General features: G+C 45.4%; 10 protein-coding genes across 25 annotated transcripts; 5 read left to right on the forward strand and 5 right to left on the reverse strand.

Moving 5' to 3' along the window:
- Positions 1–17,954: 17,954 nt before the first annotated feature.
- On the forward strand, positions 17,955–21,179 carry s1pr3a (sphingosine-1-phosphate receptor 3a). Of its 2 annotated transcripts, none has more exons than XM_077024521.1 (2): positions 17,955–18,221; positions 19,194–21,179. In XM_077024521.1, the coding sequence occupies exon 2, from the start codon at positions 19,216–19,218 to the stop codon at positions 20,461–20,463; it is 1,248 nt and encodes a 415-aa protein (XP_076880636.1). In that variant the 5' UTR covers positions 17,955–18,221; positions 19,194–19,215; the 3' UTR covers positions 20,464–21,179. The 2 variants fall into 2 exon arrangements, with proteins under 2 accessions (XP_076880636.1, XP_076880635.1); XM_077024520.1 differs by having other exon boundaries at positions 17,977–18,453.
- A 3,603-nt stretch (positions 21,180–24,782) lies between these two features.
- Positions 24,783–41,860, reverse strand: shdb (Src homology 2 domain containing transforming protein D, b). Of its 2 annotated transcripts, none has more exons than XM_077024523.1 (7): positions 41,513–41,860; positions 38,792–39,283; positions 37,400–37,550; positions 34,449–34,649; positions 27,670–27,832; positions 27,033–27,152; positions 24,783–25,690 (listed from the first exon to the last, which is right to left on the reverse strand). In XM_077024523.1, the coding sequence occupies exons 2-7, from the start codon at positions 39,128–39,130 to the stop codon at positions 25,504–25,506; spliced, it is 1,161 nt and encodes a 386-aa protein (XP_076880638.1). In that variant the 5' UTR covers positions 39,131–39,283; positions 41,513–41,860; the 3' UTR covers positions 24,783–25,503. The 2 variants fall into 2 exon arrangements, with proteins under 2 accessions (XP_076880638.1, XP_076880637.1); XM_077024522.1 differs by lacking the exon at positions 41,513–41,860 and adding an exon at positions 39,759–39,961.
- A 377-nt stretch (positions 41,861–42,237) lies between these two features.
- Positions 42,238–54,849, forward strand: ankrd24 (ankyrin repeat domain 24). Of its 6 annotated transcripts, none has more exons than XM_077024526.1 (23): positions 42,238–42,309; positions 42,609–42,666; positions 44,813–44,943; positions 45,059–45,147; positions 45,273–45,337; positions 45,814–45,871; positions 45,991–46,061; positions 46,699–46,805; positions 47,048–47,223; positions 47,732–47,754; positions 48,010–48,093; positions 48,187–48,303; positions 48,572–48,691; positions 49,048–49,204; positions 49,393–49,547; positions 50,586–50,752; positions 50,850–51,598; positions 51,692–52,026; positions 52,587–52,820; positions 53,420–53,596; positions 54,001–54,165; positions 54,254–54,319; positions 54,405–54,754. In XM_077024526.1, exons 2-23 carry the CDS (start codon positions 42,631–42,633, stop codon positions 54,477–54,479), a joined length of 3,357 nt encoding a protein of 1,118 aa, XP_076880641.1. In that variant the 5' UTR covers positions 42,238–42,309; positions 42,609–42,630; the 3' UTR covers positions 54,480–54,754. The 6 variants fall into 6 exon arrangements, 5 of the variants coding, with proteins under 5 accessions (XP_076880641.1, XP_076880639.1, XP_076880640.1 ...); XR_013134516.1 differs by lacking the exons at positions 42,238–42,309; positions 42,609–42,666 and adding exons at positions 43,689–44,608; positions 54,813–54,849 and having other exon boundaries at positions 54,405–54,655; XM_077024524.1 differs by lacking the exons at positions 42,238–42,309; positions 42,609–42,666 and adding an exon at positions 43,689–44,608.
- A 1,080-nt stretch (positions 54,850–55,929) lies between these two features.
- shc2 (SHC (Src homology 2 domain containing) transforming protein 2) lies at positions 55,930–74,496 on the reverse strand. Of its 2 annotated transcripts, none has more exons than XM_077024530.1 (13): positions 71,265–74,496; positions 68,820–68,890; positions 66,726–66,786; positions 66,520–66,639; positions 66,218–66,271; positions 65,986–66,037; positions 65,681–65,807; positions 64,828–65,005; positions 63,752–63,845; positions 60,558–60,695; positions 59,967–60,256; positions 59,365–59,521; positions 55,930–59,232 (listed from the first exon to the last, which is right to left on the reverse strand). In XM_077024530.1, the coding sequence occupies exons 1-12, from the start codon at positions 71,958–71,960 to the stop codon at positions 59,393–59,395; spliced, it is 2,010 nt and encodes a 669-aa protein (XP_076880645.1). In that variant the 5' UTR covers positions 71,961–74,496; the 3' UTR covers positions 55,930–59,232; positions 59,365–59,392. The 2 variants fall into 2 exon arrangements, with proteins under 2 accessions (XP_076880645.1, XP_076880644.1); XM_077024529.1 differs by having other exon boundaries at positions 60,558–60,725; positions 71,265–74,495.
- A 1,898-nt stretch (positions 74,497–76,394) lies between these two features.
- Positions 76,395–77,806, forward strand: cks2 (CDC28 protein kinase regulatory subunit 2). The gene is made up of 3 exons (XM_077024533.1): positions 76,395–76,580; positions 76,998–77,125; positions 77,244–77,806. The coding sequence occupies exons 1-3, from the start codon at positions 76,522–76,524 to the stop codon at positions 77,285–77,287; spliced, it is 231 nt and encodes a 76-aa protein (XP_076880648.1). The 5' UTR covers positions 76,395–76,521; the 3' UTR covers positions 77,288–77,806.
- cimap1d (CIMAP1 family member D) lies at positions 77,399–80,474 on the reverse strand. 2 transcript variants are annotated; one of them, XM_077024532.1, is made up of 5 exons: positions 80,216–80,474; positions 79,893–79,949; positions 79,216–79,326; positions 78,651–78,764; positions 77,399–78,439 (listed from the first exon to the last, which is right to left on the reverse strand). In XM_077024532.1, exons 2-5 carry the CDS (start codon positions 79,942–79,944, stop codon positions 77,949–77,951), a joined length of 768 nt encoding a protein of 255 aa, XP_076880647.1. In that variant the 5' UTR covers positions 79,945–79,949; positions 80,216–80,474; the 3' UTR covers positions 77,399–77,948. The 2 variants fall into 2 exon arrangements, with proteins under 2 accessions (XP_076880647.1, XP_076880646.1); XM_077024531.1 differs by having other exon boundaries at positions 79,893–80,474.
- Positions 80,475–81,145: 671 nt separating this feature from the next.
- cpamd8 (C3 and PZP like alpha-2-macroglobulin domain containing 8) lies at positions 81,146–111,837 on the reverse strand. 3 transcript variants are annotated; one of them, XM_077024536.1, is made up of 43 exons: positions 111,312–111,837; positions 109,433–109,584; positions 108,550–108,572; positions 108,190–108,355; positions 107,921–107,973; positions 107,395–107,412; positions 106,672–106,726; positions 106,379–106,492; positions 105,994–106,078; positions 105,810–105,918; positions 105,355–105,582; positions 104,976–105,146; positions 104,545–104,673; positions 104,059–104,254; positions 103,597–103,760; positions 103,188–103,337; positions 102,913–103,071; positions 102,662–102,801; positions 102,399–102,461; positions 102,035–102,266; positions 101,342–101,495; positions 100,029–100,168; positions 99,845–99,896; positions 99,302–99,600; positions 98,355–98,580; positions 97,992–98,168; positions 97,741–97,822; positions 95,114–95,270; positions 94,663–94,737; positions 93,460–93,625; positions 92,117–92,203; positions 91,531–91,667; positions 91,276–91,431; positions 90,875–90,937; positions 89,905–90,155; positions 89,711–89,798; positions 87,983–88,057; positions 87,589–87,694; positions 87,352–87,462; positions 86,727–86,939; positions 84,860–84,940; positions 82,358–82,550; positions 81,146–81,602 (listed from the first exon to the last, which is right to left on the reverse strand). In XM_077024536.1, coding segments are annotated over exons 1-43 (5,589 nt in total). In that variant the 5' UTR covers positions 111,404–111,837; the 3' UTR covers positions 81,146–81,601. The 3 variants fall into 3 exon arrangements, with proteins under 3 accessions (XP_076880651.1, XP_076880649.1, XP_076880650.1); XM_077024534.1 differs by having other exon boundaries at positions 81,146–82,101; XM_077024535.1 differs by having other exon boundaries at positions 81,146–82,072; positions 111,312–111,836.
- Positions 111,838–113,857: 2,020 nt separating this feature from the next.
- rex1bd (required for excision 1-B domain containing) lies at positions 113,858–115,915 on the forward strand. Its single transcript, XM_077024543.1, has 5 exons — positions 113,858–114,010; positions 114,142–114,224; positions 114,333–114,537; positions 115,260–115,348; positions 115,477–115,915. The coding sequence occupies exons 1-5, from the start codon at positions 114,008–114,010 to the stop codon at positions 115,547–115,549; spliced, it is 453 nt and encodes a 150-aa protein (XP_076880658.1). The 5' UTR covers positions 113,858–114,007; the 3' UTR covers positions 115,550–115,915.
- crlf1b (cytokine receptor-like factor 1b) lies at positions 115,870–125,591 on the reverse strand. Of its 5 annotated transcripts, none has more exons than XM_077024537.1 (8): positions 125,123–125,591; positions 124,063–124,341; positions 123,605–123,734; positions 120,859–121,028; positions 119,228–119,385; positions 118,693–118,861; positions 117,502–117,683; positions 115,870–116,403 (listed from the first exon to the last, which is right to left on the reverse strand). In XM_077024537.1, exons 1-8 carry the CDS (start codon positions 125,301–125,303, stop codon positions 116,344–116,346), a joined length of 1,329 nt encoding a protein of 442 aa, XP_076880652.1. In that variant the 5' UTR covers positions 125,304–125,591; the 3' UTR covers positions 115,870–116,343. The 5 variants fall into 5 exon arrangements, with proteins under 5 accessions (XP_076880652.1, XP_076880653.1, XP_076880654.1 ...); XM_077024538.1 differs by having other exon boundaries at positions 117,498–117,683; XM_077024539.1 differs by having other exon boundaries at positions 115,870–116,650; positions 125,123–125,590.
- Positions 125,592–126,536: 945 nt separating this feature from the next.
- On the forward strand, positions 126,537–136,456 carry tmem59l (transmembrane protein 59-like). The gene is made up of 8 exons (XM_077024542.1): positions 126,537–126,847; positions 128,784–128,889; positions 129,259–129,353; positions 129,473–129,625; positions 133,660–133,768; positions 134,005–134,119; positions 134,228–134,345; positions 134,715–136,456. Exons 1-8 carry the CDS (start codon positions 126,683–126,685, stop codon positions 134,871–134,873), a joined length of 1,020 nt encoding a protein of 339 aa, XP_076880657.1. The 5' UTR covers positions 126,537–126,682; the 3' UTR covers positions 134,874–136,456.
- Positions 136,457–141,025: the final 4,569 nt, after the last annotated feature.

Below are 141,025 nucleotides of genomic sequence, written 5' to 3' on the forward strand. Positions count from 1 at the left end.
AAATCTCTGATGTAAGTGGTGTTTAAACATCTTCAGTGAAGTCACACGTGTTGAATGTCAGTCAGTGTTTATTAAGGTAATCTGGATACTAATGAACACTGTAGATGTTCATTTAACACTGAACGTTTTACTTTGTAGAAAGAACATGAAAGGTCACACTCTGTATTTAGCTAAGGGTCAGACCGGCATATGAGCATCAATGTTCATATCAAGCTGTTACAGGCCATTTTTCATTTAGCCTGTAACAATTTCAACTTGACCTCATTTTTTTCATAGAAAACTGCATGTAATGTGCATTGTTCAAAAATGTTTATCTTGTAACAGTCACAATATGGAGCAAAACAAAGGAAGATGATCTTAATGAATAAGCTGCAAAACATCTTTATGCAACTTTATACTTTACCATTGAACCAGTGAAAGTGCCAATCTCAGTGTTTATGTGCTCGGTCTCTCACACACAATATGTTGAGGATGGGAGCCATGCTGGTATTTTCACATTTCATAAACAAGTTGTGAAACCCATTGTACTGATATGAACTAGGTTTAAACAGAGACCATTCTTTAAAGGCCCTGTACAACTGTTTTTTTTTTATCTGTCAAAAATAAATATTTCCACTAAGAATGGAGTATATTCCAGTTACTTTCCATTTTTATTTCTAAAATGACAGTATCCTTATTGTTGGTTTGTTTGGCCTTTTACCATTTTGTTGTGTGGGTGTGGACAGTCCCAGTGTCAAACACCCACTCAGTCACTATGGAGCAGGCTCGTATGAACCTGAAGAGATTTAAAGCCGATAAGATGTGTTTAAATAACCAAATTATCAGATTAAAGTTAGAGGCTGCCACATTTCACATTTTAATAACGTACTTAGAGCAGTGGCGGATGCAGCCGGCAGTTTTTGGACGGGCCAAAGTGTAATTGGGGTGGGCCGGCGCCAGGACATATACAGTTATGGGGGCGTCAGAAAATTTCGGGGGGGGGCGAACGTAAGTTATTGGCGGGGGGGTGGCGTAAGTTGTTAGTTAGTTGTTGAGCGGGGGGGGGGGGGGGGGGGGGGGGGGGGGGGGGGGGGGGGTTGGGGCGAACGTAAGTTATTGGCGGGGGGGTGGCGTAAGTTGTTAGTTAGTTGTTGAGCGGGGGGGGGGGGGGCGTTTAGCGATTGTTGTGAAACTGAACAAATGTTTAAATATATACATAAAAATCTATTATAGTTTATTTTCATATGGAAAACTGTATTCCGAGCTTGTGATTAGGCGGGCCCAGCTGCCAATCAGGGTGGGCCTGGCCCACCGAGGCCCGGCCGTAGATCCGCCCCTGATTTAGAGCGGTATCTCTGAATTTCTTACATATGGAACATACTTACATTACAGCTATTAGCGTTAGCTAGGGCTAGCTCATATTTGGTTATCAAGGTATAGGCCTCCCTGACAGGCTTTGACTAGAAGCAGGAGCTAAACGTGGCAAAGTCAATGATTTGGCAGTTTCTAAAATATCAATGTATTAGCTAGGCTACACAACAAAATCAGCAAATTGCATTATTGCTACATTATAATGTCAAATGAAAACAATGACTGCGGTTAAAAAGACGTATTTATCATCCACACTGTCTTCACTAAGTCTAGAGAACGATGCTGCCCTCAGCTTGAGTTCAGAGCCCAATTTTCCGCAGTAAAACGCTTGCTACAAATCCTTGAATTGGGTGTCACTTAAACTCCAGAAAGAAATTCGAACCATTTCGGGCTCATTTTCTGCAATAAAACGAAAGTTTAACCTTCTGCTCGTATCCAAAAATTGATCATTTGTATTTGTGTGTGATTTCAATTACTCGAATTGTGCTTAAACTACAGGAACTAGTGAAGTGTGGGAGGCTCAGTTGATTTTACAGTTCATGAATATACAATATAAGGCAGTTTATGGTTCGACATTAACTGAGTGAATTAGCGTTAGTTATGCCGTCTTAGATAGCGCCAAATAAAGTGTCATTAAATTCCCAAACGGTGATTAGGTGGCAGGATAAAAAAGTAGAGCCCAAAAATGCTTGACTAAACAGCAGAAGTATGAATATAATCACATACTTCCTGCTAATATAATATTTTGAGAAAGAATGGAAAATATTGTGCAAGTCAATGATCTCATGCAATATCTCAGAAATATCTCCTGCAGGCATACATTTTATTGGGAGGAGCCAGACGTAACTCTGTGTTTTGAGGAGAATGATGGAAGATTAAGTGGTAGTGCAGTGAAAAAATAATAAAATTATATTACATTTAATATTACACCTTTGTTTTTGAATTTTTGATTTTTGCTTTTTCCCCTGACACTGAAAAACTGACTGTGAATGGACATTAAATAAATCTAAACCAGAAACGGGATTATTAATTATGGACTATCATGAAGTATGGACTATTATGAAGAATGAACTATTATTAAGTATGGACTATCATGAAGTATGGACTCTGTTAGTGAGAGGGTGCTAAGCTTCACATTATTATTGTGCTTTATGGCCTACCAAGCTTTTCCTTTGCTGTGAACATGATGCATATGAGTCATTCTATTTCATTGGCATGTATTGGCTATTAAACCCTGTCTGACTGAGTGCATGCTTTTCTTCTAAACTTCATGAGCATAACTGGGAACACAATAACCTGTCCTCAGAGACACAAAGAATTGTTTTTACAGTGGAGTCAGTACATCAGCCATTTCGAGCCACAAAAAGCGATTGCTGGAATCTACAATCTACAATGGATTGCAATGTGTCATGCGCTCATGACCACCAGGGGGCAGCGTACACCTAAGGATATATAAATAGACTTCTTTGATCCCGGAGAAAAAGTTCAGATGCAATAGTAGCCTAAATTGAACATGAGGGGCACGCATAAAGAGCAGCCTACTGCACCTTTACATGGTGTAAAAAAAATTCACACTAGTGCATAACACATAATTGCAAAAACATTACATATACAGAGGGATAAAGGCAAGTGAGTTAAAAGACCCTCAGCAGAGCAGTAATATGAACTGTGTGGTGGGTGGTGGGTGTATAAACAGAAACCAAGGTCAAAAGACAGCAGAGGGGCCAGGCTATGATTAAACAGTTGACTGCTGTGAAGTAAATATTAATGTTATATAAAGCATCATCTAACCATACATAAGTGCAATAAACAACACTTGCTTTCAATGTTTAGTCTAAATGGTGGTGTGTGTTTTCCTGTTAGGTTGATAAATTATGAGTAAATCTATTTAGTTATCTACATGAAGCTGTGCGGAAACTATCGGAAGATCAAGATAAATGTAGCACTTCTCATGGATGTGGATGAAATAGATGTGGGATTTTAGGTATAACTGGATCATGACCTTTGACAGTGCGCTCATGATGTATTTCCGTTTGTCAGTAGTCTGTTAGATAAATTGTTACATATTTAGGCCATTTGTCCCTAGATGATACTGCAGGGTGTTGACGTGTTACTTCAAGACTCCCATCAATGGTCTCATTACATTTGGTCCCGTGCTGTCACGGATACAGACACACACACATCAGCTATCCATCATACAGATGGCTGTAAACTGTTTTTCACAACTTGACAAACTTGAAAAAAAAATCTCATACACACATTCCATGACTGTCTCTATTCCAAACATGACCTCGTAAGTTATTTAAATGAAAGTTGAGAGTTTGCATGACGCAAACTCTTAAAGCCAGAAACATGAATTCATCCTTCCCTCCTTCTGTTTGTGTAATGATTGAAGGAATAATTCACTCAAATAATAAACACACACTAGACACTAATGACCTTCTCTGTGATGTTTGCATGGGCACTGTTTAGGTCAACATCCATATTTGTACATAATGTTGAAATATATGCAATTCTTGCACACACACACACACACACACACACACACACACACACACATACAAATTTTATGAATGTTTCTCTGTATGTATCTTCTCTGAATGTATCTTACCTAACTACACTGCAGTTACTTACCATGAATATTCTTTGGGTTTATATATAAGCCAAAGAACAGGTGAGTTTTACATGTGAGCATCAATAACGTTTGATTTACTCCATATGAATTTGTAAATGGTTGTTCTTTCTCTGTGCTAAAAATATGTAAAGCATTGTACAATAATAATAAATAACAAACTTGAAGATAAGAAGATAATCTATTTTCCTGTTGTGCACCACAATGGGACAAATAATTTTAAACAAAGACGTGTTGAACAAAATTCACTACCAGCTCTTCAGAAAATGCACCACTCTGTTTTGAAAATCAAGACTGTGTCTTCGTATAAAGTCTCTGCCATTTCTCTTTGTTCTTCACATGTCTACTTTCCTACAACCCGCTATTCTGACTAAATAGGTAGCTTCAGTTTGACTTTGTTATTTCAACCTCCTCCCACAAGAGGGCAGGCTTGCACTAAAACACTGAAGGGTGAAGGGTGGGGGGTGGAACTACACACTGCAGGGTGGTCGATCATCTGGACCAGACCTTGGCACCCCTGCTCTGCAGGATCATTGGTAACCTGTAAATTAATTTATTTACTTATTAGGGTTCACACACACATAGTGTGGGAACCCTATTGTAATTGCTGGTATTTTTCTTATTTTTCTTATTCTTTTGCCCATTTTTTGACATAAAATGCATCGTGCAGCCTAGACCGTAATGCCTAGAAAACCCAATCTTGGCAAAAAGGTTCAGTTACCTCCAAGGACCAGATTCCCATACAGGGACCCCAAATTGGCCTGATGGTGGCGCTATAGCAGACCATATTGACTTTTTGTCCATATCTCCTACACCGTAGGTCCTAGAACCAAAATTCCAGTTCCTATGCATTCCTTGACTAAATTCAATAGGACAATTAATATACAACCATTAAGCTCCGCCCACTTAGATTTCGAGTTAATTTGCATAATGTGCAAAATCACACACATCTTTGAGCGCGAACTAGTCCCTGGATTTTTCACATACGTGCACATATGTGGTATCAAAACGTTCAGAAGAGTCTGAACTTTAAAATGTATCCAACAAAAATGCTAATTTCTTCACTACCTAGTCAGTATAAGCCAATCAAATGAGGGGGCGTAAATTCAATAGTAAATTTTGCACAAATGGAACTCTAACTTAAGAAAACTTGCATGTAATGAGATGGCACTTCACAGACAGCTTCCGTGTGAGGGTCTGGGGCAGCTCGCAGTGGTTGCCATACCTCACCTGCTAGGGGGCGCTATAACATGCAAAAATTTGCCCCATGCACTCAGATTGGCCGATCCACATGAAACTTGACAGACATCATCTATGGGCCTCTGGAAACCAGGTCCTAAAGCAGACATGCCATACTTCCAAAATGGCTGACATAATCGGCCAATCAGTGATCGGCACGCGTTTGACAGGCTTACCATTGGTCGATCTGCACGAAACCTCTTGGGTGTGGACAAGTGCACGCCCCCTATGACATAATCCAGCCGGGTGTCGATTGGCCACTGGGGGGCGCTATTGCAAAAAAAGCAAGTGTATCCCCTACATAATTCCACTTGGGAACATGCAATTGGACTCTTTTGATTCCTTGCAGTAGTGCGAACAACTTTCCCATTACATGTCCTATTAAAAAATGCACAGTTTATTTACAGTTAATAATAGTTTGAAATCATCACTTTTCATACTCCTCCTAGGATTTTCATACTATCATGTCAAGCAAAGTCTTATAATACTCTACAGAGTGTGAAATCAAAAAACAATCCAAAGATTTTGGATTTGAGGACACTTATACCTGCTAAATATTTTTTTAATGGACAGCATCGATACATATAATATTCATATTCTTAAAGCTCTTTCATATTTTACCCAATTCTGACCAAAATGCACAAGCCCATTCAGAATCCCATCCTGAACAAATTTGTCAAGTTTCATCTAAATCGGTTATCGTATGGCTCTACAGTGCAGTATTATATACAATGCATAAGAATGCATGTAAAGTCCCTCTGTCACCTTCTCCTTCTCACACGCACGCAAGCTGAAACTCACACTCTCAGTCTCTCTCACACTCTCACCCACATTCCCCCTCCCATCTCTGTGCCCTAAGTAAACATTGCTCTGGCTACCTAGATCTCTCTGTGTCTATTAACCAGGCACACACACATACAGGCACAAGCAGGCCTTCCTATAGCATTCACAATTGACACTTCCCTAGCCATACCCACCCATATCTCAGTGACTAACACATGCTTATACAAACTGATATTTGGCTTCTTTTTTGTCTCTCTCTCACACAAACACAGACACACACACCTTTATACCTATATGTATGTATAGTTTCTATGTATACTTATGTATGTATGTATTAGTATATGTTGTCATAGTTTGAATACATATACTACCACACACACACACACACACACACACACACACACACACACACACACACACACACACACACACACACACTTCTACCTAAATGTATGTATAGTTTGTATGCATATCTATAGTATATGTATAGTATATGTCAGTCATACCAGTGATGTCAGTCATATCAGACATGCCAGTCCAGTCATGTCAGTTATATCAGTCATGTCAGTGATGCCAGTCATGTTCTGCCAGTCATGTAAGTCATGTCAGTCATATCAGTCATGTCAGTCCAGTCATGTCAGTCAAATCTTCAAATCATTACAGTCATGCCAGTTATGTCAGTCATATCAGTCATGTTAATTTTGTTCGTCATGCCAGTGATGTCATTCCAGTCATGCCAGTCATATCAGTTATGTCAGTAATGCCAGTCATGTCAGTCATGCCAGGCTTTGCAGACTACATTCATACTTTGAATACACAGGCAGTCATGTTAGGCGTGCTACGTGTACAAGGAGTGAATTAACTAAGCATAATCTCTGGCTCCCTCAATCTCTCTCTGTCAGTAATATACAGGCCCAATCATGTATAGACAAGTGCAGGCCTTCCTATACTGTTCACATAGATGCAGCCATAGCCAGATGTGCTATTTTTGTGTCTCCCTTTCTGACACACACAGATGTCATCACACTCTACATCTGTAGAGCACACACTGGCCAAACCCAAACAGCTTTTTTTTCACTTTTAGGTCTAAAGGACCTTTTGGGCTTCCTTTTGCCTATTGAGGCCAAAATGCCTATTGGTGTGTGAACCCGCCAATCGCCGCTTGCGGCTATATTTCCTATTATTTTTTCTTCATGACACACAGACACAGTCCAGGGCAATGTTACATGTTGTCTTTAAAGCTGATGGTTAAGTAATTGAGTAATGAGTTGTAGACACTTGTTCTATTGTTCAGCATGCTGTATATTCTCAGTAGGAATGGAAATAGTCAACATAGCCTGGTACTTCATACCAGAGTGGTAATTACACTAAATGTGCACCCCTCCCCCAAAGCTATTGTATGCATCTTCTCTGGTGGTGTTTTCCTCTCAGGTCTCCCACACTGATAAATCCTGCCTTGTGAGTATCAGCCCACAGATAAGAACATAGCTGCATACAAATGCCATTGTAAATACCCTCACCTTCAGTCAGACGGATGCTCTGCGGTGTGGTCAGATCAGCTGTCATGGCTGTGGGTCAAGAGTTGAATTGTGTAAGAATTTCCTCATGAGTTTCATCATGAGCAGTGAATAAATCGTGGAATGACTGCTGTCAAACAGGAGAGCACGTCTGTCATACTTGCCAACGTGTGACATGTGACGCGTCATGTGACTGTGCCTGTATGTCAGATGGCACTGAGGTTTGAATGGTCAGGGTTTTAGTTCTGTCAGTGTGTGAACTGGCTAAAAAAGGCAGTTTTTTTGCAGAGCAATATTGAATTCTAAGTACTGTCAGCCAATATTTCAAATAGTTTCAGTTCTCCCACTCCTAAAACAAACAAACAAACAAACAACAACACAACAAATTAGACATGGCAGAGCATGTGAAAAGTGCTCCCTGATCCTTAATCAAGATGTGAAGAAAGTATTTACATATCACTTTGCACGTTCTACCCATGCTAACCATCTGCCAAGTCTCTGCCTGCATGTCTGCCGCTGTCTGTCTCTCCCCGTCTGTCTCCCTGTCTCCCTCGCCCTCCAGCGTAAACAGGATGTTTATACCAGCACGGGGGTCACTGAGCAGCATCGGCGCTGATGAGCAGATAGTCTGATGTGTGCTCCCAGTGAAATCTCTGGCCCGGAGGAGATTAACTGGGATTGGAGGTCCTGTCCGTTCCCGGGACAGTGGCGTCCCCTTCCTGTAGACGCGGGGCCCACTAGGAAAGCAGTCCAGGTTCATGAACACTGCACGCCTTTCACCAAGGCAACAGGCAGCCCGAGCACTCACAATAGATGGATTACCTTCTGAAAAGAGGTGTGAAAATGAGAAAGGCTGTTCTTGGAGGGTTTACACAACTGGTTGTAATCGGCTGGCGTAACTACAACTCTGTTTGGTTGGGGTCCTATGCTTTTTGTCAGATGAGCTTAAGTATGTATTCAGGCCTTATTTCCTCTGCTTGGTTTGAATGCATTACCCCCCCCCCCCCCCCCCCCCCCCACACACACACCCATGCACACACACACACACACACACACACACATTCTCACATAACCACCGTCATCACTGTGGCTTCACGAGTGCTTGATGTGTATTGCATAATGAAATATTTAGGTTATTACATGTTTTTTCAGTGCAATTATGATCACATGTGATGGGTGTGCCAGAACTAGTGATGTCAGGTGTGTGGGGGGGTTGCCAGTGCTGGCATGTACGTCTCTACCCTCTAGCCACCTGCTTGAGTTCACTCTGCCACCATCACTTCACTGGTTCAGCCAGTACATCCAGAGTTAGGAAACTGAACAGACACCCTCCTTCATGTTGAGCTTCTAGTTCATTAGACATCTACTCAACGGCAATAATTAAGCTACAGTTGATTCCATGTAGTTAGATGTTAATTCAGGGACTTTGTCCTGTTCTCACTTTGTCTGTGATTCTAGTGGCACTTTTCATGAATTACTTGGTTTAAAAAAGGGGCAGGTCATGTGTGTGTATTCTGTAAATGCTAATGATTACATATCAGTTATTCATAAGTATTTGCACAAACAATATTTACAAATGCATTTAGATTCTGAATGTATGTTACAGGTTTTCTTAAGACGTAGACAGAACGTAACTACACTGAACTGAACAACTAAAATGATTAAATCAGCTATCATTGTACATACTAATTGTAATAAATACTACAAAATAAATACTAATTTCTCAAAAATGTATTTTGCACATAGCACGTGTGTTGAACTTTCTGTGAAAAAAATCCCACACGAAACCTTTCATAAAGCATTGTTCACACACTGTTCTCCTTCAGAAGAGAACAACCTTCACGTCAGCTTATCGTGGTTAACCCAAGTCATTCTAACATGGTGTCACCATAATCTCCAGGTGTAAACACAAAGAAGCACATTTGTTCACACACCGGTGTGAGCTGAAGGATCAGTTAATTGGGTCAGGGGTGTATTGTCAGGCTTTGAAACAACAGAACCAAACAATGACAAAAGAGTCAGTAGAGGAAGAGTATAATATGACAAAGACGAAGAGCACTCAGCATCTTTGTAGTGGATGACGTGCAGCTGCTTTGATTGGAATGTGACAGCAGCATCAGGTATTCAGACATTCAGGCACGAAACACAGGTAAGTCATATCTACTGTACACGACAAAGCACTACACCTCTATACCAACTACTGCAGTAGAATTGTACTGTTATATTGCTCTAATTCACTCTCATCTCTTGCTTATGTGAAATACTCACAGAACTGTGGAATTCGGTGTTAGAATATGAATGACTGTCTTACCACGCTGCCGTGTTGCATGTGAGCTATATTTGTAGTGGCTACTGAAACTGAAAGACTGTTGCCAAATAATGCTTGTTCTATTTTTACAGATCTGAGAGAAGGCGAACTGAACAGGAAACTGTAAAAGCAAACGTGATGATGGCTGATTGAATATTCTTCTTACAGGAAATCCTTTTTGGAATACCAGGGGATCTTCCAAGGAATCAACCAAACCAGCACTGGACCCATTGATCATGTCACAGGAAAGAATGAACTACGTCTTACATGTTCCATCTCAATGGTCAGAGGTTGGAACAGGTGTCCATTATGCATGGTTACAGTGGTGCGATCCAGCACTATAAACTGCATTATAAACTACATGCTGACTACATTAACAGTGCTATTGTAACATTTTACTGCAACCCTTCACAGTGTAATAGAGCACACAGAATAGTGAACCCATATAAGCATAACTTCATCGACAAAGCAGGACTGACATCAAGTGAAGTGGACAGAACGTTTTTGGCCACTGGACAATTGTGGAAGTCCCCGGCCCGCACAGAGGGGGTCACATCGGGTGTCACCATCAGTAGTCAAGGACTCCTCCACCATAAGGGTTGACGTAGGAAGCGATGAAGTTCACACTGAGCAGGGGGAGTGTGAGATCAGTGTGTTTAAATCCTCTGTCCTTTTTGCACATGGTTTTCAGCTGTAATCATTTCTGAAGTTCTTCTTTCAATTTCATTTTTGTTCACTCACCAGTTTAAAGTTGATGTACTATTAAACTGAACAGTCAGAAAATACACTGAAATCGATGGCGTTGTCTTTCTGTTCTCACATTCAGTGATTTAGCCAAAACCAGATCACTGATGGTTGAAAAAGGTTGTCAGGAAACACAGGCATCAGGACTGAGCACAATAGTGATTCAAGCAACGGTATATTGCAAATCATTGTACAAGGACTGTACAAGTTAGCTGTGCATTTTACTTCCCTTGTTTCACTCACAAATATGGATTCAGTTCACATATGGCCTTGTGTGTGTTTAGGGCAGCTTTGAGAAGGCTTAAGGATTAGGTCTAGGACTACTGTTTAAGGATTAGGTCTGGGACTACTGTTTTCTTCTTTGTCAGGATCCCTGAACATCAAAAGTCTGAAACTGCTGCTTTGAAGCAACTTACTCAAGCCACCCCTTAGCAAAAAGGTAGTATACTTAAAGTTCATTTTATTAAGTATACTTCAGTATAGCAAGTATAGCTATATAGCAAGTATAGCAAGTATATATATACAGATCATATACTTTAAGTGGACTAGAAAGTATACCAATTTAATACTTTTTCGGACTAAATTGGAACATTTCTAGTAAAAAAAAAAATGTATACTCATAGTACACTTGAATGAACTTCTTTTTGGGACAGCATTGTTCCTGGAATGCACCAATGACCTTCTAGGTTTTCTCATGTATTACTGGAGCTATGAGGCCAAAACTAAAGTGAGTTTTCTCCTTCCTATTACTTTGATCACATGTAACCAGCATTTGCACCTGAATATATGTATATATTACAGTTACAGCATTCAGTAGATGCCCTTGTCCAGGGCAACTTGGAGAAGTGCTTTACAGTCAGTACCAACAATATGTCCTCGTATGAGCATAGATACGTGTTCAGAATACTACCAGGAATAAGCCTTAGGAAGAGTGGAAAAGAAGACCGTGAAAGGTCTTAAAGTCAACGAGCATACTTAAGTGCGCCGTGACTCAGTGAAAAAGTGAGTTTTCAGTCTTCGTGTGAAGACAGCCAGTGAGTCAGCTGTACGTACAGGCGATGGAGGTGGCCCGTGCGTGCCAAGACAGAGGAGAGTCGTGAACAAGTTCAACCACATTTGGCACAGTGTGGTGCAGAACAGGATTTGGTTGATGATATGAGGCGTATGGGAGCTTGCCCAAGTTTGGCTTGGAGGTGAACTTCAGCGTTTGAACCTGATTCGAGCTGCTACAGGGAACACCGGAGGAGTGAAGGCAGCATGTCGGTGATGAAGAACAACGGCCTCCAGTGGAGCCCGTTTCAAACCATCAACATACACAGCGAGGTTTCCTTGCAGCGTCTTGCCATATCCGTTTGGGTTTAGCTAGTCTTAACATACACAATGTAGGTGTTAGTGCTCTGCATTTTCTTTGTAGGAAGCCGTTATAATATTCCAGGAAAAAGAAACATAATCAAACAATGTCGATAGAGTTATATATACCAGTAGGCTATATATGTGTATGAAAGGTACTATATAAATAAAGATGCCTTGCCTTGCCTTTAGTGTTTTAGTGTTTAGTGTTTTGGGTTAGAGGGCCAAAAACACATCATTGGACACACCCACTTCAGGAGGCGGAGACTCGTGAGATTCTGTGTTGAAGAGCTTCCAGTGTTATTTTTCCAAATGCACACTGCTGGTTGAGAGTGATTTGGGCAGTAAGTAGTGTCTTTACGTCACCCGGGTACAGACACACAGGTCTTTCACACACGCTCAGAGGACCTCTGCACACACACACTCCAGGCACAGACCTGCCATACAATTCCTCGCTTGTAAAGAATTTTCACCCAGTCAGGTCAAGCTTTCCTTCCACACATTATTATTGGGCAGGTCATCCTGAGCTCCTGTGATCCTGGTAACGGTCGTTTCCACAGATGTTGGTGTTTTACTGAAAGGACCAACAGTTTAGGAAATAACGAACAGTTGCCTCTTTGCTGGGTGTTTAGCTTTAAAAAAAAAAGTCATTAAATATTTCTGGTGTTCCAATGTAACTCTAACCAAAATGGATCTCTATAGCCTGTGTTCATTATTTGTATGTAAAATGTGATTTATCATACAAATGTAATGCTAGGTGCTTAAACATATCCCCTAGCTAGAGGAAAGTCCTGTTTTATCTTGGCCGTGTCTAAGTAAATTTGATGTGTGACTTAAATCAGGTGTACAGGAGTGGAGGAGGTTCTGGACTGTGATGTTCTGTAGGGCTCCAAGACTAGAATCTGTAGAATCTGTGAGCATGAGACAAAATATCGACTGCTCGTGACATATAGCCAATATAGCAGAAAAAAAGCTAGTAAAAATGACAAATACACTGGCATCGGACTTCCTAAACAAAAGAAAGATAAGAGCAAAGTGTTCAATTAAACTGTCCTCAACTAAACTTGAAGAATGATCCAACCAGCAGTGGCTCTGGTGTGGGAAGCGGGATGTGCCATGACTCTCCGGCACACGCGATCCAGCCCAGGCCTTGGGTTCTGTATCTCTTGGATCGAATCCATGAAAACAATTCTTTGGCATGGATGTACTATGGAAACCATTAGAACCAACTACCCTTGGGCCCTGGTTTGATCCAAAGCAGTATAGCCATGATAATATTCATTCCCAGGAGATATTTTAAGGGCAAACTGTTTTGGGTGTGCTATTCTACGTATTCTAAAAATACCTCCCCCCTTGACTTTTAAACATCCCTGAGGTTTTGGAATGTTAATAAAAAGTCAAAGTATGTAACTCATAAATCTCCGGTCAAACTAACTATAAATGCTCATTTTTTATGTTTTGGATAGAAACTGCTGGTTTAGTTGTCGTAGAAAAACAAGCCTAGTGTTGCTTATTTGGTGCTGTTCTAGACATGCACAATGTGACTTGGTGAAGGAGCTGAACCCTCTGAACACGCTGAATTCTGATCCTGCACCCATTCTTGACTTTAATCTGGAACTTCATGCATACAGCTCATCTGCTCTTAGTCCAGCACTCGGTGAGGGGGCAAGAGGATATGCCCAGGGGTCTCGCTGCACATATCTACAGGGGAAATGGGAAGCTCGGGGGTCAGAGATAATGGCAGAAACAAATTGGTCTAATGTGATGAAGCTCTCTCTCTCTCTCTCTCTCTCTCTCTCTCTCTCTTCCCCACTCAGACTTTCTCTTTCTGTCTTTCTCTCCATTTAGCTCACCATCCAGACACCTCCTTGGTATATTTTCATACTCCATTCTCCTGAGGTGACCTCCCCACCACCTCATTTTTCTCCACCATCTTCATCCACGGACGTTCACATTAGACAGTGAGTCTTTCTCATCATGCACTGAAGCATACCCTACCCTTCGCCTTCATCACCACCCCTCGGGCCATCTCCAGTGTCTCGTTCATCAAGACTTCCTGCCAGTGAGAGCCCACACAGATCTAAACAATAAGGCTGGCTTTCCTGCTTCTAACCCGGGGAGCATAAACACAGGTGGCTGGGCGCTGATGCAGGGGCCCAAAGGGAGAAATGTGGCATACAGATGCCCCGTGGAACTCTGGGATCATGTTTTAAATGGATAAATCTGGCTACAGGCTGCAGGTCTGCAAAAAAAACATTTTTACCCAGCGAGCAATGATCAATAAGAACTGTTTGACCATGACGATCTGATTGGTCAAGAGGATCTGTTTGACCGTGACGATCTGATTGGTCACGAGGATCTATTTGTGGCCATGAGGAACTGTTTGAACATTCTTTTGTTTCAGATCACAATCACATGAACTAGAGTCCTGCTTGAATTTTGTTTCATGAGCACTGGAAAATATGGAGCATATAAGGCAGCAGGCTGACCAGAAGACATGGATGTCATCTTGGAGTTGATTAGAAGAGGAACATTTGTGAGATGATGGTTCCTTATCAGACTTACTCTACATAAGGATGCCAGTTTTGTGTTGCTTATTTATATAAGCCACACAAGCTATGAGCTACAATTATCTTAAGTATTTTCAGGAAAACGAACTGCCATTTGTTCCTGGAAGCCATGGAGGGCTGCAGTGGTGTAATGGAAAAGTTCACCCATATGATTATTATAGCTCCAAAACTGAAAATTACACTGCACCTAGTCCCACCTTAAAACCAGATGCTTTTACTTAGTCATTGCGACCACTGGTCATCTCAGTTTTCACTCATCTCATTCTCACATCATCTCACACTGTCTACCTCTCCAGTGTTTAGATTCTAGCAGTTTCTTAGCTGCCTCAATTTTGCCTGGTTTCAACCGGCCCTGGTACAGGTACAAGGCCTTAGAGCCCAGACTATGCAAACAGCTGACAGGGGAGAAGACAGAGGACATAGCCTCTCTTTGGAAACGCACTGATTCTACACCTAGGTGATCTCTGGTGAATGCGAAGTCATGGCTGATGAAGAAAAGCCTCTTGGTTAGATGGCCGGCACCACGGCACTGGAGGGGGTGTTGGGTCATCCTCCATGGCTGGACTAGTGTTGTCCATGAGTGATAAACAGTGGCTTGGGTCAACAGGGAACGTGTTATCTCTGCATATCTTATACGGGGTTTAGCCACCCAGCAGAGCCCACTGCCGGCAATGCCAAACACCTCCATTCTTCTCTTTGAGCCGGAGAAAATGGCAGACCATAACAGACTCCTCCACTGAAGGAGGAAGTACTACCATCTAACAGAAAAGAGGATATGTGAGATGCATATCACACTAATAGGCCAAGAGTGCAGGAGTGGACGAACTTGTCTTTCTCAGGCTCTGGTTCTGTTCGTCTTCAACACGGAAGGGGACACCCAGAACCTCACAAGGGCACTGAAAAGACAAGGAGAAGAAGGGATATAGGACACTCACACAATCACACATTTACAACCATACGAACCCACATGAACACAGACAGACTTTATAACCCCAAATATATTCACCAAAATCTGTAGTTTTTTGACACACACACGCTCACACACAGATATACGTTTGAGTTGTAAAAGCATTCCGAACCCTCAGCCTAAGACTGCAATGAATGGTTTCAAAGGGCTTTGTTGTTTACAAGAAAACCATCCAAGTTATTTTCAAAGGCAAAGGGCAGAACTTTATTTAGTGTCAGAAAATATGATTCGAAAAATAAGTAAAATGCTGTTTGAATAGGAGTACACACTGTGGCCGAGAAGATATTAAAAACAGTGTCAATGTCAAAGGAACAGTCCACTGGTGAATACTACCAACATTAAAGCACTTGTGAGAACTTCATGTTCCTTGAGAACTTTCAGAGGTCACAGCTGTCTACAGTTTCTTTACAGTTGCTGACAAAACTGTCTCGTGTTTAAAAAACCCACAGGGGCAAGTTGGCTTTCCTTTAATCTGTTCAGTTCCTCGTCGCAGACGTAAAGTACATTTGATTTCCCTGACTTCACACAGAGCTCTACAAATGAGAACATCTGACATTACAGCATAAAAGTTGGGATTGAAATGAAAGTATTGGAATAAATAGATATACTGGCTTCTGCTGTGTTGAGACTTGTGTTGACTATATTTGGCATGACACCAAATGTTTTCGAATGTCTGCTCTTCTTCACACACTTCCTGTCCTGGACACAGGGAGGTGGGTCTCCTTACCAGCAGATAAGAGATAAAACACTCAATGATAACCTATCACGTCTTTTGGCCCTGCAAACTTAAATCACAACCTACTTTTAGAAAACACCTGGTCAGACGGGAATGCAGCTGAAATACTACCTACCCAATATATTGTTATTAGTGGTCACTGCTTTATTTTAATGACCAAAATATGACCCTCCCACTAGAGGAATACAGGAAGCAGGAAGAAACCTGTCGTATTTTGCACTGTGGTGCTGTCATGATGACGGAAAAGGACCTGGTGATGGGGAAGGTTCAGGAGCTGCATCTGTCATGCTGGCGTGAGGGTGAGGGTCAGCAGACGGGAGGGAGGGCTTGTTGGGTGGGCGGGGTTAGGGGCGGGGTTAGAGGCGGGATGAGTGGGAAAACGGCTGGGTGGTGCAGAGAGGTGAAAGCCCAAGAGACCATTCCTCCATACACAGGACACACACACACACACACACCAAACACGCACGCATACCTTCCCAGTTCCCACAAAACTTTACATTCCACAGCAGCCTTCTCACCATTGAGTTCTAGTGGGCCCTGACTCACTAGCTAGTTCATAAACCGCCTGGTAAGTCATTAAGCCCGGCACACTCACCCAAATGAACTCGTGTCACTGAGAAGGAGACAGCAAACATGGTGTTTTAATTCTCGGTCAGGCATCGACCTCTCAGCCACATCCAGGAAAGGCAAAAGCCAAAGCATTTTTTTTAATGATTACGTCACTCTGCTGTCGGTATTGTTATTAATGACTCAGTCCAGTGTCAGCACATCAGGGTCATTATTAGCAAAGCAAACAGTGGGATGAGCTGGACTCGTTAATCAGCTGAAATCACATTTGACTTTGGCTGAGTGGACCAGGTGCCTGGAAATCCTCACTCTTGAGAACAAGTACAACATCCCCGTCCAGCCATCCGAACAGATCTCACCTAGCCGGCCCGAAAACCTCCCACAACATGTACGGCTCAACAGTTGCTGCTGGGGCAGACGCATAGCCCCGAGCACTTCAGCATACTGGTCCATGATAAAAGTCCTCTCTACACACCCCCACAACCCACACACACACACACACACACACATTCCTTTATCAGGCACAACCCTTGGAATGAACCCAGTCCTATGGGAAAGATAAGCCTTGCCAAAGTATGGAAGCACAGCAGCAGAAAAGGGTGGGAGAGAAATTACTCCAGAGCAATAAAGGAACGGAAGGAGCAGAGAGGCTGTTTATGCGCGCTGCCCTCATTTTGGTGAACCCCCGGCCCATTTTAACACTGCGGGGGGATGTTTTAGGCAGAGGGCCTGTATTATGGTGGACCCTCAGGGAAGACTTCTCTTCCTGCATGATGATGTATGCATGTGTGAGTATATGTGTGGGCGCACACACGAACACGGTCTAGACGAGCCTGCAGCTGTGGGAACCGGACGACCCGTGCCATCTCCCAGACGGGAAGATCACAGGATAGTCATCATTTTAAATTAAAACACAATAAACCATGTTGATCAAAGAGCGAAGTGTTGTGAGTTAAGGGTCTTGGCTTGCCATCATGGAAAATGTTTCGGGATGCCAAGATAAATAGAGGTACCAGCACTGGTAAAACACAGAACTGCTTTAGACCCTCGAGGATGGATTGTTAGACAACAGTAGTTTTGGTTATTTTTGTTTGTTACATTGCGTTTATTAAACAATTAATAAATAATAGTATAGTATAGTATATAATAATAAATAGTTAAAACTCATAAAATGTAATGAAAGTAGCAGCGTGTTCAGTGTTCGTGACGGCCATATGCTATATGTGTGTCGTGACAATTTACAGATTAAGTTGCTCTTATAAAATGACGTAAGCTGTTGTGACATGCAACTGTATGGCACGTGGGTAATAGCGTAACTAAAACACAAACTTCACGAGCTCAGACTCGCGCTCGCATTTGACTGGCCGCCGTCAGGCCAATATCGGCCACTTATTTCCAGATCCCGCCCCATCCGAGCAAAAGATCTTGATCGTTCATCATCGGAGCGACGACTCGCAGGTACTGGTAAAGTAGTAACGTACAGTAAGGCGGTTATAAATATCTTACACAGAACAGTAAACCTGATGTTTTGAAGGCATTGTGTGGAACAGATGGCGTAATGCAGTCAACTAAAGCAACCACTGAGATGACACAAATATATATTTTTTCATTTTAAAAACACTAAGAATCAGTTAACTACTAGAACAAGATGGAGTTTTCCATAAATTGCTGGAGATGGCATATCTAACAGGTAAGTCAAGAAACTTGTGATTAGTTCTGTTTAAAAATTACATTAAAATGTCAGTATAGTGGATACTGACAAAAGTAAGATATTAAAGGCGCTTGTTCGTATAGCAGTTACAGAGTTTGAAGTCAGAGTATAAAGGTACATTTTAATAAATCATGTAACTTTACAAATGTTATACAATGTAGGTTAGTGTTCTTTCGGGTAGTACAGTATATGCTCATGACTAAACGCGAATTTCAGGTTTTGGCTAATGGTACTTTTTGCGGTTTGGTGTCTAATTAGGTCTATAACAGATTTTTTTTCTGCTGTTTGTTATTCATGATGCGATCATCGCGTGCAAGTTTTCATTAAATCACTGCTCTTCACAAAATCTAGTTTTACGCATCGCATCTTTAAAAAGTAACTGGTTGCCTCTGTGGTAGGGGACTGGGCTTCAGTCTGTCTTTGCAAATTCTGCGTGAAATACCAATAAGCGGTATAACAATACTCGGGGAAGACTCCTAACACTACAACACTCGCCAGCTCTTTAACATAAATTAAAGGGTTCTGCCAAATGCGTACAATGTAAATGTAAAGTGTCATTTCAATGCGAACTCCAGTTTAAAGAAACGAGCGATTACTGAATGTGTATTTGTGATTGACAGAACTCTAGTTTGCCACTAAAGCATAACAATAGTATTTATTAATATAACAACACTACTTAATGATATATATGTTATGTTTTGTGTATTTATGCCTAACAGATCCGCACCAAAATTATGTTTGATGCATCTCGCTGGAATAACTTCCAAACACAGACGCCCTCTGCTGTTTGAAACGGGAATCGCCGGCAGAATGGACCTGCAGCCGGGGATGAACCTGGAAATAGTGGGTCACTACAACCACTCGGGGAAGTGGGCCCGGCCGCGGGGCAGCGGCGGCTGCAAGACGGTTCTGCTGCTCGTGGTGTGCGCGCTGATCATTCTGGAGAACGCGACGGTGCTGCTGGCGCTGCGCTGGAACAAGCGCCTGCACGGACGCATGTACCTCCTCATCGGGAACCTGGCGCTGTCCGACCTGCTGGCCGGCGTGGCCTACGCCGTCAACATCTCCACGTCGGGCCAGCGCACGTTCTTCCTGACCACGGCGCAGTGGCTGGCGCGGGAGGGCAGCATGTTCGTGGCCTTGAGCGCGTCCACGTTCGGCCTGCTGGCCGTGGGCGTGGAGCGCCACGCCACCATGGCGCGCGTGCGTCCGTGCGAGGCGGGCGGCCGCGGGCGTCTGCTGGTGCTGCTGGCCGCCTGCTGGGCCGTGTCGCTCCTGATCGGCGCGCTCCCCAGCCTGGGCTGGAACTGCCTGGCCCGGCTGCAGGCGTGCTCCACCGTGCTCCCGCTGTACGACAAGGGCTACGTGGCGTTCTGCGTGAGCGTGTTCAGCGCGCTGCTGGCCGCCGTGGTGGCGCTGTACGTGCGCATCTACCGGCTGGTGCGGTCGAGCGGGCGGCGCGTCAGTTCGCGGCCGTCCGAGCGCTCGCTGGCCCTGCTGCGTACCGTCGTGATCGTGCTGGGCGTGTTCGTGGCGTGCTGGGCGCCCCTCTTCCTCTTCCTGCTGCTGGATGTGGGCTGCGGTCCGGAGCGCTGCGCCGTGCTCTACCGGGTCGACTGGTTCATCGCGCTGGCCGTGCTCAACTCCGCCCTCAACCCGCTCATCTACACGCTGACCAGCCGCGAGATGCGCGCCGGGTTCCTCCGCCTGCTGTGCTGCTGCGTCGGCCGGGCGTCGGCAGACGGAGGCTCCACCCAACACGGAGCTTCACCCCTCCCCGGGAGCCCCTTCCCCACGGCCGAAAATTCAAGCGTTGCGGGGACAGGGGGCGGTCTGAGCAGGTCCATCCTGATGAAGGGCGGAGGATCCACCGCGGTTAACTCGCACCACCAGTCAGTGAACGCATCCACCCCCACGTTGACCCACCCAGACCTCCTCTCTGCGGTGCTGGTCAAGGCCAGTGAGCTACCTTCGCTAGGGAAGTTCTGATTCGTCCATCAGACTCCAAACACTTCAGAACAGACCAGACCGAAGGGTTCAAGATCTAAACAAGGGCGCTCTGGCCTGCTGGATATACATTGCATTGCAGTTCGGTCTGTTAGTTAGCAGCTGTTGCACCAGTGACATCCAGCCTGCGGGCGCCGTGATTAATGCGAAGCTACTCGGCGTAGACTGAAACATGGATTTGCTTCCAGCGAGCTCACCCATGTTTAATACGAACAGATTAACGGACAGAGAAACACACACACACACACGGAGGGCTACAAGTATAAAGCAATAGGTGGGAAATGCTGGGAGTAACATGCAATATATGCCCAAAAGCCTTCTCTAATGAATTCTGTGGTGAAATCATACCCGTTATAATTATTACTACACTTTTGAGATAGGTATCTGCTTTTGATACATGAAAAAGAGCCACTATATATACTTTTTACAAATTTAGTATAGTGTTGCCAATTCTAAGATCTCTGATTTTGTATAGCACTATTTATATTTTTAATGGAAAACCATCCCAGTATTATGTGCATCATAACTATGTGTTTGAAATGTATTGTCTTCATGCATTTAACGTTGCTGTTTTGTTCCTGTCTGGACAAAAACATAATTTATATTTCGCTCATAGCAGCTCATATTACACCTGGTGAAAGTGAACTGAGTGGGGAAAAAACGTGAAGCACCTATTAAAGTGGGCATGCTTAAAGTTATCACTCTTCTTGTTCAGTGCGTTCATGAACGTAATACGGAAAAGGCTAATTAGAGACGCTCTTACCCTTTAAGTTGTAGGTTAATTTTTGGTAGCTAGAGGGCGCTGCAGGGCCACGCTGAAATGACCCAAACTGGAGGCGAGGAGATACAGCCTCGCGCTTTATGCCTTGGACAGAACCGCAACGCAGTTGAACGGCAGAATTCACTTCATCCTTCATTAGCAAATGGATTCAGACGTTTTTAAATGTTAGCCACATGGAAAATGCTTAAGTAATGGTACATATGTGGACGCTTAGGAATTTGAAGATTTGACTTTGCGGTGAAATTTGGGACGGGTTATTAGGGAGGGAAAATAAAAGTTGTTAACCTTTGAGACACTGAGTATTGCGTTGTAGAGTAGCTGTGTGTGCTGTTCTACTAAACAGGTGGCAGGGCGGCGGACTCTTACAAAGCCACAGCACAGCATGGAGAGATAGATGTAAGACGTTATCTGAGAAGAGGCATTAAATAATCGTTTTTATCAGTGATGACAGGTTGACATTTTGGAATTGTGGGTATTTGACAGATATGGCATTTAATATGGAATATTTCTGCTGCAGGCTCTCTCTCTCTCTCTCTCTCTCTCTCTCTCTCTCTCACACACACACACACACACACAATCTCTCTCTCTCTCTCTCACACACACACACACACACACACACACACACACACACACACACACACACACACCACACACAATCTCTCTCTCTCTCACTCACTCAGTTTCCCTATTTTCCCTCTCTGGTTATTAAAGCACACGGATAATACGGAGATTAACATAAGACAGATGTAAGGGACATTCTCAAATTGATTTCTGCATATTCACAAGGTACCTTCAGTAGTCCAATTTCAGCGTAATTCCAGTAGCATGATTAATTCATAAAACACCTAGCCTACATCTCAGTACTAGCCATCATTACTAATGTCATTTACACTGGGACACGCTGCTCACAAACACACATGGGAACAAAGAGCAGAAATGTAGCGAAACATAACACGAATTCTCTGGCCCCCACCGGACTGGTAAAGAGCTGGGGTTTCACGGAGATGTTGGGCACTTACCTCATGCAACACCCCCCCCCCCTCCAACAGCCCCTCCACTGTGCTGAATGGTGAGCTTAGCTGGGGAGCTTTTGTGCACTGTACTTCAGAGGGGATCTTCTTCCGGGCACGGTGCTCATTGGGTCGTAGGGCGCGGAGGATGAATGCAACGGCCTTGGCACCTCGGCCCGGCCCGCCGCTCCGCTCTGACAATGGCTCCATCTGGAGCTACCACAGCTCAGCACGCATCAGAGAATGGAGGCCTGCCATTAGCGGAGCAGGAGGTCACTTCTAACAAGCTCTCGGGGGCTGGTAGGGAAAGTGTGAGCAGCAGTGGGGTGTTTGTAGTCTGTGTGTGTGTGTGTGTGTGTGTGTGTGGCTTGTGTGTGTGTGTGTGTGTGTGTGTGTGTGTGTGTGTGTGTCATGATGAAGGGAGGCAGCCCAGGTCTGGAATCCAGATGATCTCAATTATTCTTCACTACAGATAAAAGTGATGGTAGGATGTCTCTGGTCTTGTGCCAGTTCTAATTCTTTTCTCCTCAGTGGTGAGGGGCTGGTCTGTGGTAGTAACTGCTCTTAGATCAGTAGCTTCCCAATAAAGCAACTCTAGGCTGATGTTTACTCGTTTCTAAAATTCTTTCTGCCCCTTCAACACGGCAGCCCCTGTTTAAGTCTGTATAGATCCCTGAACTCAGACCAGTCTTTGCGTTTTTATATCTTTATGGGTTAAACAAAATGGACATAATGCAGAGAAATTAATTAATAATTAATATTTTTAGGCTTACATGGGCCAATGTAGCTGGTGTGACGCAGTGAGAGCTGGATCTGAGCACAGAAGCTCTGCAGGACCAGGACTTCATCTAAACCAGCCACTCACGCGTCAGGGGCTGGTGGGGCATCCAGAGGTCGAACACCAGGATGGTGGCCAGACAGCGCAAGCTTGTGCTCTCCAGAAACATGCAAAGCCTTTCAGCGCTGCAGCACGACCACGAGATACGCCGCCATCGGGGAAAAAAAATTCAGCCGCCATCTCGCGCGCCAGCTCTTGCTCGCCAGCTCTCGCTCACGCTCGAGGGCACGCGCGGAGCCGAGAAACGGCCCTCGTAGTGCCGTGTAATTACCCCACGATGAGTAAAGGCCTTCATTACAGCACAAATTACAGCCCAGCGCACGTCCTTCAAGAGACGTCGCGGGGGCTTTTATTCGCCCGAAGGACGGCCTTGGCAGGTCACGTGGCCCATTGAGCAACAGCATCACCCCCCCCCCCCCCCCCCCTGCACTCTCCATCTATGGCAGCTGTGAGATCTCTGGTTACGGGCCAGCCCACACACCTGTCCAGACAGCTTCATGTGTGTGTCTGCGGCATGCCTGAGGGATTAGGGTGTCAGTCTGTGGCGAAAAGATATGTGTGTATATGTATGTGGCTCATTTGTGGCAATCCTTGCAGTCACGTATGAGCGTTGCATATATACTCTGTGTGAGTGTGTGTGCACGTGTGTGTGTGTGTGTGTGTGTGTGTGTGTGTGTGTACACATGTGCATTATGGACAGCTGTGGGCAACACAGAAGCCAGTAGTGAGTGATTTCTCTGGGGGACATTCTGTATTTAATGGGTGGAGACTGCATCATTGTGTGTGAAAATGGGAGGTGCATGCATTCTACATCCATGAGTATGTGTGCACGAAAGGGTGTGTGTACGGGTGTGTGTAGGGTTGTGTGTACGGGTGTGTGTACGGGTGTGTGTATGGGTGTGTGTACGGGTGTGTGTACGGGTGTGTGTACGGGTGTGTGTACGGGTGTGTGTATGGGTGTGTGTACGGGTGTGTGTATGGGTGTGTGTACGGGTGTGTGTACGGGTGTGTGTATGGGTGTGTGTACGGGTGTGTGTACGGGTGTGTGTATGGGTGTGTGCCACGCAGACCGCAGGTGCCGTTTTCTTGCAGCGCATCCAAGAAATTAGTAACTGCTGATTTATGTATTTACACACCCACAGCACAAATGATGACAGACAGCTGGATACGCCATACTGCCATCTCATCAACTCACCACCCACACACTGCACCAGGACAAACACACACACACACACACACACACACACACACACACACACACACACACACACACACACACACACACACACACGTAGTTAATGAAGGAGGAAGAGCAAGTGTGGCCAGTAATGGGAAAAGCATGAGCACTTCCCCGATCACGCAGCGCTCCTCTCCTCCTCTCTGTTCTCCTCTCTGTTCTCCTCTCCTCCTCTCTCCTCCTCTCTGTTCTCCTCTCCTCCTGTCTGCTCCTGTCTGCTCGCTGTGTCCCTGATGCAGGAGCAGACTGACCCACAGGTGTGCCGTGTGTGTGTGTGTGTGTGTGTGTGTGTCTGTCTCAGACCGAAAGTCGACAAACCGTCCATGACGAGGAGTGTCAGCGTAGCCGCATCAATAAGCCCCACTTCAGCACGGTCTAAGTGATCGGGGGGATAAAACGCGGACACGCTGTGTATTTATGGAAGGGTGTTTATTATATATCGCATATCAAAATCATAGCAGCTGAACAAACATTTTCGTACCCACGATTTAGTCCTGAATGCACTCGTAGCAATAACTTCTCTGGAACCGATTACCGTAATTCTAACACCACGTCACTCTTGACTCTGCACAATGGTGGAGGCTGAAAAGACACTTGTGGTCTAAGCTGCGACCAGAGGCTGATCTGAGACCCATCTGATCGAAACAGAAACCAAAACACCCACATGACTTCAGGATCCTCATTAGAACCATAAGAACAGTTCGGAAGCCCTGGGCTTCATGTCTAGCAGATGCTTCGATGGTTCCATGTTGATCAAGTTTATTAGCCGAGTAATCGTACACAGACGTTTGGAGAGTGTCTCTGGGTCGTGGACGCCCAGAAGGATTGAAACACTAGCGTCGTTCACCAGCGCAGACAAATCAAGGGTCATTATCACAACTTAATGCACAAATGGCAGCAGGTAAATGTAACAGCTTGTGAAAAGGCGAATACTGCAGAGTGAATTTAAGCTTAGCAATACTTGTGGTGCAATGCCTTCTACAAAACATACTATAAACATTACGTGGATTCAGTTGCTTAATTTAGTTACTGATGTAGGAAAACTTCATAAAGAGTTCAAGTGTGTCCATTTTATGTGAGCATTGCAGATATTGTCTTTTAATGGGTCCAAATCCAGAAGAAAACCCAAAATGATATTGGCACAACCCTCTGCCAATCAGAGGGTCTGGACCAACACAGGAAATAACAAGGATAAATGTTCGGCTCCTCTGATTGGCAGCTTGTGCATGGTGTAGTAGTGGATGACTTCCGGGATGGTGCTGAATGGTGGGCTGTTCTGGCCCAGGATGTACTTGCCGTCCTTTGATTGGCTAAACTTCATGTGCATGAATCCTTGGCAGCTTCTGAGGAGGAGGAGAGCACATTGTTACTCGGCTACTGTGGTTACCATGGTTACAAAGTTAACAAACGGGATACAAGAAAAGACTCAGCATTGAATAAAAAAAAAAATATCTAAATTCTATCTGCAAAACTGCTGACTGGCTTTTACCAACATTTCCCAGGCACATGCAGGTATGCACGCAAAGACGTCATGGTCTAGAGAGCGGCGGGGGCGTGTCTCAGCGGGGGGCGTGTTCCAGCCCCTCGCATCTCATTAGCGCAGCTCGAACTGTGAGCAAAATGGAATTAGCCTAAAGAACAAAGAAGGTGCGGAGGGAACGAGGAAGCGGGGAAGTGATCAGGCACCCGCGGGCTCGCAGACGTAGGCTGCACCTCCCCTTTAAGACCCGTCTACACCTCTGGATCTCTTATTATAGAAACAACTCCAGACTTGGGAGCTCTAATTGGCTGGCTACGGTCTGTCATTGTAGTAGAGTATGTGAGAATCAAAACACAGTAACAGTGGGGGGGGGGTTAATTTAATGTCAGTGCAGCCTCTTCGAAAATGAGAGCTTGAGGTTTTTTTTTAAGCAGGCACTGGTAATGTTTTGTCCACCAATTTTTCGCTTTTCCCAAACGGCAAGAGATACAAATGGAATGACGGGGAGAAATGTAATGCTGTTTTTAAACCGGCCATTAACTTTGACAGTAGTCAGTTCTCATGTCAAAGTGGATCTGGACGGACACCAGCTGATAAGCTGTCACTCTGGGGCAGATGCCAACGCTGGACCTGATGAGAACCTATGAGCTCTTACCCTGCTCACAGCGTGCACAGGCGTATTCTCATTTCTCAGTGCATGGTTGTATGTGTGTGTGTGTGTGTGTGTGTGTGTGTGTGTGTGTGTGTGTGTGTGTGTGTGTGTGTGTAGCCTGCAATAGGCCATTCATATTCATTAGTACAAGGGCAAGAAGGATTGTGTGCACCGGAGAATGCTTCACCTGTCTGATTACAGCTCAGGCAGATAAATTGTGAGGAGTGAAAGAGGAGGGAGTGAAAGAGGAGGGAGTGAAAGAGGAGGGGCTGATGAGGAGATGGATGGATTAAGCCAGAAAATGAAGCAAACAACGGCGTGGAAATGAACGGTGATGAAGAAGAAACAAGAAGCAGACAGAAGGAAGACAACTGGAGTCACAGAAGCTCAAACAGCAGTTGTGATGGAGAACGTGAGGAACCTGGTGTGGGATGATGGAGCGCAATGGAGAGACAGGTGGGTGGTGGTGGGAAAAAAAAAGTGTGTGTGCATGCATGCGGGAGTGTAGGCTCGCGCGCGCATATGTGTGTGTGTGTGTGTAGTACAACTGCACCTTAGAGAGAGCGAGTATTCAGAGTAACTGCTCTCGCTGCTCCTCACGAGATAACTGCACTCTTTGCAAAGTGTCAGCAGAGACTCGGCATCTGAGCGGGAGAGCGCGCCATGGTACCACCTGAAACACACACACACACACACACACACACACACACACACACACACACACACACACACAAACAAACAAACGGTCACATGCACAAAGGTTATGAGCTCTGAATGACTAGTGTGCCGGTGTGGGTGGGGCTTCATAAGCCCCGCCCCATACGGAGGCACAGTCCTGCAGCTGTGTGTGACTCTGATGGAGAAGGACAATAACGGGACCAACCAACATACAGCTGACTCCAGATCAGACACACTCCACTGGCCTGTCTAATGGCATAACCGTACACACCCCGCCCACATAAATCATTTACACAACTCCTAAAATACATCATGCAGGGATTCGCTTCCCCAAGACCACTGGAGAGTGTAATCACTGGAGAGTGTAATCACAGGAGAGTGTAATCACTGGGGTGTTTCTCAGCACCCCCACCTGCCATTTGATCACTGCAGACCTCCTAGTATTCCACAATGAATCTACATGCATGGATAACTGTGCAGGTGGAACTAAGCTGGCTGTTGCGTGTACTCACACTTGCTTCTCCAGGGGCAGGGTGGGGTCCACACGCTCCCCCAGCACGGCTGCAGGCTCGCTGGGCCTCCGGAGCTTACCGCTGCCGAGGATGAGAGGAGGTCTGGAGGAGCGCGTGCGGTCCGGAGGGGAGGAGCGGTCCCACTCGGCCCCCTCAAACTGCACTAGAGAGAGACAGAGATAGTAAAAGAGAAGAAGATGGGGTGAGAGAAATGGGGAGAGAGAGAGAGATCGGGAGAGAACAAAGAGAAAACGGGTGAATGAGAAAAAAGCGTACATGTTAAAAAGCACCGTGACTGGATGGTATGATGCTTTGGTTAATTGTGTTGCTCTGAATTAGAGCTTGTCTGGGTTTAAGGAAGCAGCTTTAACAGCACAGGAAGTCTTTCGACGGGCCGAGCAAGATCACGGGATACATTCACATTACACCTCACTGCAGGGGAGCACGACGGGGCCAGGTTCCTAGTGGGAGGGTGTATGGGCAGAGGAGCATTCTGGGAAATAGAGTTCTGTTTTACTGTAGCCATGCTGGGAGGCTGTGTCAGGGAGCAGGAATATATGCATGACAGTGGGAGGGGAGCAGCAGGGGGCAGGGGTCAGGGGGCGGAGTCAGCAGAGGTCACCTGGCTGGCCCAGGGCAGGCTCCTCCTCCAGTTGGCCCACCGGAGGAGGCCATGGCAACTCAGGCAGCCCGTTCATATCTGACCCTGGATGGGGTCACGACCCAGAGACAGTACAGACAGCAGAATGGCAGAGAGAGACAGAGAGGGAGAATTATTACATTTCAGGAGACATACATGATAAGAGAATAAGAGAAAGAAAGATGAAAATCAAAGAATACAAACACAAGAAACACAGAAACACAGAAAGCCAGTGGTTCTTGGCCATGAATTACAGGCGTCAGCAGGCACACAGGACCAAGTGAGGAGATGAGCAATAACAATTTATGACCATCTCTATCCTGCAACACACACACACACACACACACACACACACACACACACACACACACACACACACACTCCCTCTCTTTCATACACACACAGCCACAGAGCTTTTGTAATGTGCAGTCACATCACACCCTCCAACACGATTACATGAAGAGAAGGACAAGGGGGAGGGGTGTGTGTGTGTGTGTGTGTGTGTGTGTGTGTGTGTGTGTGTGTGTGTGTGTGTGTGTGTGTGTGTGTGTGTGTGACAGCTTTATAACAGACCACCAGCCAAGACGACCCCATCCCCTCTTTCTAAACCACCGCTTGAATAGAAGAAAGAAACAGACAGCCCCATATATCTCCCACTTGTCTGCTTAATTATTGAGTGAACACACACACACACACACAGCACTTTCACTCTGCTCACTCTGTGTGCATTATTGATGTCTAGTGTCACACAATGCCCCCTGTGTGGAGTAGGCGAGCAGACTGGATCACAGGATGACCTCCCCCTACCTGACCTACACACACACCCCCACACACACACACACACACACACACACACACACACACACACACACACACACTCCACCTGCAGCTTCACACTGGGGGAGAGGGAGCATGCAGACAACACTCTGGCTGTGCACAGAAGGCTGCTTTGAACCGGCAGTACAGCTTAAAGTCATTTGCATTTATTTTCTCTAGAAATCAGCATTCTATTTTCATCTGCAAATCTCTTTCATTCGATCTGTAATTATCTATTTTTATGATCTAGTTTTAGAGACAGGTGTAAAAAAAATAGCAGAGCCAGCAGATAAACAGAGCCGGCAGACCGAGAGCCCATAAACGATGGTGTGTGTGTGTGTGTGTGTGTGTGTGTGTGTGTGTGTGTGTGTGTGTGTGTGTGTGTGTGTGTTTTAATGGGAGGCGTTCTAGAACACATGCTTGTATAGACCCACTCTGGAAACGGCACATGGTGACTAGTGACAGCATTGGATCCTGGATCCGCCATTTTGGCTCTGGAGCAACCCTGGTGCTGCAGGGTGTTGCACGGAGAGGTCCCTGGACACGCCCCTTGGACACGCCCCTTGGACACGCCCCTCTGAACACGCCCTGCTGGGCATGTCCCCGTGCTTGCATGGGCTCTGTCCCACAAAAAGTTGACAAAGGGCACATGGTCAGCCGGTGACACACACACACACACACACACACACACACACACACACGTGAACTTGCACGCAAGACTACACACCAGCTCAAGCAAACTTGCTATACTTGCTGTGTCTAAACACAAATATAAAACATGGTCAGACTGGTGCCTTTTCTTCCTCTTTCTTCCTCTCTCTCTCTCTCTCTCTCTCTCTCTCACACATACACACACACACACACACACACACACACACACACACACGCCCTAGCATGCATCCTTGCGCACAGCTCCATACTGACACACAAAGAGCTAGCTTCAACTATAGAGGCCGCGTCTGATCTATAGTGGAATACAGACCGTCACTATACATTACAGAACAAATGGAGAAATGCCTCCTTGCATGGGTATAAAATGGCTTGAGTGGTATTCTGGGGGAAAGCTTAGCTTAGATGATTAGGATGTAGTCCAAAACAGCACACAGTGAAAACATCTAAATGGAAAATATAAATGTAGCCTTCCACTTCTAATAGAAAACTACTATGACATGCAGGCAGGCGTCTCAGGCTCTTATGTCATTAGAGGTCATCTTTTCTAATCAGTGTTTCATCTCGAGCTGTAATCTCTTTACTCCACTTATTCCTCTTCTCTCTCTCTCTCTCTCTCTCTCTCTCTCTATCTATCTGTCCCTTCAGTGCAAGACATTATTCTTCTTCCCCTTCTGTCTTGCTCCTCTGTCTTCACCAATGTGCTTACGAAAGACAGAATCTCATAAGACATGTCTTTTCATTACCGTCAGAGAGAGAGGAAGTGAGAGAGAAAGAAAGAGAGAGAGAGAGTGAAATAAACTGATAGATGAGCTGGTATTGCTTCCCAGAGGCTTTGCTTCCAGCAGCCTGACATGTAAGGATGCACACCCCTCTATTTCTCTCACACCGTCACACACCCCTCTATTTCTCTCACACCGTCACACACCCGCGCTTACACACACCCACATACCGTCACTCACCCGCGCTTACACACACCCACACTTACACACACCCACACACCGTCACACACCCGCGCTTACACACACCCGCGCTTATACACACCCACACACCGTCACACACCCGCGCTTACACACACCCACACTTACACACAGCCACACACTGTCATACACCCGCGCTTACACACACCCATACTTACACACACCCACACTTACACGCCGTCACAAACCCACATACCCACACCGTCACACACCCGCGCTTACACACACCCACACACCGTCGCACACCCGCGCTTACACACCGTCGCACACCCGCGCTTACACACCGTCGCACACCCGCACTTACACACTGTCGTACACCCGCACTGACACACCGTCGCACACCCACGCTTACACACCGTCGCACACCCACGCTTACACACCGTCGCACACCCGCACTGACACACTGTCACACACCCGCACTGACACACCGTCACACACCCGCACTGACACACCGTCACACACCCGCACTGACACACCGTCACACACCCGCGCTTACACACCCGCGCTTACACACACTCACATACCGCCACACACCCGCGCTTACACACACCCACACTTACACACACCCACACACCGTCACACACCCGCGCTTACACACCGTCACACACCCGCGCTTACACACACCGTCACACACCCGCGCTTACACACACCTACACTTACACACAGCCACACACTGTCATACACCTGCGCTTACACACACCCACACTTACACACACCCACACTTACACGCCGTCACAAACCCACATACCCACGCCGTCACACACCTGCACTTACACACCGTCACACACCCCTACTTACACACCGTCACACACCCCTGCTTACACACCATCGCACACCCGCGCTTACACACACCCACACACTGTCGCACACCCGCGCTCACACACCGTCGCACACCCGCGCTCACACACCGTCACACACCCGCGCTCACACACCATCGTCGCACACCCGCGCTCACACATCGTCGTCGCACACCCGCGCTCACACACCGTCGTCGCACACCCGCGCTCACACACCGTCGCACACCCACGCTCACACACCGTCGCACACCCGCACTTACACACCGTCACACACCCGCACTTACACACCGTCACACACTTACACACCGTCACACACCCACACTCACACACCGTCACACACCCACACTCACACACCGTCACACACCCACACTTACACACCGTCACACACCCACCCTTACACACCATCACACACCGTCACACACCCACACTTACACACTGTCACACACCCACCCTTACACACCGTCTCACACCCACGCTCACACACTGTCGCACACCCGCACTTACACACCGTCACACACCCGCACTTACACACCGTCACACACTTACACACCGTCACACACTTACACACCGTCACACACCCACACTCACACACCGTCACACACCCACACTCACACACCGTCACACACCCACACTTACACACCGTCACACACCCACACTTACACACCCACCCTTACACACCGTCACACACCCACACTTACACACTGTCACACACCCACCCTTACACACCGTCACACACCGTCACACACCCACACTTACACACCGTCACACACCACACTCACACACCGTCACACACCCACACTCACACACCGTCACACACCCACACTCACACACCGTCACACACCCACACTCACACACCGTCACACACCATCACACACCCACACTTACACATCGTCACACACCCACACTCACACACCGTCACACACCCACACTCACACACCGTCACACACCCATACTTACACACCCACACACCGTCACACACCCACACTCACACACCGTCACACACCCACACTCACACACCGTCACACACCCACCCACACACCGTCACACACCTGCACTCACACACCGTCACACACCCGTACTCACACACGTCACACACTCGTACTCACACACCGTCACACACCCGTACTCACACACCGTCACACACCCGCACTCACACACCGTCACACACCTGCACTCACACACCGTCACACACCCACACTCACACACCGTCACACACCCACACTTACACACCGTCACACACTCACACTCACACACCGTCACACACCCACACTTACACACCGTCACACACCCATACTTACACACCCACACACCGTCACACACCCACACTCACACACCGTCACACACCCACACTCACACACTGTCACACACCCACACACACACCGTCACACACCCACACTCACACACCCACACTTACACACACTTACACACCGTCACACACCCACACACCGTCACACACCTGCACTCACACACCGTCACACACCTGCACTTACACACCGTCACACACCCGTACTCACACACCGTCACACACCCGTACTCACACACCGTCACACACCCGCACTCACACACCGTCACACACCGTCACACACCCGCACTCACACACCGTCACACACCCGCACTCACACACCGTCACACACCCACACTCACACACCGTCACACACCGTCACACACCCACACTTACACACAGTCACACAGCGTCACACACCCACACTCACACACCTCCTCAGACCCTAACACATCCTATGACATCTGAACTTGTGCCTCTCTCAGCATTCCCACCATCTTCACCATATGGCCAAGCTCTCACATTCCACCCTGCTCATCAACATCACCTCCACCCCTGAAATCTCCACCCAGTGTCCAGAGATGAGAGCATCACCTCCACCCCTGAAATCTCCACCCAGAATCCAGCTTCCTAGATGAGAGCTTCCTAAGACATATGTAAGACTATCACATTAAAACTATAAATTGGTCATCTCAACGTAATAAAAATGCAGTGCCAGGTGGTTACACATATGCATACACACACACACACACACACACACACACACACACACACACACACACCTGTCTATACTCTTCATCATTAATTCAATAATTGGCAATAAAAGCCTTGACTGGCCGTGAGACTTTAACGATGGCTGACACTGAGCCAACATCTGATCAGAAGTCATGGGAGAGAGCAGAGAGCCATCACATGCTTGAGTTGAGCGAGATTACGTCTGCTTTCATTCAAGCAAGCCCGCTGAAATATTTCCCTGGACACACATTCAGCATTCACGGGCCACAAACGCTGACTCTCCTCTAACCGGCCCAGCCTGACAACATACAGGAGCGACGGGAGAGCGCCGACTACATCTAGATCTCCATCTCCATTCACACGTCCACGCCCATTATTCATATGGAGAGGCCACGCCTCCTCTCCGCCCCTCCCTGTAATCAGCACAGGTGAACGTGTGGAACGACGCTGCGGAGGCCTGATGAAGAAGGAAGGCTCGTGGGTGGAGAAGGCAGGTGGAGCACACAGGTGGAGCACACAGGTGGAGCACACAGGTGGAGAGATGCTCAGATTTATGGTTGCAGAGATGCTCAGAAGTGGGTTATACAGCTCAGTGAAACAGTGATGACCCCACAGCACCGCATCTATCCACTCATCGAGTATGGATATACAAACCGCCTCCCTCCCCCGCTCCCGTCATATCTGCAGTGAGGAAAATACTACGCAAAGCTGCAGCATCTCCTCGAAAGGCCACGCCAGCCGCATGGTCCCCACGGCGCAACGCGTGAGCTGGCATCTCGATTCATCCAGGCGGAAAGTTCCCGCACCCCCCCCTTTCCCCATCAGCACCTCCGTCTCCGGGAGGGGAACCCTCTGCTCACCTGCGAAGGCCTTCGAGATATTCTCCTTCTTCCATTCCCAGGGCTGGTCGTACTCGTCTGCCGGCCGGTCGTCGTCCTGGGGGAGTCTGCTCTCCCGGACCTCCTCGGGCGCCGGCGCCGACCCTGGGCCGTGCTCCTCGTACGGGGTGTCGTACAGCTGCACCTCTCCTCGGACCCGGCTGCCGGCCCTCCTCTGGAGTGCTGAGAGCACACGGTTAGCATTTACAACATCGCTAGAGAATAATACAGTACATAGTGTTATCATGTCATGATCTGAGCCCACAGGGACAGTGGCATAGGTGATTTAGCTGGGCTTTGGCCAAGGTGACAGCTGCCAAGGTCTGAAGGGGCAGAAAGGCGGAAAGGCTGGAATTCAAGCAGCACGGGGACAGAACCGGGGACAGGGCGGCCACGTTTCGTCGTCCAAACGAATGAAGACAGGAGCAAAGCAGGGACGAACGCAAAATCGATGCTGCCCCTGCCTCGCCCAGCTGGGCTCCCACAGCGTGCGCCATTAATTATGAAAATGTGTGGTGTGGAGTGGAGGGGAATGAATCTGGGGGGGGGGGGGGGGGGGGGGGGGGGGGTTAAATTGTGTTTGCACAGCTTGGCACAGGCTCAAGGTTTAAGATGGAGGGGCTGAACAAAACGCTCGTGATGGCGTAGGAGAGAAGTAGTGGCGTGGCGATCGTAAGAGATGGATTTAACACGTCACCCCATCTCGCCGCACTCTGAACGCCCCCGAACCATCTCGCCCTCGTTACGGCCATTTTCGTTTCGCGGTTCTATTCCCGTTCCACTCAAAAGCTGGAAGGCAGCCATGGAATAAGCCCCAAGTGCCTTTCAGCACAGATCAGACTGATACAGATGCATTACGCCAATACACAAACTCACTGACATTAACTCATGAAGAAAATCGCGCCGAGAGATAAATGAGAACTTTATGTTCCAACCTGCACTTATCTTGCTTTCAATGCCATTTGAAATAATAACACACTTAGCATGGAGAAAGCAAGTCATAATACGCCAGCAAGATACTCTCTGGTATTCGTGGTTACAAGCACACAGGCAAAAACCACAATATAGGAAATGTTTGACAGTGGTGGGAGAAAAGAAAACTGCCACTGAGGCACGATCGTGCGGGGAGTGTGGTAACAGCAGATGAAGGAAACTGGCAGGGGGTTTGTGGAGGGGGGGGTGTGGGGCGAGGCAAACTTTAACCTTCAAACGGCTTCTGCTGGGCGCCCCAGTGGTCTCCATAGCGACAGGGTAGGCCTCGGGGGGATAGGCCCGGGGGTGAGGGGGGGAGGGGCTGGCGGCACGTTGACGTTAAGTGCTTCAGACACAAGAAATTCCACCCCACCTCAGCTCCGACACTTACTGATGGATCAGGAGAACGCACGGAGGTGACACCTCGGCGCAGATGTTAACTACTCAGGAGGGGCTCGTGGCGGTGGTGGTGGTGTCTGATCAACGGTGAGGAATGTGCTCAAAACATCCACAAACCAAATCCAAAGTAGAGCTACGCAGGGCTGCTTGAAACGCTGCAGCTTTACCTTCAACTGCAGAATGTTCTATCATACCAAACCTCTGGGGAGAAACACCACAGCACAACAGCTTTCAAACCACTGTATGCGAAGATAATGTACCGTTTAGAACAGTTAAAATTACAGAATATTTGCCGAGTTGTTTTGATCCTCTTAAGCTTGTTTGGAGCCCAGCTGAACTAGGATAAGCCACGAGCTAACTGAAAGTCTGCTACATTTTCACTTACTAAACATTATTCGCAGAAAGCGCTTCTTATGGGTTAATTCTTAACACAATATTGTTAAGCCTGTTTTGTAAACCTCCCTTTTGATATAAGTTACCCTGCTTTGCAATCGTGAAGCCAGTACCACACAGCACTGGTAGCAATCAATCAAGCAGGTCAGTCAGATCAGTCATGAGTCAGTAGTGTCGGCCCAGTATTTTGGCAGAGGCCCCAGCATTTCAGTGTTGGACTTTTTGTTTAAACGTGGCTCCTTAAGGCATTTAAATGAACCCAAAATGGACTGCACTCACAGACACATCTGATACAACTGTGTGGCACTCTGTGAAAATTGCAGTGGAGAAATTCTTGTCTCTGAAGAAAACTTGAGTAGGGACACACACACACACACACACACACACACACACACACACACACACACACACACACACACACACACACACACACATAGAGAGAGACAGACTCCCTACAGGCATGGCCAAACACCCTACAGTGAATGAGCAGAAGACTAAATGAGTGTGAAAGAGTGGGCCAAATGAAGAGATCTATGCCAAGCCATAGAACATGGAAATAACACAAAGAACGAAAGATGAGATGGAGCCATTTTCCTCAGAAAAAGTGAAAGAACTTGCACTCAGTGGGACAGTTGCAGCTAGTCAACACTCATACTGCATTAGGTCCTTAGTGACTGTATCCTTAGAGACTGTGTCCTTAGTGACTGTATCCTTAGTGACTGTATCCTTAGAGACTGTGTCATAGACTCATAAGCTGCCGTCTTAAAGGCTTTTAACACCAAGTCCACTACATGATTTGTCAAACAGTTGATGTTAAGACACAGGCTATGTAGTCTGTATGGCAGTCACGTAAACAGAAAAACTATGAAAGAAACAACAAACTGACTTTAATAGATTGAGCGAAACACCCATTAAATACCCAAAACACCCCACTTTGATTATATTACTGATGGACTGGAATACCATAAAATATTTCACAAGTTTGAAAACACAATCAAAGCCAATCTCTAATTTATTATTCGATGTGTGTGTTTTTGTTTTCACAGATTATTTGTATCGGCGGTGAGAAGGTTTTTGGCCTGCCCACAATACAGCTTTGTGGCAGACTGAAACAGAAAGAGGTCAGGGGTCAACAAAGTGCTGATTTGTCTGCTGAAGGCGGGACTAACCGGCGAGCACCCGCTGTGCCTCGTAGGGCTCCATGTAGCCGTTGCTCTCCGGCCTGGCCGTGGCCGGGTGGCCCTCGGGCTGCGAGTCCTGACGCGCATCAAAGGGGTCGGAATAGTCCATATCTCCCACCGCTGGGGCAGAGGGCACCACCTGAGATTGACGAGACAGTGGTGAGATCTCACGGCCAAGCAAAAGAGGCGCAAGGGCTCGAAATCGCAGAAGAAACCCCAGCTTGTGCAAGAATGTCGTGGAAATCATGCAGACCCACGGGTCACTGTGACGCTGCTTACGCCGCGGACCATCTGTGGCATACGTGACCGCTCTGTGCCAATACGCATCACAGTATTTAGTGTGACTCTTTTATGGACGACCCCAACCTGCAATCCATATTTTCATACCACTATGGCAATGAGCTGCTGCTTCGAAAGCGGCCGAGCCAAGATCACTCCCACTCTCGGGCAGGCGAAGGAGCTCAGGGGGAGAGTGTTGATGAGCGCACCGGAGGAGCATTTGTCTCTCAGCACAGGCGCTGGGAGGGTGTCCGCTGGTGGCTGGCATGCTGACAAATCACAAAGGCAGCCATATGGTCCCCGAACAACAGCCCCACGCCACAGGTTCAGGGAAGCCAGCATACTGAATGCCACATGCAACACCGACGCCACATGCAACAATCTCCAGATTATCATACATGGGCACAAATGGTAAATCTGATTATTCTGTTGAAACTCATCATTTGGATTAAGCTGTGTCTCTGTGAGTAGGTTAGGGCTATTAAGCAATTAGCTGATGTTTATTAGAGAAAGTGTTGCGAACACACTACATCACTACATTTATGCACTGGAAGAGTTGAGAGCATCAATCAAATAGATGACATCACATCTGGCAAGGAAACCTGATCACACTTTCCCCCAGGCCAAGATAATCAGTGCACTCATTATGGGCAGTGATTAACCTACACAGGGAATCAACGCGCCTATTCAAAGCTCCAGCAGTTAAACTACCTCTTACTGCACAGATGCACTAACGTGTGCGCATGCAGTCGTTGTGAGTGTCTATTGTGCCCGTGCAATGCGTCTGATCACAGGAAAACAATAGACCTTTTAGGCTCTGGTGAGTAGTCACAAAGGGACCCGCGTGCGAGCTTAAGCAGACTTAATCTATTATTCATGTAAACCAGCCCAGCGTACATCTCGATGCTTTGACACCTATGGAGTTCAAAAGGGTCAAAAATCAATGCGAGGTTTACAATGGGATTAACGTGAAGCGTCTCGGAGCATTGTAAATGGATCATTTCAACCATTTCGTTCTTCACGTTTGAAAGAAGTTCACTGTTCACTATGCGAGTGCCACTAATTCATATCCTACTCCTCCCGAACGCACGCGCATCTTACCGGGTCTGCGGGCTCCTCCACGGACGCAGAGCTCAGAAGAACTTTGGTCCGACCAAGGTCTTGCGAGTCCACCTTGATGAGACGATGTTTGGGCGATACTACTTTTATATCCAGACCGGAGGACTTCAGCGGAGAGCCGAGTCCTGCATTCTGGACTTCTGTGGATCCGCCGTCGTTCCTGGATCTGTTTTCGTGGTCCTCGTACGGGTCCTCAAAATCCAGGCTCTTCTGCACGCGATAAGCTTTGAGTATTTCACTCTCTGTATAGTCGGGTTTGGGTGGCTGAGGGGGCACTCGCTTACTTCCAAAACTCAAATAGTCCTTCAGCCACTTGGCCATGGTGGCCTATTTGCAGTACCAATTCCAAACAAAGAATAAATGCAGTTGTTTATCCTGTAAGTTCTGCAGTCAGACTTCAGAATGATTTAAAACCATCGGGACATGTGGGAGTCTTTTTCTCCCATTTCTCTCGCTGCATCCATTTGTCGCTTCCTGTAACAGCCAGCAACGTGAAAGAATAAATGCAAATTGCAACAATTATCAATCGCCTATCAATTTATAATTGTGTTAGACGCATCTCATAAAAGTATACTGAATAATCAAATCTCATCTCCAAACGTCTCATCTCACGCGCTTATCCCACATTAACTTTGCAAAAATAACTAGTTACTCCAGTACTAAAAATGTCAAAATAGTGCAAGTCAAAGTGTCAGATAATTGCTCCCATGCTACCCAAGTGTAAAAGCAATACAGTAAAAACCAAAACTTTGCACCAAAGTTGCGCTACTCATTAAAATACGCTAACGTGCAAAAAGACACAGTTAAGACTCTTAAGATGTGTGGAGATCACGGGGACACTTCATTGTAAAATCCATCGCTCGGTCATATCAAGCAGTGTGGTTCACACGCATCATTATACTGAGCTGATAGAGATCAACCACCAAGACAGCAGCAAATTCTCACTCACTGTTTCCAAAGAAGCTCGGTTCGGTCTATATCCTCGGTTTGGTCTATATCCACGGAGTCCTGCCGTTATTCATCATCGGCACCAAGTACATTTTTCAACACAGACACGAAAACCGCCTTCTGACAGACAACGAAAAATCTGCCTGCGCTTCGCACAGTAGAGAAGAGTGTGTGGAGACGCGAGTGTGTGGAGACACGAGTCGTTCGGAGTGATGAATGAGAAACTGGAAAGTGAAGAGAGCCGAAGCTTTTAAAGGGGAGGTCCATTCCTCGTATACAGAGGTGGGCTATTTTTGTTCAGCCGGTATTTATTTGACCGAAAAAGAAACATTTAGAAGAAATTCTGCAATATTTTACTCTGCATTAGAATGTTTCCACAAGATGGTTATCTTGGTAAGACGGTAAGAAAAACGGGGCGAGTCAACAGAGGATGTTTCAAAACTGAATTTGTTATACGGAGTATATACATGTATACGGAGGAAAATATGCAAGTTTGTTATGATCCTTGTTTTGTTACTTCCATTAACAAATATAACTTGATTATATATTACGTTTAAGACACATTTCTACTGTTTCCTTCAATTAGCGCCGTTAATCGTTGAAGCCACAGTTCATTAAAGCATTTTAAATAAAACTCCCAAACGCGTTGCAGATCAGATGTGATTCGTGTCTTCGCTGCCATACTGCACTTCATTCACCAAGATACTGGGACTTATTTAGCCCTTTGACTCGGACACCTGAGATAAAGTGCGTGGTTGGGTAGATCGCTGGAAAACAGCTGGAAGAGACGTTTACATGAAGGTAAAGGTGAACTGTTCAACAGTCATTATAGGATCTAACAGGTCTTGGAATATGATGGTGGTATGTGAACTCGTGTGCTTAGGGAAAACCGCGTAGGATGATGTTTCTAAGGGGTTACGCATTTAAAATGGACCATTACACCAGGGTATACACTGACTGATGAACATCTGGACTAGATTGTCAAAATGCAACACGGATCTTGATGAAGAGGATTCTCCTTCACTGATTTCCTGTTAGGCTGCTTCAAAGTCAATTCGGTTCTCTGAAGCGCCAGATGAAACGAGCAGAGACCGTAAAAAAGACTCGGCGATTTGACGAGAGGCACGAATGATCTCACTCTTCTCTGCAGGGAGATGGAAGGAGGTGGATGAGGTCATGGATGAACCCCACCACCACCACCCCACACCACACTCCCACACCACCCTCACACCACCACCCCACACTGCCACACCACCCCATGCCCTCACTTCAGTACGTCGCCCCTCACATACAGAGATGTTGTGCGTGAGAAAGAAGGAGCCTCGGGGGACAAGAGACAGCACGAGAGGCAAGAATGAAGAGGGAAATTGCCCATTTTTTCCAGAGGAGAAAAAAGAAAGTAATCTGCACGCGCATTGTTCACGAGAGGTTGTCTGGTTGTGTTTTTAAACGCACTAAAATCCAATCTACACTAAGACATAGTTCCTTTCTCTACATTTTAACGTCTTACAGACTTAAACAACTGTGTTGCATAAACTATTGCCCTCAGGTAAGAAATGATAACAAAACACATATCAGCTAAATAAACTAATAAAAAATATAAAAAACAATACATGGCAGTGTTAGATTGAGTTTAGGACTCATATTTATTAAAGCTAATTATCAAGAAGAAAATGTTATGCAGGGTAAGCTTAGAGACGCCTCCCCATCCGACTAGTAATCAGGACTTAAAGGGAAAAGCAAGCCAGCACTTACTCTGGAGGGTCTGGTACATAAGGACTCAGTCAATCTGTGGTTATTTCAAGCAGCACACACACAAATGGAGCTCTTTGATGTAGCCTACACTGGGGCTACTCTACGTGTTACACGTACTCCCCCTTGTGGCGACTTTTGTGAATTACCATTACACAGATACAACATTTCCCCTAAAGTTATCAATAGTCACACTCGTTTTCTTAAACAAAATGGTGTTTACACACATACTGCCTAAGCACGTTCACCTTCGCAGTGCTTTGACGGTAATAATATCAGAAAATAATGTAAAAGAAGAAAAAAGGTAAAACCGATTGCCTTTGTCTCCTGTTCACCGGACGATAAGTCATTTCCGCTAGAACTCTACCTTTACTTTTTATCCCGCCCTGTACGAGACTCTATTGGTCGCAGTTTTTTAGCTTTTTGCTGATTGGCTATGGGTATTAGGTTCTGAGGTTGGTATTAAATACTGCAGCAAAACTAAAATGACTTGATTGTCCCTAAATGTTCCATTACATATGAACATAATAATAGATAATCGTAGATATCTCTACCACTCGAAGAGAAGTCTCCGGACGGAATAAATATATACGATAAAACCAATTTAGGGATAATATTCGATACTTTTGAGTGCCAATCAGGCATGCCTACGACCATTTTCTCACAACTGATTGGTCGAATTTCAAGCAAAGGCAATCAAGTCCAACAGGCACGTGTGTTCTGCAACTAACGTCATTTGGACAGGGCATCCCCGTCTCGTCGGTCCGGAAGCTACAGAATCTCCTCTTGTTGTACATAACGTGAGTGGTTTTGCCTGCTGCGTGCCTCTCTTGCATGTATGAAAGTTTGGTCAGTGATTTTCTTTACCTAAACCATGCTGCATCATTTTATTATGCTATGAATTTATAGTTTTCTTAGAAGCATTAAAGAAAATTGATGGTTAAATTTGTTATATTCTCAGACAAAGAACAGAAATCATTAGGATATTTGTATAAATATTCTTTGTTGAACATAGAGTGCAAATATACTAATGTAGGTTTAAATCACTGAGCTGTATATTCATCATTGTGACTTACGTTTTTGGTGATGTTTGTTTTAGCTTATAAACACTCTTGCAGACAATGAAGACTTTAAAAGCAAAGTTCAAGAAGACTGAGGTAATATCATATGTAATGTGTTTTTCTCACTGCATAATGGTGTAACTACACAGTTAATATCATTCTGTAGAACTAAGTTCAAGGTGTTTCTTGGAACTCAATTGGACCTATACGTGTCCAGCTGAATCTTATAGCTGTAAAGTGATCTATTGTATTGGCACAAGGTTTAACCCGGCACAGACAGTGAGTGTGTAAGTGTGATCACCTGCATGGGCTTTATGGTTTATAGCTATGACTGATAGTGTCATTTGCCAATACGGGACTTGGCCAGCCTACAGATGGCCTCAAATGTAACTTGAGATCTCAACCAGTGTTCAATAATTCAAATACATGGACAGGCACCCATGGGCATGCACAGTCACACTAACAGCGGTGAGTAGATTATACTATGGATGGAAAAAAATATGAAATCACTTCATATGGTTAATATCATATCAGTGTGGTTAAATCACTTCTGCGAATTCAGTTCATTTGTTAATTTGTTAATTCGTGAATTCTGTTTATTTTCGCACCCACTTTTCAGAGTTTGCTGGACTTGAGATGAGGTCAGGGTGACAGTTGGGAAGCTGACCCACTACGGGGGGGAGAATATGAGACACCTGTCTCTGCTCTCTCTTTTTATCTGTTTATTCAGAAAGGCCACAGGGTCAGATAACATCTACAATGTTAAGGTTTCTTTTCAGTGGGCAAGTAATATTGTAGGAGATGTGACCTATGGCACAATAGTAGGTCTCCGGAAACGTGTCACAATTCATGCAGTAAACACCATGCATGCTGCTCGAGTTAAACACTATAACTTTATGGATCAATGGCTATTATGTTTTTGAGAGGGTTTTTAAAGATGCCCAAGCTTATGATCCATGCATTTATATTTGTGGGTAATCACTATTACATGCCACTTAAGAACCATGGCCACTTAATGTCTTTTGTTAATTCTCTTTGTACAAGCATGCCGGTTTCCTTTGTTGCAAAGAAGGATCTGGAAGAAGCTATGAGTCAACAGTCAGGGGCATCAGCTATCACAGCTGCAGTACCTGAGCTGCAGTGTGTAAGCAGAAGCAAGCTGTTCAGTCATGCTGTTTCATTATTATGGAAACGGTGGGCTAGCCTTATGTTTATTTGACACCTTTAAATGGTATTCTGGTGTTGTAACCCTGAGCATGTGAGAGTGGGTAGTGCACTTAGCTTTATTAGTGGACAGTGTGTGCCTGGGCAGTATCATGGCTGCATTTGCCAGGCAGGTTTTTGCTGAGCCCTGATCTCCTGATGCTAATGCAGCAGCTGGAGACCACGGAGCTCCGGCTGGACGGGGGAGGCACGAGAGCGAGGGAAACAAACGGAGCGGCCGCGGAGGAGGAGCGAGGAGACGACAGAATCGGGTTGAGCTGTGGGAAAGAAGGACATAGAGAGGGAGGTGTGTGTGTGTGTGTGTGTGTGTGTGTGTGTGTGTGTGTGTGTGTGTGTGTATGAGCGTGTGTGTGTGTGAGCGAGCCAGTCACTGCAGTGTGCAGAGCAGACAGCAGAAGAGGACAGGATAGGAGCAAAAGCAAACTGTGTTACAGCAAGCGGACCGCGTCCTGACTGTAGCCACTGTCCTGACTGTAGCCACTGTCCTGACTGTAGCCACCCTCTGAGGTGACAACGCCTTCAGTAAGTTCATCGTGACCTGTATCGAGCAGTTGCCCTACCCTGGGCTTTCAAGGGTGGGCACAATTCAGCTGACTCATTAGAGGACTGAAGGTAGCCTGCGGGATTTCTTTTTATAGGTGCGCCACACTTTGGCATTAGTTCAGTTGGTTTTGGGGTTTAGTTTGGGTGTGGTTGCTAGTGGTAATGTGTTGTGGAATTTGGTGGAGGTGACGCTGGTGCTCGGAGCTCTATGGATCCCGAGGATGTGCCGAACCTGATGAAACGCCTCTGCTTGTGTATCGGAGCACTGGCGGTACGTGCATCTGCTCTTACGCCCTCAGACGTCCTGCGGTAGAGGAATGGAACATGATTGAAGACTTTTGACGTGTTTGGTCATTATGTGCACTTCACAAGATAGCTAAGCACCCCATTTTTTGTTACAGTTGTCAAATGGTTTGGGTAAGGTGTGTTGTTGTCATTGTTGTTGTTGTTGTTGTTGGATGGTGTGCATTTCCAGAGCCAGGACTGGAGTAAGAGTGATGACAGGCTCCTTCAAGCTGTGGAGCAGGACGAGCCCGAGAAGGTCGCCGCCCTGCTGGTGAAGAAAGGTCTATCTCCCTCCAAGCTGGACGCGGAGGGAAAGTCTGCGTGAGTGACCGTGCTGCTCATATTCCTGCCATCGTAGGCGTAAGGCGTCAGGAGAAAGAAGAGCGAGGAACCAGAAGAACCGTGTTGGGTTGTAATCATGCCATTTCCCTTCCAGATTCCATCTCTGTGCGTCGCAGGGCCGCTTGGACTGTCTGGAGGTCATCCTTTCTCACGGCGTGGACATCAATATGACGGATGGCGCAGGTAAATATTCATACCTAGATTTTCTTAGCCCAGTCTGTGTAAAAATGCTTTTCAGTTACAATGAAGCCTTGCGAAACCATTGTCAAGGTAAGTAAGTTTCTGCTTGCTTCCCTCTCTCTCCACAGGTTACAATGCTCTCCATCTAGCTGCAAAGAATGGACACTCAGAATGTCTGAAGAGACTTCTCCAGGTCAGTGGGCTGTTGGCTGTGGTGGGTGGGGATTATTGAAATCCCTTACTGAAAGGACACAGTTTCACATTATCATGCCAGCATCTCCTTGCATCTTGTAAAATTGCAACAGTGCTATGATGTTCCTTATCCATTAACAGTGCCATTGGGGCTTGGTGCTGTCTAGTCTCCAGAGTGGCCACTGTTGTATCAGTAGCACAGTAAGCTTATTACAAAGTGGCCCTAGAATGGTGTAGATCTGGGGTCAGAGTTCACTGTTGAGTTTTGTGTAGGTGTTGAAGGCTTAATTCAATGAGGCACAAAGGTGCCTACTTGACAACTCCAGAGGTCCAATGAAAAGCCTGTGAAGTGATGGTTGTCAGGGGTGTGTTTAGAGTGTGGTTAATGGGAGGGGTTAGCTGGGCGTTTATGTTTACGTTTATTCAGCTTCCTGTGAGACGTGAACCGTTTCCACTTTTGTCTCCTTGTTGGTGCAGGAGCGAATGCCAGTGGACTCGGTAGACGGTTACGGGAGGACCCCATTACATCACGCTGGTAGCGCACGCACTGGCCTCTCTCATAGGCCGGCTAGTAGAGTACCGATGGAGTAATCCACACGGTGGCCGCGTGACAGAGACCCTCTCTGAGCCTCGTCTCCCCTCTGTCCTGTCCAGCTGTGAGCGGCTGCCTGTCCTGCACCGAGACCTTATGGGACTTCAAAGCTAACCTGGATGTCCAAGACGGAGTACGTTGGCAAAAAAATAAAATAAACTCAAAGCAATTAATAGCAGCCGCTGATTAAAACGATCAGGAGTCTCATAGTTGGCGGGGGTACATGCAGGATATGACCACTTGTCTGGAAAGGACCCTTTCAATCTTCTGGCAGTGTTTTCCATTAGCAGTCTCTGGGGAACTGTATGTACTGTACAATACTGCATCTTCTCTGCTCTTCAGACTTCCAGCATGCAGGGTTTAGCAGAGGTGTTCTGGCTGTACTGCACGGGGCAAGCAGAGATAACCGTCAGCCTGTGAGGCTTCAGGAGCAGGATGGAGAACCACTGCTCACGCTAAAAATTAAATGCAAGAAACTGCAGGGGTCGACTTTAGCGTACATCTGATTTCGGGTTCCTGCTTGTGAAAGGTTTCCCCTGGCAGAACCCGTCGGTGTGTCCTCTGACTGTAACACTGACACGACACAATGCTGTTCCCCCTGATCGTCCTACCCGACACACTGCTGCTGATTACGCCGATTTCCCAAACCGTTCCCTGATATCCTCAGAGGACCACGAGCTCATAATAAAGTCATGCAGCAAAGCCACTGAAAACTATTGACCTCTTCTGTTGTGGGCGTTCTTTTGTTGTTTCGGTACGTGTTCTCTCAGGACGGAGCGACCCCACTCATCCTCGCGGCCCAGATGAGTCGGGTGGAGCTGTGTGCCTTCCTGCTGGACAGGGGCGCTGACCCGAACAGGCAGGACAGCCAGTGCAGGTAGAACCCACTTTTCGTTCCGCCCAATGAGGGGACGCTGTGAGAAACGAGCGGGTTTCTGGGTGCTTTGATCCAATGAACTAGCTAATCCAAAGTGCCACTTTCACTTTTGCCAGCTACTGCCTACACCTAATAAGTGTTTGTTTGTGAGAAGACGGCTACCACGATGGTATTGCGATGAAGTTGGCATCCTTTCTCATGGGGGGCGGTGGGCAGTTCTGTAACTGTGTGCTGTTCGGCAGGTCAGCTCTGATGCTAGCCTGCGAGAGTGATAGCCTAGAGACCGTGGAAGTGTTGCTGAAGGGCGGAGCCAACCCACGCCTGACCGACGCCCTTGGTCATGACTCCGCCCACTATGGCGCCATGGCCGGCGCTCGACGCGTTACCCAGCTGTTGCAGCCCGGAGGAGGTCACGCAGGTAACACACGCGCAGACATGTGCGTCTACTTTATTTCCCCCGAGAGAGGGAGAAAGGGGGGCGTCTGCAGTCTGGTGCTGCTCTGCTCCGTCATCCGCATGAATAAGTCCAGCAGCAGACGCCGTGCGAGCCGGTAATCTGAGCCGGGGGATCAAAAGGGCAGATCGAGACACGGAGGAAAAGCCATTCGCTACCTCGAGTTACAAAGCTCAGGACTAATATGAGCCATATGTGGGTTCGTGCTGAACACGGATGCCTCTGTTAGGGGCCCCTCAAAGGAGTCTCAATGACAGGGTGATATGTGCACACACTTCTCAAGAGGCTGTCTTTTGTTAGAGAGGTGTGTTTATGGCTGGGAGATAATATATGAAGTTAGGACCTGGCATCAAGTGTGTGTGTGTGTGTGTGTGTGTGTGTGTGTGTGTGTGTGTGTGTGTGTGTGTGTGTGTGTGTGGCTGTAAGTTAAATCTCAGTGTACTGCTATCTGTTTTTCATTGCACACCCATAGTGGCTGAAAGAGGATGTGAGGAGGTAATTCTCTCTCTCACTAAACACTCCACCAAATACAGTACACAAATACAACACACATCATCTCAGCAACACCACAAACTGATTAAATCCATTAGCATGCATGCCCAAATACCACATAGCAATTTGCGAACATAATTCTAAATGTTATGGTGTTGACTTAATTAACTTTAGTAGCTAACATGGCTTCTGCCTGCATTGCTGTCTTCCCTTCAAACAAACTTGCTTGATGGACCTCCCACTTCCACCCATCCTTAGCTTTCTCCTGCCGCCACACCCCAGGCGGGGGCAACCACACCCCGCAAGAGGAAAGCCCCCCCTCCTCCGAAGTTCCCTCGGCAGGTATCGCATAAGCTTCATAATTCCATCAATAAAATATTCAAACCAGCACTGCTGGACTTTGAATATAATTGGCTGTGCTTTGCAACGCTCCAGGGCACGCCCCCTTCCCTAGGCCCGCCTCCTTCCGACACTGCCCAATCACACGTGTCTGAGACCTCGGCTCCTCCCTCCCCAGCCCCCCGGACTCAACAGCCCTGGCCAGATAGCCTTGTGAGTGGCTGCTAACCACATCAAGGTTTGATTTCTAGTGATTAAGTCACTTCTGGTCAGTCCAAAAAGCACCATAGCTCAGATATACATGTGCTGAATGGTGTCAAGCGTGCTGTAACGATATTGTTCTGTAATGCTATGTGAGTTCACTTCATGTAGCGATTAAGCTATCTGTTGCCTAGTTTTGTGTGATGATTCGGTCTGTGTTGTGTAGCCTGTTCTTTTTCTGGTTTTTATTTGTGTTGTGTTCTTTGCTGTGTGGTGTAAGGCAGAGGATGAGGAAGTGTTTGAAGAGATTCGAAGGCTCCGGTTAGAGAGAGGACGTCTACTACAGAAGATCAAAGCCCTGGAGCAGCAACAGAGTAGCACCGCTACTGAACTGGAGGAGGTACTGCAGTCGTGAAGAGCTTTACGTAAAGTTCGTAAAGTTGTAAAGTGCTGAAGTGACAAAATTCAACACTATGCATACAATTCCATCAAACTTTCCTAAAAACATTAAATTTAATTTTATGGCCAACAAATGTGCTCTGATGAATTACCATTTTTTCTTTTATACATTTGTTTTGAGGAAAATCCAGATGGATCAAACCAGTGACAAAACAAGAATTTCATTAAATCCTGTGTTTTGTCTCGTGGAGACCTGTCTCATGGTCTTACATACATTACAACATGAGCAGACAGGCCCAGTATGTCACGAGCCGGCTGCGTCTGACGTGCGTGTCTGTCGGCTTGGGTCTTCTCCAGCTGACCTCCCTAAGGGAGCGTCTGCGTGAGGCCGAGGCGGAGCGGGACCGCCTGCAAGTGGCGCTGGAGGAGCTGAGAGGGTCTCAGCTCAGTGGCCGCGCAAGCTGCGCTTTAGACGGCGGCAGCGATGATCCGGATGACGAACTGGACTTCCCGGGTGAGCACCACTCCGCCTGCCGGCTGATCCGGCAAGGGCAAATGTCAGGTGTAGGGTACTGTTCACTGCACTGTACTGTTCACTGTACTGTACTGTTCACTGTACTGTACTGTTCACCGCTCATCTGCACTAATGACCTCGAATTACCTGCCACTGTCGTGTGTGTGTGTGTGTGTGTTTGCTGTCAGGCGCTGAGAGGCTGCTGTCCAGACGCTCATGGGAGGCAGAGGCGGAGACGTCAGAAGCCCGGGCGGAGGGCTCGTCCGAGGGAGAGCTGGAGCAGCTCCGCGGGCGGGTGGAGGAGCTGAACGCACAGAACGCCGACCTAGTTCTCAAAATCCAGGTGTGGTTTACAAATCCTACACACACACACACACACACACACACACACACACACTCACAAACAAATGCAAGCAAACATTAACCACATGTCATGTTAAAGCGCGTGTCCGCTGTAGCATACAGTCCACAAAGTGGAATGCTGACCTTCATACTCGTAACGAATAGGGCTTTAAGGCTGTACGGAATATTAACATTTATATAGCACATTTCATACACAAGCCAATCCAGAGTGTTTTTTGCAATAGAAAAATATAAACATGACTGATTTAAATTTAAAGGTTAATGTAAAATACAGAAGTAGAATTTTAAACAAGTGCAATTGAATTATAAACAGGTTAAGTGTGTATCAGGGTCAGACGGTAAGGTTTGGGGTCAGAGGTCAGACGGTAAGGATTGGAGATGCCAAGGATTGGAGATGCCAACAGCAGTCTGCGAGCTAAAGCCAGCGTTAACTCTGACAGTGAGGATGAGTATGCAGGAAAGGAGATGCCACTCGTGTTAACCGCATAGCCCTGACCTGGTTTTAAAGGTTGTATTGGACCATGTTGGTGGCTTGAAGACACAATCTGCCCATGCTCTTCAGTTTCCACTTTCTCGCTATAGCGCATGGTCTGAGTTTATAACACCATCTCAGTCCAAGGGCTCCAGTTGCCACGGAGCAAGAAATAGGGCTATCATGGCTAACGGGCTGTAATTAGATTCTGACCACGACAATGACACTTTATCACAGCACGTTAATTAAATGTTATCTCAGAAAGCAGCATGAAGATTCCGTCACCAGATCAGGAGGCAGAAAATGATGCGGCTTCAGTTTTGTTGATCAGTCCCAGTATGTTATGGTGACCAAAAATGGTTGGGTGAGGTCGCACTTTTATTCCAAAACATTGGGACAACAGAGCTGACCACATTCCCTATGCTAGCATCTCTGTAATGAGTATAGCGGGAGACTAGCTATTTATATTTGAAATAAATATAAGTGTAAGCCTCCTCTCTCTTCCTGACACGTTCCTAATTTTCTTCTGCGTGCTGGGGTCTGGAGATGCTGGAGATGTTTGAGAAGGATGACACGGACTTGCAGAGCTCCAGTCCAGACTTTGTGCCCACAGCCCTGTATGACTCCCTGAGGAGGGAGTTCGAGGAGCTGCAGGAGAAATACTCTAGAGCACAGGCTGCTACTGAGGGCTCGAGCCTTGCAGAGGACACTGGGTAATGTAGTCATTCCCGCAACTCTTTCTAGGCTCTGTATATATAACAGTAATGTGATTTAGTCGGGGTTTATAACAGCCATACTTTTCTTTCTCAGGTCTGAGGAGAAGCCTGAAAAGACCAGTGAGGCGGAGTTGAAGGCGGAGCCTCCGGGCGTGGAGGAGGGCATAAAGGAGCAGCTGTCTCGTGCCCAGGCTGAGCTGATGGAGCTGAGGGAGCAGGTGCGGTTGGGGGTTTACTCCATGGAGGCGGCAGGGTTAGCCACACATGGCCATTCCGAGGCCCAGGAGGCGAACTCGGACACTCTGCGTCTGGTAGAGAGGGTGCAAGAGCTGGAGGCGGAGCTCGCCAGTAGGCAGGCACCCCAGGGGGCGGGGTCTAACCAGGGTGAGTCTGAAACGGTCCGACAGCTAAGGCAGAGAGTGGAGGAGCTCGAGGAAGCTCTGCAGGAGAGAGGGAACGAGGGAACGAAAGAGGGCGAGGAGGAGAGCGAGGCAGCGCGGCGCCTAAAAGAGCGCTTGGGCGAGCTGGAGGCGGCCCTGGAGCAGAGCCGGGGGGCGGGGCCAGAGGAGGGCGGGGCGGAGCCCGAGGGAGGGTTACAGGCGCGAGTGGCGGAGCTAGAAGCCGAGCTGGGGCAGAGCGTCCCCCGGCAGCAGCTGGACGAGGTGCGGGTCACGCTGGGCCTGCAGCTGGACCAGCTGGCCCGAGAGCGCGCCGAGGCAGCCACCAGACTTAACGAAGCGCTCCTGGAGCTGGAGAGGCTCCGCCCACCGCAGCACGCCGATGAGGACGAAGAGGAGGAGGAGGAGGAGCGGTCCGAGGGCTCTGAGCAGTCCGTCATATCGGGTGAGTGCACTTGTCGACCCGTGGGCCGTTCAGAAATAGCCCGTTAATCATAGCCCGTAAGAATAATCGCCTTTGTTTCTTTCATCCAATCAGAGCACTCCTTAAGGCTGTTACCAGGCAGACAATCCCTGGAGGCTGTGCAGGAGGAGCTGGAGGTGGCCAGGCAGGAGGCAGCCGAGGCACTGGACTGCCTCGTCGCCGAGAGGGAAGGCCGCGCCCTGGACGCCCTGCAGCTGAAGGACGCAGTACCACTGACCAGACACCAGGAGGCGCTGTCTGCTATAGCGCAGCAGCTGGCGCAGACGGAGAAGGAGCTGCAAGCCGAGAGGGCGTCGCGTGAGCACGTTCAGGCCGAGCTGGCCCAGCGCCAGGACCAACTTCAGGCTGCGCAGGGAATGATCAGCAAGGAAGAGCATGAGAAGTGCAGGGTGAGAAGACCAGGCAGCACACACTCCCGAAACGTGAGACGGCCTGATGTGTGCTGTGTGCGCCAGGCTGCATGTACCAGACGGTTGAGCCCGTCACTGATTGGATCTTTTCCATATCCCAAAAACAGCAACACTGAGTCATCCACAAACAAAATATCCAGTGAATCATCCAATTACATATTGTCCAATTATCCAGATTCTCAGCTTTGAAGCATTGGATTATAACAACAAAAAACACTATTAAAGGCTAAACAGTAAATACATGTATTGACAGGACTCAAGACCGATGTTTTTTTTTTCTGCCGATGGAAAAGGTGAAAGGTTTTGGTGTGTATCATCTAGAGTTCCACTTGTAAATGCCACTTAATCAGCTGTTCAAGTGGAACAAATGGTGTTTCCCAGTTTATGACACCCCTCGAATGCAACATGCGCATTAACCTACTAATGCTTGTTATTTAGAAGGCACCCACGCTTTTTAGTGTGTAACGTTCAGAATGCATCTGTCCCAACCGAAGGCCCCGAGCGGCCGCCCAACGAGAGCCTGTTGTTCTCTCCTGCAGGCTGAGCTGCAGCGTCTCCTGGAGGAGAGCCAGAACACTGCGGCAGCCGCGCAGGAGGCTCTGAGCGCCAAGGAGACCGAGCTGAAGGAGTTGCGCTCCCAGAAGGCTCTGGAGCAAGGTCTGGTGTCCAAGGAGGACCACGAGGCCCAGCGCCTGTGTCTGCAGGCCGAGGTCAACGCCCTGACCGCCCGCCTGGCTGACCTCACACGCAAGCATGAGAAGACCTGCAATGAGGTCCGTGTGTGTGTGTGTGTGTGTGTGTGTGTGTGTGTGTGTGTGTGTGTGTGTGTGTTTGTATAAGACCTCCTGACATTGCAGTGATGACCCTTTTCTTCTTTGCATGCATGCGCAATCTTTTCTGTAAGTACTTCAAGCCTTCCCTTTACTTCAAGCGCGTGTGTGTGTGTGTGTGTGTGTGTGTGTCTGCCTGTGTGGTGTGTGTGTGTCTGCCTGTGTGGTGTGTGTGTGTCTGCCTGTGTATTTGTGTGTGTGTGTGTGTGTGTGTGTGTGTGTGTGTGTGTGTGTGTGTGTGTGTGTGTGTGTGTGTGTGTGTCTGCGTGTCTGCCTGTGTGTGTGTGTGTGTGTGTGTGTGTGTGTGTGTGTGTGTGTGTGTGTGTGCGTGCGTGCGTGCGTGGTGTATTTACCATTGTAGAAATAGCTTGTTCTGTGCTATAAAGCCTCATACTACAAATTTAATACACTTGTATGTCATACATTACATAAACATTTCCACCCTCTTCCTTACCCATCGTATTTTCTCTCTCACTCTGGCTCTGTGACCCCCTCCACCCGCCACCACCCGCCCCCACCCGCCGTCCCTGCTACACCTGCAGGTCTTCCAGGTGCAGAGGGACGCTCTCTTCAACAAGAGCGAGCGGCAGGTGGCCGAGGCTCAGCTCCTGGCCGTCCAGCAGCAGCTGGCCGAGCTGCAGGCCAAATCCACCCACGTGCAGCAGCTACACGACGACATCCAGCACTCCCAGAGCCTGGTCAAGGAGAGGGACCGCAAGGTGCGTGGTCAGCCAGGGCAGACGCGTCCTAGCACCACGGGCTACGCGACACTCAACACCACACGGAGCAGTTTAAATGCTCTTTAAACTAGGGTGACCAAACGTCCGTATTTCCCGGGACATTTCCGTATTTCACGCCCGGTACAGAACGTGAAATACGGACATGTCCCAGGAAATACGGACGTTTGGTCACCCTACTTTAAACATTACTATGTGCTGTTTAAGTGAAGTTTAAGTGATGATAAGAAACATCAGAAAAAGCATTTCTCATTTATCTGTCTTATTATTAATGCGTTTAAATAAACGTATTTGTAAATTGTGCACTTTTTAAAATTATTTAATAATCACAATTTGTATCCGTTTTTTTTTTACTGATGTGTTTTTCTCTCTTCCTCTCTCTGTAGATCACAGAGCTGTCTAAGGAGGTGTTTCGTTTGAAGGAGGCTCTGGGCGCTCTGACTCCTCCCCTCGGCCTGGCCCCCCCACACCCCCCCCCTCCTCCTGCCGGGATACCGGGGCAGCAGCTGGCCTTCCAGAACAGAGTGTCTGCACTGACGCAGCAGCTCCAGGTGGGGGCAGCACTGAGCCCTGGAACTACAGCTCAGCGCACTAGAGTCTTGTGATATGCAGGATCTCTCCTGTGTCTCCTCCCCCCAGGACTGCGAGCGGAGGCACAGAGCGGTGGTGGCCATATACCGCTCACACCTCCTGGCCGCGGTGCAGGTGAGTGGGGGGCGTGACGCTATGTCTCCGCTCTACTGGCTGGCTGGTTAACTGCAGCCGTACGCTTGCGTGTTGTGGCCGACAGGGGCGGATGGATGAGGAGGTTCAGGCGCTCCTGCTGCAGATCCTCCGTATGACGCAGACCAACCAGAGCGAGTGAAGCACCCACAGCCCCAGGGTCCTAATGCCCACCGCCGGCAGAAGGGTGCGTTTGAGACGAGAACCTCGAAGAACACGAGAGCCGGCTGGACTGAACAGACGGAGATGCACAGGCCAGACCGACGTTACGTCAAAGCTCCAAGACAGACTGAGGATTGCTATGCCAGGCAATCGCAGGTATAGTTTTAGAATGTGACAGAGATGAATATATCTGAATATATCTGGCTCCTAGATACAGAGTAATGATCAATAATTTTATACATGTCAATAAATGCAAAAAAAAAAAAACCCTGCTGTTGTTTTTCATGTATAATTTTTCCAACGCTTCACCCAGGAGTTGCTGATGCAGGATCAAGGTCACCTTCAAAATGTAATCTGATACATATTGCTGATAATGTGATTAATAGTTTTCAGTAAAACGATATCAGACAGCATACATCCCCCTGTGGCATTCTGGAGTTTTGTTTCTTCAGTTTTCTGATAATTTTTTCATGACTTTCTCAATAATTTTGAGAAAATGCAAAAAATATATACATTTACATCCTTGCTGTCATCATGCTTGGAGATATTTTTCCATCTACTTCTGCAAGTAGAAGGAATTCTACTTGCAGGAATCTACCTGATTCCTGAATGCATGTAACCCAATTGCACCATGTAATGAAAAGAAATTGTCAATTGTGATTTTTTCACCGCAATCAAAATTTGTCCTACGCATTTACCCCCATCTGTGCACTTAGAACACACACACAAACACACACTTGTGATTACTAGGCAGCTGTGGTGCACACATGCCCATGTTGCAGTGATTGTAGGTTGGGTTGATTCTAGGTTGGGATGTCAGGGTTGTGGTGATGTGGGCGGGGTTTGTGTGCGGGAGGAAATCTCACATCAGAGAGCCCTCCCCACGTCAGCCTGGGAGCACTTATCAAAACCCTCATCAGGAGATTTTGCGTACAGTTGCAACACACACTTTCAAGTCAAACACGAAGTTAGTGATTCCAGGAACTATAGTGTTGCTCTTTGGGAGGAGCCGTAAAAGTGTGGAGCAGAGCAAAACAGTGAATCATATCTCAGTATGTTTCTTTTTTCAATTTAAAACGCCAGCTTTGCACGCTGACAAAAATGTGCACATCCGCAGTGGCTGATATTTATCAAAAACCTCAAGCCAAACCAGCGAAACGCCCCCGACACCCTCTGGATCAGACGACGCACTTTGCGGTGCTGCTCATGTTTTGCTGAAAAGGTATCAAAGGTGCCGTGGATATGCTACTAGAGCCGTCTGAATAGACTTCTTTAATACTGCCGACTGGTTATTGGATTTTCAAAGGGAAGTAAAATTCAATTCTGCTCCATTTACTTTAAGGTTTTCTGTGATCAATGTGTGATATTGGAGAAAACACTTGAATAAAAGGGCGTGAAGTATCAATCCTCCTAGTGGGTAACCCGAGGAATTACAATAGTATAATCCTTTTATTATATTTTGCTCTGATTTTAGGATTAAGTACAGCATGCCCTACAAAAAACAACAAGCAGAAAAATCTTTTTTAAAATGGTAGAATTTTAGTAACTCAGTAACTGAGAAGTTCAATAACATCCCATAAAGGGGATCATCGATTAATTTAAACTTTAAACTTCACCTTCGGGTAGTTAGGAATAAATTATAATTTGCCCAAATTGATCATTTGAAAATACAAAAGTAAAAATCAAATACAATAACAAAATGTTTTGTACAGTGTCACTGGCTGACCCACAATGTTGAGGTTACTACTATGAACTACTGTGGTTAATACTTTCTGATCGCTAATGGAATTCGAACAAATCTGCATTTATGCAGAACTGCATATAGAACACTAAAGTGAACCATTTCCCTAGGTCCTTAGATCTGTTTTCAATTTTATTCTTAAAAAAAAAAACCCAGTGCTATTTCTGGCCACAGATGATATTTCGAGCAGTCTGGTACATCTGGTAGACCCCCACAGTCGCAGCGGCCACCTTGAAATCAGCGTGATCTTCCCTGTGATTCCTGTGACTGATTCTTTTGCAGCATGAGGGGAGTTCACGTAAAAAGCCAAAGCCACCTGGCATTGGGACATCAGCGTCTCTGGACCAACTAGGAACTGAAACTCAGTGCAAACTACAAATGACAAAATTTGAAGAAAATAACTTTGAGAACATATTTTATAGTGATTTGCTGTCTTGGCCCACCCTAAATAATAGTATTTATGAAAATCCATATTGTTAGCTCCTTATAAGAATGTAGACTTTTGGGACTATATATATATATATATATATTAGTGGTGGGACTTTAACGCGTTAATTTCGATTAATTAATTACAGGAAAATTAACGCACTAAAAAAATTAACGCATTTTAACGCATTTAACGGACGAGACACTTTTGCACCGTGGAATGTTTCTCAGTGCACGAGTTCCAGACATACAGATTATATGGACGCACAATAAGATCATGATGGATATGACGGAAGAGGCTACGCTGGTGGATGGGAAATTTAAATATAAACTTCCAGATGGAAGTAGGCTACAAACAAAAATTGTGTTATTTACACTTTATGTAGGAAGGAGTTCGCTTATCACAGGAGCACTTCCACCCTTCGTTACCACCTCAACGCAAAACATGTTGCGGCTAAAGCTGGGCGTACACTGTGCGATATTTTAAATTGTGTACTCAGCTCCAGCTCAAACTGTACGACTAAATCGCAGGGAGAGTCGGCTCGTGGAGCTGCTTCAACAGTGCGATACTCTCACGAGGAGCGATTTGAATTTCAAACATGTTTGATGTTCTTGCGACGCTGCGATTTCTGATCGGGAGTTGTGAATCGCTCCTCGTATACCTGTGTAAACTATACGATGCACGACACGCGATTGAGCCGAAACGAGTGAAAAATCGGCTGAAAATGGGCCAAAAATCGCACAGTGTACGCCCAGCTTAACGCGCAGGTCAGTAATGATAACTTAGCTGCTAAATGTATTCCTAGTACGATAGGGTGACCAAACGTCCGTAATTCACATCCTGTGAGGAAATGTCCTGGTTTTTAAATTACCTTCATTGGACCATTAAGACTGGATTAAACTTTCGCGAGTGGCCGTAGCGCGCGACTCCGCACGCGTTTATACATGACGCGTCACATTATTTGTGTTGTCCGCTCTCAGTGGTCGAAGATAAATGCTTACAAGAAGCGCTGCACATTGCGTCAACTGATGCAAGTTACGAACTACCGTCCAGGGGTGAGTTTCCCAAAACGTTCTTAGCGCCAAGTACTTCTTAACCTCGTACGTAAGAACAAGGTGACGTAGTACTTGGCACTAAGAACGTTTTGGGAAACTCACCCCAGAAAGACAATGTCGAAGAAAATCCAGCAGCTGTATGATGAGGAAAGAATTAAAACAGGTTATTGTGAAGAGTGCCACAAATGTGGTTCTGACTGGGGATCACTGGACCTCTGTTAGCAACAAGAATGATCTTGGTGTGACAGCTCATATTATAGATGATGAATGGAAGATCCAGTCATTTGCTTTGAGCATGCAGAAGACCACTTCTAGGCACTATGGAGATGCCTGTGGCAGAAGCCTGGGAAATTAAAGAAATTGCTAAAATGCTATTAAAAAACATCTTCTGATTTACTTCAATTCTTCCAATATCCTGAGCAAAACTCCTAAAATTAAACATTTTTGATCAGAATTTCCAATGTTCTGAACTGTTTTCTGCACACTACACATATATTGGTCTGTGTAGTAGACTGGTGGAACAAGATGTTGAAGTTTATGATTATGTTCATTGATTCATTCATCATTCAAACTTAAATTAATATTTCTCATGTTAAATACTGAAATGCGATTAAAATGCGATTAATTTCGATTAATTAATTACAAAGCTTCCGATTAATTCGATTAATTTTTTTAATCGCGTCCCACCCCTAATATATATATACTTGGCTGCATAAAATGTAAGCATGACATAGATTTGGTCAGTTATTTTATACAGTAATAAAAAAAAACTCATATGAATAATATGCCCACAGTATGCATTATGCCGGTCTGCTATGTAAAATTTGATAACAAAATTGCTATAATGATTGTTATTTGTTTCATTTTGTTTTTGTTTACCTTTACATAAGCATGACCTAGCATTTGGTCCTGAGGTGTAATAATAAATTAAATATGTATTTGATATGATTGCATAAGACAGGCTTGAACATCATTAAGCTTATGAACCTTCATATGTCCACATAATGTCCATATGAAATACTGCATCCTGAGAACAAATCACATACAACATTTTTATGCACAACAAGAATCTTGTGCCCACATCCCATAATACCTTGACTCCAGAATCGACTGAATACATCTGACAGACATAATGCAAAGTCGACACGCTGATCATAAAGCCGGCAAGCATAATCACTGATTGTTCACATTTTTTAAACAGGCAACTGGAATTACACCTCTTTGGATCAGCGCAGAGTAAAATCAGAATTGGGAGTTCCAATTTTACACATCTCCGTCTTGGGTAAAGCACAGCTGACTTCCGTTCAGAGCGTCACGTTCAGGAAGCTGTCTGACCAGCTCAGGGTTTGTCAGCATGGCCTGAACAGGAGGGCATGCTGGAAGTTGTAGTTTAATTCCCACATCTGTAGTTCAACACATCCAGTGCATCCAATGGAAGCCAAGAATCCACGTTTAAGGCAAAAGTGTGTGGACCCTGGAGCCCGGCTGCACAGAATCAGGCCATTAAAACCTGCAAGGGAATAAAACCACATTATCTGCTTATATGCGCATTTTCATTATATCAAGGCAAGTGATGCAACCTCCATCACTCCTTTATTGAGCTGATCGTCTTTTTAAGTGCCGTGACCATATGCGTCCTTACCCTTCTCTGTGTGTTCTGCAGGTTGCGATCACTGTTTCCTGCACACCACCTGCTGAAGGTGGAGCTCACTCTCTGCTGCTACGATGGGCTGCTTGTTGCTCAGGTGGTAGTTGATCAGGTGACCGATGCTGTCAAAGAGCATGTCTTTGGTCCGCACCTGACAGACAGGAAGAAATCAGTACATGCACAATATGTATGGGGAGTCCACACTCCATGAATACAAGTCCATATTGTCGTATCTGGTCATTTACTTTCTTCGATCTCAAGTTCGTTAACAGTAAATGTTTTGTTTCGATGAGATGTACCCTTGCTGTAAGTTGAGCTTTACACAGTAGGACTCTCCATGCATAGGAACTGGTTTAAAATTGGGGCCTACATGATAAATGACCACTGACCCCTGGACAACATCTCCCCTTGATGAATAAATCACACCATGTTCCCTGGTTCCACTACCTATAGTGATTCCTCAAGCAGATGGACTCATTTATAAACCTTAGACCTAGATGGCCCTTGAGCTGGTCACCCCATGACCTCATTACCAAAACGGGTCCTCTACGTAACCCCCTCATCCATGCCCCCTGACTTATGACCTATGAACTCACCACCCCCTCTGGGTCGACCAGGAGCAGGTGCTTGGGCAGGCCGCAGTGCATCCCCGTCAGTACGTACTGGCCCGGGTTTGTGGCGCTATCGCGCACCAGGAAGTCCCCGTCGCGGGCCAGCAGCTTCTCGGCGTCCCGCCGGCTCATTCGGCCGTGATACCAGGCCTCGTGGCGGAGCTGGTCCTCGGTGGGGGCGACTGGAGCCCGGCGCCGGGGCGGGCTGGGCCACTGGTCCTCCAGCACGCACACGCCGCCGGCCTCGTGCAGACGCAAGGCGTCCTCAAACGGCCCTGCGTACAGTGCAGCACAGACAAACCCAACATGAGCTGCGTCGCGAGTCCGAACACGGAGCTCGGGGGACACGCTGTTTGATAGAATGTATTGAAGCTTAATAAAGAGAGACGTTCTTTTGATGGTAAGTACCTTACCGCATGCAACAAAAGCTACAAAATCAACAACTCTTTAAAATGGAAAAACAGGTTGGGTCACTCAACCAGTGAAGACGCAGCACAACCAACTCATAGGGGCTGCAGGCCCTAGATTAAAGGTCCAACATCACCCTGCTGTGAGACTTTGGTCTAGCCCACTTACTCATGTCAAAGATGTCTTTCTTGGGGCTCTCTGCCCTGCACCCTCCCTGGGCAGCCGCGGACGGCTCCATGCTGTCCAGGTTCTGAGTGTTGACGTACAGGTGCTCCTCATAGTCCCGGCTACCTGGGGGATGCCCATCTGTTTGCAAATACCCATCAGACGTCAAATCTGGCAGAAAAATACAGTCATTCATTCATAATCAACACGTGGGATTATAGCGCATATGATTATACTGCATGATATAGTAATAGTAACAGTATCTTTATATAAGCGGTATAACATGGTCAACTGAGGATAATTTGGAAAGAAGTAATAATTTTTTCAAGCTTTTAAGTACAGGTGACAGTTACCGATAGATCATATTGCAGTGGCACACACTAGATTGCTAGCAAACAGAACACTTTTTCATTTGTTAAATTACCAAAACATCCAAAAGGGTAACAACATGCAGTATGTTAGTGTCAGACACGAACGTCACCCTCAACATGCAGTATGTTAGTGTCAGACGTGTCACCCTCAACATGCAGTATGTTAGTGTCAGACGCGTCACCCTCAACATGCAGTATGTTAGTGTCAGACGCGTCACCCTCAACATGCAGTATGTTAGTGTCAGACACGAACATCACCCTCAACATGCAGTATGTTAGTGTCAGACGTGTCACCCTCAACATGCAGTATGTTAGTGTCAGACGCGTCATCCTCAACATGCAGTATGTTAGTATCAGACGCGTCACCCTCAACATGTAGTATGTTAGTGTCAGACACAAACGTCACCCTCAACATGCAGTATGTTAGTGTCAGACATGTCACCCTCGACATGCAGTATGTTAGTGTCAGACATGAACGTCACCCTTGACATGCAGTATGTTAGTGTCAGACATGAACGTCACCCTCGACATGCAGTATGTTAGTGTCAGACATGTCACCCTCGACATGAACGTCACCCTCGACATGCAGTATGTTAGTGTCAGACACGAACGTCACCCTCGACATGCAGTATGTTAGTGTCAGACACATCACCCTCGACATGCAGTATGTTAGTGTCAGACACATCACCCTCGACATGCAGTATGTTAGTGTCAGACATGAACATCACCCTCGACATGCAGTATGTTAGTGTCAGACACGAACGTCACCCTCGACATGCAGTATGTTAGTGTCAGACGTGTCACCCTCGACATGCAGTATGTTAGTGTCAGACACGTCACCCTTGACATGCAGTATGTTAGTGTCAGACGTGTCACCCTCGACATGCAGTATATTAATGTCAGACACGAACGTCACCCTCGACATGCAGTATGTTAGTGTCAGACACGAACGTCACCCTCGACATGCAGTATGTTAGTGTCAGACACGAACGTCACCCTCGACATGCAGTATGTTAGTGTCAGACGTGTCACCCTCGACATGCAGTATGTTAGTGTCAGACACGTCACCCTCGACATGCAGTATGTTAGTGTCAGACATGTCACCCTTGACATGCAGTATGTTAGTGTCAGACGTGTCACCATCGACATGCAGTATATTAGTGTCAGACACGAACGTCACCCTCGACATGCAGTATGTTAGTGTCAGACACAAACATCACCCTCGACATGCAGTATGTTAGTGTCAGACGCGTCAACCTCAACATGCAGTATGTTAGTGTCAGACACGAACATCACCCTCAACATGCAGTATGTTAGTGTCAGACATGTCATCCTCAACATGCAGTATGTTAGTGTCAGACACGTCACCCTCGACATGCAGTATGTTAGTGTTAGACGCGTCACCCTCAACATGCAGTATGTTAGTGTCAGACGCGTCACCCTCAACATGCAGTATGTTAGTGTCAGACATGTCACCCTCAACATGCAGTATGTTAGTGTCAGACATGACCGTCACCCTCGACATGCAGTATGTTAGTGTCAGACACGAACGTCACAGACATGTCACCCTCAACATGCAGTATGTTAGTGTCAGACGCGTCAACCTCAACATGCAGTATGTTAGTGTCAGACACGAACATCACCCTCGACATGCAGTATGTTAGTGTCAGACGCGAACGTCACCCTCAACATGCAGTATGTTTGTGTCAGACACGAACGTCACCCTCGACATGCAGTATGTTAGTGTCAGACGCGTCACCCTCAACATGCAGTATGTTAGTGTCAGACATGAACGTCACCCTCAACATGCAGTATGTTAGTTTCAGACACGAACATCACCCTCAACATGCAGTATGTTAGTGTCAGACATGTCACCCTCAACATGCAGTATGTTAGTGTCAGACATGTCACCCTCAACATGCAGTATGTTAGTGTTAGACACGTCACCCTCAACATGCAGTATGTTAGTGTCAGACACGAACATCACCCTCAACATGCAGTATGTTAGTGTCAGACATGTCACCCTCAACATGCAGTATGTTAGTGTCAGACATGTCACCCTCGACATGCAGTATGTTAGTGTCAGACGCGTCACCCTCAACATGCAGTATGTTAGTGTCAGACACGAAAGTTACCCTCAACATGCAGTATGTTAGTGTCAGACGTCACCCTCAACATGCAGTATGTTAGTGTCAGACACAAACGTCACCCTTGACATGCAGTATGTTAGTGTCAGACATGTCACCCTCAACATGCAGTATGTTAGTGTCAGACACGTCACCCTCAACATGCAGTATGTTAGTGTCAGACGCGTCACCCTCAACATGTAGTATGTTAGTGTCAGACGCGTCACCGTCAACATGCAGTATGTTAGTGTCAGACGCGTCACTCTCAACATGTAGTATGTTAGTGTCAGACGCGTCACCCTCAACATGCAGTATGTTAGTGTCAGACACAAACGTCACCTTCGACATGCAGTATGTTAGTGTCAGACACGTCACCCTCGACATGCAATATGTTAATATCAGACGCGTCACCCTCAACATGTAGTATGTTAGTGTCAGACGCGTCACCCTCAACATGCAGTATGTTAGTGTCAGACGCGTCACCCTCAACATGCAGTATGTTAGTATCAGACGCGTCACCCTCAACATGTAGTATGTTAGTGTCAGACGCGTCACCCTCAACATGCAGTATGTTAGTGTCAGACGCGTCACCCTCAACATGCAGTATGTTAGTATCAGACGCGTCACCCTCAACATGTAGTATGTTAGTGTCAGACGCGTCACCCTCAACATGCAGTATGTTAGTGTCAGACGTTCTCACTTGAGCTGCTGCTGTCCTCTGTGTCCCAGTGCACTTCGTAGCACAGCTGAGTAGCAGGAGCTGTGGAGGCGTCTCTCCGTGTAACAGAGCCAGCCTGAAAACACAGCTCCCCATTTAGTTCACTCCACTCCATGACCGGCACAGACTGGTTTAAAACTGGATCTGGCTGGTTCCAGACCTGCTAGTTAACTAGGACGGTGCAGAGGGCCTAACCTTGTATGACTATAATTTTTCATGCACCAGAACCTCTTTCTGCTCGATGATACACAACAACAAATATAGCTGCCTGCTCGCCCATTTCAATCGAATACATTCTAATTCCTGCATTAGTTTGAATGAACTCATATAAATGTCATGTAAATAGACTTCAGGTTATAAGTGAATCCAGCTACAGCAATAAAACAGCATTAGGAGTGTCTTGTCATTTTGCATCAGAGCTGAAATAAGCATTAGGCTTGTGAGAGCAGGGCAGACCCAGCAGGGCAGACCCAGCTCTGTCCGGGTTCACCTCTGAGCCTGTGGCTACAGGCTTACCGAAAGCTCTTAGAAAAATGAAGAGTTGATGGATGACTTCACTTGCCAAGATAGTAAAGAGGCACAGCTCATAATTCAGTTCATTTCACACATTAATTATGAAGGAATCACCAATATGGATTATGAGAATATTACCTCATAAAATTGAGCTTCGCTAATCTGCTCTGCTGATGATTGTTTTTAAAGGTTGATTGATGGCGGCATCAGGATTTTAGGGAGGTTTGGTAATGCGTGATCAGCTCCTAGCTGCTAAACTGAATTGGCCAGAGAACAAAGAGTCTATATGCCCGGCTCTCTACCAGAGCTCTCATTCACAGCTCTGGGAACCCACTGCCTGACACAACTTAGCATTTTTCCTGCTGACACACCCAGTTTAGCTCACTAGCCCACTTGTAAGTGCACAAGGGTCAAACATTATGAAGTGGTCCAGCCCAGTGGAGGGCAGGACAGTGGAGTCCAGGACTGTTTTGTTTTGATTATTACATTGATGATTATTTTCTTGATGGTGGTGGGCTTCTCACCAGATCACACGGGTCGCTTACCTGCGCCGTCCTGCCGTGTGGTAGGCTGTGGGCGTGGCCCAACAAGGCTTGTGGGGGCTTCAGCCTGGAGTCCACCACCCCCCCCAGTGGGGGCTCTTTCCCAGGGATGCTGTTATAGTAATCGTGCCCTGATGTCTCCTCCTCATCTCCCCATGCTGACTCCTCCACTCGGATATTCCTGATTAACACACTCAGGCGTATCAAATAACCAATAACATGCAAAACAGCAGCTGTTTGCTTAATCGTTATAAAGATCGTATCTATCCATACATAAAATATTACTAACAATGTGATTAATATATTATTAATAATGTTATAATAATAGATAGTACAGTTGTCACCAGACAAAACATGCTATGGGTTATATAGCACTCTAAATAGACAGAACATTATCACATCTAATAAAGCTATTGTGGTTGCTAGAAATATTGCTTATTGCCAGAGGAAGCAGCAGAACTCTGAAATGCAGAGGTCAGTAACTGAAGCCGTTTTGTCTGCTCTGAAACAGACATAACATTGGACAGGCTTTCAGCTCCTGAGAGCCAATGAAATGGATTTAAATAATGCCCTCACCCAATCAGGATGCCAATAGGAAACCTGATCACTGTGCTTCCATTTTCCACCATTCGGAAGTCCAAGCGATCAATATACTGTATATATATATATATACATTATATATATACGTGTGTGTGTGTGTGTGTGTGTGTGTGTGTGTGTGTACACATACACATTATATATATACACGTGTGTGTGTGTGTGTGTGTCTGTGTGTGTGTGTGTGTGTGTGTGTGTGTGTGTGTGTGTGTGTGTTGTATTGGTGTTGTATTGGTTATATCGAAGAGCAGTCACTCACCTGTCCAGGCTGGGAATGACCTTGGGTGGACTGTGCAGGTACTGTTTGAACTGCAGCTCAAAGGCCTGGCCGATGGTGCTGATGACACTCTGCGCCAGGCCATCACTGCACTCCAGGATGTGACACGCTACAGGGGAGAGAGTGAAGCCAGACCTTAAACACTGGCGCAATCACGCAGAGGAACGCCAAAGGCATGACTAATGGATGGCAGATTATGCAATATCTTGATCGATTACAGGTCACACTGGATAATCCTTCTCCTTAGTAACTGAAACTGTAGCTAATGCTAAAAAACTGATCAATACCTCTTTGATTGACAGGATCTTTGGCCACATATGCAACATAATCGGGCGTATCCTGAAGAACAGAATAAAAGAAATCCATTTTGCTGTGTTCACAGCCCAAATTGTACAAACATCTCAAATTTAAGCGAAGCTGGCAGCTGTTGGTGGCAGTAGGCAGTGGAAAATGCGGAGAAAATGGATCTGGAGCTGTTCGGAGACGCAGTAGGACGGGGAGAGATTTCTCAGGTCTCACCGTGTCTCCTCCTGAAGCAAACGAGATGGACTGCATAGGGTGATGCGCAATCACCTGGGAGGAGAGTGAGAGAGGAAGAGAGAAGAGGCGAGAGAGGGTGATAGTGAAATTAATATAATATAATATAATATTGCTTCTCCTGTTCTGCAGAATTTTTGACACAGGCTGCTTAGCTGACTACTTCAACATGCTATTTTTCACAGGGTTCTGTCCTCTGAATTGTTTACGTTATATTGCTCTATACAGTCCAGTTGACAGGGAAGAGCATGTGTCTCCCATGCGCACCAGCGTGTGGTTCTGACCTGCCGGGTCGTGGGCACAAGCAAATTCAGGCCCTCAATAGAGATGTTGACAGCAATGCTCATTCCAGCGAAACGCAAGTTACTCTTCCCCATGATGGCTTGGAGGGCCTTGTTGGCAGTCTAGAGCAGATGGGAAACAGATTTGCTTCATACCCGCGACTACATGAGGATATTACCATAAACACTGCTCCATTATCAGACCTCACCTTCTTTTTCCAAGCACCCTTTCCTCCTGGAACAGCTTCACACAGCCTATTGATAGCCTCCCTGAACACACACACACACACACACTGAGTCAGTTGCGTGTTGGTCAGTCTTGACTTGCTTCATCTTCATGAAGTAACTTCTTGCTGCAATATCTTGAGTTCTGTATTTCGTAAGACCAAATTGTCTAATCCAGTTTTGTTCTGCTTTACCCAGGTGCATTTATGCTGACTATACGTGTACATATTTACAAACCTGACTAGGGAACCTGACTCTAAGGCTAGAATATTGACTAGAAGGCAAGCATATTGATAGGTTCATCCAGTCCCTCCATCAGTCTGAACAAGGAAGACAGCCTCTCTCAGAACAATGCAGCACTATTTACACACACTCTATTTACATTCCTGTTGCAATTAAATACATTTCCACATTCGACATTTAGACTTAATAAAAGTGAAGTAACACTGAGTACCCAAAGACTGTGAAATAATATTTGTATGAATTTCGTCATTCATCCACATAGAGCTAGGTTTGTAGAGGGTTTTTTTCATGCCTCAAGTCACCAACACACACATAGAAAAGCGTCGACATCCAGTCTAACCAGCTCTAGACGGTGTGAGTTCTAGACGGTGTGAGTTCTAGGTCCCCGTGAGGTTCTACCACCTTCAGGCACTGGAGCTAAGCCCAGTAGGTGATACAGTTCATTTGTTGTGCTACAAGCACACCCCTTACCGATCTCACTTTCAGCTCGAGCGGAGCAAAGCCATAAACTAGCACGTGTTCTCAACTTCTTTGAAGGCCTGTTTGAGATTCTGTTTGATTTAAAGCTCCATGCCATCTTTCTTTAATAACGATGTTATATTGTAGAAGAGGGCTCTAGTCAGTCAGTAGCATGTTTTGCAACTGAGCGTCAGGACTACTGGGTCTTTGCCAGCTGGCTAAATGTCTGCTCAAAGAACCTGGTGCCTATCAGATAGCTCATTAAACTTTTAAAGGTGGCAACTGTCCCAACGAAAGGACTTTTGAAAGATTTGTTTCTATAAAGTAATTTGTGCTGGCTAATTGCCAAAGAGCTGGGAGATGTGTGGCTGCAAAGAGCCTGGAACCCAGAGAGGGTCTGTGTGGGTGAATTCAAAGCTGGGTATGTGTGTACACATGCACGTGAGGCGTGCGATTCCATTCGTGTTTTTGGTCACGTGTGTTATTGTGTGTGTCACGGCGCACGTTTCCTTGCTGCAGTGTCCCTGTTTGTCATACAGAAAATGTGCGCTGCCTCCATGGCGATAACCGGAGTGAGCCCCGCCCCCCGCCATATAAAAGCCATTTATATTCTGCAGCTTTGGCCAAAATGCAAACTGCGAATGACGTCAATGGTTCGGTCACTCCCATTCTTGCCAGCCTGCGTTTATTAGCCCCCCCCCCCCCACCACACATCTCGACCACGTCCCGGCACACTTCTTATCACTCTCTTCGTCTCCTGCACACACGGCACTCCACCCCACGCACTTCATTGTTTCTGACACTCCCCGAGGTGCTCGGGCCCCTGCAGTCTCCAGACATTAACCAGCATCATCAATAATAGAGCTCGGGCCTCATCTGCATGCTCCTGACTGCACTTAAGGATGGCGTGGGCAGGGGGGATCGGGTTACTGACGATCGATGACCAGCCTGGGGGCAAGAAGGCAGGCTGCGCTACTCCCACTGGGGAAAGGACACACACGTGTGCACTCACGCACGGGCTCGTGCTCCCATGGACAGGCAATGGTGTGCATGCGCAAACAGTCATGTGCACACAATGGCAGGCGCACGCATGCATGCGCAGTGCGATCATACCTTCATGCAGAAAGTCACGCACATCTATGTACATGTATACACACATGCATGTGGATACACACAGGTGCAACCTCAAGAACTGTAATTCCACTATTTACGCGTGTTATGCATGCATTTGGGAATAGCCAATATATGCAAAAATGGGTATTTGGCAAAAACCTTTCTTTGGACGATTCCTAAATAAACGTTCAAATAAAGCAGTACAAACCCACAAATCATTAATGGCAGAGAGAGCGAGAGAGAGAGACAACCAATGAACTTACCTCGTCACCTGGGTTCTAGTGGTGAAGTCCAGAGAGCGCATTGATTTGAGCACTTCAATACAGCCCATATACTGAAAAGACATTAAACAAGCAAAACTCTTACCAAATCTCTTATCTCACCCACCCCCGACACAAAAACATGGCGATAAGCTGTAGGCCGCTAACATTATGCATTCGAAATTCCACACCCGCCTGTTGCTTCATCACCACCGTGTAATTACATAAGGGTGTGAAATGCAACTTTGTTCAGTTGCACAGGGTCCGGCTGACAGAGTAATGTGTAAGCTGGGGATGGTAATTACAGTGGCTCTGAAGGATACGCGAGCTAAGCTGAGCTAAAAGCTCCGTGCCTGATGGGTGTGAGGGGGGGCTGCGGGTCTCCTGGGACAGGGAGAGGTGTACACACAGCTAGCCATCTCAATCTGCCCCCGGTGCCTGTACCCGTCTCCCGATCCCTCATTAATCAGTGCAATCATTTTAAGCGGTGGATCTTGGTGCTACGTTTGGGGACGAAGACACGCACAGCGTTCTAATCCATTGGCCGTGGCTAAGGCAGCCTTCACTAAAAAATGCACAAATAAGGCCAAGGTTCAGGACTTACACAGCTACCTAGAAAAATCAGACATACCAAGAGCTAAAATGTAATATATGACAAACCAAGACTCCATTATACTAATAGATATTTTTTGTAGTTTTAACATGGCTTATTATGAATTGTGGCTTATGATTATTGTTATAAAAGGCCTTTACAATGCCATTCTCACAAAGTATACAGTATGTTAATCAGCCTTCTAACAAATGTGGTAATCGATTAGATTCAACAGCATGGTTTCCTAAACACAAGCCCATAACAAATACTCTTTTCCAAATCGTTTGAGCATTTTAATGCAATTAGCATTTGGCAGGAAGGGTTCAGCCCCCAAAACTCTTTGCCTGAAAGCTTTCATTGTCACAGTATTTCCTGCACGAGCAATCACATATCTTCCCTGACTGAGAAAGCTGTAATTTGCTGTTCCAAAAACCGCATCTTTCCAAGAAATTGTCCAAGCACACACAGAAATCAAGCGAGTTTCACTTCAAAACATTGTGCAACCACTTCACTGTGGTCAACTAGTGATACATTGACATACACTAGGTCGTTAGCTTATAAGCTAGGTCATCAACATGTGCTTGGCTTTCTAAATGTTGCTGTAGTGACAAAAAAATAATCTTCCTCTCTAGGTAGATGAGATGGTTGACTTGCATGAGATATTAATTTTAGCATTGTGTGGTCCCATACTGGCTCCTCTATTAGAAGGATGTAGAATATTCTGCTTAACAGAGGTCAGTGTGAATGGCACTCACAACCCACCTACTCTCAAATAGATGAACTACAACAATACATTTTATTTAAAGTAGCATATAAGATTTCTCAGTAGAAAAAGATTTCAGTAATATGGTAATGAGACTACCACTCTCCATACTTGAACACCAGAACTGGAATTCTAACATGGTGCTTAGCTGAAGTAAAGTGACATCTTTGGGCAGATGGTTTTTCTAGCAATTAGGCACTTCTGGATCAGGGACATTGGACGGTGTTAAGCAAGGGAAATCCCATCATTTGGTGTTATGTGACTTAGGATAAGTTTACCAAGAGCCCCAGTAAGGCACCCTGGGTTCCCTGGAACACATGTGATACAAATGACTGTGATTAAATGTAATTCAATAGAGAAATGAATGTGCCTGTGAAATGCAATTAGGAAGCCTGCTCATTCCCAGACTCTCTCTCTCTCTCTCTCTCTCTCTCTCTGTCTCTCTCTCTCTCTCTCTCTCTAAGAAAGAGAGAAAGAGGGACTTAGCACTATGGGTGGGTTGGGCAGAGAGATCACCAACGTCTACGTCAAGCAGTCTGCCACCTAAATAAACCCTTTAGGACCATAAGAGCAGAGTCTATAACAAACATGGCAGAAGCTTTATGTTTCTTTCACTGGATGCTAAGATGCTAAGGGCTCAAAGCTTTTGATTGTTTACCCATGCCCGCATAGCCGTGCTGACGCAACGCCTTTAGCCACACAAAGCAATCCGCCTCAATTCAATTACACATTCTGCCACTTTTCTCAGGCAACGCTGCCTGCACAGACCCAGAATCTCAGCAGCAAACGGCGACTCATTGTTCTTACAATGAAGCCAAGTCTCAAACTGCCTGTTTTAGCTGCCTCGTTTTGATGGCTACGTTCACTGGCAGTTGAACATTTCAAACGCTTTTTACACATGTTTCTTCTGTTCATCAGAATTACGTCCATCACAATGCAATGGCATGGACATAAACACCAACGAGCCATCGCCTTGCTCATCATAGCCAAAGCTGGAAATCGTGCCTTATTAGCAACTCTGCTAAACATGCCCATTTAAAGCCTAAAATATGAGTGGCCTATGTGATTTGGGAATGAGAACTTGGTGACTTACCCTGACGATATAGGAGACCCCTGTGCTGCTGATCTTTTTGTCGGGGTGCAACCAGCCCTGGGAGGGTTTGTGGATGAAGCTGCCCTTTTGGTTGAGCTCCTCTCCGCCCATCCACATGCCCTCCACCCTGGTCCTGCGGTTCATCCCTGTCCGGAAGCTCCCAGAACCCCCCGGGCTCCCCTCCACTGTCCCCACACCCCCAGAGCCTCTGGGACTGGCCGAGCCCACGGCAGCGGCCCTCGGTCTGCTGCCGGCCTGCAAGGAACAGGGACCCACACACCCAGGGTCACAAGAGTTGAGCGCAGCAGCCAGGGTGGCCACAGGACCACCGGCGGCCCCGGCCCCTGACGCCTCGCCCGCGGGGGCCCTGCTGGAGTCCTTGCTGGAGCTGGAACTACTGCTGGAGGAGGTGCTGCGACTCAGCAACGCGTTGGAGAACTTCCACTGGGGCATCTTGGGGATGAGCATGCAGAAGGTGGTGACACCGTCCTGCTCGCCATCCACACCGGGCGAGTCGTCGAGGTCCTGTGCCGGGGGCGGGGGCAGGGTGGTAGGCTCCAGAGGAGGCAGCGGGGCTGGTGAAGCGGCCACCGGCGTGGCCACCACCTTCCCGCTCATGGCTAAGCTCTGGATCAGGTCGTCGGAGGAGGTCACAGAGTCGTTGCGGAAGCGGCCATACTTGGGCTTAAGTAGCATGCCCGGAGAGGCAGCCCGAAACACGGTGGGCAAAGGGGAGGGGAGGCGATCTCTGCCACGGGACGAGGGGGAAAGGGGGAAGGGGGAAAGGGGGAAGGAGAAACACGATGGGGAGGATGGGAAATCCACGCGGATCCTCCGGGAAGCCTCCTTTCTGGGGCTGGTGCAGTGCTGTGTTCTCCCCTCTTCTGTGCACACACGCGCTCTCCCTCACACTCTCCTTCCCCTGTCCTTCTGTTTGCTCAGTGACTGCTGGCCCTCTCCCTTCGTGTGGCTCAGCTACTCCCCCCTTCTCTCTCTCTCTCTCTCTCTCTCTCTCTCTCTCCCTCTCTCTCTCGGTGATGTCATGATGTTATTGCACTTCTATCAGCCCTGCCCAGTTGCTCTCAGACACCATTAGCTAACGCATCTGCCTGAGCACCTCCTCCCCGCATCACATCACACACACACACACACACACACAAACACACAAGAACACACGTGCACACACTCACACACTCTCGCGAATAACAGTACAGTGAAACAAAGAACAATCTAGCTAATCTACAAATTGCACATCAATGACCAGTACAGATTCAGATTTCTAAGAAACTGCAGGATTTCTCCTCAACATTTGAACCTTAAAACACAATCGGCAACAAAAATAACAGTCTGGACGAAAGCTCACTGCTAGGATGTTTTTTTTTATACATTCATGATCGGGAAGCCTGTCTGTGAACTACATGACAGCATGACAGTTTATTCCAAGATGTAAAATCCCACCTCCATAAAGCAGAACTAAACCCAGTCTCCTTAGAGGGGTGAAAGTACCTTAATTCGCTTCATGCTGTTTTCCCACTACTGATCTTCTCTCATTACTTTGCACGCATGCTCAAACAGGCATTATTATGTCATTTTCATCCTTTTCTGGAGACTGTTGCATGTACGGCCGGTTGCTTATTTTGCATGCGCCTCTTCCTCTGCACGTGACATCACTTGAGCACACGTTAGTGCTCCTCTCCACGATGTTAAGAATTGGACAGCAAACAGGAAACACATCTTTGCTACACACTACTAGTGATTTCTGTGTCAGAGAGAGAGAGACCGTGAACACTTTCTGCGTTCACCTCCATTATGCGGATCTTCAGAGATCTCTTCAATATACGTTGAAAACCATTATTATTCTTTGCATCAATTTACATTTCAATCATTAGTATCACAGTGAGTATGGGAAGCATACCCATGACTGCAGCCATGTTTAATTAGTAAGAGTACTATCTTTGTCTCTCTCTCGCTTCTAATTTTATCTTTGCAGTAAAGGAAACGGCAAAATAAAGTGAACGCGTCACCTAAGACGATTTACAACCAGGAAAAGAAGCACTTATTTCCATCTCTCGTTTCACCTCAGTTTCCCTGCGAATGGGTAACCCTGGAATGTGCTCAAGGATTATTTTAGGATTATAGAATTAGGACTGAGGAGAATACGGGTAGATCTGAATATTCAGCAGGCAACATGTGTACCGGGAGGCTAGTGAGTTTGTAGCATTGCAACCAGTAGCGTAGGTTTCATTTCAATTTCGGGACACCTTATATGAGTAGTGTGAACAGGAATTATTGGGGCAACACTTCCCGTAGTCTCCGTCCCATAAAAAATACAGATTGAACAGTAGATCTAAACACTTGTTATATAAGAGATACAAGATATGACAACAAGAACATTTGTGATATTAAACAGTGCTTTATACTGCAAGATGTCAACCCGTACATGCTTTCAATGTCATAATAATGAATTAAGCAACAGTCGAAAGTTATATATAATTTCAATCAATTTTCAAATTAGAGGGAAAGCACAGGGGACCACCACGACATAAAAACGTTTTTATGAAAATGTTTTTATAAAGACTTTTCTTTCACAGAAGAACAACTTACCTAAGCAGTTAAGGAAGAGATTAAAGGCGATCTTTAAAAAACTGCACTGTAACCTAGATTTGAGTAGTAGCACTGTAACCTACATTTTGTTGCTAAGAGAAAAAGCATTAATCTTTATTTAGCATTGATATGTATTCAATGTGAAACATTAAACTTTGTTGAACTTACCTAGATTACTATTATTAGCAGGTCAGGTTCAAAAAGCAGTGCCGTCACACCAGAAAATTTTATGCTGCATATTTTATGTAGCTTAGAATTGATCAACATACCAATGGGAGTTAGAGAATGCAGATGACTGAAACCACAGTTTATCCTGTTGCATGTTCCTTTTTCACACACACACACACACACACACACACACACACACACACACACACACACACACACACACACACACACACACACACACACACCATACACCATACACACACCACTCACCCACACCCCATACAAACCCCATACACAACACTCACACACACATACACCACACACACACACACACACACCACTCACACACCTTACGCACACACATGCGCACACACAGACAAATGCATACACACACACACCCACGCTGGCACAAAACACACTCTCTTTCCATGAAATGTCCAACCACGATGTTTGAATTAGGGGGCATGATGAATTCAGTGGTTACTATTAAATCAAACAAGGAGAAGTCAATATTTGCATAGTTGCAAAATGGACAAACAACGTATCTGTGTAACTTTGCTCAGGTTTAGTAGACGTTTTCTTATGTGTACAGCTCAAGAAAAGAATAACTAAAAATATTTATTGGCAAGGGGTGGTTATATGCCCATTATATAGTTCCTCTGATTGATAATCTTACAGTAAACACAGTAAAATTCTCTTGGCAAAAGTTACAATTGCAGGGAATTTGGGTGACTGAACAGTTTAGATGTCTGAGCCACAAGTTAAAACAGTCCACTATGTGGACCCTATGACATGCACTAATACGGTGTTGAGAATTACTTTATTATGATGATGAATTTGTCAGGTGCAACATCGCATAAGCCAAGGATGTTTCCACATTTTAACTATTTTACACAAAAAACCCTATACTAACCCTAACCCTAGCATTAACATGCATTCCAATGCTTTCATTTTTAAAAAATCAAAAAAGCAGTTTGTGTTCAACCTTTCTGCCAGTTATCTTTGCAAAATGCAATTCAGCAAGATAGCTATTTTTATGTTACTTCAAAATACGGAAGCAGTACATGGAAATAAACTTCAAAAAGGCACTTTTTTTCCAGATTTCAGAAGCAAATCTATTAATCTAATTGTAAATTAACACAATACCACAATTTGTGACATTAGTATTTATGACAAACACATACCATGTATATTTAATTATCTTTAAGAGTAATTTAAATAAGTTAAATAAGCTTACCCATGACATAAAGTATATGAGTCAACAATATTGTTCCATATATATTGTAAATTGTTTTGAACTTGTGTATGCTAGCTTGACAGTGTTCTTGTGTTCTCATTTGAAAGGTCACAGGAACACTGTGGTCAGATTTTAACACTGTGACACTGAAATTGAATTTCCCAATAGCTATGCGTGCACCAACATGTCTAAGGCCTAAAAAATAGCCTAGCTAAATTTTAGTATAGTACCCATATTTCTAATGGTTAACCGTTTACATGTGTGTAGGGTCACATAAGGCTTTTTAAAATCATAAGTTAAAAGGCCTTTTTGATCATTTGGGTAGATTACTGAGAGAATCTTTAAGTAGGCTACGTAAATAACTGAATAAATGGGTGGACGAATGAGTGAATATACTAATAAAATTTGTTGTAGATAGATTACTGCTGGTAAGTATCTCTAGGAAGTAGGTTAAGAGAAACTGTAAGTCTCTGATCCAAATGTGATAGTCTTGCCACGTAGCCATTTTTAGCTATCACCGTTAATCAGAGAATAGATCTACCAACATCTTAAATCATTTTATTATTACTACAATTATAATAACAATTACTATATATTATACTGTTATTATATATGATATGCATTATAATAAAAAACGTTTACATGCTGTATTTAACTGTTCAATAACTGCTCAAAACAGATCATAAATTTTCAATTTTTACATTTTTGTGTTGTCTTACAATTGCGTTGATCTAGAAAGTTCTAGAAAGGAAAGTCTATTTGACCTAATACAGAATATCCACTAAGCTTCCAGCACCAACGAACATATTGTATACGAAATAAAAACAAGCCTGACTCAAACATAGCCACATTTTGTTTACTAAACCACACGCACATGTTATGTATTATGTATATTTGATACAGTATAATATCATAATGGCATAACACCGATGTCAATTAATGTAAGAATCAAACAGTTTGCACTTTGACTGGCTTTCTTTGTAGCTACAGCTAATATAAGGTAAAAGTCAACTCGCCTCTCTAAACTGTCAAAAACACCGGGGCGGGCAGAACAGAGTTGGGGTCGCGTGCGCGCGGCTGAGCCAATCAGGACGCAGCGAGGGACGGTTTGAGTTCAAATCCGAGCTGCCGAGAGTAATGTCAAAAAAGCGCCGACGAGGAGGACCGAAGGGCTGTTTGCTTTCAAGACGCTGTTGAGCCAATATTTTATATTATCGCTTGCATTTTGTGTTTTCGTTATTAGCGGAGATGTCAAAGAAACAAATTTACTACTCTGACAAATATTCCGACGAGGAATATGAATACAGGTAAATGAGCTAAATTAATCACGAGCTAAGTTCGCTAGCTAAGCTAATAATTTGTCAGTTTACGTATACGTTAGTTAGCGAGCGATACGTCACTAGCAGCTAAAATAAACGTTTTATTTTTAGCGCTGTTTTTACTAAATGAGCTATTGAATGACACCGATGTTTAATATGATATTTAGCCAAAGTCATGTTACGGTTTAGCCTTCTTTTGTTAAGATGAGCTGTCTCTGTTTATGAGGCCACCCCAACGTAGCTAAGCTAATGCTAGCTACACCTAACTAGATAACGTGAGGTAAAATTGTTCTACATACCAACTGGTTATCGAGCTGATGGAATCACTGAGTTAAAGTTAATCTCTACATAGAGTAACTACGTTAGTTAAGGTTAAAGAATGCCTTTCCTCATGACTTAACACAGACACGTCATGCTGCCAAAGCAGCTGTCAAAGCTTGTGCCATCTTCCCATTTGATGTCTGAGGAGGAATGGAGGAGTCTAGGAGTGCAGCAAAGCCAAGGTTGGGTCCATTACATGATTCATAAGCCAGGTGAGCTTTATTTAAACTAGGTACGGTTGTCCTATCAGGATCGAAAGGCCATACATGACTTATTCTGCATTTTGATATGTTCATGCTTACAGTATACCCAATCTCTCTCTCCTGTCAGAACCACACATATTGCTTTTCAGAAGACCCCTTCCTAAGGAATGAAATAAGGATATGAAAACAAAATTGGAAGATGGCCATAAAAGTTCGTGTGGAAATGTGTGCATTTCTTTCCATGTGTTTTGGGTTGTATAGAAGGCTCATTATTTTCAGATCTATGGTATTGAAATGTTACCCCCCACTCCCCTTAAATTTTGAGGCGTTGTATTTAAAGCCCAAATGGAGCTGGGGAAAGTCCAGTCTCCACTGCAGAAGTGTCTGCTTAGACCTGGTTCTGAGGTCATGTATGGAAACGGTGGAGTTTCATGCAGTCTCCAAGTCTTACTGGAATGAATGGCATGGTTTGGAAGATGTTTTGACCATGCAGTAGTGTTTTGCATCAGTGAGCTGATGTGATTCATTAAATATTTGGACTTAGGAGATTTATGGTCTAAAATTTTACATGGTTGGTTGTTGACGGCTGCTTGAATACGTATTACCATTTCCTACCTTGTGTAGATGTAGACCAGTAAATTTATTCATTTGTTGTCATTGATTGACAAGTCAATAAATTGTTGAGACAGATCTTTCTTTGTTTTGTTTGTTGAAACATTTACAAAGGTTTGCATCCACACTCACGTACACTTGTCATGTTTGACATGAAGGGAAGAACATGTTCAAGGGACACCCTTATACTTCAGTTACATAAAGAAATCTTGGAACACAGTCAGTCTAACACATCTACCACCAAAGGTGTAACAAATTCTGAGTGCCGGCTGCCTAAAGTGAATGCAGGTGCTCGGCGCTTATGCACCGTCACACGTTCTGGGTTATGACTTCCAGGCCCGGGTGTTGGTGTGGTCTCACTGGGTATGCTGGTATGTCGACCCAACATTGAAAACGCTGGCTGTCGGGTGAGGTAGATGTTGGGATTTGTGCTGTTGTATCTACCGGGACCAGGTGTGTTTGACAGGTCTTCTGCGTAGCTTCCGGTCTTGGTTCTTCCAGAGATTGTGTAGCTGGCACTCGCAGGTTTGGTGCACATGTTGGATCCCAATAGTGCTGGAAGAGTGTATTTGTTTGGAGCAGGCACGGTGTCCAGTGGACGATAGGACGTGCGGTAGCCTATGGTGTAAGATGGGGGTCTCCGGTGTGTGCTGCACAAAGGGGCTATTTCAGGGGTGTACGCACATGGTCCTGGAGTTTGGAATATTAGCTCTGCAAATTAGAAGCAGGTTTTTGAATGTATGATTTAGTTGGCCCATCCCAACTACATTTAAATTACTTTAACAGTGCCAAGCTATGCAGTCTACAGAAGGGCCTATATTTGCCCTGTTGAAACATGCTGATACTTCCCGTGCTTGTGACTTTAAGAGCTCACAAACAATTCTCCATTAAGTTAACATATTGTTTAAAGTGACTCACTTACTTGGACCAATTGTTCTTCCAAGTATGGAGTAGGCAGGGCTGCCATCTTTACCAAACCGAGTGACCTTTGAGTCAATGTAATACCGTGGCCCTGGACTGGAGTCTACACAATACACTGGAACAAAGTATTTTAAAAAGAAGACAATGCAGGACATTTTTATATAGGCCAAAGTAGGAACGTAAAATCACCCTTAATTTCCTCCAAATTTCTAAGTTATAGTATTGAAACATTGTAAAAATGTTTATATAGTATACTTCTACATAGGTTTTGGTCAGTGTATTAATGAAGGAAATGTTTATTATGTTATTTATCCCAATACAATAATTCCTTGAAATGAATTAAATTTTTTTCCCTGCATATTGAAAATGGCAGGGATCATAGTTTGGGGACTGTCTCCCCCTAGTGCTACTAATCTGGATTTGCAACAGAAAAGTCAGTGTATGAAGTGGACCGCTGCTGCTATACACAGGCTTCTGTGACCTCTAAATAAATTACAATGTCATATTGCGCTAGATAAGATTTATACTACACGAGCAGCTCTAACTAACTGGATAAATGTACTCACTTGTATTACTCATTCTTCCGTGGAAGGAATATGCAGGACTTGTTGCCTTGGTGAAGTCATGGCCCACAAAGCCAATGGTTGATGGGAGGGTGTAGCGACCTGGCCCAGGCCCTTACCACAAACCAATGACATTTAGTACTATAAGCAGAGTAGCTGGTCAAATATAAGTAATATCCTACATTACAACTGCCAGTGAGAGAAACGCTAGCCACATGAAGATGATGCGCCTGTCAGGTAAACCTATGCCCTCTGGCTACAGCCCACTGTAAACATGAAATCAGGTAGAGGTGCGTCAGGCTCCGAGGAGAGCAGAAACTGTCTGATGCTGTCCACTCTTGCACAACCACGGGAATGCTGTGACGTAAGGCTACAAGCACCTCTGTGCAGGGAGAATGCTGTGGGGAGCTCGGAACGTTTTCGGATGGGGACTGGCGTGTTCCGGCAGGCTCTAGCCGTGCCCTCGGAGGGAGGGAGAAGCTCTCGCCTTCCACCAAGGATAACACTTCTAGTTTTAAGAATAAAGCCATTTAATATTCACTAATAACTGTTTTAAATAAATTAAACAAAGGCTATATAGTAATAAGAGTGCTAAACGCTGGGAGGATGACAAAATGGTCTGACGATTACCACAGCATCTGTTCATAAACTGAGGCGGACGTGGTCATAAGACAACTTACCCTTCTCTCTGCCTGCGATGATGGGTTTTTTTCTCTCCCCATCGCTCATCATTAATGCTGATGGAATTGACAGAAAATCTGTTTGCATGAGCTTAAATCCAGCTTCTTTTCAAGTTTGCTACCGATTGGGTGGACTGATGACAATACAAAAAAACTCCTTTGGTATCAGATATATTGAAAGATGGGGCTTTTGTTAAGTTACAAGAAGGCACTAGCCAAGATGGTACTGATCTCACCAACAACAGTAGCGAAAATGTCCCCGAGCCTCAGCTAATTCAGAGACTATCCCAGCTTAGCAAAAGAACATCTCCAAAATTCTATACCCCTTATATATCAGATGAGGTCTGATTCACCCTCCATGGACAAACGCTTTCTGATTAGTAGGAGGCAGTCTTGGTCAGGAGTGAAAGTCCTCTGTGGTCACCTCAGGCTGAGACAGACTGGCCTATCAAATATACATACACTCACTTCAGAGGCGCGCCTAGCAAAACTGTCATCAACTGGATCTGGTCTGAGGTGGCCTTTGGAACCAGGAACCTCTTCTCACTTCATTCCCATTCGTTAACCTGCCACGCTTGTCAAAGCCTGAACGATCCGTTTCAGTGGAGCATGAGGTTACCCGGGAGACATGCCGTCAGGGGGGCCCCCTGCAAAGCAAGCTCCATCTCCCTCCCACCCATCAGATCAAATCAAAATTTAAAAACCCAAAATGGCAAGACCATATATTTTACTTTGAATCACTTCCATTAGTTTTGTTTCCCAGTACCTGATTTCAGATGTGTTGGGATGGTTCAGAATCTGACATGCCTTGTAAAAAAAAAAATCCCCAGGATTTAAAGGTCAACCGCTGTTATGGAAAGTGAACACATCCAACAGGCCCCTGACAAGAACTCACTCATTAAACTTTAACATGCTCCAAACCCTGTGGGGTAACCTAAGCCCTCGGTTAACAGGGACAAACCCACGCACGCCGAACAGCAGCGCACCACCCGTGCCTCAGTGTGTCACAGGCTGCTCAGCCAGGCCACAGGCTCTGCACTGGTGCCACGGTACCGAACTGCAGCTGGGAGGTTCGTGTGAAAGGCACCAGAAGTGCTCAGAACTCTCCACGCGAACCGAGAAACGTGCAGCTCTGTCAGCCCTGCAAAAGTCCCCGAGGTCCAGACAAAGACACGGTACACAGTCAACAAACTTCATGTACATTGTTTATTTCCATCTTCATCTTTTCCAAACACAGAATGTACCTGACATCATTGGGGTGACATCTGGTTCAAATTTACTCAATTTACAGCAATGTTTGTTTTTGTTTTTTTTTTTACTTCATAGATGATTTTAGGCCAGCTGTCTGTGGCACTGAATGTGAAACAGCTTATGCACTGTATAAACTAATCTCTGTCTGCATGACAACGTAGTAACTGTTATTGAATTTTAAACAGTTTATGCAATGTATAATCAAATCTTATATGACAATGTAGGAACTTTTACCGACAGCATGACTCGTATAAAAACAGCGATGGGCTGCTGGGGTGGGAGTGTTCAAATGGAGCTTATTTTGTGGTTAGTCATTCCATCTGCTCTCTCACTGCTGCCCTAAAATCCATCCCTTCCTCTGGTAAAGAGGCGGAGAGGAAGAATCAGTACTGCAGTCACGCACCTCCGCATTCTACGTTTCGATGCAGGACCTGTGCGGTCAGAGGCCTGTCAATCATTCTGTATCCAGGCAGCGTAAAGGACAAGAGTGGAAGACAGCAAAGCGACAGAGGTGAGGAAGAGGAGGATACACAACAGGGCAAACTAAGGCACTAGGTACAAATAAATACCACAGATAGAAACAAATAAAATAGCATTTGTTTTTAACTCAGTTGTACTTACAGTTATAAATACTGGACTATTTAAACGCGATTAAAATAAGAGTACAAAGAGACAACATAATATTAGTAAATATATAAAGAGCTATAACTACTCAAGAAGGTGGCCGGAACTAATATGAAGACATAGAAGGGCATGTAAGCACAGAGGGGGCTAGTTCACTCATACACACACACACACACACAGCAGATAGTGCCGCCATCTTGTTTCAACACACTTGTCTCATCTTTTCTTCACGCTCATCTTTCACACAAACATATTCACAGGGAATGTACAATGTGCGTTCACGTCACCGCAGCCTCCAAAGGTCTCTGAACGACAGAGAAAAGGAAATGAAGAACTGGTGAAATAGGAGGATCAGACACAAACAACATGGGACATGGGTTAGCCAGCTAGCCGCAGTTAAACACCTTCACATGCCTTCCGACAATGCATAACAGATAAAAAATAGACAAAAGTGTGTTGCATAAAACGAAGGAGCTAGAATCGCTCTTTCTTAGTAAATGAAAGTTTGCCCAGTAATAATTAGTGGGCATTCAGTGGTCTTTTTATTAGGGGCTCCAGTGCCTGTCCAGTTCCTCGGGTCTACAACTTACCATCGCTCAGGTGTGTGCTTGGTGTCCACCGTAAGGGGGTATCCATCCAAGGGCCCGAGTGGGCTGGCGGCCTCCTCCCCGACCTCCGCCGCCCCCAGCTGCTCCTCTTCCTCAGAGAGGAAAGTCTCCGTGTCGGGGTCGTAATCGTACGAGTAGTAGGACACCTCCGGCATGGAGCCCTGCTCCGCCTCCCCTAACACACCAGGACAACAGTCAGCACTTTGGGTAGCGTACGATTGTGTTTGTGCATCGAGACCCTCGTGTACCGTCAGTTCCACACACACCGCCACCATGTCCATGTGTGCAGGACTGTGGGAGTTACTCAAATATAACCCCCCTGACAAACTCCACATTCGTTTCCTTCAACCGTAACGGGGCACTTTACTCATTGCTTTGGGGAAAATGTATTTACATCATGTATTACTTAAAAGTCTTACTAAATTACTAAAAAAATCTAGACAACTGAGAATGGTTTTGATATTTTACTAAGCCAGAACTAGCCAGTCTCAATAAACATCATAAACATGTCAGTTTAGCCATGAGATTTGTAGCAATCTGTTCGTTCAGAATCAACGGACTGTCAATCAAAGCTTGTGTGTATCACACCAGACAAGACCGAAGATGGGGCCTGTGGAAAGTAACCGGGACGAGGATACACACACAGACCGGAAGGTATGCAAGGCACACGCCCATGGGAGGAACCACGGAGAACGTCGGAGAATGCACGGCCTCCAGAACCAGACGCACAGGCAAGTAGCTGCAAACCGTCCAGAGTTTGTGACGGGAGATAAGGAGCAGCGTGGTAATAAATGTGGCAGTCCCAAGTGATGGAAAGGACAGAATACCAGGGACTGAAAGAAGGAGCAGAGAGAATGTGGAAGGTTAACACCAAGATTGTTCCCGTGGTGATAAGGGAGCTTGGGGCTGTGACCTTAAGCTGGGGCATCGGCGCCAAAAGATCCCAAGAATGATGTTCTGGGTCACAGTGTAGACCAACCCGTGGAGTAAGTACAGTGTGCAGTGTAGACCAACCCGTGGAGTAAGTACAGTGTGCAGTGTAGACCAACCCGTGGAGTAAGTACAGTGTGCAGTGTAGACCAACCCGTGGAGTAAGTACAGTGTGCAGTGCGTGTTCATATTTGCTTGTAAACTGATCTCATTTATTTTTGTTTATGAAGAAGATGAAGTGGTCAAATATTTACAAGTAGAGTTTTGGAAGCAGCCAGCAGGGGGCGCTCTTTACTTACAAGTAGCGCTTCCTCGGTACCGCTTTATTGCGTTCAAAAACCAACGATGTAGACATACAAAACAAAAGTTACAGTAGGCTAACTTTAACACTTGCTAATACCTTTAGCACTAGAACAGTTTATATTCTTGTTTATGATGCAGGAAGGGAGTGGGTTAGTAAATGTCTGTGTTCTAAATTTTAACGTGTGTGTGTGTGTGTGTGTGTGTGTGTGTGTGTGTGTGTGTGTGTGTGTGTGGTCAAAGGCTAGTTGCACGTCTGCACCAGGCCATGACTGCATGACAGTGGTAGGTGGGATCCCTCAGCAGCTGGGGTGTGTGAGAGCAGGGAAGCATTTGGCTTCTGCAGGGTTTACAGCAAGACACAGGCAAACAGCAAGCCCACACAAGCCAGGAAACCCCCCCCCCCCCCCCACACACACACACACACCATTTAATGATCTCTTAGAACACTGGAGATTAGGTTCAGGAGACGCAGATCAGTGCATTCAACAGGCCGGTTCTGAAGACGCTACACCGCAACGACTGCAATAGAGAGGCTTACTGTTGGAGCCTGGTAGGTTCAACTGGGGCGTGTAAAAGGCTCAGAGCTACTGTATACTGAGACCCAGTCAACATGTATTTATCATACAACAGAGATCACGTCCACTCACACCTACCCGAGTCAGTTGTACAAGAGGAACATTTAAAGCTACTGACATTATGGGTTGAATAACTCCCACAGGAAACCCTATCGTGTGTGTGTGTGTGTGTGTGTGTGTGTGTGTGTGTGTGTGTGTGTGCGTTCCCTGGTGGGATTTGTGTCTGTCTAGTAGGTGAGGCCTGGGGTGGTTCGTGTGCTGCTACAGACAGATGAAGAGTCAAGCCAGCATTTAGCTCCGACTGCCTCACAAGACTCAACATGCACAAGCCTCCCTTCAATCTGCACTTCAGCAGACTAAGCTCTCCACCTGTCCATGACTGACACACACACACACACACACACACACACACACACACACACACACACACACACACACACACACACACACTCCTGCAAGGCAAGTGCAGCTGCTCTCCAGACAGAGGGATGGGGGAGTGGGACCGTGTGTGTGTGTGTGTGTGTGTGTGTGTGTGTACACACCTGTATGTGTGTGTGGTGTCTGAAAGAGAGTGACAGGTAGACACAGATACATGGAGCCAGACAGTCAGACAGAGTTAGAGAGACACAAGAGAGTGAGAGAGAGAGAGAGAGAGAGAGAGAGAGAGAGGAATTACCTGTAGGGAGGAGTATGAGGGTCTTCTCTGGCTCCTCTCCTGTACCTGCATCTCCTTCTTCATCCATCACTTCATCCACCACTGTAGCACACACAAAATCACAAATAAGACCAGAGCAGTGTTGATAATGGAGAACTGGGCCCCAAACACACCTACAAAACACTTGGAAACACTAAAGGACATTTCAGTGGATTTTACTCCTTCCTGTTGCTCTGGGCCTGGTATAGTCTGGTTTCTGTGACCTGCTGCCCCAGGGGAGTACTCATCAGACTCTGTGCACTCCCTTGATCAAACCTCAGCTCCAGAATGCCATCGTGCTTGGATGTTTATGCGAGCGACCGCAGAGGGGCGCAGAGCGCATCCAACCAATCCTGAGAGGAGCTCGTAAAAACCACCGCCCCCTTCAACCCTGTCTGCATGATGCAGCTGTTGGCAGGGCCTGTGAGGTCTCCTGTGCACCTCTCTCCCTCTGACCCCCTCACACCCCACCCCCACCTGCCCTCACGCCCCACCCCCACCTCACCTCACACCCCACCCCCACCTCCCCTCACACCCCACCTCCCCTTACGCCCCACCTGCCCTCACGCCCCACCTGCCCTCACGCCCCACCCCCACCTGCCCTCACGCCCCACTTCCCCTCACACCCCACCCCCACCTCCCCTTCACGCCCCACCCCCACCTGCCCTCACGCCCCACCCCCACCTCCCCTCACGCCCCACCTCCCCTTCACGCCCCACCCCCCCTCACTCCCCACCCCCACCTCCCCTCACGCCCCACCCCCACCTGCCCTCACGCCCCACCCCCACCTCCCCTCACGCCCCACCCCCACCTCCCCTCACGCCCCACCCCCACCTCCCCTCACGCCCCACCTCCCCTCACGCCCCACCCCCACCTCCCCTCACGCCCCACCTCCCCTCACGCCCCACCTCCCCTCACGCCCCACCTCCCCTCACGCCCCACCCCCACCTCCCCTCACGCCCCACCTGCCCTCACGCCCCACCCCCACCTCCCCTCACGCCCCACCTGCCCTCACGCCCCACCCCCACCTGCCCTCACGCCCCACCCCCACCTCCCCTCACGCCCCACCTCCCCTCACGCCCCACCCCCACCCCCACATCCCTGTGAAGCTCCGTAAAAACAAGATAGCACCTTTGTTGTTGGTGTCTGCATTGGAACAGAATGTGACATGGATTCTCCTGTTTGGATGTTCTCTTGTTTGGTTTCAAAGGGCTTGGAAAAAGATAAATGTCATTGCATCTATATGCAATGACATATCACTTCATATATTTGTGTGTGTGTGTGTGTGTGTGTGTTTCCTATAACTACCAGTCTGCACCTGGACATCTGTTTCAACCAATCAAACGCGGGCATGACCACAAACGCCCCCAAACACACACACACACACACAGAGGGACTGATCTCCAAAGCTGAGCTTGCCTGGACACGGAGGGGATGTAATTGCAAAGCACTGAACTTTTGGAGGCCCTTCTATGCATGTTCAGATGAAGAAGTCAAAATAACCAAACATCAAAAAAAAAGTGTTGGCAAAAATCATTGATACTGAAATGTTTGTACATGCAGTAAGGCAACACTGCTCCACTCTGCTGGGATTTGATGTTTTTTTGGCCTTGAACTAACAGCTGCTGTATGAGGTACTTGTGTTACTCAACTTGGCCATTGCGCCTGCGATCATAGTGAGTGAGGGTAAAGGGTGAGGGCTGGGCTTAGACTGTAGGGTGAGGATGCACACTTGATTAGGAGTGCGTTAGGGTGTAGGGTGCAGATGCTCCCTCACTATGAGGGCACAGGCTGAAGAGCATGGTTAGGGTGTAGGCCGTAAAAGCACACTAACTCCAAGCGCACTCACTCTGAGGGCACTGGCCCAGGGGAACCTGCTCGATGCGAGTGCCGTTCCTGCAGGCGGACGCCTCCAGCTGGCACTGGTTCTGGTACAGCTGGCCGTCGGAGCCGCACACAGGCTCACCGTCGTACCCGCAGTCCCGGTAGCACGTGCACTGCTCGTAACGCTCCTCCTCCGGACAGCCGAACACGTTGTTACACTGGCCGCCCTGCACGAAGCCTGCACACAGGGCCACGGACCACGAGAGAGAGAAAGGCAGCGAGGTGTCAGCACGGAAAAGAAGAAACTGTACTGGGAACGTGACAGGAAACCCACAGTCCCGACGTCAGCGCACGCCACGTGCTCCAGAGGTCCGCCATTTCGAATTAATAGGTGTTAGGCCATGGACGTTGCTGTGGCGATGATCTATTGCATCATCATCAGCGGAGCTGGGCGGGGCTAGTGTGTGCTCACGGAGGCCTGACCAATGGGGACGTTTGATTACGTAACTCCACTGTAAGGCACCGGGAACCCAGAGAGCAGAGGTACATGGGTCTAGAGGTGAGGAGGTAAGGCCGTCTTCTCACGTGTAAGCTCCGTTTCTGGGGACGGGGGGTGAGGGGCGGGGCTAGTGGGAGGCAGTGGCTCTTACCTGTCCATTGATTGGTGGAGCTTTCCACCTCATTACACGACGTGCCATCACACAGCTCTCTCGCCAACGGACTGCTCTCGCTCACATTATAGAAACGGGTGGCCTCGAATGCTGCACACACACACACACACACACACACACACACACACACACACACACACACACACACACACACACACCAAAGTCAAGACAGTTGTCTCATGAGCCTACCTGTGGACAGTTGGAGACTGTTCCTACCTGGCTCGTAATAATCGTAGACCTTGACTGGCACGGGTGCAGTTTTTCCAACAACATACTCCCTCATGGACTGGAAGGTTACACACGTCATGCACTGACTGGGGATCTGTGAAGAAAGAAAGATGCAAGATGAACAGTCACTTCACACAGACACTCTTTTATTTGTATAAATTCAACATTCAGCAGACGCTCTCTCTCTCCGGTCCCCTGGACCGTTGGCTGGACCAGACATTTGCTCTGTTCCAACGTCTCACACACCTGAACCAGCTAACTGGACGCTACAGAGCTGTCGGTCACCTAGCTAAGCTGTGACAGCACCTGAAACAGCAAAAACCCGGACCCAGGGGTCCCCGAGAACGTCCCCGAGAACGTCCCCGCGTGACCCGCCGCTCACCTCGTCAAAGTAGAAGAGAACTTTGCGGCCGTCCATCTCGTACCTCTTCAGTCCTACACGCTTGTCCAGCAGCAGCTGTGAAGGAGGACGAGATCATCATGAAGACGTCATGCAGGAGCTCCTAATGAGGAACCCAAGCAGTAGTGCAGAAGTATAAAGAGTGACCCCTCTATAATTTTAAATAATAATAATAATAATAATAATTATATATATATATATATATATATATATATATATATATATATATATATATATATATATATATATATATATATAATTTTATAGGCAAAAATGTTATTGGGTATATGTAACTAATGTTAGCGATAGTAATATATTTAGGTTGAATTAGATTGTTTCTGGTTATTCTTCATATAAATGCTGTAGTAATGGATATGACCGAATGGTTTAGAAAGGGCAAAGGTCACTGCCTCTCTTGCATGGATTTGGGTCAAAGTTCAAGCTATGTTTCAACTGAGAGGTAATAAGGGCTGACTGGCCTGTGGCTATTCCTCTCTGTCCACACTATAAAGAAAAAGCTCTAAACCATGAAGTCTTTTGCCATTAGATTCTACTCGTTTTAATGCCACTGGAGAGCTAACAGGGCTGCCCTGTTTTCATCTCTTTATTGCCTGTGCGGCTAGAGCCGGAATGACCACAGTTTCCATCCAAAGTATGAAACAGTCAGGATGAATTAGTCAGACTGCGTTTACCAGCGTGTGCACGTTTGCTTGAGTTAATGTGACCTGCCGGCACAGTTTAATGAGGAGCTCACACAAACCCACCGCTACCGCTGCCCCACATTAACTGACATTCACTCTCGAGAGAAGCCGTGTGACAAACTGCCACCACGTTGTCTGCAGAATATAACAACCACTACAATTCAAACATGCCTATCATCACGTCACTTTCCATAGCACAAACAGCCATCTTTGGCTGACCTGTTCCCGTGTCTGGGAGTCCCAGAGTTCATTATCTGACCCTAGAGGGTGATCCCCCCGCCCACCACAACACACACACACACACACACACACACACACACACACGATACTGAAAGTGCGTCTGCGTTCTGTTAAAGTGCTGGAATGCAAGCGCCTGCCGCCGGATCGTAAAGGTGGAGGTAGTCGGAGGTGGCCGCACAAAGCCAGGCTCGTTAGCGGCACACACCGCTCCTGTGACGGCCTTCGCTTTATTAGAGCGGAGCGCAGGAAGTCTGGGGCCAATGACGGGCTTGTAATGACGGCCATGCTGCCAACCGGGAGCGCGGGGGGTGACCTCAGCTAACCCCCCCACCCCCACCCCACCCCAAACACCTCATCAAACCCTCCACCCGCAGAGCTCCATGGCTCCATATCCCAGTAGGAACTGGAGTTGTGCCGGGGGTGGAGGCTTATGGAGGATCTGCTAGGCCATGTGACTCTCACCTAAAAACTAGCTAACTCAGATGAGGTGAAGCTGCCCAGGAGTTATACAAGCATATAAAGAGCGTATAAAAACAGCCATCAGATGGCCTGAACTGAACACACTTCTGGGCGGTCTAAATAACTGTGTGTGTGTGTGTGTGTGTGTGTGTGTGTGTGTGTGTGTGTGTGTGTGTGTGTGTGTGTGTGTGTGTGTGAGAGAGAAAGAGAGAGAAGGAGAGACTTCATCACATTATCTCCTCTGAAATGGCTCCTTGTGTCTTTACCAGTCTCTGTGTGTCTCACCCAGTACGTAAAGTCTGGGTCTTACCCTTTCCAAGCTCTCGACGTCAGCACGGAAGCCCGACAGCAGAGGGATCTCCAGGACCGCCATGTTGGATGATCCAGGATGGAGCCACCTGTGCAGAGTTGTAGGGTCAAGGTCTGCTGGCTGACCTGGAATCAGTATCCACTGCACTTCCCCAAAATAAGGTCCAGCAACGAAGACCAGGGGGCCCAGCGTACCTCGTGCAGGCCTCCAGGGTGAGGCGGTAGTCCAGGCGGTCCTGATGGCCAGCAGGGTCCTCGTCGTCAGCCGGTGACCGCCGCCCACGGCTCAGCTCCGAGCGGTTATTCGCACGGGAGCGCGAACGAGCGGAGGCGTGCCAAGAAGAGGACGGAGGAACGTGGGGCTCCTGCCTGGTCTCCTTCAGCTCCACCCTCAGTTGAAAGGCTGGCTTAGCTACAGGGTCAGGCACGTTATAGGATACGTCAATCTGCACGGGGGGAGAGACAATAACTTCTTATGCACTGGTTGTAGGACTGGTATGAATCAACTGCATATCCATGATTGCAGAGGGAAAAACGTGCTACATTCACACACACACACACACACACACACACACACACACACACACACACACACACACACACACACACACACACACACACAAAAACTACATCTTGTTTAGCCCTTTTTGGAAAAGTGTTAAAAAATCAGGTGCCCTGAGAATTCATAAGAACTAACATATATTCTACTCCACATCTGGACTGTTAAGATTTCTACATCCCTCTGGAGACCAACATATACAGCATCCGCATCCTCGCCTCGTGAAGCACACCAAGCTGTTGCTATCGGGTCCTAAATGGAGCTTGAATGGAGCTTTTGTTTTCAGGGGGCGAGGTACAGAAAAAAAACCCGCCACCTGACCCCCGAGGGAGGCAAAGGGGGTAACTCACTGGGAAAAGAACAAACCTACTAAAATTGCCAAAGTTTTACCAGATCCCTCCAATTTCCATGCAGGAATGTAGACAATAGCACCGGATGAGTCATGCATACAGGACTGGGTGTCCCCATGTAGGAATTTCACCGTTAGGGAGAGCATAATACATCCAAACAATCGAGGCATGGAGAGAGGAAGTGATGGAGGGGAAAGGAGGGGGAAAGAGAGGTAGAGGGGGAGAGAGAGAGAGAGAAAAAGAGGAAGAGGTGTACCTGCATTAGGCAACAGCCTTCCCCCTTGGCGCTCACAAACAGCCCAGTGGGAATGCTGGGTATCTGGGGATGGCAGAACGGAGCAATAAAGAGAAAGGCACAGCGCTAATTCATTATCAAAATGAATTATTCATGCATAAATAAACCCAAGTCTGGCCACTAGCTAGCACTGTTTAATTATGCATACAAAGACGAAGCTAACTAGCAAACAGAATCACATTCTCAGCAAGGGTTTCAGAAACCCTAGCCTTCATCTGAGCAGTGATCCAGTTCTCTCTACACAGGCCGTATAGGAAATACTATATTTCTAGTGACATCTAAGTGTATAAAAGTGTTTATAAAACAAAATCAGTATTTCATCATGCTAATGTGTCTTTTGTAAGTCCAATGGATTCGTTCACCACAGCTTTCTGTAAAATCTTCTTATTATCCCGCTGAAGCTCAAAGGTCTCTTGGAAGTCCAGATTGGTTGACGCCAAAGAGATGGTGAGGTTCACGCCTCCCATATAGGACAAGATGGCATATTCTGATAATGCTTGAAGGGCCACGCACGTATCCTGGAACATTAGAAGTTCAGATGTTCATTAGGATTTCAGCCTCAGCTCAGCTACGGTGCTTTTTCTCTGATATTATCAGGCATTTGAAGGAAGTGATACCTGAGTGGAAGAGAATCCACCGAGTGCGTTCCTCTGCTGAGACAACCATTTGACCACGGGCAGAGACGAGGCCACATCACCCAGCAGGGTGTAGGTGAGCAGACCATAGGCAGTCATCTCCACCTCTGCTGACACCACTGGTGGAGAAAGACACCAACATATTCTGGCTTTACTAGTGAAAATGGTAGCTGTTATCATGGCTAACAGACATTAGAGTATCTGTAGGTGACGTTTCCCAGATCTGGCAAACTTATGCCAGACCTTATCACCGAAGAGGTCTACCACCTCTCTTCAGTCAGTCAATCTCATGGTCTCCCTTGGCCTACAATTCCACCTGTGCACATTCAAGATAATTGACAAGCAACAAGACCACCTCACTTTAGAGAAACTTCCTGGTTATCACAACTGTCATCCAGAACCCTGGACAGTCAAAGAGACATTATTCTTTTTAAAGCATCTACTTTAGTAATGATTATGAGGTCATTCTTTTTTTAAATCGCATTCATTAGCCTCATCTACACAGCTCAGATGTTTATGTTAATTAAGAATGGATTAGCAGCCCAGAACCTAGAGGCTGCATTGGTACCTGACTGGAGGAGGCCATCACTAAAGCCCATGAAGGAGTCCTCATCAGACACAATACTTCCAGTCAGACTCCAGTGAGTGAAGCCATCTGTACAAAACAAGGCAAAAAGCTATAAGACACAGTACTAAACAAGTGTAATATTTTTGTGACAGTCCTGGAGATCCCAGTCCTGGATTTACTTCAGCCAAAGGGTTTCAAGAGAGCTCATGAACAGGGTTGCCAACTCTCATGCAATGATCGTGAGACACACGCATTTGACTGTCTTCACACGCTTTCACGCCATACATCCGATTTCTCATGCTGAAAAAAATCTAGTTTATTTATCTCTGATCTACATCTATGATTCAATGAGTTACTAGTTCGCCAACCACTGGCGATCGATTGATCGCGATATAATACTTAAATTGTGTCCATTTTACACACCCCCCCTTCAACAATTTACAATCGCCATACCCCTCCCCTCCCCATAGATGAAATCTCACTCCAAGTGATCTTGAAAAGTTGGCAACTCTGCATGAACCCCTGATGATTTAAGCTTATGGAACTGGGCTACAACCTTCAAAACCACTGGATGTTTTGTCCAGTAACCTAACTAGCTTCGAACCAATTTGGTTGCGAATTGTGACATTAGCAAATAAAAACAATTAAGTAAAAACTTTAAAAAGGAGTGTTGATTGGTAGCAAGTGAGCAAGGTAAACTAGCTAATCTAGTTACCTAGTAAGCTAGATAGTATTGTTATTACATGCAACATATATCTGCTGATACAGTTCATGGTCTCTCTTTTTTGCCAACATCAGTTTTCATTTTAAATATTACATAGTGAAAGGTGGCAAGGAAAGAAGAAAGGAAGAACAAAATTAAAATGTTATCATCTTCTGTTTGGATGAAAACATGTTAGGTATAGAAAACTGAGAGGAGAGTTGGGCAAGAACATCATGTCATACACAGGAAGGAAATAAGGTTAGTGATCGTAAAAACTAGCCAACGCAGATCCTACGTTTTATTTTTGTTGGCGTGTAATATGACAGCATCCCGATTTTGAGTTCAGTAGTCTGGGAAGAAGCGCATGTGTTATTTTTTATTTTATTTCATATAATAATCTCTCCAATATATATCCAAGCAACAAAGTATTTTTTAGGCCCAGATTCAAATCTATCTACATTGAACACACACGCGCACACACAAACATTATTCCACAGACTTTTTGGAAATCTCTCTGCTACCCTTTTTTATTTGAGCTCCTACCCCCGAAGAACCCCTTTCACACCATTTTCTTTTTAGAACTCACGTTGGAGTTCACATCAAAGCCACTTGCTCCAGCACGCAGATGTTGTGAGATTACCTTGGGTGATGGCCATGTGGTTGAGGCGTCGCAGAGCCAGGGGAGCGTGGGGGCTACGCAGCAGTGCGAGAGCGTAGGCCGAGAGCGCGGTGGTGTACGGGTCATCAGCAGAATAGGTGTTACTCTCCAGGAAGACCTTAGCTTTAGCCACAGCCTGCTTCTCTTCCTGTAAAAAGGATATTTTGGTTGTGTGAAAATAATACTTTTAACTTTAAGTAACACCAACAAATCCTAACTTATTATCCAAGATGAGAGAATTTGAAGATGAGAGACAGGACAGGAAATGTTAGCTAAGGTTCAATTTATTGCTTGTGTGCGTTTGTGCCTTTTACTGGTAAATATTTACAATAGAATTAGTTTGAAATCTTGAAACTTGAATTCAATTGTGATTAACAAATCACATATTAACCTTCACCCCGTCTCTTTCTTTCAAAATGGTGTATACTTGCTAATAATTCTTCATCTGTTTGGTGTTGGTTTACTGACATTAATCTGTCCCATATGTTCTGGTGGATGCAAGACCCTGATTATCCACTCAGGCTAATCCAGGCAGTCCAGGCTAATACGGTCTTCTTTTCATTGAGTTAATTTGAGAGTTGTTCCTTGAAGCGAGACATTTCTGTTTTAATTTAAAGAGCAAAGGTCTCAAGATCAGTCCACTTCACATACGAGGCTTTGAATTGTAAGGCTGATGGGAAGGCCACATAATCATGACATAAAGGCATTTTGTGGATGAACATGTACCCAGTCTATATGATGAACACTTTATAAATTAGCACCTAATTACATTTGCTACCTTATATGCAACGGTAGAACAAAATGACAGACTAAGCAGATTGGTATCTGATTAGTGCAATTTATCAAATGTCTAACACTACCAAGTGAGCTACAAGCAATGTTAGCAGGATGAAATTTTCAAAGAATTCCATGTGCCTGCGTGCCCATCATAAATCTTTTTTTGTTTGTTTAGACAGCATATTAGATTTCTGTTGCACAGTTGAAAGAAATACCATTGACATCCATCCAGAATATCCATCTTCTTCTCAACTAAGAGGAATGCACTCAACCCAGGTTGGCAATATTGGTCTGAACAGGTTGGCAGAGCTGTGCCAAGAACCCACCGGGGTTGTTTTAAACAGGACGAGAGCTTTGAGGAATGCAGCATCTATGGGCAAACATTGTGTAAATAAGATACTGACTCACCTCAGTTGTAATCCCAGTCTCCAAGAGGGCAGCCACCACATAAGCCGTCAATGAGATCTTCCCATGGATACCACCCTTCCAAAGAATCAGACAGGGTAACATTCATCATGTTGACAACCAATAACATTCCTAGCCATTTCCTTGGCTTGACTGTTATGATCTAACTGGGACCCCTTCCTACACATGTACATAAATAATTTCCTTGCATTGACTTTGGGATACAATAAATAAATGAAATCCATTTTCTTCAGTCAAATCACTCTTGAGGCCAGTTCATAACTTTACTCACTCTGGAACATTTCCTGAGTGGTATATGATGCAATAGCTTCCCTGTCTTTAAAAATAACCCCTCCAGTTCCACCCTCAATTCTAATAAATGGCACTAAACAATGAGGCAAACATATAGTCCTGCCCCGCCTTTCACATGCGTGAACGTCTCTGCTTAAGATACCTGCAGGTCTTTGTTGAGTATTCTTCCCATAGCTGGGAAGGAGCCTTCATCTCTCTGGTGACTAATCAGCCAAGCTTTTGCTGCCTGAAGTTCTTCTGGGTCAATGAAGATGAAGCCGCGAGACTGAGCAAAGGACTTGAGCACGAAAGCGGTCAACCTGCAGAAGAGGAGTGGGGTAAAGAAAGGATCTGTGTGGCATGCTGGGTAGCACGATGGCAGACAAAGTCTTAAGATTTAGTAAAGGAATGAAAATCATTGGGCAATGTCTGGCACGGTCTGCAATGTTTGGATGAGAAGATCGTGGTGAATGGTGGGGGGGTCTGATGGAAGATGAACGCTCGTGTCCCACAGATGGAGATAGATGTGACTAGCAGCGTTCTAAGATCGTGCAGCTGCTGGAGTCACGAAATCTGGTACAATATCATATAAACTATGGTTCTGCGTGATGGTATGTCAGAGGAGCACTGTACACTTCAACAAATCGGCTTCCTCTTTAAACTGCGTCCTGACTTCACTTGATGACCCGAGTGAGGATGAGCTCAGAGGCACAATCTGAAACAGCTTAAGGCAGTGCCGAAGACCTTAGCACAGCAAGCACTCCCACCTCCCAAAGTCATCCGAAACTCTCCTACTCCGGCACGCAAAGCCCACGCCGATTTGCTTTAACTGCGACATGGCATGTCATGACAACATTCCTCTGGGAACTGAGAAGCAATGAGGCAAGCCACTTTTTCAGTGAAAGGGAAGATGGGTAAATAAACAGTCGTGTTTTTTTCCTAACGTACATTTGGGTTGTTACTACAGGAACAAGCCAAACACCCATTCATTAACCAGGGTATGATATCCAGGCCCTGGATGTTATTTCTCCCAAGAGGGGGAGCAGGGCTGGAGTCTCCGGTCTGAAGGAATTTTTATAATGTTAAGTAATACTGTGTCAGAGCCTATAACGGCCTGGCCCACAGGAGAGGCTCTAGGAAGTGTAAACATGATTTAGAGGGCAAGGAAATGCAGGAGAGAGCCTCAACTTCCTTAGTTCAGGCTAGATCAGGTCTTCCAACTCGTGAGTAGTTCCTTTGCTCATCAGATTGCTTGTGTAGGAAGCTGAGAGCCAGTGCTCTGGATATTCAAGTACATACACTCAGTTAGAACCAACACCCGATAGAATAATGAAAGCCCAAATGGAGTGCTCAGCCTTCTTTTTAATGTTTGATCTTAGCCATCACTGCCAAGATTCTCTACAATAGAATTAAGGACCAGTGAAGAACACAGGAAATTAGAAAAATAACACAAAGGATAATATAAAAAGGGCAGTGTGTGTATATATGTGTGTATATATATATATATATATATATATATATATATATATATATATATATAAAACTAAACATGGGACTTCAAGGCAGTTACAGGAAAGACAAAAGCCCCGTGTCTTTACACCAGATCTAGTTAGGACACTGACAGGAGTTTGAGAGACTATGGAGTCAGAGTGGGGTCTAACAGATTACATCTGCATGTGGCTCTCATTGGATACAGACGTGGCAGGTATGCAAATGATGCTGGAGGATGGGTTGCCAGGTATGCGAATGATGCCGGCGGATGGGTTGCCAGGTCCTGATCAGAGTACAAAACAATCTCCTTTCCCCTCCTAAAGGCACGCTGACACTACTACTCTCTCCTAGAGCATGTGGGAGTGCCTTCCAGCCAATGATCAACCTCCCCAATTTATCACTCATGTTTAATTCCCCTCCAGTAAATGCTGCTTTTTTCACATCAGACCAGCACTGAATACATTCACATCACTGGGGCACTTGCCGTATCGCCATAGCCAATGTATTCATTTGCAACTGCAATTTCCTCTCCCACTGCCTGGCTGAAGCTGGGATAGATTAACCTAGTGCAGAGACTGCCATTAACCTGAACATAAGTGATGTATGCTAATGATTAACTGTGGAACAGGAACAAAAGTTGGGCTGTTCACCCTCATCAACACTGTTTTACTGATAGATTAGTAAAATGTTGGTTACAGACTGTTAGCGTTCTGCGTTGTATCTGCAAGGGGCACAATGCCCACAACTCTTAAACGAACGACCCCGTAATGCGAGATGAAATTATTCTAGGAGTCAAAAGGTTTCATAATGCATAGGTCCCTATGAACAAATGTCGTTCATAAGTTTTTCAGTTCACACAGAAATTGGAGGCAAATTGGTTTAATGAAGGCTCTACTTCTAGCATAGCGAATGGCCAAAGCCAATCCTTCTTTACTGTTCAGACTCCCACATGTCCGACAGCATGAGGCAGGAGTGCTGAAGCCAGCCGCAGGGGGGCTAAAGGCATCTATTTTGAACCATCATTAAGTGTTCCCAAAACTTCATAAATCAGGGCTCAAATGACTGGACTCTAAATAGACTCGAGTTGGGGAAATTATTACACCTCAGGAGTCCAATTAAACCTGGCTTTTACAACTCATGCCTCCACAAAATAGCATATTACTTACTTTACATAAATCATGGTAGTATATATATTTATATAGTTACATGCATGAAGGGATGGAGAGAGAGAGTTCTCTAGCAAAGAACAAGTTTGGAGAGAGCTTCTGGAGGGAATCTTCATGTAAGATTCAAACTTACCACATGCTTCCAGAAGAATCTCTCTCTCCAAAGGCACTGTAGGATCCATCTTGCCTCTTATATGTCAGCTGTCTTTGGTATCCTGTGAGATTGGGTGTGGTATAGTATTACTATATTTACATATTTTAGTAACTTATGAGGTATGAATTGATCAAAGATTTCATGATCTGATTGCTTTGATGTAAAACACCCATAACATATGTCAAATATAAAACTTTGGGGGAAAAAAAAAAAAAAGTTTTTAAAAGTACCCTGTAGCAGATAATCTGTAGCCTCTGCCTCCACTTCGGGGGTGAGTTGATGAGTTTTCTGCAGATATTTGAGCACAAAGACATTCGGGGCAAAATGGATCATATTTTGCTCCCCACAACCAAATGGCAAACGGAGGAGTTTGTCCAGGTTGTTGAGAGTAGGGCCCATGACATCACCTGAGAAACAATTAAAATAAAACGTGTTAGATTCCCAGACTTCATTTCCATCAGGCCTTATATCACTGTTACATATTATAGATTTAAGACAGAATGAAATGTAAAATCGCTTTTAGTAACATGAACTGATGGAAATTAAACATGCAGCAAATGTTTTATTCCACAGCACGAACTAAACTTTCTTACCAATCATGGAGGCAGTGGCCCTCTCGGAACCTGGCACGGCATTGTGGGGAACCCCCAATGTAAACGCCTCGTTGTGGTTTTCATCTGCGTCCTCTTTGCGCCATATTTTGAACTCCCCTGCTGACCCCCAGCCAGTGGAGAACCCAATGTACTGTACTTGGGTCGGGAGGCGGCCGGCCCACTGCAGGATCAGTGACTCGCTGGATGGTTCCAAGCCATAACCCACCTGTAAGAGACAAGCTCAGGTGACCGAGAAAATCCTGGCACTGTCGGTAGCAAATTGGCCCAAAGAAGTTTTAAATTGTTGCGTGTTTGCTAGATTCTCTGCCTCTACACCCTGGCAAAGTAAAGAGACGATTAGTTTCTGCCATGTTAGAAATATGCATGGCCTTATTCACAGGAAATTATGCAAAAAATAACTAATTCAATAACACATTGGATGCTAATTATGTTCTACTTTAAAAAGTACCATTGCAAGGTTTCGCAGTACTGGATAGCAAATCTGTGTCTTTCAAAACAAGTGGGGCTATGCAATACATGTTATGTCTGATTGCTTCTGATGGTAAACAGCGTGGGTTGAATTCTGTGCTTGCATTCTGATTGCCAGTTAAAAGCAAGGCACTGACCGCAGGTCATTCAGTCCCCATAGAGACATCTGCCAACCAAGCATGACCTCACACAAGCATGCCATTAAAAACCCAGCCTGACTGCCAGGCGAGTGCACTTGGCAGGTGCCAACACACACATGCTTTCTCAGAGAAGCCCCATTCACCCAAGAGCCAGAAAATCCTCACAGAAATCCTCTGGCACAGGGCAGGTATTCTCAAATCCTACAGACACTCCCCCAAACAGCCCCACACAAAACCCCACTTGTGGTTCTCATGGATCGGTCCACCAAACATCAGCAGAACATCAGAAGAACATCGGATCAGTGCGGATCGTCCTACCTGTATGCCTTCTCCCCTCCAGCTGATCCAAAAGCTGCGAAATTCATCCCAGGACAGGAGGCCCGGCGTGGGCACGCTGGCCACGGGCTCCCCCATCTTTCCCACAGAGATCCAGGAGCGGGAGTTTTGCCTGCCTCCCAGTACAACCTCCACCATTTCAGTGCTGTCATGGGCACTGGGTGATAAGGCGATGTGGGCGTCATTGTGGCTCTTCACTGCTACTTGAATATGTGCGACTTTCGACGGCTTCTTTAAATACTGGTATTCATATTTGTTTGGCGTGGAGATGTGGATTCGTTCTGCAGTAAAGATTAATCACCAAAAACAAAAAATATCCATTTTGGCAGCCTGCGTGAATATCTTTGATATAAAATTATAGCATGCAAAATACATAATATTCATGCAAGGCTATCCTAGAATCAACTGGGTCCACAGGAGAGTCGTTATTCAGCTGGTCCAAACGTGTCCACTAGAGTTCACGTCTCTCAGATCTGAGCTACGTGATGAGGCTGGACGTGGGTGTGCAGGGAGAGGTGGGTTTACCATTTGGACAGAAGAAGACACTGTACGTGTACTCTCTTGGAAGACCTTCCGGCTAGAAGAGGACATAACAGAAGAGAAACATTACCCACTTTTACAGACGACCTCTGTTAAGCACCATTAATGACTGCTACTACGCAATTGCTACATAGAAGTAAGACCCGTTATAGCAACTCCCCCTTCATACCTCAACCAGCACGCTCCGCCGTACGTAGTCGACGGCCACGGGGCTCCTGCGCTCCTCCTGCTCCTCTCCAGCTTTGTTGGCTTTGCCAGCCTGCAGGCCTTCCGAGCAACAGCTGGGTTCACTGTATGCAACTGCACGAGCTGTTGCCAGAGATGAGCGAAAGCAAAACCCCATCAGCAACTGTGCCGCTCAACAGCAGGGCGACAGAATAAGGTTTGTCTCGAGGTTTGCATTTCTAAAAAATGGTTAGAAAGTGCCCAGGCTTCGCAAGCTTACGACTTATGGTAAATACAGTAAATGCAATGGTGTAACGGTGCCACATAGCAGTCTACAGCAGGATGGAGATCTCCCTGTGTGTGTGGTGAACGCCTGGGGCCCAGGCAGACCCAGACAGAGATGCAGGCAGGCAGCTGATTGGCTGATTGACCAACATCATCATCAAGCCAAAGGAAATGCCTCCAGCACCACGGAACTTAAGCTTTGTCTCAGGTTGTACTTTTCTCTGATATTGTAAGCCATAGCATTAACGCACAATGAAATTATGCTAATGAAGACCAGAACATAATTTAAATATTAGGAAAGGAAATTCATTTTTGGGGGAAATTTTATTTTATTTTCCCCCATTTGATGTTTGGACTCAATACAAACCAACCCCACCAATTACAGATCCAAAAATGATTTATGCACAATCAGTTCACTTTTATCACGCACAAGGCCATTTCGGCACTGCGTGAGCCGCAGAAGTCCCAGCAGAATAACCACTATTACGGAGTTAATCTGTGGAGGAACACGAAACATGCTCCTAGCACCTTCATACGGAGACTCGCTCTCAGTTGGAGTCTGTTCATTTTGCTGCCCCAGCGGGGTCAGACCTGGGTCACACACAGACACCCGCAGCGGGAGAGACGCCAGACATTCATGTGGGCTACTGAAATGATCCTCCTTAGCCCTGCATTCCATGAGCAAATGACTTTTTAAAAAGGGTCAATCCAAATAATAGTGACAGCAGTTATGCATAGCCTGTACACATAGCTAATTACACACAAATCACTGTTCATCATCATCATCTCTTTAATGGAAGTATTAGATCTGAGAGCAAAAAAGGGGCATCTAATGAAAAACCCAAATATAGAGAAATGTAAATTAATGTAAATTACTTTGCCAGGTGCAGTACCACCAAATCAGTAGCAAGTTAAAGAATTTTAGAAGAAATTAAACAATGCTTTTTTTCGAATTAATATTGTCGGTTCTAACATGTGCAGGCTCCATCACTCATAGCTAAACCGCTACATTAGAAACTCCACGGTTCTGACCTGTGATGTTAGCAGTCACGAGCTCCATAAAGGACAGCACTATGAAGGTGGGGGCCGCCTCTCCGGGGGCAACGCACTTCTTACGGGTCAGATGATGCTTCCCTGGGTGACCAACAAACTTGATGCCCTTGGGCACCGACACCTTCACGTGAACCTGCGGGGCAGAGGGGGACACGTGCGCCGGTCAGGGTGTGTCTCCACTGCACACAGTGCACGGCGGATGCGAGCTCTGAGCACGTGTGATTACATCATAACTCCCACTCCACAACGCCTACTTAGTGGGACTTCCTGGAGACTCATAAAGGATTGTGGGGAACATGAGGCATACAGCTCATGTTCCTCACAGCCTGACTCATGGACTCCTGTAGGCCCTTGAGAGTTCTCCGCAGTAAAATAAATGCACTCAATTTCTTCCTGCCGTGTCCACATGACATTCTCCATAACTTAGAGACTCCGGAATATGAATCCATAAGAATATGGATTTATGACCTTAGCTGATGTTAGCTTACGTAATAGAAATACTGAAACCATGTGCATGTCAACTTTAAGAGTTATCTTTGATCAATAGGCCATTGAGTGATTTGTTGAGACGGAAATCACACACGTCATGTCAATTGTTTGCCATTGATAATGCTATCATGATAATGAAAACGTATTTGCCCTCCTACATATCTGATCTTCTGTCTCTCTCACCTCCGCACAGGTTGGCAGGTAGTTGTAGACGGTAAGAGAGACTTTGGTCTGCTCTCCACGGATCATGCTGTACGGTAGGGTGAAGTCGATGAAGAAAGGCTTGAATGTGCGCAGCTCAGCTGTCTCTGCTAGGCCCAGCCCCTTCTCCTCCGACAGACCAATCGCCTCAGTCACCCAGGTAGTGATGGAATCTGGGACATCCAATCGCAACACGGCTTCTCCAGTTACATCACTGTCAAAGTGGTGATAGATACGTGTTAGAGTCTGAAGTAAAAAAACATGTATAAATTAGTACGATCTGACGTAGCGTATCGGTGAGATAGGAGCACATAGCCACATCGCAGTAAAGTTTGCTTCTGAGCACCTGACGTTGAGACAGTGCCATATCCACGTCTCGGGGAAGAATGTACGCCTGTGCATCACTGCTCTTTAAAACAAATGAAATAAATACGTTATGAACAGGAGATAAATACAACATCAAGTTAAGAGGTCGTGTTGGCCAAACGAGAACTGAAGGATATGAGTTCAAAGAAAAACTAAGAAGACACAAGCAAGCTCTTCAAATGCCAGAGGACGCCTCATCTCCAGCTGGGCTTCTGAGGGCACAGAGGCGACAGCTGTGTGTACCGGGGTGGTGTGCGGGTGTGGGCGACGGCCTGGGCGGCGGTGTGTGGCTGGAAGGCAGGAACGCCCTCATCTGTGTATACGCCTCCCGTCTGCCTGTGATTGAGTTGTACCATGTCCGTCATGACGAGTAAGCCAGTCTCCTGCGAGACATACACACACACGCACACACACAAACTCAATCGAGGAGTGAGACCTTTCCTCATGGGCGTTTGAAGCATTGAGCGCGTCTTGTACACACAGCGCAACCTCACAGTGAACGCGAAGCGTGCGTCCTTGGTGATGTCCCAGTGCCACGGGAACACGGACGACCGACGGCGCCTTGACGCCAAGCCAGGCCACCAAAAATGGCCGTCATCTTTGGGCACCCCAAACGCGTCAGACACGTCAAAGTCGGCAAGCTCCTCGAACACCTGCGGTGCATCCACACATCAGGAACGTCAATAAAAAACACGACACGCGGTACACGACACAGAACTGCCCTTTAAATACGACGTATAATGTAATATAGTCCATCTCTAGAGGTCACCTTCTCGGCGGTGAGCCGGAAGCCGGGCTTGAGGAGGTACATGCTCTTGTCCACGGTGGCCACACACACACACGAGCCCTTCTCCCCTCTGACTCGCAGGCTGACGGAGCCTCCAGGCACAGACTCATTGGTGGACACAGAGACCGACACCTAGAGGACACCATCCGTCTCTGTTAGCAGCTGAGGAGGAGAGGGTTGGAAATAGAGACGCTCTGACAGAAAAGGGGGCCAAAAAATGGCTGTGGAAGGAGACGTAAAGAAAGAGCGGCCCCCACCGCACTCCCGGAGACCTCCCCGTGAGTCAGACTAGTGCGGGATCTAAACCCTGCACCCAACAGTGCCCCGGAGGTATCGCGAGCAGGCGGAGAGGATGACAGTAGAGGCGAAGGGGGAGGTGGGATGCACGTACCTGGTTCTCGAAGCGGGGCACCACGGGGACGTGCAGGCTGTCAGACACCCCCTCTCCGTCCTCGCGCACGTAGTAGACCAGCAGGCGACTGAGTGGTGCCATGGAGGCCAGCACGGGGAAACGCAGCGTCGACACGCAGCTGTCCGGCCTCTCCGCCTCCCCCGCTGCCGACGCACGCAACGCCGGAGGAAGAGAAGAGTCCGTTAGCAGAGCACGAACAGCTGTGGCCCGGACGAGGTCAGTGCCACTCATGAAGGGTAGCATGCCTGGTGGGTGTGTACACTGCCTTGAATAAATGCCATACAGAAAATGACGATCACAGAAACGTTTTATTGATGTCAGTCGTGAGTGATGATGAAAACGTTTATGTGAAGATATCGTTATGTCGTATGTCAGTTAAATAATCGCTTTTACTAGGTCTAGCTCTAGTACTAGGTCTAATGTCCCTGGGGCAGTACTGACCGGAGTCCAGTGGAGGGTGAGGAGTTGTGTGGATGTTCTTATCGAAGGTGACCGCTGCCCTCTTTGTTCGCTCGCCTGTGCTGTTGGGATGTCTGTGTCCTGATTGGACGATGTTCCCGCGAGCGGTGACCTCATAGTGCAGGGTAAAGTTGCAGGGACAGGTAGACTTCAGCGAGAGCTCCGCCTCCTGGCCGATCTGCGGGAACATTACGGCCGCAAAGCTAGCACTCGGGGCTCTGGGGCGAAGCCAGGAGTTGTAGTTCTAGACCGAAACTAATGATGGAGGTTCTAGAGTGAAGCCAGCGGTTGGGGATCTAAAACGAAGCCCATCGTGGGGGTTCTAGAACAGCGGTGAACCTTTTGAAAAGTATTCAAATATTAGAAGCCAGTTTTCCACAAGCCCTTGCTAGTCACTGTGGTATATAATGCCCAAGGCTGCTGGCGTGGAACCAGGTTTTGCTGACAGTGTCACTCGAATGTTCTTACTGTGAGTGGGACTGCAGGGCTCTGGAGCTGGATGTGACACTTGCTGGGAGAGTACCAGCTGCTGATAGACAGGTAGCTGGGCAGATACTGGTCCCCTGCTGGTTTGCCATCGATAGCTATCACCTTGGTCTGCAAGCAGGAAACAGAAACATGCAGCAAAGCGTTATGCCACGATACAGAAGGACATTTAACACAAGAGCCAGTAACCTGCCGAGAATTATATATGTCTGTGTTTTGCACGTTCTCTGTTGGCTAAAACAAAACCTTTACTCCCAAGTAAAATCAACTGTGCCATGTTTGTTTGCAACGGCCCTGACTCTTAGCTTAGTTATCACTCCATAATCTCTCCATAATCAGAGCTGTTAATTTGCTCCCTGTCCTCCAAAGTGTCGAGGGACCCAGCAGGACCCAGCAGGACCCAGCCCACTGACCTCCAGCCAGGCATACTGTGCAGCTGTGGGGATAGCTGGGATCTCGAAGGACGCCTCCCCATTCCTGGACGTCAGCTCACTGGTGTATACGCTGTCGCGCGGCGTAAGCTCGGCTTTCACGCGGACCACGACTCCATCCGCAGGGCTCCCGTCCGGATACATCACTTCAATCTGGGGGCCCGAGGGGACCAGGAGAAACTATTAGGAAAGCAAACCATACAGGCGTTTCGAAGATCCGGTTTAAAGTCAAACTTTAACTGTGGTGTATGTTGGCATTTTTAGTGACAGCTAGGTCTTTAACACACTTTATTAAAGAAAACGGGCGACTGTGCGTAAGTCCAACACTGCAATGGTTTCCTGCTTGTAAAGAACACCTGACCTTTCCTTTATAGGGCAGACCAGGTTTGAACTGCTTGCGCGTGTCCTTGGAGTATTTGATGTCAATGAGTTGCTTGTGGACTGCCGTGGAGTCATCAAACATTGTCTGCTGACCCCCATCCACGCTGCTCACCGACACCCACATGTTCACGGTGCCCCGGAAGTGATCCGTTACATCCACAGGCATCATTTCCTTCACGCAGAGACTAAAGGTGGCTGACCCTTTGATCTAGGGAGAGAGAGGAAAGAGGAAGAGAGCTTACATATGTTTACAAATATTTACTTGCATTGCCATACAAGGCTTTTTATTTATTGCCTTGTGGTCAAAGTGGTCACAGTCAAGTCTCTAAATCATTTGGTCTATTTGCCCAAGGTCTGGCTCTTTTTTTGGGACACCACCCAGCACTTCAAGAATGATCTGTGCGTTGCGGGAAAGATGTGTTTAATTTTCCTTACCTCCGTCGTCTTGACCACAGGATGACCCGCTTCATGCCGGTAGTAACCGACCCCGTTTACCGTCATGTTTACCGTTAGCTTTCCCGTCACCGGCTTCCCAAACGTGTACCTAATGGAGAAATGCCTGTGAACGTTTTGCTATCGAGCTTTGGGACATGAGGGATGAGATTCGTCGTGTTCTCACCTGGCCTTTACCGTGACCTGTTCGCATGTGTTGAGGTCTCGCACAAATGGCGGAGGCTCTACGGTCAGCTCAAACTTTGGTGTCACTGTTTGAAGAAAAGAAAAAAAGTAGCTTACCACACGTGATTTCCAGAAATAGAGATACTTGTGATACATTTCTGGAGACTGAAGTAGCCCCTGGCACTCTAGAACTTCTGCGATTTGGATGAATGTAGCCACCTGTGGTGCTAGGCCTGTCAAAATCGTATTTAAAATTGTAAACACAATATAAAAATGCAACTGGTACACTGAGAGCTGTAAGTCTCAATTTCGCCACTCCTCAGACCAAGCTAAGGACATAAAATGTACGTGTATGTACAAGCACAACATTCGCACGAGACACTTACCATATTTCTGGACCTCAAAAGTCTTGTTGTAGGTGTGACCTTGCACCTCGACGAAGACGAGCCATTCACCAAAGACCGGCTGGTCAGAGAGTGGGAAACTTACATTCACGACCCCTGATCAGAAACACCCGGTGTTAAGGCCAAAATTCATCCTTGCTCTTCTTCAATCATCACACTGCAATCCAATTAGATGCTGTGGTTGTGTTATAAAAGGTGTGCTTCACGTTCATGTGTCCATGCAGAAGTATAAGTACAATGATTCTAGCCCTTGTTTAAAGGACTGCGTGTCTCACCACAACAAACAGGCTTGAGATCTTTCCACTGGACCATGCGAGAGCCTCTTGGGTCCTGGGTAAATAAGTATGAAATGAATGCATGTAGTTAAACAACAGCGCCATTTTTTGTTGTTGTTACAAGACTAAACCTACATGCTAGTTCCAGACATCTAAATCTAGTTGTCAGTGAAAATCAGGCTTGAGCAGTCTGACTCCAAATCCCACGATGCCTTTCAACAAACTGACCTTGGCCTGCATTCAAAGGGCCAAGACGGTGGGAGGTGTCAGTCCCTGCTGAACTACACAGACCCCCTGCCTGCCACTTCCTGTAGCAGCCAGGTTAACGCAAACTTTGTATACATAGCAAACATTTATTCACCTCCCCCTCCCACACCATCGTTACCCCCCCCCCCCCCACACCCCCCCCGTTTACACAGCTTCCAGAGGAATTTTTTGGAACCAGGCAGCCGTGTTGGGGCCGGAGAAGCTTCAAAGCCCGGACGACCCGTGAGACGGCAGTGACAGCTGAGCCTTCGGGAGCAGCCCGGGCTAAGCCTCGCTGCTTTGATCTCAGCACTGTTGCTTCGCGCACGCCTGCTCCGGGGGGGGGTCGGACCCTGAACCGCGGGGCCTGTTATCAAACAGCGCAGCCCTGTAATCTGGGGCCCCCGCCGGGAGAACAAGGCCCAAAGCGGCCCGGCGCGACCAGGGTGGTCCCTCCTCAGCATGACGTCCACTCACCACCACATAGGCTTCAATCTGGAGGAGAAAAAAGGGGGAAAGGTTGGGGGGGGGGGGGGGGTGTTCAGAAGGACAGCACACGTAAGACTAACTGCACAGCTGCATGGCAAAGAGTGCCACTGCGCCCCGCTACCCTCCTGCTCCAACAACACCACGTCTGTGAGGAGCAACGCGGGCCCGCTGGAGCAGACATGGCTCTGAATAACACCACTGTCCACCCCGAGATGGGCCAGGGTTTGGAGACACTTCAGGAAAAAGCTGTTGACTCCAGGCTGTCGGCGGTAAAGACTGTAATTGCTACGTGTTTGTGTGTGTTGTGTGCTTTATACTAGCATTCTGCTATTCTCTGTTCCAAAGGAGCCCTGATGTTTAACCTTGATCGAATTTTATTATCCTGATCATCCATAACAGACTCTATTATACATGGCGCCTTTATACAAATATGGGTTAGATGGGGTTTCTTTTATTTTAAAAAATTTGGTGTTTTAATAAATGTGAATTGTCAGCAAAGAAGAGATGACAATACCTTGTCACTGGCAGGTCTCATGTCTGGCGTGATGGTGTACACATTGATGAGGACTATTACACAGGGGACAAAAAGTAGCAATAAAAATCAAACAACCAAATTTCTCTCTCCGCATTTCCACACACAGCAGCAGGTGACATCAAGGCGTCCGAGGCTCGTCAACCTTCCGCCGTACATTGTGCACACAGACTCATTCGGTCTGTCTATAATCACAGCGGCAGTGACGTTAAGGCCTTTGCCGTTCCTGTGAGCAGGATGATGGTGGAGACCTTTGTGTCGTGGTTTGTAAATGGGCTTGTCGGTTTGGATGAAGACGGCCGTGCCCTTGCTGTCCACCGTCACCGTGGTGTGGTTGTGAAAGACGTAGCCACCGTGGGCTAGGTGCCGGTTGCCCCATACGGTGAGAAGTGCCTGGCCCCCCACGTGCGACGGCACCTGGGAAAGACAAAGAGGCTGAAAGAGTCTGGCAGGTGCTCTGGTGTCACTGCTCGGACACCGTTTTTAATGGGCTTGGCTATCGCTAGTGCTAAAGCTGCATCGTGATTGTTTCATGTAACTTGTCTATCAGGGCAAAAAATGACTTGGATGTGATGGAACAGAAAAGACAGACAAATTTCTTTTGAATTTACCTTCAATTTGATAGTTCCTTTATCTGAAAGAAAAAATTATCCACTGTAAGTTCATTTAATTTGAATTTTATACAATTTAGCATGCTCAGCAATTTCGATGTGGATGAAATTCACATGTAATCTCCTAAAAACAGAGTTTATTTATTTTTTATTGACTGTTTTTTGAGAAGGGGATAAATCCTGAATTTCAAATAATTGAATTACAGGCCCTCAAGCCTGTGGTAGCTTTAATGTCCAAGATATAGTGCATAAAACCAAAGGCCAACATTAGTTTTGAGGTCCATTTTTAGAATATTCAAGATCAACCTAATTGGCATATTATTCAGATTCTGCTATGATTTGTTTACTTCAAAGCAGTGGTAAGGTGTGGTGCAATGCTATTGTATGTTTATTTTTAGAAAACTTGCATCTAATATTGAAGTCACCTCACATAAATCAATCTTGAATATCTTGAATAAGCTAATTATTTAAATGACTGGTAAGGAAGCATAGTGATAGCAAGATAACACATTAGCAAAAGGTTTGCACACAAGTACAATAATTCAGAAACAGACAAACAAAAGCATACAAACATATATTCAATTTCAGATCTCCCTGATGAGTGTAATCAATTACATGGGACTGTAATCATGTGATCTTAGTTTAAACATATCAAGGTGTTCAAGTAAAGATCAAAGTAGTCAAATGTTTGAAGATCTTGCAGGTCAAAGGTCATACATGATGTGCAGTATTTAAAGCTAGAGAGAACACACCCAAGCTACCACAGAGACCAACCATTCCTGCTGTTCTGAGACCTGTTTTGCTTTTTCCTATTTTAATGGGTGGATTAGGCCTCCAGGTGACAAACTGACCCTAAACCAGGTGAGCTTCACAGAGCCCTCACCGCGGACTGTGCCATGGCCGTGTGCCACCGTCTCCCCCTTGACGCTGAGGTACACCTGCACACGTGTCTCGTCCACAGCCTTGAAGAGCGTGACGCTCACCGCCTCCTCCACTCCAGCGTGGAACACGGACGGAGCAGCGATAAGGTAGCCCCTGTGCATGATGGGAGAGACATCATAATCTCAAAGTGTTTGTGAACTCAAACACTTTCACATTCTCAAACACACATACACACTTGTGAAGGTAGACGTTCATGACACTTATCTGAAACATACAAAAATAAACATAAATTAGTGTAACAAGAACATTAAAGAGCAATATAAGAGTTATGTTGGGACACCTAGCTGTGCTGTCATTTTTTTGAAAGAGGTTATTAAGACTGCTGTACCAGAAGTCAGAAGTCAGAGGTCATGACAACATTCTGAAAACATGCAGTCATGTTGTGAGAGGAAATCTTGTTTAAGGACACTTAGAGGTTCAACAAGACTTACTTGAGTGCACTGGGCATCACATATGTATCCTATTTATTGCACATGAACCATAAATTCATTGTCAGAATCAATGTGCATCCTATCTGAATTAAGATTATGAGCAACAATAAGCTATTCGTTATAGTATAACCCTTCATAAAGCAAACACCACCAATTATTTATTTAGAGAAAAAGCGAAAGTCACATATGTTGAGGGGGACAACCCTACAGAAATGGAGTTTTGCACCATGCTGTCCTATGACTTAATAGTCATACAACTCTCCCCAAAATATTTTCATACTGTTTATAGCCTGTTAATGTTCATGTTAATAAAAATCAGAGATACAGTATAATAAAAGGAATGGCAAAGCTCTGCAAGTGAGCTCTAAGGTAGATCTGTGCTGGGGATAATACACTGAAATAAATTATTTTTAAAGAATTTATGTAATTGTTCATGTTGCTGCTTATAACAATTAAAGGTCATCTGGTATGTTTTGAAACACCATAAGAACAATTATTTATTTTTTTGTTTTTTTTTGTTGAGGGGGGGGGGTCTTTTTAAGCAAACAGCCTCTGCTATGCGTTCTGCAGTTGCAGGAGAAGCGTGTCTGAAGCACTGTTATCAGGTGGTTGGCATTAGCGCTGAACAGCGAGCCCCAGGCCAATTACATCCAAGGATGGAGAAGATCTCAGACAGGCTTGACATTTTCATTTGCACACTAAGATGTCTACATCTTGCAATAACTGTACTGAAAAATAATAAATGAACAAAACAGAACTATGCAAGTTATTTTCGTACAGGGGTCTTTACCACTTCTGAACAAGGCAGGACTAGTTGACAGAACCGCGTAACCAATCACAATGATCCTGGTACCAAGATATTCAATTCAAAAGATCCTTGGTCGTCTGAATCTCAGTACTAAACAATTGCGAATTAGAAGGACAACTTGATAGCTGTATGCTTAGTATACAAACATCTCCTTAAACCGAAACTTTATACCTGTGGTCTGTCTGAACTTCTGTAAAACACTCTAGAGTGATCAAATGTATGTCACACAAAGGTTTATCCACGGTTTAGGAGTAAATGTCCTATCACCTGCCTTACAAGAACTGAAGAATTCCTTAGGAGAACGAGCGAGTGAATATATCCGGAAAATAATGTCATTCATGAAGATCAGTCGTATGATTAACACCAAGTACTCACATCAACATACTTTGTTCTCATGCGCGCTGTTGGCTTAAAACTAGATGTTGAAAAATTATTAATCTCTACTGAACGGTGAGATTTAGTAACTTGAAAATACGACAATTTTTTCAATCCAATTATATATATGCTGATGCAGACAGAATATCGAATCACACCGAATACTTGTCAGTAAAAACATCTGAACAAGTTCCTTGCAAACTTACTGTCGTTCCTGTGAATGAACTCCACCAATAACATATACGATAACGGTCCACGATAGAGTCCACGAATTTTGATAGAAATGTATCTCCCTCATTTTGTCCGCAGTCTGTCTTGTTCTGTGAATACAAACTGCTTGATCAGATTCTATGTTTTATTCCTTGAGAAATGACAGAATAACTCTTCATTCAGAAGTAGTCTCCATAGATGTAAGCATGGGGGCTGCTCGCTTCCGTTCTCCCCGGTTCGGCGTCAGGGAAGTTTTTATCTCACTTTGCGAAATCCCTTTCCATGCAACCCATTTTTTTCTTGGGGGGTAACTTTTCCCCCCCACGCAGATACGGGCCAACTTTGCGTTCCTTATTCATCCGCCTTAGTTCCGTTCGCTCATATTTCAGCATTACAAACGACTGCCGACCACCTCCGCCCCTTGCGTCTCACCATATTTGTTAATGCACATCAATTTGGGTCCAGTGAACGGGGTTTAGACTCCCTACCCAGATAAGGCCCCCCCCCTTGAGCAGCTGATCTTTTCTCAATCAGTGCTGCGTCAAAAGGGCTCGTGTCGCGTGCGCTTATAGTGCGCTCGTGCAAATAAAAGCTTTTAGGAAAGACAACGTGTTGCTTTAAAATGTTTAGTTTGCCTTCATGATGATTCACGAACATGGAACAAAAACTGTTTTCAGTTGTTGCTCCTTTCATTTCGTTATGTTGGCGCCTGGTTTTATCATTCAGTTACATGAATGCACATCGTCCATTGATTAACAGACCTACATTTAGAACTATCTTAGTACTCCTTAGCCCATGAACACGGGGTGAATGCGAATTGTCCTCGCAAGCCCCGAGAAGTCTGTTTTTAAAAAGGAGCTTGTTGGGTGTTCAAGTGTCTCCCCCTAGTGGCAGTCCCCCACAGTTAAAATGACTTTATGATGATTTTAGAAACTTAGTACATTTTAGAAATTATTTATGCCTGAAGTAGGCTACTTCTGTTTAAGTCAGTTAGTTAGTTAGCTCGCTTGTTTGCTTGTAAATTTATTTGTTTCGTTGCCCCCCTTTCTCTGGGATTTCAAACTGGTCTGGGATTATTATAATCCAACTGTTGTGTTAAAGAAAGACACTGGGTCTTGATTATCTGAATCTGGACTAGTTTATTCTCTGTAATAGTATATTCACACAAGAACTGACAGAATGAAACCAGATGAGATCTGCTTCAATCCCCCATCTCGGTGATCAGTGTATACCAGCATTTCTCATATAGCAGAATAGGATGCCAAAGGATTACACATCTCTTTAACTCTTTTAATAACAAACTATTTATTTAACAATTAAATAAATATTTAACAATGACTAAATATGTAACAATTATTCACTTAAATAAATGATTTAACAAAATGACAAATTAAATATCTACAATAACTTATATGTACACTGACGTCACACATCATAGTGATGTAATAAATAAAAATTTTCATCAAGAATTAGACTGTGTATAAGCTTTAAATAAAATCAAGGTTACACGTATAGTGATTTCACTACTATGAATATCGCCGATATTCTACAGTTGGGTTAATGTAAGCAGTATCTTATCTAATCGGGCAGTTATTCAAAACATTTTGAAAATTTATTTTAAAAATCACCATGGATCTCATACATCTGTTTTAGAAACACCCGTTCATTAAAACCAGAACCCAACGCGGAATCTCCATTATAATTTTTATTTGTGCTGTGCTTCAGTTAACAGTCTACAATGTGTACTTGAAAACAGGCAGCAGACAATCAAAAGATAGAATAGTTCCAAATGGCATACATCAAGGGTCATGCTTTTAATCAGTGTTGTTTAGGATTTGCAGAGCATAGTATGTGCTTGCCTTTATCCGAAGTGAGGACATCCAACCATACAAAGTTTCCTATAATATACTGCCGATTCACATGGTTTTGCTTCACTTTACTGTAAATATTAAATAAAGTTCACAATAATAGGTCAAATTTTCATTTTGAATCAGGGATCCCCCTCCCCCCCATCGATAATCACATGCCTAATGATCTTTAACTAAAACATATATTTTCAGATAAAAATTCAGTTGAAAATCAGTTGAAATATTACTTTAGTTTAATTCAAAATGATATGTCAAATTTGTTTAGCTAAATTTTAAGTCCTATTTAAGACACTATTTTATTTCTGACGAAAACAGAATCTGTAACCTAGTTTATATACTATTGGGCTTGATTCAATCCGTCTTTTACTACGGATTTTTGGATTATTTTAAACCTTAAAGGCAAAGACAAAGTCAGGTTTGGCTGCTATTGACGTGAGTAGATGTTTGGTTACCCTCTGATTTAAGTATTCGTGTTGGCGGCTTTTATTTTGAAAGCTGATTTTGCGCAGGACATTTTTGCTTGTCAATGGTTTTCATCTTTATACAACTTTTTTAATGTCAAATTTACGCGTGAAGTGTGTACATAATATTTATAACTTTACACGTAGCATGTACTGGAGTTACATTTATCGATACGAAAGTGTAAACGCCTCAGAATGCAGAACCATTGTGATACGGGACGAACACACAGCCGGACATGACGTAATATTTGTCAACGAAGGAAAACAGGAAGTAAGTGCAGCTGGTTGGCCGGGCAGCTGGGTCGTGTTGCTAGTGAACACACGTACCAAGCAAGCTCAGAAATCAACAGCGTTATTACTGCTATGGTAAGATGATATCCTGAATAAATGTTTGATTCGTGTACTAGTGTCTTTAACCTAGGTGAATGTTTATTTTCTTCTTCATGTAGCCCTTACTCGCACCATAATCTTACCGACAATTGTGTGAACGTTTCAAGTCCTCTCCAGATTTCAGAAGTTCGGTCCGGCGGTTTTACGATCTTCAGGCTGAGCGCGTGGAGGCGTACAGGCTCTTTGAGGAGTAAGACGTGCCTTTTAACTAATATTAGTCAGCTAACTAGTGAGCTGTTTCATTTGGCCAGCCTGTTGACCTCAGCCTTGGGCTAATATGTTGTTGACGTGTGTCCAGGGGACACGGGGCGTATTTGAGGACAGGGCCCCACTATGATTTCCAGCATTACCGACAGCTGGTTCACGAGATCGCGGAGGCGTTCTGCGGCATCAACAACGAAATACTGCAGATTAAAGTACGACTACACCGAGATTTCCATCGCCCAGATCTATCCCAGCACATCGAGAAGCTGCAACGTAAAGAGAAGCAAAAACTAGAGCTGGTGTGTACTTGGTGTTTATTGTCATTGTTATTATTTTAATCTTTTTTATATATCTGCAAAACCATTTACTTACAGAGCCAGTTTACTTACAGAGTAAATCTGTAAGTGGAAAAAACTTTAGTCCAGGATTTCGTGTTATACCACAGTATGTTAATGGTTTAAGTTATGATGAAGAAATACACACTGCACAACTCCGATTCGTTCTCTGCCCTCTCCAGTCAAGAAACCATGAAAAGGTAGAAATTTCAGTAATCTAAGGTAGTTTTCCATATTGTAATTAAAATGGCATGTCACACACCAGAAGTCTTGACAGCTTTGTGCTTTTGGGCATGTCTTTTTGCCTGAGCTTTTAATATCCTTCACTTCAATTCTTTGACACAGATGGAGCTGCAAAGTTAATTTGAACAAACAAAATGTCCTCTGAATACCGTCAGAGAATAATAACCTATTTCACTTTAATGCTAAAAGCCTGTCTGTGCACTCAACTCGTAGTTTGTACAGAAAATATTGTAAAAAGTGTTATTACATGCTACAAGTCATACGACAACAGTATAAGACTGTACTCACTGAAAATGTATCTGTTTTTACATCATTCATAATATGAATTTTATGAATCCTGAATGTGCAGTGTCTGATGGGAGGAAATTGTAGCTTGATCATTTTTATGAACTTTGACAGCACATGAGGATTAAGAGTCTGATTATTATCACTCTTGCTTACAGACTGCTAAATTGCAGCTGGCGAAGCAGTGTGTTCAGGATCACCCAGAAGATGAGGGCTGTCATGAGGTGGTCCAGGAGATCAAACAGGAGTAAGAGTGACCCTACCATATGCTTTGTGGTTTCAGTGTGCGGCCACTTTCCCCACGTCATGGAAAATACCTGCCGTACAAGGCACATTTCTGCCAATCGCCTCACTCACTCACTCTCTCCTTTTCAGCATTATAAAGAACAAGGAGGCTCTGAGCGAGATTCTGCAGGACTTCATGTACGATTCTGAAGAGTCCGAATGAAAGATATTGGGTCCTGCCCAGAGAGATGGATTTGTTCTCACCTATGACCTTCGTTTTCCATAAAGAGGAGCTGAAGCTACTGAATGTTGCCTCAGGGCAGCTTATGTTCCGTGTGTGTTTGCTACTGATGTTTCGTGCATCGCAGTGGAGACGATCACTTGTAGAGCATAGTTTGGAAACTGGGTCTGGAAATGTTATTTTAACTTGTTTTCTCTCTGGTGATCCTTTTGAAATTCCAACATTTTTATGCTCCACAATGACAGCTCACTTGTATATGACCAGTTCAATTTGTAGTAGTAAAAGATATTGCAGAATATATCTTAAATATGTCGAGATTTTATACAAAAATAAAATGGATAAACATCATCTTGCACTTATTTTAACAAAATATGTACAAATGGTATGCAGCTGATAATTCACCAGCCTGAGAATTATTGTGCCATTACATTTAGTTAATCTGAAAGCAGCATTGCCTCTATACTGATTAGCTGTAAAGAGTTTTGTATTTGTTTTAAAAACATTTTTTTAAGAACCTGCGTGTGCATGTGTGCAAAGTCTTTCTTCTGTTTCCTTGAAATGTACACTGGTAAACTCCCAACAAATTGTTGTAACCAATATTTGGTTGATGTGTCCAGGCAGAGCAGAGTTTCTGTCACTCACTCTCTCGTGAGTGAATTTTGGCAGGGTTCTGCTCTAATGGTACCAGATGGTAGCTGCTGCACAGATGATACACCACTGCAGGGGCAAATTCCATTTCTTTTCCGATTTCGACCTGCCTGATGCGTTCCCTCCGATTAAGACATCTGGGTCGTGCTCCGGTTACCTCTGAGCTCTCCCTTTCCGCGCCTTTGTCCCTGGAACGGTTTCACAGGCGCGTTCTCCTTGGTCTTTGTTCTTAGACATCACACACAGCTTTGCAACAGGGACATAACAGCTCTCCACATTCTGAGCTCCATTTGAAATTTTCAAAAGAGCCTTCAGGTTTGTCAAAAACAAACTATCCTAAGCACTTGAAAGTGAATAAAAAGACTCAGTCACATTTGTTGGCAAACTGTTCTAGTCTTGTTCGGACTTGTGCTAAGATTTACCGCTTTGTGGTACCTGAAAGGCAAGAAAAATTACAAGTAAATGATGACATAATGTATAGTGACTGCTCAATGTAATTGGTACCAGCTTTTCTTGAGGCAAGCTGCATAGAGCTTAATAGAGCTCCGAAGATGGATCTAAAAAACACTCTAAACTAAACCCATGTCATTAACAGTCTTCGGAGTCGAAAGAAATCCAACTGGTTCTGATAACAGGAACATATGGAGAATGTAGGTAGGTCTGCACCTGACCAAGCACTTCGTGACATTTGGGCCAGAATAGGATAAAATAGGAGGCGTATAATTTATCATCTATTATATGTATCGGTTTGAAACCGATAGTCTACAGTCTATCTGTAGCCATGCACAAGTTATGTTAGCCGTCCTCCAGCTTTTCATGGATGGGCAGATTGTGACTTTTGTGGGATAGATATTTTTTGGTGGTACTACTCTACAAAAACCCTGGCAACAATCTTGCCCGTGATCAGTTTGCATCAGCTTGAGACCAACAACCATGCCGCTAACCTGCCAGCATTGGTAATATAATAATATCTGGCCAGCACTGGTCCTGTGGTCTGATGAAATGACTACACAGATGGACAACATTCACCAACTGTACATGCGTAATTTACACCTGTAGGACAGGTGTGTCTAAGACCAATGAGTGCAGGTACACAGGTGTTCGTAATAAAGTGTCTTGTCAGTGTGTTTATAGGTACATTACTTACTTGTGCTGCTTACCTTGTTACAAGCGTCAGGTTTCAGGTATTCACCTTCATCATGTCATAAACATGTCAATCAAACAACACTAAACTGACAAAGTGGAATGCATAGAGTATGAATAAAGCAAGATGTCTCCTTACCTACCAGATTGCGAGTTTTGTGTGCCTTCTGTAGCCACACACGCCACTGGTCGTAAAGTTTGATGCTGACGTTGGTGCAGCCGTACGTGTGTTTCCGCACCCAGCCGAAGAACTGCTTCAGCTCCTGCCGCAAGGTGGAATTATGCTCTTCGGATTTGGGATCACACGTGCCGGTCTGCAGCCGCCCTACGAAGAGATACGGGTTCGAAGTTACTGCCGTTACGGTAAAATACCCCACAAAATACTCAAATGTGATATTCCTATAATACCAAGCACTTCTAAGCTGTGCCATATTCAACCTCTATTGATCGTATATGTCAGGTGCAAAAAAACTTTGATTAATCACAGGCAGATTTGTACAATACTGCAAATTGAGAGAGCTATACAGCAGGATTTCCATCACACATTTACAGGGAGGAAATGAACGTTGCTTGTGATCCGTAATTTGAAATGGTGTTCTGCAAAGCATTTTAAGGCATGAAAAAAGTCTAAATCATCCAAAATCTTAATCCTTCTAAAAAAGACAATGGGATGATCCTCGGACACGGCCAACCAGAGGGAACGACAGAGCTTCTCGTCTTTAGGCCATGTGAAAATCACGTGACCTGTCATTTTCTCCAAATGATTCAAAGTCGTTTCCATTCAGTTTAGATGAATCCACTGCTTTAAATGGAACGTGCTCAAACGGCCCATGCCTAGCTGTCTATGTCTAGCAAAAAAGAATTCATCAAGCATTCCCTTAGGTCAACAGACATTATCCTGCAGAGCTTTGAATGCACTGATGAGATATCCATATCAAGTTCCTTGACGTTTTTCGTTGTGTTGTTTTCTGGGGTTACATTCAAGCTGAAGCTAATTGACCCATGATGTTGCAGTCTCATCTGCAGAGAGGGAAAGTTCCATTAGAACTGCAGAACTGAGCGTTCCACGGATTCAACTTGGAGCTCTGATCACCGTGTGAACATCTCTACCAAGGAAGAAACATTCATACAGTTTTAGAGTTTTTGTATCTAAATCTGATTCTGATTTTTTAAAATTAGAAATGACTCTGATGTTGGAGTTTCCCTTTTTTTTTTGCCACAAGTGTTCGACATTTTATGCTTCGGGTTTTTTGCTTAGTAACAATGGGGTTTTGGGGTTTTGCAGAGAGTCCCAAGTGATTCTGCGCCTGCACGCTGCGATTCTGTATACTCACTGCTGCTCGGCGTCGAGGCAGCGGTCGGGTGGCTCCAGTCACTCCAGATCCCGGCCTTCTTTGAGCCGTATATGCCGACGGGGTTGCAGCGCACCTGGACGAAGTACACCGTCCCAGGCTTGAGTCCTGCTAACCGGCAGGACGTCTGATTCCCCACGTCATCCACTACCTAACGGGAGACAGACACAGAGTGAACATGGACCACCAATAACGATATTACCTCAGTGGGACGTTACATTGTGCAGATCCATTTTTGTGCACCGATTTTGTTTCCCCTACGGGTTTAGCGTGTTCAAACTTGCTTTCACAACCAACAACTAACTATTCATACAACAATCCCTCAGGGGCCCTCGTGCTGTTCTGAAGCATTTACATAAATCACCATTAGCCTGACACTAAATGCCGCTATTCTGTATATTTTACAATTTCATTCATTTTGATTAAAGCACTACTATGCTCGGTGTGTCTGTTCGCATTCCTCTGGAATTGCCCTCTAATCAGCCGAGCGGACAACAGGGAGTGCCCCCCCCCCCACCTTCCATTCTGCTCCATCCTCCAGACGGTAGCGGATCTGGTACTTGGCCTGGAAGAGGAAGTCCTTGAGAGCTGGAGGGCTGGCCCAGCGCACACTGAGCTGGTCATCCAGTTCTCCAACCCGAGTCACGTGAACGTCGGGAGGAGGATCGGTGGTCACTGAGATGGGAGAAATGCGCGACTAATCAATAATGCTACAGCACAGACTTGAGATGCAAAAGAAACATACATAATTGTTACCAGTGGGGGGAAAACAGATGTTATTTTTAGCCAAAACGCAAGGAAGCAAAAACCTTTGTGAAAAAAGACTAGTTACGTCAGGAGAAATATTGTCTAAATATATGGTATTGTATTGTGACTAAGTGAAAGGCAAAGCAGACGAGCATCAAAAAGTGTAACTTGCTGACAAAGAAATAGATGGAAAAGTATAACATAGAAAGGACAACAAAACGCCATGTCAATGTCTCTAACCTAGTCTCAGTCTAAATCATCACAAAAACTATATCTGTCCTACTGCTTGTGAACCACTTATAACCACCTCAGAACACAACAAATACGGTCCGACTGTTAAATCCTTCTTCCTCTCTGCCTTTTCTTTCTTTTTCTGTATTTTAGACATGCTTTATTAAAGAAGAAAACCCTATTCAGAGAAGAAGTAAACTTAAGGTCTATAAGCAGACTCTGATCCACATGAAACGGTACTGAAGGAGATGAGAATCTTTTTTCATCAAAACACATGCTCTTCTGCCTTGGTCAACCCCCCTTTTCTGGTTTAAATGTCTTACAGTTACAAGATATGTTTCTCTTGTTCACTCAGCATGTCTGTACTGTTAATTGACTGGTCTGTGAACAAAGTGATAAGGTCAGTTATGCTCTTTCCCCAGCCTATGATAAAAGCATGATGTGCTTTCTGTCTGGAAACCACATTAAAAAGGCACGATTTTATTGTAAACATGAGATAGGTCAACACTTAAGCATGGTCACTGAATCTCACATAAAACATTTATCGCTACATATAGAGATCTTTAAATTTTGCTTGTAAATATAATGTTCTATTTTTTTTTTACTGCTGTCTGTCTATCTACGTATAAAATTCATTGTTTTGTTTTATTTTTTGTTTTTTACTTTATTTATTTATTTTTAATAAAGCTTGCCTCCAGGGGCAAGTGAAATGAATTCCAAACTTTATTGTTTCCGAGAATCAAAAAGGACAGGGACGTTCTGTCCACCATCCTGTCCACTGTGTCCCTCGCCACTCTTTAACGTTTCATCCCGACTTTCAAACCACAAAAATAAATAAATAAATTTAAAAATTGAAAGGGGGATTCATCTTGGAAGCGTTCTGTCCCTGTGCCCTTTGTGACCATGGTTGTTAAGTCATCTGCATTCTAGCCCTTTTCTTTTCTTTTTCACACCTCATAAACTCCACGCCGAGGAAAGTGTGTGCGTACCATATGTGATATGCTCAAATGCTGTATAAGACGCCGGAGGCTGAGTTCAGTGTTGGGAAGCTTTGCCTGAATACGCACAGAATAAATCTCAAACGCCACAGCCCCTTTTGGCCTTTTGTACAGCTGATTTAATAGTGCACTCCAGCCAGTCTCGTACAGGAGGCATGGGCGTCCTGCTTACCCACATCTAAGATATCCAAGATGATGACATCAGAGGAGGAAGAGCCAAGCTGATTGGAGGCTTCCACCCAGATCTCATATGGCGTGAAGATGGCCAGATCTCGTGGGATGTAGCACGTATACGGCTGGCCCGTGTTGTAGTCCTCGCACTCCTTCTCTTTGCCGTACCATCTGCACAGTAATTAAGACCCGTTACGGCCGGGCCGTGCGGAGATTTCAAACACCGTTAAATATCGTGGAGCTTCGTTCCACCTGCTTGCCAAATTTTCAGCTCGATAAGCCACTCTGAAACCGAGCAGTACAGTCAGTAAGGGTCACCAAAAATTTGCAGAAGAAGCCTTTCAGAATTACTGTGGAAGGAATGCTAAAGAGAAATTATGCGTGCACTTGAACTAAAAATATAAAATAATTAAGTTTAAATAATGATGTAAATTGTTACTTAAAAAACAAAAATGTCACGATTGCTGGCACCCCTGCACCCCCGAGTCATCTTTAATACTGGATGAGGTGAAGAACACGTACAAAAGAATCGGAGACCATTCCTCCATGCAAGGTCTGTTGAGTTCCCCGAGTTCTTGGTTATTACTCATGGGCTGTGCCCTTAATCTCACAGGGTTTCCGCTCGGGTTAGGTCAGGGAACTGGGATGGTGATCGGAAGAGCTTGCTTCCGTGGTCAGCCGACCACGGAAGATTTTCACGGAAGATTTTCACGGAAGATTTTTTTGTGTAGATTTTCAGGGTATGCTTTGGCTCACTGGAATGCAGGAGGACCCAACCACGACCCAGTCGTAGCCGTCGAACAGAGGCAAATCCACCTCTGCCAAAAAGCTCTATTTTCGTCTCCTCCGACCGTACAACCTGGTTCCAATCAAAGCTCCAGTGATGTTTAGTGTACTCCAGGCGCTTACGTTTGTGGCTTTCACGACAGTGGAGGCTTTCTTCTGGTATGCCTTCCAAATACTTTGCTGGCATGGTGGTGGTATCCAAACTTAGTTTTGGAGATATGGTGATTGCAGGAGGTGAACAACCTCTCAGACCATCTGTCTTACTGTATATGGGGCTGAAATACACTTGTGGCCTCTACCAGGCAGATTCATCACACCTCGAGTTGGTTGAAACTTCTTAATTATTGACCTAATGGTGAAAATTGTTCTTTTTAGGGGGTGAAGTTATTTTAATATATTTCCATTACCTGATTTATGAAAGTTGGTAACTTTTGATAAATTTTACCACATGACAAGTGATGTTTAAGACTGGTGGCAGTCATGGTCCTATGGTAGGGAACTGATCTTGTGACCGGAGGGTCGTGGGTTCGATTCCCAGACCTGAGGCCATCACTGAGGTGCCCTTGAGCAAGGCATCTAACCCCAACTGCTCCCCGGGCGCCGGGCTAGGGCTGCCTACCGCTCTGGGCACGTGTGCACCACAGCCCCCTAGTAATCACTAGTGTGTGTGTGTGTGTGTGTGTGTTCTAACTGCACAGATGGGTAAAAAGCGGAGAACAAATTTTGATTGCGGTGAAAAATCACAATTGACAAAATATGGCACATTTAAGAAGTTAAAATGAATATAATGGGCAGTAGTGGGCTGAATCCTTCAGCTTTGGACAAACAAAATTATGGAAGCCTACGTCATTTTGTTTGTCCAAAGCTGAAGGAATCAGAATTGATATGTTTACACTTCATTAATTTACAGTCACTCAATTCCATTTCTACTTTTACATGAACAGCTTTGACTGAAGCTATATTGCTTGGTTTTAATTACCTAAACTTATATTATATATATATATATATATATATATATATATATATATATATATATATATATATATATATATATATATATATATATATATATATATATATATATATATATATATATATATATATTTGGCTGAAGCCAAAACTAAATCCATCTGCGCTTTCACATGAAGTTTAATGTTAACAGTAGGTTTTTTTTTTTTACCAATTTTACCCTAGTTTATTTAGCCTGCCTGTGTGCCTTGCTATCTCTCTGTGCAGACAGCATTTTTGTAAAGCGAACAGATCGCAAAAAATTAAAGAAGACTAAGGAAGAAATCAATCATTTTTAAAACAAAGCAATTAAAAATGTGTTTAGTAAAAGGAATTTCAGCACAAACATCACGCATGTTCACGTAGTTTTAGCTAACGTGTCTTTACAGTGTCTCGCTAAGTAGGTTGTTTCAGGGGTGGGGGGTGTAGTAATACTTTGCTGAATAAGTAAGCCATGATGGTTTACACAATTAGTTTTGCGAATTCTGTGGCTCCCAACTCTATGGGGTCCGTCAGAATCTAGTTGATGTTTATTGGCTAGCATTGGCGCAAACTTTGAAGGCTACACTGTGCTATATTTTCAGAACATCATTGTTATCTCATTCTATTTCATTCTATACTGAATGGATGGATGGAAGATACTTCCATAAATACTTCCATAAATAAACTTCTCTGGTCCTGTTATGGCCCTGGTAATATATCTACATTATTTTTGATTATTTGATTACCAAGAACTTCCAGGTACTGCCGATAATTGTGGCATTGTTTTTGAGAAAATTTATGTTTATTTTGGTTCTTATTCTTTCCTGGAATAGCTTTCATTTTACTGATAGTCTAGGTTTCTCATTAACACCACAGTTATCCCAGCAGTCATCTTTAGCAAGAGTGCCAGCAATTCTGGATGCCACTGTGTATGTTACGGTATAGACATTTGTGTAGATGTCCTAACTCACCGAAGCTTGTACTTGAGGATGTATTTGGTGCTGATGAAGGTCTCTCCTTGACTTCCAGGACTCCATCTGCAACTGAGGTCCTTAGTGTTCCGGGACCAGCAGGACAGGTTATCGGGTTTTTCTGGGGGCACTGCGCACAAACAGAGAACAGAGCACAAAAGACAACTGGGTGCTGTGGAGTCATCTTGCATTAGCATTCCCAATTAGGAGTAAAAAATAAAAAATAAAGGCTGACTTGATACGAGTGCATACACTGTGTCTCACTTAGAACCACCCGTTCCGTATTATACACAAGAAACTGAGTATCTCATCTTCTAGACCTGAATTTGTACACAGAAGACCCTGGATATCTCATATTCTAGACCAGAATTCCAGACCAGTTCTGCAATATAGAAAAGGAACTGTTTATCTGATATTCTAGACCCGAATTTGAGGATTTGCCACTATGATGCACTTACTTCCAACATAAATACAGGAGCCTGCCAGCACGTCTCCGCTGCCCCTGTGGCATACTAAGTTGTCCCCAGACTGCTGCTGGGAGCCATTGAGTCTGTGCAGCGTTACGCTCAGCTCTGTCGGACTCAGCACCGTGTAGGTGCTCCTGGCCAGCCGCCTCCCGTTCAGCGTCCAGTACAGCGAGCTAGCCGCTAGCCCGAGCTCGGCGCTAACAGTACACACCACGGTTAGGCTGGACCCGATGGGGAGTGCCGGGTCCTGGGGGGAGATGACAGCCAAGTCTGGGGGGAGGAGGGGGTCAGAAAAAAACCACAGTCCGAATTTATGACCAGCAGCAAACAGGAGTCCCTGAGCCAGATTTACAGCCACAGTGCTTTAGCAGTCAGGAGATCACTTGTAGAGGTCACCCAAGGTCATTACTCAAAAGCTTAAGTGGTTTTCCATCCTTAATACTTTCCTCCTCACAGTCATCCACGCTGATATGTATTGACATTTATGAAAAAATGCTCTAAAGCCTAAACTGGACTGTTTTACTGCACTGCTATTTAATTCCTTTAGGGACACTGTGGAGTTAATGTGGACCAAGTTTGCTCTTGGTGGGAGGTGGACAAGCTTTTTAACATGTGCCAGGAGGCCCATGGCCCTTAGCCTGATGAAATATATCCACAATCTCTCTGTCTCTGTGTTACACCGTTAAACCTTTGGAGCAGGAGCAAAACACGGACCATGTTGTCCTGCCTTGTTAATTAAAAGTCAAAATAGTGTGTAGTTTTGTGATTAGTTCACTTTTCTCTATCGCTACAGTTCTCCTGCACTGGATTTGTTATAACGTAGTTGCAGTCTAGCACATGGTGCATAAGACGTATGCTACGTTTCTCAATTTGCAGACCTGCATTGTGTTCTTATCCAGTTTCAATGTGTCCACGGGGCACTGTGTGACAGCAGGAACGTTGACTTCGCTCGCGCGCGCCCTTACTCTTGTAGTTACACAAAGTTCAGCGAGGAGCATGCAAAGGAGGACGCGTTAGCCGGAGTATCGATCAAGTATCCTAAACTACTTACGTGAGGTTGAGGTTAAAGCGTGAGGGAGCAGAATCAGAAGCGACAACGTCGAGATTGATAATGCCATTTTCACCGCGTCGCTGGTGTTCCGTGAATTGTTTTTGTCAAGTTGTTGGGGAAAGACGCACGGATAATCCATCTTTGTTTCTCGGTTGAAACGGCAAAGGCCCCCGTTTGGCATAAATCGGCAAACAACGTCAGGTGTGTAAGGTCTTTGCCATTGTAGAGAACTACAATGCCATACAGCTCGTCTGAGTTTTAGAAATATTCGCGTGCGTGCACGCCTCGAAGGCTGAAATAAGTTGATACTGCCGAAGCTCCTCCCAAATCTTCCCAGTCATTCTCTAGTCATTACTGGCTGCTCCTTCATTTGTTCATTCGTTCCTATTTCAATTTTCCTTTTTCATTTTGACCACTTAAGGACAAACATTAGAAATCAAGTTCAAAATGCGAGTGTCGTGCTGTGAGCTATATTCACGTGTTTTTTTTTTACATTTATTTGTAGGAACGTTTTGCATGGTATAGGTAACTGCTGTTCTAGTTCAACCTGCCACTGTTTCAGAACCACAATTTTGGTCCAAAGCCAATGAGTAAAGAATATGAGTGCTTTTCAAGCAAAGCAATAATAAACTTTGTTTCTTGCTCTCGCTTACCATAAGTAGCTAAAATATTGAAAAGTAATAACACCACAAGAGAGTTCATAATAAATTAATATACTCCACAAAGAAGATGCACATGAAAGGGCTTCAAAAACCATAGCATGCGGCTTCAATATTGCCACTGTAGTTTTGGTCCTAGTAAAAAATTATTTTCTCTATTGGAGAACAGTGAACAGTGTGAAATTACTCTTAGCTGCATAAAACCGCCAATAAAAGTTTAAATAGATGTCGTAAAGCTGTCAAGTGTATAGTCAGGTTCTAATTACAGCAAACTGAGTTCAGTTGGCACCGTCATCATAGATCTACGCATCCACATGTTCATGTTAGATGTAGGAAGCGCGTGACTTGTATCATGCATACCATACAAATTACTTGCTATTATAAAATGAATACTCTGACGTTCAAGCAGGTAGGGTGATCTCGGTGATAAATTGGACTATTGTATGGAGGCTAACGTTTGATCATGTGCTATGCCCCCAATTGATGTGCAAGGTGTATAATTAGGAATTCAGAAACATTCCAAACTCGGCCTATTATCTAAGCAAGTGTCGTGTATTCGTTTTAATATTTGGTTTTTTTGTTTATGTGCATGGCTACCTAATAAGCTTATACATTTCTGTCACACAAGCCTGACTTGTAAATATATTTTTGTTGCTTTTTTACTTAAATTACATTGCACTGGCAAAATGCTTTTTGTGCAATTTCGAGACATAATAATGACGCACAAAGTAACCCGTCGCGCGAAGGACGTGATGATGTTCTAGGTGTGACGACACACCGCGTCCAAACATCTTAGCGAAGCAGATATAGACCGAGTCGGAACCGAGACGGGTCGCGACGCATAGATACCGCAAACGCGACAGAGCACGCCGAGTCCGTGGGTATTGACATCGGCGAAAAGATGTTTCAGGTCGGTAGCAGGATGTGCGGCGTGTCCGCTGTCGCCTCTCTGGTCTTTGTGGCGTTGGTAGCAGCATCTTCTGATTTGTTTGACAACCAACTGGGAGACATCAGTTACTGCAAAAAACAATGCCAAGTCACCATCAAAAACAAAAGCCCTGCCAAAGTAAGTGACCTAACTGAAACCATTCGTCCGCAGAATGCAGGTAGCTGTCTGACATTTGCTGTAACACTTCGAGTGGGGTTCTGCAGAGTAAAACGGGGTTTCTCACCCGCAGCCATTTGCAGCACAGTTTAACCCGTTTTGCTGAAAACAGAATTCGTGGGGCAGCCTGCAAAACGGAAACAAATGTTTATTCATACCAGTGAACTTCGGTTTTAACTGGATTGTCGATTTCGACACTGCGCAGATGTGTCAGCATCATTTTGATAAGGGCCTATATGGCGGTAATTCCTAGATATAACCGTTTCTGCATCTTCGCTCCTACCCCATGCAGTCTGCATCTCAAGATCAGAAAATGACAGTCTGTGTTATGGCGCATGAGCTTTGATGGTCTGCGACGTGAGTCATGGACCATTTGTTCCGAAATATAGTCACAATCAGCGCTGATTAAACATTTCGTTAAATATTCGTTAACAACCAGCATATTCTTAATGCGAATAATTTCTTGACCAAGTGCTCTGTGGTCCATTTCCGTCCATATGACCGGTGTTAGATGCGGCCTGTAAACCATTTTCATGAAAATGAGGCGCGTTTGAGTTGATAAGAGGCTGTTGTGTTATGCGCCGCACTAATTCATCAATACCACTGACTCAATTCATTATATATGAATAATAATCAAACATACTCTTTATTTGGTAGAGACGGGGTATTTCATAGTGGGCGAGTGCAGATCACCTTGGTCAGGTGTGGTGGGGGGTGTTCAGGGAGATCACGATAATAAAGCTTTAACCAGCTGTTAAATGCAGCATGTTAATGAATAGATTAGGATTCCGTCCGGACAGGCTCCCCATACACTTCTACCTACAGCTCAATTTAAAACGTATAGCCTATGTGACGCGAAATAACAATTTATACACTGTAAAGAACCTAATGTCTAGCACATAGTGTCCAATGAATTAAAGCATCATCCCACACAAATTCAAAAGAAATGCGCATTGTAAAACACGACAAACTGCGGCCCCAAGATAAATAAATAATTTTCTTGATGTTTTCTTTACCACCGTACGTCGGCGCTGTTTGATTAAATCGTCACTACTTCAACCAGGCGTTATGTAGCCTATTGTTTTATTTCGCAAAAGAAAGGGAAATGTTGCCGTTATTATGTAGCCGCTGGGGGGGATGGCAGGTCCAGAGCGTTTTCTCTCTCAACGGTCATCGCACATGGGCAGCTGTAAACCACAGCAGGCTCTGACATTCCTCTAGTGGGTTCGCTATTCATAAATTCTCTGTTCAGTTATGGATCTCAATACGTTCCATTTTTTCTGACATTTACAGATAAACAAATGAATTACATAAATCTTCTCATGTCCGGTATTCCAGCATTATAATAAAGGTACTACAAATGTATTCTTCAATATTGGAAAATATCCTGAATAAAATGCATCTTTATTTGTTTTATGCAAATAATGCTAAAATAAATAGGATTTAAACTAACCAAACACTGCAGTCACATGGCCTATGAAGAGTTACTATGCATTTCTATTGACAATATAAACATCCATTTATAATATGGAAATTGATTTGCTTCAGTGCCGATGTGCTAGTTGTGGCATATATTAGACTTTGTTTGTAAACAAAACAAATTAAAAAACAAAAACCAGTAATGGTAACAGTAGTACACAAATTAAATAATCCTACTGTGACCAATGGCATACGGATATGCCCAAGATGTGGGAAACAGAACCAGAGCTCTGCATGAAGTAGAATGTTTTCTGAGATCATCTCACATTCCATTAATGTTTCTTAGTCATTCACACACTTTAATAAAAAAAACATCTGCATTTGTGGTCATTTCCAACCATGGTTTAGAGCACTTGGTGCCCCTGATTTGAAGGTGTTGGTTTTTAAGGTTCTTCCAAAGATCCTTGTGTTCCTCTAGGACTCCATCATGAACGCGTGTTATCGTGGATGCCGCCTGTACTCCATCTGTCAGTTCGTCAACGGCAACACGGGCTTCAACAGCAGCAAGGAGGAGTGTCAGGGAGGTAAGGCCTTGGGCACACGTGAATCTGCGGCGTGACGTGTGTGTATAGCACAAAGGTGCTATGGTATCTCTGCAAATAGTATCCAATCATATCTTATAACATTTTACTTTTGTTTTGGAAGGCTCAAAGCATTCAGCTTAGCCTTGGTTTTCTCTAGCAGGTGTGCGCTCGCAGAGCTGTCTGAAAGAACGGTCTCTGTCGGAGCAGCCCAGCCTGTGACAGGCTGCTTTATTGAAAATCAATTGCGTGCCCTGTTGTGAGAGGCAGATGCTCAGATGTCTGTTAATATTGATGACAGCCAGCCTTTTGGAATGGGAATGGATGTGACTGACACCTACCGTGTGTGTGTGTGTGTGTGTGTGTATACAGCATGCCAAGAGGCATACACTAAGTTACTGGAGCAGGAGGCTTGCAGCACGGGCTGTTCCAGCCAGCCAGCCGAACCTGAGATCAAACGCAGGAAGGTAAATGTCTTTGTGCTCAGTCATCACCTATGGGGGGTGTAGGGTTTTTTTCCCCCATTTGTACCTACTTGGCCCACAAATCACATGCCTAACCAGTATCTTGGGGATTTGCCCTGCAGCTCAAGGCGCTGACTAACCGTCCCAAGCCGGTCTCAGTGATGGATGCAGTGTCCAGCTGGTGCAATGATATTGTCAGCTCTGCTCAGAGTTTCATTTCCTCCACCTGGACCTTTTACCTGCAGGCCGATGATGGCAAGGTGGTCGTCTTCCAGGTGAGGTCTTGGAACAGAGCTCTCAAAATCACTATTTACAACAAGCAGAACAACATCAAATATACATCAAAGACGGGGCAGTCATGGTCTGGTGGTAGGGAACTGGTCTTGTGACCGGAGGGTCGTGGGTTCGATTCCCAGACCTGAGGCCATGACTGAGTTGCCCTTGAGCAAGGCACCTAACCCCAACTGCTCCCCGGGTGCCGGGCTAGGGCTGCCCACCGCTCTGGGCACGTGTGATCCACAGCCCCCTAGTAACCACTAGTGTGTGTGTGTGTTTAACTGCACAGATGGGTAAAAAGCGGAGGACAAATTTCGATTGCGGTGAAAAATCACAATTGACAAAATATGGCAACTTTAGAGTAAATCTTTTTTTTTTTTTGTATAGTTACTTGAAATTGTGACCTGAAAATACATGTGTATTGGACAGGGCTGCAGTTTCTGCACTGTGGCATAAAAACTCGTGTAGACCAGAGGATACGTACTTTGAAACGCCCACCAGCACACTCTACCCAAAGTAGCGCACATCTCCCTGGGGGTCAAACTCGAGTTTTTTTGGTTCAAGCTTTGCTGGCAGTGAGTTATGGGATGGATTAAGCCGAAAAGTTCTTTGAAATAAGCATTCAGCAAGATCGACACAAACGTAGCAGTTTCTGCAAGCTAAGATGAAGCTGGTGTTTAGTGAGACGGGTACAAGAACACAGAATTAAGTCATCACGAGGCCATCTGCGTGTCCCTTTGTATCCAGAGGCATGATGTATGTTCATCTTACGGTTATGACACTGGGGAAGTGAAAAAGAGACCTCCATGGGCCATCAGTCAAACCAGTGTGGGTTTAGTGTGCAGCTGGAATACAGCCAGTCACTTAAAATACCAAGTTTGGCAAGACCGTAGTTGGGGGTGGGGAGCACGAGGAGGCAACACTGATATCTAATGTCTAAAGTGAGCATCGTGGCTAGCATTGAGGTTGCAGGACTAACACTCTGTCACAATAGACATCATTGCGGTTGTATGGGGGAAACGAATGGTAGGCAGTTTTGGGGTTTTTTTGCATCAGGCATCTAAATGGAGTAAAGAACGCTTTTCTTTTCTTGACGGGAGAGAGGAGTTGTAGCAAGTGTGATGTGGATGGGTTTCCATTTTCGAACAGTGACCACCAGTCTGTTTTCTGCCCGTCATATCTTCCGACAATGTAGCGCATGTTTTTTTTGGTCATGAGGCATTCACTGCATGGTGGGATTTTAAAGCTTTTAAGGATTAACTACTAGTTAAACAAATGCATCTTCTTTCAACAATCAGGCATCAAAGTAAACATTAGCCTTTTCAAAAACGTCCACTGCCTTCTACGTTTAGATCTTAGCCACGATCTTAAAACAGATCTTAGCCACGATCTTAAAACAGATCTTAGCCACGATCAACACGCATCATGTCGTGCAGTGGCATCTGCAATTTTCATTTTTTAAGATTGAGCTCTTTTGTGCATTAAATGGCATCAAACCACCTACCAGAGGTTTACCCACACAGGTTTCAAACATTGTCGTATTGCAATTGAGGACTCTGAGAGGCCTACACGATGGCTGGTTGATCTGCGCCCCAGCGAATGCCACTTACAGGGCAACATATTCCACTAGTTAAGCAGCTGCCTGGCCTTAATCATGTTCATCCCTTCTCCCCAGGCCTTTGATGAGTCCCTCAGAGGTAATCAGGCAAAATCAGTCCGTTTCCTTAGAGCCAAAGAGTAAACACGAATGCGCAGCGCGCTAGCCACTGATTGGCGGAGGGACAAATCCATGTTTCGAATGAGGTCTGGCATCTTGTTTAAATTCCAGCCGAGTTCAGCGTGGACGCGGTGCAAGACCTCTTCCGCCAGAGCGGAAAAGGAGGCAAGATGGGTTCACAGACAGAAAAGCCCAAATAAGGGAAATGGGATTGTTTACAATTAAGTCAGCGGCCTCTTGTCCTGGCGAAGTCTCATGAGCACTGCTGATCACCTATGGCAAGTTTGGCAGTAATGCGTGACAGATGCACATCAGACCTCTTTCACTAATGGCAAGATTCCATTCGGTCTGCGGCAAGTGAGCATTAACTTCCTAAGATGTGTCCCCCCCCCCCTTTGATCCTCTCCCCTCTCTGACATCTGGATTCAATGCTTTTGACAGCATGGCTTTGAATAACAGTGACTGTGAGAGGGTTGGGGTTATGTTCAACCAATGAGACCTGGACAATCAGAGAAGATCTGGGCCAAATTGCCCATTCCATGTTGCATTTCTTGGTACATATGTCTTCACTGGAGCTTCATAGTTCTTCTTGTTTGTTTCTTTCACATGTTCACGTAAGGCATTCTGAATCCAAGCAGATTTAAACTTAATATCTCTCACCAGTGAAGCATCTCTAGGAACCTTCATCTTGGATATCTGGTGGACCACCAAGGTATTTGTAAACAGTTCTCTAGATGTTAATCAGTTGTGTACTGGCTTGAAAGAATAATACAGAGCTTCTAACCCATCTGTCCTTCTGATCCAATCAGACGACAGTCATGCGAATTTGGTGCTGCCAGCCCATATGGGACAACATGAGATTTCTTCATAAGGACTTTCAAAGGTCTGCTCTGTGGAGGTCACCACCACAAAGCGTTTGTTTAGGAGAACACAATTAAGCAGAGTGGAACTCCTCCTCTGGTGAGCTCCCAGGGAACAACTCCAGAAATAAAAGCATATTGATTCACACATTTTATAACAAAGAGGGCTCTGAGTAGCGGAACAGACCCGTCCTGTTTCAGAACCAGTGACAGAAAATTCAAGTTGTTCTATGAGAGTTACTGACCAGGTCTTCTGGTGTAGACTTCTTCAGATGGCGATCTCACTCTCCTCCAAGCCATGCTGGCTGACTAAGCAAATTTTGGCTGGTTGCTGCTGGAGAAACAGGCGCCATGCATATATTTAATTCATCAAACAATATTTCATCCACCCTGCGCAACATTTAGTGAAACATTGCCTGCCTATGCGTTTCAGAAGGGAAGATATTTATCGTGCCTGCTATTGAGAAACAGCTGCTTTCTACATTAAAAAATGTTAGGGACTTGATGGAAAACATGTTACAAGAAACCTCTTCAAATACAGGTGGACTGAACCTGGAAGGAAACCATAGTCCTGGGTTACTTTCAGTGTTCATGGACGTGAAGGTCATAGTGCATATCAATCCTAGGGGTCCCATGGTGAAATTAAGCCATCAAATGTGGCTTCGATAAGGTTTTATTTCAGATGACACTATTATATTCTTATGGGTTAACCCTTTATGTCCCACGGACTCACTAGTTCTTCCAGCCTCTCTAGCCTCTAGTTGTCCACTAGGTTGCATATGTTTTATTGAATTTTAACCTGAAGTTTTCCTCAGTTGTTCTCAAATAAGATGCCCTAAATAACAGATCTGGAGTGTGAGAAGTTAAACCACTTACTGATAATTATTATAGTAGTGAATAGTAGCAGTAAATAATTTTACAGATGGTGTTCTCATTAAGATTATAGTTCTGCTAGTTCAAATTATATTAATTCCATGCAATTCTTGTCGCTGCGCATACTCTGTGGATCACCAGAAGATCAAGATACAGGAGACAACATGCAAGACTTCAAGGTCTCCATTGTGGTTATTAGAGATCGAGGTGGTGCGGAGATACAAAAGACAAGTGCACAGTACAAGGGAGACTTCACAGAAACCGTGTTGTAACACAACGACTATATATAGGCTGTGATTACGTCGCTAACAAGACACAGGTGATGTGGATTAAAGAGGGGCGGAGCAGGGCGGAGAAACTAGGGCCATAGTCATGGAAACCGTGAGAATGCACCGCTTCAACCATTTTGTGATTTCTTTTTTTCTTTCCTTTTCCTGTTTGTAAAGCGTACTGGGTACCAATCAGCCCATGCGAGTCTATCCCAGCTTGCTGTTTTACTCAGAAGCTTCTCTCTTTAAATCTCTTAATACTTAATGCTTAACGCTCTCCCTAGCTTGCTTTTATGTTTGATTGGTCTTACCAGAGCCAGCCCGAGATCGAGTACTCCTTGCCCGAGTTGCAAGCCCCACGTTCCAGCGTTGCAGACAAGCCCTGGCCCCAAGTGAACTCCCACACGCAGCGTCCACACACTGGTGAGTGGAGCGCCTTCGACTCGGGGGTGGGGTCGGGGCAGGGTGGCGTGGGGCTGCAGGGGTGGGGGGCTGTTGACAGCTCTCTCCTCCTCTGTGACCTCAGCTCTGGGTTCAGCAGGAGCGGTCGGCGTTCATCCGCCTCCTCGCTGCGGCTCCCTGCGTAATTCCGTAGCCCCTCTGCAGGTCACAAAATCGATGGGGCGTCGGTTGAAAGCGCTGACTCTGCACCCTTACAGGCGGACGGGCGCACGGGGACAGGAATGCGGCAAAGGCAGCGGGCAAGGGGAGGCGCGTGGGCCAGCGTCCCGAGGATCCCGCCGCCGAACACGACTTCCTGGGCTGCATGTCGAGGTGAGCGGGGGGGTAGGGGTGGCTCGAGTTGGTTGGTTGTGGTGAGGGGTCATGGGAGGGCAGTGGAGATGATGGGTCTGTCTCTCTTGATGTGTCTGTCCCTCGTAGGCGTTCCGGGCTGCCGCGCTGGATCCTGGCAGCGTGTCTCTTCTTGTCCATCATGGTGATGCTGTGGCTTAGCTGTGCCAGTCTCGTCACAGCACCCGAGCAGCACGTCAAGACTCAGGTGTGCACGTTCTCATCAGTCGAGGCCCCTCCCTCTGCTTAGCTCCAAACCCTGTGAGGTCCAGAGCCTTTTGCTGTTGTAATAGATATTTTAAGTCTCTGGATATAGAAGTCTGTCCTATTTTAGCATTACAACATGCTTTTTTACATTGTCAGCCAAATGTCGTCAAACACATTGTGAGGTAGTGTAGGTGTCAATTTAACAGTGTCCATTTTGCTTTGTTTAATGAAAATAACATCTAACGTTGCGTGGAATTATTCATATAAATATACTATTTGCATTAGGACTATAGATTATCAGAAGTGAACCAACGTCCTCAGATACTGTTCACCTTGAAGTCTGCTCTCATTGGCTGATTTTTTACTGCAGCTGAGCATCAACGGAGATAAGGAGTTCCTGGACGACATGCCCAAGGTCAACCCCTACCATTTGACTCCCGTGATTGCTGTGGCAATCGGCCCATCCGAGGACGGAAAGGAGGCAGGGCCACTGCCGGTCAAAGTTGACCTGAACAAAACCTCCCTATAGAGTGTTGTTGGGGAGAACTGTCGAAATCTGTTAATCTCTTAACATTTACAGGGAGAAACATCACTCATTGTTTTCTAAATAAACACGCATGGCACCATTTTAATACATCATTTATAATTATGTCCTGTCCGGAGTCTAGCGTCTCCACAGAATGTGCAACTGTACTATAGGTGATTGTCCACATAAAATACTGATCTCATGTTCAGGTACAATACAAACTGATAACAGAGTCGTATTTGCTGAGGACCAAGTTACACATCTGTCGCGAAACAGTCCAATGTATATATTTTTCGCAATGTAGATGCATTAAGTTTTGTTCACTATACAATACTACTGATGAAAACTTTAAGAAGAACGAGTTTGTTTGCCAACCGTTGAATGCTGCTCTTAAGACTGTAGATAAGTAAGGACACACCTCGCAATTTATATTAGGGGTGAACGCTTCCGGTGTGCTCGCGCAGATTAATTAGCGTCACGCGGGGACGGTGCACGCGGGAACGGTGCGCGCGTGAGGATGAGCCTGCGGCTCTGAAGGTGATGCTGTTGTAAACTGTTCGGCTCTGTTAATGTCAGATACTTGCTGACAGCCGTGGAGAATCCAACCCAGCCCATAAACTGAGCCTCGCAGCTGGAACAGTTGATTAAAACAACATTTGCACAACATGCAGATGGAGCGCTAATGTGTTATTTGAAACGGCGAAGACACTCTTAATTACAATGAGAAAAACAAGAACGCCGACAGCTCAGCTTAGCTTGGGAATGTCCTCTGTCACACTTAGAAATGAGTTTTTGGACAGAGGGAGATTTAAACAGATATTCTTGCCTGTTCCCAGACAACTGCCCCCCTAACAGTTCGGGACGCATGACGCCGTGTACATACGTGTAGTTATTTATTTATGTCACGTTCTGTGTTGATGAGACGTTTATGGTATCACTAATGTATAAGGTATCAGAGTCGCATCTCATGTTTAGATCCTGGTTCTGTCCCAAGTGCCGCTGTCTATACCGCCCCATCTGATATTTACAGCCAGTCCGCGGTTCTTAAGGTGCGGCCGAGGTACATTGATGTACAATAAGAATGTGAATTTCTCTAATACCCTTGAGTCGTCTATTTTGTTCTCTCTCTCTCTCTCATATATATATATATATATATATATATATATATATATATATATAATATTTTAGTAGTTCTACTTCTGCTTCATGCTAGGCTTTGACAAATAGATACATTTGTAACCAGCTGTATAACCGGCCAGCCTATGGGGTTCTTTCTAGTGCTGATTGTCTTGTAAAGCTGTTTTGCCCATTTATTCCTAGTCGCAGTGCATGTTAGTATACGCTACAAGACTCAACAACGGCGTCTCTTTAAAGCAGCTACTGTAGGCTTTCATTTTTGTGTTTATAGCTAAATGTTGATAGGCAGTGTAAATCTATAATTATATTATCAAGAAGGAAGAAACTATCCCTTAAAAAGTCACCATCTTAACTGGTTCCAAGTCACTGCTGTATAAAATAAAATTTCTTTTTTTGAAGTTTTCATTGACCTAATCCGTACACAGAAAATAAAGTCTTTTCATGTTGTACTTAACTGAGTGTATGTAGTATTTGTTTGCTGCGGAATTAATAGTTAATGTACCATTAATTCAGGTTTCATCTTTCTCAGCATTTCAGAAAGCGATAGCATGTGAAATACCTGTCGCCGCTAGAGGGCAGACTTCACTATGCCACAGGATTTCACTTCCGTCGGAAAACAGAACACTGATCTATAGACAAATATTTGTTCATTATAAAATTGACAGCCTGTCAATCATCCATAACTGTGACACAAACATAACGTTGCTATGCAAACTGCATGGACAGCAAATCAAAATCAAACTTGATTGAAGTAGAAATCAAACCAATTTTGAGAATAGTAAAAAAAGTTAATTTTCATAAATTTTTTTACAGATTCATAAACCATATTCGCAGATTTCATACTGTAGGTTTTCCAATGCTGGGCGAAACTGGATCCTGAAAATATTTCTACCTTCCCACCATTCTTGCAACTTGTGCAAACATGTTTTTGTTTTTTTTTTACATGTTTTAGCATACGGCCACTAGATGGCAGGGTTTAGCTTGCAACTGGTGTAAGTGGAGAGAAATGTTTATATATACACACTGAGGAACCCAACATGCATCACTGATTTTATACTCTCATTTTAATCTTGAACAGTGCATAAAGAAAACGAAAGAGAAGTGAAGGTGATGCTGTTGTAGTGAAGAAAATCTGCCCAATGAGTTTGCATTTCAAAAGCACGTTTTTCTACACTTGGTTAAAAAGAGAGAAATAAAGATAAATAGTCACACTTGCAAAGCCTGTAACCATCCCCAGATATGACGTTATTATGGTCCTGTCCAGACTGTGATATGCACTGAGTCACGAGCATGCTCTTTAAAAATAGCAGGCTTTTATATCACACACAGGCACACTGTGCCCAGCGACTCTAATAGTCTTTCCTGGATGAGACAGGGGTAGATAAACCTTTTTTAAACAGCACAGGAAATAAAACCAGTGTTCAAAAATTAAGCTCAATTCATGTAATGAAAACACAAAGATACTAAGAAAAGCAGTCTTGCTTCTGTAAGACTGCTGAAGGGAGTCTATTTGCATGTTTATTCCATGCCCATCTTCAGACTACAGACTGCTGGACGATGCTTCACTGCAATACCAAAGCCCGAACCCTCCGTGTCATGTTGTGAATTTGGTGCCATGGCTGCAAACCCCCTTCACCCCCTCCACCCCCCCGCGGGTCTGACCATCATTGAATTCGTAGACCTGTAGCTGGTCTGCATGTACGAGGCAGCGGGCGGTGGTTCTTCTGTCCGACAGACCTCAAGCTCGCCTTGAGGAAGCGGCATCACCATCATTCTAATATTACGCTTTTCTCATTAATTATTACGCCCCGCACTGGCCGTTCCATCATGAGATTTCCATCAGCTGTTCCAATGTTCCAAGCAAAGCGAAGGACAATTTGTCATGGCTGTGCCTATTAGCATAACCTGCAGGCCATTTATATATACATATACACAATATATACATGCTTCAGGCTTGCAGTCCTGCTCAGTCTGTTGCCATGTTCACTGCCCATCAGGAATAAAGCCTGTAGCCCTTCTAACTGCCCTTCAGGTATAAAGCCCATAGCCCCGCTCAATACCCTCCAGGAATAAAGCCTGTAGCCCTGTTCACTGGCCTTAAAGAAAGAGAGAGAGAGGGCAAACTGTAGCCTGGGTCCAGATGAGATGTCTGAATATTAGGACAGTTTACCCAGAGAAAGAGCAGGCCTTGGACCATGCAATGACTCAGACTCTCATACCGTCTTCAACCATACAAGAAATACAAATAAAATATCCCCAGTAGTTCCACTGCCAGGAGTCATAAAATTAATCAAACCTGACACTAAATACGTTACGCCATTTAAACAAATTAAAAGAGAGTAACATTTATATTTAAATAGTGCCATTTAATTGTTCATTTTTCCACGTAAACAGATGTACCACGCTCACAACTCCAAAAGCTGCACAGCTATCATACAAACATCTGCACGTCTGAGATAACTCGATGTGAGCAGGAGCGTAGCCCAAAGAAGAATGAAATCTTAATCCAGCGTCTCTGTCAGACACCTAGTGGGGTGAAGATAGATGTGCAGTCTGGAAAAGGAACCATAGGGGGCGCAGTGGGGCTGTGTTTGAGAGGTACCTGGGTAGCGGTAGAGTCTAGAGGGCTGTAGGCTTCTCCCCCACTCCGAAAGCACACTGCTCCCTTATCAGCCCCTACCTGCTGGTAAACTGAACCTGCAGTGCATTAAACAGCCAAACCGCACACAGCCCACTGAAAATGACTGCGCCTGCAGAAACGAGCAGAATAATGAGAGAGAGAGAGAGAGAGAGAGAGAGAGAGAGAGAGAGAGAGAGAGAGAGAGAGAGAGAGAGAGAGAGAAAGAAAGAGAGAGACTGAAGGGGATGAATGTGATATTGGGTATTTTCCATAATCATCTCGTGAATGCACAACTGTGAATGTGGCTTACTAATGTGGTTAAATGTTTTTTTGGAATGCCAAAATATGCATAAGACGAGAGAATACAGGCAGGTTACATGTCATTAGAACTCCCGTCTGCAGGTGAGGTGAAACACTCACCTAACAAACATGCATAACTTAATTTGAATTATTATGCAAGACCAGTTGGCAGATGTGCGATTCTTCAACACAGAGAGAAAGCAAAGAAACGAGTGCGGAGTGCGCGCGCGTCAGATGCACGTCAGTCACATCTAACGGAACTACTCGTGTCCCATTTCAAAATGACTGTGTAATTACACACGGACTCAACACTTTCCATGTATATGGTGTGTCATAAATGTTCCAATCCAAGGTATTCTGATATCTAATATTATCTAATATCTGGTCTTCTTAAACAGAAAACTATTTTGATCATTATAAATTAAAGCACAATTTACATTTTCTAAGTTTGAGAAAGCTTGCATACTCGTGCTAAATTAATGTACTTTATAATTGTTTGTACTGCCTCCAGACACGTTATTTACAGACCTATTTCCTCATTTGGTCTGTGCACGCGCTTGCTCTGTGCACGCGCGTTTGTGTTAACAATATGTGGGATGTCGAGTGACCTGTATGACAATTCGCCAGTAACATCAACAGGCAGAAAGGAAAGGCGATCAAAAAGAAAATCAGACATGAAAAATATTCAAAGTAAAGAGTCATCGAAACAGTGTTTCATTTCAGAATCAGATTATATACAGTGGCTCACTAGAATAAAAACCGAAACCATAAGTTTTAACTTTGTAAACAATAGGCTATAACGCAAATTTGAACACATTTTGTCCCAACAAAAGTGACAGGCGAAGTTTCGGTGGAATTTTTAAATAACTCATCCCCTGTCCTTTAAAATATGAGTGGCGCACAAGAAATATAGCCTTCGACGGGAGAGATGAGATGGACAACATATCATAGATCTTACACTGAAAGTTAAGCTCCGAGATGCCCAACACGCCGCTCACCAAACTCAGCGCACAGGCATGACTCGCCGGTTTCAAGCTCCCCTCTCTGTGAATTGATTCTACTATGAGCCTACTCGAATCCCATCTAGAAAGGAGCGAGGTTCACGCGAAAAATACGAATTTCGAGTCCAGTGATATTCATAAATATACTTTTCTCCGTTAAAAATTATTTTTATTTGAGTCTGTTTTTTGACACAATAACTTTATAACCTACCGAAATCGTGTTATTTACGGTATTTTTCGCTCTCATGTGCTTTTCCTTACAGGCTTACCACCCTCCATAGAAAAATGGAACATTCCACAATTTATTCCAGGGAAAGACTGACAGTTTTTTGGGTCATGAAGCAGCTGTTCAAGTCAGCGTCCTTTCCCCCCTCCGCTAGAATAAGAAATTAGTCCATTTTAAAGTAAATAACTAAAGCCTAGAGCTGATAAGAGAGTATTATAAAATAGTGTGCAGTCCCAATTTTACGGAGAGAATGGTCTTGGAATGGAAACATAAAGAGGCACTAAATGTGAAATTTCGTTCCCATTAAATTACTGGATTTTGAGATCTGACTATCATATGGGAAGAACTGTCACCTCAGATCATGAGCGTACAGCGAAGACTGCGAGCATGACAAGAAATGCCGAGGAAAGATCTGTTAACAGTTCATAAAGCAAAACTATCAGCTTAAAGTGACACAGTCGTCCAGCGCATTCGTTGTTCAACAAGGGCTGCTGTAATTTCCTCATATGTTAAGAAGTTTCAAGTGATATCTTTATTACATAGATGTTTTATGATAAGGTCTACAGGACGTATTGGCATTCATGAACAATGAAAAGGTGTAGGTAAGGTAAGCCTATATATCTCACTGATGCATTTAATTAATAGTATGTGAATTACAAGAGCAAATATTTAATGACAATGTCATTTGTCACTAGTACTAATTACATCACAGTAGGGTCAGTGAATTCAGTAATAGAAGTGATCTAACTGCAATTGTGCACAGTGCAATATATATAGGCCTATATATATATATATATATATATATATATATATATATATATATATATATATATATATATATATAATTAATTTAAAAGTTTGCAATACTCAA

This window comes from Brachyhypopomus gauderio, chromosome 12 (genome assembly GCF_052324685.1).
Source record: "Brachyhypopomus gauderio isolate BG-103 chromosome 12, BGAUD_0.2, whole genome shotgun sequence".
Taxonomy (NCBI): Eukaryota; Metazoa; Chordata; class Actinopteri; order Gymnotiformes; family Hypopomidae; genus Brachyhypopomus; species Brachyhypopomus gauderio.

What these genes read in the sequence shown, in the direction of transcription:
- s1pr3a (XM_077024521.1), top strand. Translation starts at nt 19,216, where the DNA reads ATGCATCTCGCTGGAATAACTTCCAAACACAGACGCCCTCTGCTGTTT.
- shdb (XM_077024523.1), bottom strand. Translation starts at nt 39,130, where the DNA reads ATGGCCAAGTGGCTGAAGGACTATTTGAGTTTTGGAAGTAAGCGAGTG. An exon ending in TGGAGGAGCCCGCAGACCCG is followed by an intron (nt 37,551 to 38,791) that starts GTAAGATGCGCG and finishes CGTCAATCTCAG; the next exon opens with GTGGTGCCCTCTGCCCCAGC. An exon ending in CTGCCCCTGGAGAAGCAAGT is followed by an intron (nt 27,153 to 27,669) that starts GTGAGTACACGC and finishes TGTGTGTTTCAG; the next exon opens with GTGGTACCATGGCGCGCTCT.
- ankrd24 (XM_077024524.1), top strand. Translation starts at nt 44,546, where the DNA reads ATGGATCCCGAGGATGTGCCGAACCTGATGAAACGCCTCTGCTTGTGT. An exon ending in ACCTGGATGTCCAAGACGGA is followed by an intron (nt 46,062 to 46,698) that starts GTACGTTGGCAA and finishes GTGTTCTCTCAG; the next exon opens with GACGGAGCGACCCCACTCAT. An exon ending in CTCCGAAGTTCCCTCGGCAG is followed by an intron (nt 48,094 to 48,186) that starts GTATCGCATAAG and finishes GCAACGCTCCAG; the next exon opens with GGCACGCCCCCTTCCCTAGG.
- shc2 (XM_077024529.1), bottom strand. Translation starts at nt 71,960, where the DNA reads ATGCTACTTAAGCCCAAGTATGGCCGCTTCCGCAACGACTCTGTGACC. An exon ending in TTGCTTCAGGAGGAGACACG is followed by an intron (nt 66,038 to 66,217) that starts GTGAGACCTGAG and finishes TCTGTTCTTCAG; the next exon opens with GATACGCCCGATTATGTTGC. An exon ending in TGGTCGACCCAGAGGGGGTG is followed by an intron (nt 59,522 to 59,966) that starts GTGAGTTCATAG and finishes CCTGTCTGTCAG; the next exon opens with GTGCGGACCAAAGACATGCT.
- cks2 (XM_077024533.1), top strand. Translation starts at nt 76,522, where the DNA reads ATGTCAAAGAAACAAATTTACTACTCTGACAAATATTCCGACGAGGAA. An exon ending in GACGAGGAATATGAATACAG is followed by an intron (nt 76,581 to 76,997) that starts GTAAATGAGCTA and finishes GACTTAACACAG; the next exon opens with ACACGTCATGCTGCCAAAGC. An exon ending in TTACATGATTCATAAGCCAG is followed by an intron (nt 77,126 to 77,243) that starts GTGAGCTTTATT and finishes CTCTCCTGTCAG; the next exon opens with AACCACACATATTGCTTTTC.
- cimap1d (XM_077024531.1), bottom strand. Translation starts at nt 79,980, where the DNA reads ATGCAAACAGATTTTCTGTCAATTCCATCAGCATTAATGATGAGCGAT. An exon ending in CATCGCAGGCAGAGAGAAGG is followed by an intron (nt 79,327 to 79,892) that starts GTAAGTTGTCTT and finishes GTTTGTGGTAAG; the next exon opens with GGCCTGGGCCAGGTCGCTAC. An exon ending in CGGAAGAATGAGTAATACAA is followed by an intron (nt 78,765 to 79,215) that starts GTGAGTACATTT and finishes ACTTTGTTCCAG; the next exon opens with TGTATTGTGTAGACTCCAGT.
- cpamd8 (XM_077024534.1), bottom strand. Translation starts at nt 111,403, where the DNA reads ATGAGGGAGATACATTTCTATCAAAATTCGTGGACTCTATCGTGGACC. An exon ending in CGGCCATGGCACAGTCCGCG is followed by an intron (nt 108,573 to 109,432) that starts GTGAGGGCTCTG and finishes TTTTTCTTTCAG; the next exon opens with ATAAAGGAACTATCAAATTG. An exon ending in CCTCATACTCCTCCCTACAG is followed by an intron (nt 82,551 to 84,859) that starts GTAATTCCTCTC and finishes CTGGTGTGTTAG; the next exon opens with GGGAGGCGGAGCAGGGCTCC.
- rex1bd (XM_077024543.1), top strand. An exon ending in GCGTACAGGCTCTTTGAGGA is followed by an intron (nt 114,225 to 114,332) that starts GTAAGACGTGCC and finishes ACGTGTGTCCAG; the next exon opens with GGGACACGGGGCGTATTTGA. An exon ending in GTCCAGGAGATCAAACAGGA is followed by an intron (nt 115,349 to 115,476) that starts GTAAGAGTGACC and finishes TCTCCTTTTCAG; the next exon opens with CATTATAAAGAACAAGGAGG.
- crlf1b (XM_077024537.1), bottom strand. Translation starts at nt 125,303, where the DNA reads ATGCCAAACGGGGGCCTTTGCCGTTTCAACCGAGAAACAAAGATGGAT. An exon ending in CGCTTTAACCTCAACCTCAC is followed by an intron (nt 124,342 to 125,122) that starts GTAAGTAGTTTA and finishes TCCTCCCCCCAG; the next exon opens with ACTTGGCTGTCATCTCCCCC. An exon ending in CTTGGATATCTTAGATGTGG is followed by an intron (nt 119,386 to 120,858) that starts GTAAGCAGGACG and finishes CTCCCATCTCAG; the next exon opens with TGACCACCGATCCTCCTCCC.
- tmem59l (XM_077024542.1), top strand. Translation starts at nt 126,683, where the DNA reads ATGTTTCAGGTCGGTAGCAGGATGTGCGGCGTGTCCGCTGTCGCCTCT. An exon ending in CAAGGAGGAGTGTCAGGGAG is followed by an intron (nt 128,890 to 129,258) that starts GTAAGGCCTTGG and finishes GTGTGTATACAG; the next exon opens with CATGCCAAGAGGCATACACT. An exon ending in GCAAGGTGGTCGTCTTCCAG is followed by an intron (nt 129,626 to 133,659) that starts GTGAGGTCTTGG and finishes TGGTCTTACCAG; the next exon opens with AGCCAGCCCGAGATCGAGTA.